General features: G+C 46.3%; 8 protein-coding genes across 9 annotated transcripts in view; 5 read left to right on the forward strand and 3 right to left on the reverse strand.

Annotated features, from left to right (window-relative positions):
• Positions 1 to 1,770: 1,770 nt before the first annotated feature.
• Positions 1,771 to 64,036, forward strand: CAMKK1 (calcium/calmodulin dependent protein kinase kinase 1; the record flags this gene model as incomplete). The annotated part of the gene is made up of 15 exons (XM_082492866.1): positions 1,771 to 2,226; positions 12,811 to 12,858; positions 14,578 to 14,631; positions 22,493 to 22,544; positions 23,118 to 23,251; positions 23,851 to 23,887; positions 26,321 to 26,342; positions 28,329 to 28,417; positions 43,866 to 44,065; positions 44,772 to 44,825; positions 46,248 to 46,321; positions 50,723 to 50,810; positions 53,506 to 53,634; positions 54,702 to 54,805; positions 63,589 to 64,036. 15 exons carry the CDS (start codon positions 1,771 to 1,773, stop codon positions 63,659 to 63,661), a joined length of 1,614 nt encoding a protein of 537 aa, XP_082348992.1. The 3' UTR covers positions 63,662 to 64,036.
• Positions 64,037 to 76,490: 12,454 nt separating this feature from the next.
• Positions 76,491 to 77,123, reverse strand: MIS12 (MIS12 kinetochore complex component; the record flags this gene model as incomplete). Its single annotated transcript, XM_082493123.1, has 1 exon — positions 76,491 to 77,123. One exon carries the CDS (start codon positions 77,121 to 77,123, stop codon positions 76,491 to 76,493), a length of 633 nt encoding a protein of 210 aa, XP_082349249.1.
• A 536-nt stretch (positions 77,124 to 77,659) lies between these two features.
• Positions 77,660 to 83,694, forward strand: DERL2 (derlin 2; the record flags this gene model as incomplete). 2 transcript variants are annotated; one of them, XM_082493233.1, is made up of 7 exons in its annotated part: positions 77,660 to 77,752; positions 78,272 to 78,337; positions 78,616 to 78,689; positions 79,138 to 79,231; positions 79,768 to 79,963; positions 80,538 to 80,628; positions 82,619 to 83,694. In XM_082493233.1, 7 exons carry the CDS (start codon positions 77,660 to 77,662, stop codon positions 82,722 to 82,724), a joined length of 720 nt encoding a protein of 239 aa, XP_082349359.1. In that variant the 3' UTR covers positions 82,725 to 83,694. The 2 variants fall into 2 exon arrangements, with proteins under 2 accessions (XP_082349359.1, XP_082349360.1); XM_082493234.1 differs by lacking the exon at positions 78,272 to 78,337.
• A 1,225-nt stretch (positions 83,695 to 84,919) lies between these two features.
• On the forward strand, positions 84,920 to 96,232 carry DHX33 (DEAH-box helicase 33; the record flags this gene model as incomplete). The annotated part of the gene is given in 13 exon segments (XM_082492907.1): positions 84,920 to 85,046; positions 85,049 to 85,279; positions 87,218 to 87,378; positions 88,174 to 88,401; positions 89,179 to 89,349; positions 90,249 to 90,434; positions 91,167 to 91,278; positions 91,648 to 91,807; positions 92,238 to 92,326; positions 92,905 to 93,032; positions 93,601 to 93,804; positions 94,579 to 94,665; positions 95,435 to 96,232. Coding segments are annotated over 13 exon segments (2,193 nt in total). The 3' UTR covers positions 95,744 to 96,232.
• Positions 96,233 to 98,935: 2,703 nt separating this feature from the next.
• C1QBP (complement C1q binding protein) lies at positions 98,936 to 104,149 on the forward strand. The gene is made up of 6 exons (XM_082492963.1): positions 98,936 to 99,206; positions 99,686 to 99,836; positions 100,274 to 100,361; positions 101,277 to 101,372; positions 102,281 to 102,403; positions 103,718 to 104,149. The coding sequence occupies exons 1-6, from the start codon at positions 98,954 to 98,956 to the stop codon at positions 103,865 to 103,867; spliced, it is 861 nt and encodes a 286-aa protein (XP_082349089.1). The 5' UTR covers positions 98,936 to 98,953; the 3' UTR covers positions 103,868 to 104,149.
• A 629-nt stretch (positions 104,150 to 104,778) lies between these two features.
• RPAIN (RPA interacting protein) lies at positions 104,779 to 107,884 on the reverse strand (the record flags this gene model as incomplete). The annotated part of the gene is made up of 7 exons (XM_082493098.1): positions 104,779 to 104,996; positions 105,563 to 105,697; positions 105,817 to 105,880; positions 106,095 to 106,209; positions 106,752 to 106,815; positions 107,369 to 107,557; positions 107,807 to 107,884. The coding sequence occupies 7 exons, from the start codon at positions 107,882 to 107,884 to the stop codon at positions 104,967 to 104,969; spliced, it is 675 nt and encodes a 224-aa protein (XP_082349224.1). The 3' UTR covers positions 104,779 to 104,966.
• A 149-nt stretch (positions 107,885 to 108,033) lies between these two features.
• NUP88 (nucleoporin 88) lies at positions 108,034 to 118,300 on the forward strand (the record flags this gene model as incomplete). Its single annotated transcript, XM_082493099.1, has 17 exons — positions 108,034 to 108,279; positions 108,578 to 108,747; positions 109,193 to 109,318; positions 109,525 to 109,611; positions 110,241 to 110,417; positions 111,516 to 111,699; positions 112,120 to 112,270; positions 112,963 to 113,061; positions 113,213 to 113,303; positions 114,241 to 114,342; positions 115,085 to 115,243; positions 115,708 to 115,833; positions 116,360 to 116,425; positions 116,670 to 116,750; positions 117,085 to 117,211; positions 117,572 to 117,690; positions 118,078 to 118,300. 17 exons carry the CDS (start codon positions 108,034 to 108,036, stop codon positions 118,139 to 118,141), a joined length of 2,175 nt encoding a protein of 724 aa, XP_082349225.1. The 3' UTR covers positions 118,142 to 118,300.
• Positions 118,301 to 122,083: 3,783 nt separating this feature from the next.
• Positions 122,084 to 140,217, reverse strand: part of RABEP1 (rabaptin, RAB GTPase binding effector protein 1) — a 49,992-nt gene continuing 31,858 nt past the window's right edge. The window contains exons 6-18 of the mRNA XM_082493161.1: positions 138,976 to 139,111; positions 137,985 to 138,163; positions 137,048 to 137,173; positions 133,940 to 134,407; positions 131,661 to 131,765; positions 130,781 to 130,897; positions 129,674 to 129,772; positions 128,031 to 128,171; positions 127,126 to 127,315; positions 126,782 to 126,837; positions 125,780 to 125,878; positions 124,840 to 124,956; positions 122,084 to 122,725 (exon numbers count right to left, since the gene is read on the reverse strand). Coding sequence (XP_082349287.1) covers positions 122,624 to 122,725; positions 124,840 to 124,956; positions 125,780 to 125,878; positions 126,782 to 126,837; positions 127,126 to 127,315; positions 128,031 to 128,171; positions 129,674 to 129,772; positions 130,781 to 130,897; positions 131,661 to 131,765; positions 133,940 to 134,407; positions 137,048 to 137,173; positions 137,985 to 138,163; positions 138,976 to 139,111 — 1,935 coding nt within the window. The 3' untranslated portion in view covers positions 122,084 to 122,623. The remainder of the gene's footprint in view (positions 122,726 to 124,839; positions 124,957 to 125,779; positions 125,879 to 126,781; positions 126,838 to 127,125; positions 127,316 to 128,030; positions 128,172 to 129,673; positions 129,773 to 130,780; positions 130,898 to 131,660; positions 131,766 to 133,939; positions 134,408 to 137,047; positions 137,174 to 137,984; positions 138,164 to 138,975; positions 139,112 to 140,217) is intronic.

The raw sequence follows: 140,217 nt of genomic DNA on the forward strand, positions 1-140,217 counted from the left end.
AAGGGATTTGTGCTTTGGGATTGAAGGGTTTAAATATAGTTTTAATAGAAGCTTTTAAAGCTGATCTCACCATTTCATTACTGTTTTGAGTGAATGACACTTCTGTCAATTTGTTTCAAACAAGCGTGCAGAAAAAGCAGAAGTGGGGAAGATTATACCCGAGTGGAGAAGGAGGGGAGGGAGATGAATAGTGGGCTGTGGGTAGGAAGGTGGTGCATTTGGATGCTTCCTTTCTGCAACAGCAAGTGCCTGGTGTGTGCCCCCCATGATGGGCATATGACCTTGGGTGAAGCCTCTCTTCCAACTTTTTCTCTAGTTTCCTTATTGACACAAAAGATTGTTTGAGCTTGGCTGCTGTGCTTCTGTGGGGGACTTGGGAGGTTGTCTCTCTTTGCAGCAGAGTTCAGCTGTAGTGTGTTTAACTGAGTGTCATTGGGCAGCTTCTAGCCAGGCTTGACCTTTATTTACTCTGTGCTCCTTGAGGAGGGTGCTGTGTATGTTCCCAAGCTGATGCTGGAGGGGGCTCACCCCCACCCTTCATGTAAATTAAATGGAACCAGTGTGAAAACAGGGTGATGAAAGTATCACCTGGCTTGCAGGGATTTTTATGCACTACCTGCTTTGCATGTAGAGAATCAAAGGTTGCAATATTTCAGAGTCAAACCTGCGCTGAAATTCACTGGATGCGGTCCAGGATGCTCTGACTGAAACTAAGTTTTCCCCCACTGTCCCCAGAAACTAGGCAGAGGGAGGAGATGATGCATCCTGCAGCACTGCATCTTCAGAGGTGATTAAGGGATGACAGCCATGTGCTGCAGAGGATCATTTCCTGCTCTGGACTGCACTAGGAAGACTGAAGTATGTTTTAAATTGAGACTGAAATTGACATCCAGGAAACGGCAATTTTATTCAGCAGTTTTAGCTTTGTGATACATTTTTGTGTTCCGTAGGTCTTTTCCAAAGGAAAAGCTGATTCCTGCATGCTGGTAATCATTAAGCGTCGTTGATTTCCAAATTAATCCAGCTTTTCTATGTGGTGGGCAACAAGGTTAATGTGTTTGCACATAGGCTGCACCAGTGGGGGGCCAGGGGCAACCCTGGAAACAGACTTGCTTTTAAATTCTGCCTTTGCTGTTGACTATATTGCAAATAATTGAAAGTGTGGAAGTCACCGGCCATGGCTTGGCTTCCAGGCCATTCTGTGACCCTCTAGGGCCTTACAGGGCAACAGAGAGACTACTGTGGAGCCCTAAACGGCTGTGGATTTGCTGTTATGTGCAGTGGGTTTGGATACATACCAGAAGCTGTTATACCCTGTAAATAAGAAATGAAGAGTTTGAGAGTTTGACCCTTTACCCTCAGCTTGTTAAGCAGCGGTACTCCTCCCTTTATTGTAAGTTCTTGGTTGACTGTCAGTCTAGCTACAGAAGGAGTTCTCTGCTGTGTCACTTGTTGCACATCAGATAAAATCTCATCTTTATCACTTTCATATCTAGCTCAATGCTTGGCTTTGCCTTTCCTTCTGAGTGTTTGCAACTTGTTTACAGCCTGCCAGTGTTTTGCCTTCACTTTCTTTTACCTTGGAAGAAGCCAGAGATGGGTGTCTTGGTTATGTTTGTGTAGAGTGAACATTATTATTCCGTTTACCTCTGTTTGTGTTTCCTTTTAGGTACTTCATGGAGAAATTCCTTCATGCCACATGCTGTCTGTGAGCGCTAGCATTGCAGCTCTCTGCAGTGCCACCTGAAACTATACCAGCTGGACGCAGCAATGGGGGACTCTCCAACAAATGCTATGGATGGAGGTGTAGACATGTGCTGCAAAGACACGCAGACTGATCTGGTAGAGCGGGTAGCAGCCATAGATGTGGCTGTTGGCCCAGACAGAAGTAACCAAAATGGTGACGACAACACTGAAGAAAATGACACAGTCTTTTCTGATAACATAAAAGACATCCAAAGAAATGGAGTCAACAGTGACATGGGAATTAACAAATTTCTACCTTCCCAACAGCCAGAAGATGCTCACTGCAGGCATGTTCCCAAGAGACCTCTCACTAGACCTGTCCTATCAAGTAGGAAATTGTCTCTTCAGGAAAGATCATCAGGAGGTTATTTGACTTCTGGAAACACTCCAGGTTATGGTCCGTATGCCACAGGGCCATCGCCACGGATAATGAGGAGACCGACGATAGAGTCTAATCGGGTCTCCATATCAGATTCTGAGGTAGGCATGTTCTCACCTGTAATTGTGGTGTCGAGGTAAGGTAAGTCTTTCTTAACTGGTAATGGGAGTCTTCAGCCTTTTGGTACAGTAGATCTAAAAGCACTGTTTGTGTGTTTTGGTTTTTTTTTTTTTTCCAAAGGGGGTGGGGGGAAATCTCTGAAACCAGTGATTGTATTAGCTTGAAATGGCTGAACACCTTTGCATCAATCCCCTAGACCTCTGCTGGGTGTAGCCCTGGACCTGACACTGGTTCCTTCAGCCCCTCACCTGCCTTGAATAGTCCTGTTCTGTAGCACACAGAGGCTTGTCAGGTTGTTTAGAGAAAGGGCTGTGACCAAATGGCTTTGCTCTTGTGTCCCCACTGTATGTGCCCTTGAGGAGTTTATCAGTCACAGCAGCTTTGCTGATGGTATTTATGGATTTAAGCTCTGGAGATTATGTATCTGCTATTGTATTTTGTCATTATTGAAGGCATGATTTAATTTTATAAAAAGCTTAAATGCACTGGTGTTTCCCACTCCTGTCAGGATTTTCCTTTGTCTTTAAAGTGTTTGTATGGGTTTGTAACAGCAGTGACTGAGGGCTGTGACCCCCCCTGTCCTTCAGAGGAATGTTAGGGTGGCTGTGGTTCTTGCTCATCCGTCTTGTGGCTGCTCTCTCAGTATCGGATCTGGGCTCAGACCTGTCCAGCATGTGTAACACACTGTTAATGGTCAAGTGTACTGATGGAAGCAGCTGCTGGTTACAATTCCCTGTGTTGTGCTGGGTGGGGAAACCTGTCCCCTTCTGCTGTCCCAGGGAAGGACAAGGAGGAAGGTGTCTGTGACTGCAGCTTTTCTTTCTGATATTTCTTTCCCACTGGAATGAATACTGTGACAGGGAGCGGAGAGATGGGCTGCTTGGACCACACTGCCTGGTGGTGTGCCAAAGACGCTGAGCCTGTAGCAGAGCCCTTAAGGAAGGGGCGTACAGATCAAACTGACTCCAGCAGGGCGCTCTCTGAAAGCCGGGCATGATGGAGGTGCTGTAAATGGGTGTTTCTTGAAGCCAAAGTGTTTTGTAAAGTGCTATTGGCTGAGGTAAGATTTTTAAGTAGGGAGTGGGTTGTCTGTGCTGGAGAGGGAGCATTGTCTCTGTGGGGCTGGCAGCTGGTTTGGGGGGAAAAAACACACCTCAGTTATTTCCCCCAAGGTATGCCTTTTCCTGAGATTTTTATCTGCTATTTGTGGAACAAAACCATGTTTTCCACGTCTTGCCACTTTTCTCTGGACTGAGTTTGTTTCCCAGTCATGTTTGTCTTTGTTTCTGCTCCTAGGGAATGGGGCAGGGGCAGAGGGAGAGAGGGATGGGAGATGTCTGTGGGTGCCACAACTCCACAGTCTCAGAGGTGCCGTAACAGAGAGGAGAGGGCATGCTGGAGAGAGAAGCAGTGGTGGTGTGGACCTGCTGGCCTTACCCTGCAGGGAGGGTTGTATCTCCTGCCTGGGTGCTGTGGAGGTGAGCCCAGGAGAAGCTTCTGGTTCATCCTGTGACCATGAGCCTTGTTCTGGTGAGGTATAGGCCCTTTCCATGGGCATTTTTGATTTTTTTTCCTCTAGGGCTGGCAGTACAGTGATGCTCACCCAGAGAATTCACTTCTGCTGCTGTGCCCTGGCGCTGAAGTGAGACAGAGACAGGAGCTAGGGGCTCAGAACAGCACCCATCCCATTCTTCTCACCCAGTCGATGGGGAGCACATTGCTGAACATGACTCTGCCAGTACCACTGTGCCAACGTGTTGCTCTTGGGCACTGTGGTGTTCCCAGCCACAATGCTTAGATTCCCCCCCATGGTCCTGCCCTGTGTCACAAGGGACCCAAATCACTGGAGTTTAGACTTTTGCCAGTGTTGATCCAAGTCACCTGGAGCTTAACATCTTTGTAGCTTAGTGTTTTCCTCCTGAAAAGTGGGAAGCTCAGAGGATGGGTGCTGTGTACGAGCATATCGGCCATTGTCCTCTGGGAAGTTTTGTAGGTCACATTAGCTGTGAGATGGGTCATAGCATCCTTGGCCAATAGAGGATATCTGCAGAAGGTGCACTGCAGATCTTGCAGCTTCTTTGCTGGCAGCTGTATGCTTTAATAAGAGATGGAGAGGGAGGGGAGCTGGTTCTTGGAAGCGGACGTGACTTGTGTGCCAGCTCTCCCATCCTGCGGTACTTTAACTGTGCCAGTAGTGGGGCTTGTCCGAAATCTGTTTCAAAGTAACTGCAGTGGAGTGTGACTAGCACATTCCCATCTGCAAGCAAATTCAAAATACTCTGTCCTCTTCCACAGCATCTGCATTTTGGGGAGCAATTGCTACTGCCTTGAGATAGGAAATGCGTAGTTTGAAATGCAGATGCAGAGCCCTTCATTTTGGTGCTCCGGCAGCAGTCCATTATGCAGTGCTGCGTTTTTAATGGTCACTCTGATCTAACTGTTTAGAGCCTTGCTCCAGTACAGCCCAGATGCTTAACAAAGCTGTGCTCGTTGGAAAGCATCATTCATATTAATGGGGAATCGCTGCAGTGGTGGGGGGGGAGCCCAGACGAGAGCTCTGTGCTCACCCTCACAGCAGTGTTCTTGGGAACTGTTTCATCTTTCCAGCTTATAGGGACATTATCTCTATCCTGTAAGGACTAGGAAGATGCACAGTTGTTTATAGGATGAAGTTTCAGGCTGACCACTGAATAATAAGAAATGTTAGGTGTGTGACAGCAAGATGAGCATGCAGCTGAACTCCAGCATCCTGCGTATGACCTGCCAGTGACTGCTAAGCGCTTGTTGCAGGGTTGTTGTATTCATGGCTGAGAGACACTGGCAGTCCAAATACGAGCTATACAGCAGGGAACTTGGAAGAGAAATGGTGAGCAGATCTGATGTTGTTCCATGCATTTGCTCAGCATGTTTGCTGTAAGCGAATAGAGCCTTGCATGTGAGCAGGGAAGACTGAGCAGAGCCAGAAGGTATGGGCAGGGCTTCTAAGAGTTATGGGAGACTCCCTGTTGAGGCTTTTGGCCCTATGGGGAATAAAATAACCCTGTGATGAGAAATGCAATCATGGTGTGCTTAGCAGCAGCTGCTGTTGTGTTTTCAATTGATGATTTTAATACACAGACCCACAGTAAGCAGGGAGGCTGGTAGGTCACACTGACATGATCCAGCTCACTGGTCACTGTACTGCCCTGTCTCCCTGCCAATGACTCCGACATGTCTTGTTCTAGGCAAGCTGCACATTTGTACTCGAGCCCATGTCTCTCACCTGCTTTAGGCCCTTTTTGGAGTTGCTCCTTGCATTGAGTGTCCAGCATCATCAGTTGGTGCCTTTTGGGTGGCAGGACATCATTGCTCTGACTTGCAGCCGCTGCCTGAGTGAGTTAGAGTCTGTGCAAACATTAAGATGAAGTTCACAAGCATTTGGGCTTTATCAGTGGCACGTGTGCAGGTGGCTGTCCATCAGGAGCAGAGACAGATGGGACAGCTGCACATCAAAATTTCCTGTGTCTTGCTGATAGTCATCTAGTATTGAATCTGCTTTCCCTCCTCAGTGATAGCAGGAGCAGCAGATCACTGCCTTGCTGTCAGCAGTTCAGTATCCTTGTCTGATTTGGAGAAATAATAGAGAGATGTGCTATATGGGAGACTGGATATGGAGATACAGCAGAGGTGAATTTTCTGTTGTTCTCTGAATTATGGAAGAACCATGTGCTCAGTTAGAGAGATGCTGCTGAGCTTTTTAATGCTGATTTAATACTTGTTCACAGGCTGGGAGGAAAGCTTGTATTCAGGGATCAGAGGGCCAAGAGCTGAAGCTGAGCCTGTGACGCTGTGGGAGGCTTCATGCGGTGCTGCGAGTAGACAGTGAATTGTGCTGCCCCATCCCCAGGTTTCATACCCCAAACTCCTGCCTTCTGAGTAGGGTTTCTTGGGTTTGTTATTTAAGAAAACAATGGTTCCTGGGACAGCAGGGCTGCAGCAGAGCCAGGGCTTGTTGTCTTAGACAGAGGCAGTTCCTGATCAATTGAGCAGGGCCACCAATTAGCTAATTACCCTGAGACAAAGAGTTGGCAGCTGCTGGTGTCTTGCAGCCACTGCTGACAAGTCTGGATCTGCACCATTAACTCTGCAAGAGAAGTAACCCCTTATGCTCTTCTGACATTTACTGTGTACTTAACCTGATCTGTCATACCTCTGCCAAAATGAATCTGTAACTTCCAACATTCCCTGCTTGTTTCTTTCCTTTCTTAGATTACTTGGGGACCAGAAGGTCCTTTCAGTGTTGCTGTCTCCGGTAGGAGTGCCTACTAGGCTGGTGGGATTTCTGCTGCCTTTGCTGCCCATCAGTGTGTTGCTCTAAGAAGGGAATGGCTTTGCCTTTAGCTATGGTGCAGAAGTGATTAAGCTGAAGCTATTAACTGTATATAACTCTACAGAGCTGATGCCAGGACCCAGAGTTTAGGTTGCTGGCCCACATAGCCTCTGTTGATGTGACGTTCCCATCGCCTGCTTGATGCAGACAGCCTGGTGAGAGGAGAGGGTTTTCCACGAGGCTGCTAAAAGCAGCTTCTGCTTTGCTGCATGGATGATGCTCCAGTGCTTGTATGTACGAGGGCAAGGCTCTCTGTGAACATGTTCATATAGACTGGTGGGTGTCTTGTTGCTGTGTTTGACAGAGCTTGTCCCAACCAAAATGGCTGGGCTTGCATCTGTGAAAGGTTAGAGGTCCTGCTTGCTGGAAAGTGGCATTTGAGAATGCAATGCTGTTTTTTGTTCTGCCATCCCAAACCAACCTTTTTAGGTAGACAAGAAAATTCTCACTTGGAGAGTGGCTATCAAAGAAGAATAAAAGATATCTCTTTCTAGGCTTCTTCCCCAGACCTGCCGGCACAGTCTTTTCTCCCTCCAGTCTCTTCTATCTGAATTGTCTTCTCTTTCATGTGTTCCCTTTCTCTCCCCTGCGTCCACCCACCTCTTGGCATCCCAGTAGTCCCTCCACCATCTGGGATCAGTGGGAGGTTGTTCCAGCTCCCCACTGCCTGGGCGGCCCCGCACATTTGTGGTGGTGGGCTGGGGCTGTGTGTGCTTTAGCAGGAGTGGAGAGGATGAGTTGGGCCTGTGTGTTCTCTCTCCTCAGTGCTGCTGCTGGCCTGAGCACGCAGGGAGGAGGATGAGCTGACAGGGAATTTTCCTATGCTTGATGTCCATGGCTTATCCCAGAGGCACGGAAAATAAACCACTCTGACCTTTCTTTCCTTGGCTTTCCACATCTTTATCGTAGACCTCCTGCTTGTTTGGCCAACTGGTTTGAAGCAACTGCTGGCAAGAGCTTTGAGAGGCAGTGCTTTGGTGTTGAGCTGATCCAGGTCTCATCGTCCTCTAGTCTCTTGTAGCTGCCTGGTTTTCTTCATGAGGTTGTGATTTCCTTGCTGTGTGCAAAGGTAAACCCAGGTGGGACCAGGGTGGTGGCAGGGACTGAGCTCCTGAGTGTGGGCTGAGAGATTCCTCTTCCAGCGCCATGAGTCACCCGAACTAATTTCTTGTAACGGTCTTACCATGGTGCTCACACTAGAGCTGTCTTGAAAAGATCAAAGATACGTGGAAAACATTTCTTCAAAGAAGAATCCCCCAAAGGCACTGCTAATTTCTTTTCCTTGGATTAATTAACCTTTATTTAAAAGTTACATTTCCAACTTCTCTAAGGGTAGGGTTGAGAGAAGGAGAAAGCCCAAAGCTGCAGTTGCAGTGCAGCTGGAACAAGGCTGCCTTTGTCCCACCAGTCCCAGCCCCCTCTTATGCTTCTAGCCACTTTCCAAATGATACCCCAGGGACCCGGTGGGTGCCTGGGCTCCTGTATCCAGCTTTGGGATCTCAGGTGGGTGACCCCAGACTGCGGTGCTGAGCCTTGGTGTTGCACTTTCTGCCCAGCCATGACCAGCACTCCTGCCAGCAGTCCATTGTGATGCTGGGCTTCCTGTTTTGGATATTGTTTAAAAATCTGTTTCTTTTTCTTAATTCCATGAGCTCTGGGCTTCCTGTGTGTCCTTCTATGTCCCTGGACAACTTTCTGTTTTGTATTCATTGCTGCCCCTAATACCCATTTTCTGGCTTTTATTCATTTTGTCTGTTTTTAGAACTGCTTTCACTTCCTCTTCCAGCCAGGATGAGTTTAAACCAGCGCTGTCTTCATTACTGGCTTTTAGTTCCCAATTTTCTTTCCCATGCTTCTCTTCTAAAGTGTATCTCTGAATTGCTGAAACTTAGAATTCTTTTCAGGCTAGTGAATTTTGCGTCTTTTGAGGGACAACATTCTTCCAGTATATATGTATGTAGACAGTCTGTTTTCAGAAGCATCTTACTTTAGAAACCAGCTCTGGCTCCTCCTTCCCATCCCGGTGTTCCCCTGGACAGCAAAGGCTCAATTCTCAATTTCTTGAGGTTTCTGTCACACAGTGGTGGCAGCAGTGGATTTATGGAATTGGGCCTGGACTCTGGACTTGACTGTTATTTATGAATTTTGATCGGTTTGTTTTCTGTGGCATTGATTTACCATTCCCCCCATCTTGAGTAATACCTTGGACATGTTAACGTATGGGGCATCTTTTTTTTTTTTTAAGGTGGAACAATTATTGCATGCTTGGATGGACACAGCAGTCTAATTTGCTGACAGCTTTTCATTAAAGGATCTCATTAAGGTTCTTGCTCTGTTCATATTTATCAGCAGTTGCAAATACATTGGCATGATGAAATCAAGAGGATTGTACACTTATCTTTAAGAAACACTTGGCCCAGAGATAGGTGTTCCTCTCCGATAAAGGAATAGTACGATTATCCCACTTCCTGCAGGAGAACCAAATAATAACATAATAACAACCCTGTCCCTGCGCGGCAACACATGGCAGGAGTCACTTGAGCTGTGAATTATGGTCTTTCTGCAAGGAAAAAAAAAAGGTAGAAAGCACCTATAATCTGGTTTGATTTTTGCTGTGTTGAGTTCAAGGGCCTGAAGCACTGCAGAAGCTAAGATGATAGTGCTTCTCGCTGGTAATTACCTGAGCGGAGAGTGATGGAGGTGTGGATCAGGTAGGGATGCAGTGATAGTGAACGTAAACTCTTGGAGGCTGTGCTGGAGCCCTGGCCCTGTCTGAGGCAGCTGAGCCCTGGCATCACCCTTCCTTCAGACCCTCTCTGGGTGTTCCCATCCCAGTATTTATTCATTCCTTTCAAAAAAACAGCCCCAAAGGTGGGTGTCCTGGCATTGCTCATGGGCTCCATTTAGCAGCAGTGAAAGACCAGAGAGATGCTTCAGGTAATCAGTCTGGTGTAGAATAACAGTGATAATTTCTAGCCAGAGGCAAGAGGGATGGTGGGAAAGTGATGGTCAGACTCAAAGGAATTGGTGCTTTGGACACAGGGAGCAGGCGTAGTCCCTCCTTGGTTGCATTTAATATTAGTTTGCAAGGAGAAGCTGCAAACTCTGTGCTTTAGAGATGCCACCTTGTCTTGAAACTTGGATTGAGAGCATCCCTGAGGAGAAGGACGTGGGGGTGTTGGTTGATGAGAAGCTCAACATGAGCCAGCAATGTGCTCTTGCAGCCCAGAAAGCCAACCACATCCTGGGCTGCATCACTCTGAGGGTGGTGAGGCACTGGCCCAGGTTGTCCAGAGAAGCTGTGGCTGCCTCATCCCTGGAGGTGTTCAAGGCCAGGTTGGATGGGGCTTGGAGCAACCTGGGCTGGTGGGAGGTGTCCCTGCCCAGGGCAGGGGGTTTGGAACGAGATGATCTTTAAGGTCCCTAACCAACCTAAACCATTCTATGAAACAAGATTCTGAGTGCAGACCAAAGGGTACATGGCTGCATGTAAAAGGCTGTACTCATGTGAGTGTTCCCTACTTACGGGAGGAGGCCAGTTAATGGGACCTGGTCATTGCAAGCTTGCTGGTGTGAAGAACAGGCAATACTGAGGTGGTTGGGGGCTTTTTCAGAGGGGTGGTCACTTTTCCTGCCTGTCTCAGGCACTCTGAGCGTTTCCCCATCTCTGCAGCACTGCAGTTTTGCTCAGGACAAGGTGAGGGGTGCGAAGCTGAGCACTGGGGAAACCCAGGGCAGGAGACATCAACAGAAAACTGTTCCTGCTTCACTTGTGAAAATCACTGAGATGCAAAGCACAGCCTCGGGCTTGGAAGTGAATCTACTGACACAGGGTTTTCAGAGGAATTTGTTCTCCACATGTCTGTACCCTGAGTTCCTGCGTGCTGCCTGCACCTTTGGGGAGGGGAGTCCTTTCTACAAAACTCAGTGGTACTTGTCTTTCCCAAATATTTCAGTGGTCTTGTGCTTTACACCTTGGCTTTTGCTGGGTCATGATCTTTCCTCTCTTGTTGCTTCTAGTTCTGATGAATTGTTTTTTGCCTTTGGAAAGACCTGTGCTTTGCTAGCAGCAGAGTTAATACACATCTATGGCCCCATTACTCACAGTTGGCTCTTCCTCCCTGTCAGCGTGGTGGAAAAATCTTCCTTCACTAGGAACAAGATCAAGATTTAAATCATTCCTTTTATTCCTGACAAGTCACTGCTTGCAAGCCTTAAAAGTCATCAGTTCCCCGTTCCTTTATTCTCCTTCACTGTGATGATTGCTTGCATTAGGAGTATTTTCTGGTTGGTGATGGGAGGGGAAAAGTCAAAACCTACTGCATCCATGCTCTAATACATCCCAAGAGGCAGAAGAGTTACTTTCATTGGGGATGCTGCATGGGGCCGGGGCTGTAACACCCCCTCTTCTTAAAAGCGGACTGAAGGTGTCTGGCACAGCTTTGCTGTCCTGGTGCTGCTATTTTGAGGCTTATAGGAAGGCTAATCTACCTGTCTGCATACTTTATATCATCTTTGTTCACAAAGAAGTGCCCGGTCCCCGTGCAAAAATCACTTCCAGCCTGCTTTAGTGCTTGGCAATTTCAGGGAGAAATACTGTGTTCAAAAATGCTGTCCGGGGAAGTGTTGTCCTGTCTAAGGCTCAGTCCACACCATGTGCTGTGGTTGGAAACTCCCCTGCCCCCTTCTCTCACCCCACTGAGTCTGGGGCTCTCCCCTCCTCTGCAGTGAAGTGCTCTGTATGAAGTCAGGACCAAGGCACAAGCCTCTGCAGCCCACCCTCCCTGGTGCTGGCACCGCAGAGATTCCTGCAAGAGCACTCTGACTCTTTGCCAGGAGCTTTGCATTGCAGCAAGGTGTGCTCTGTCCTCCTGTGGACCCCACTGTGGTGGCCAAGCTGGGCAGGTCCCTGGGTGCTCCTGGGCAGCCACAGGGAGAGCTTGGTGCAGGCAGTGCGCAGTGCTCACCTTGCGCTTGTGGTCTTGAGCTCCCCAGACTTCTGCGGTGTCTGGGATGTTCTTGTAATTAATGAGGGTGGAAGAGTCAGCTCCAAGTGAAATGCAGCAGGTTTTGCTGCTGCTGTGAAAGAAAGTGTGTTCCATTAGGAAGTATGATACTAAAGGAAATGATGGATGTAGCATCAGATGACTGCATTCCCATCTGTTCTACCTTGGCTTCTGGCAGTTGACGCCTGGGGCCACTGTCACTCCCTGTGTGGCTCCTAGTCTGTCAAGGAGCTCAGCACCCCATCATTACACCCTTGTCACAGCTTGCTGGGGGCCTGCATCCAGCACCCTTCCACCCCTTGGGGTTTCAGTGCTGAATAGCTTGCAAACAGAGACCAGGCCTGCTTAGGGGTGATTTATTTTGTCAAATACTGTATTGGCTGAAGGGAATCCATATTTTGTGTTGCATTGCAAAGGAGCTTGGCTCTGTGTTCTTGAAGAGCAGCCCATGATCCAGGTGACAGCTTCCCTGGGTGCAGCCCCAGCCTGTGTGCATGGCCTCCAGAGGGTCCCTGTCTTTGCCGGGCTCGTGTTGGGAAGGATACGGGCTCGTGTTGGGAAGGATACGGGCTCGTGTTGGGAAGGATACGGGCTCGTGTTGGGAAGGATACGGGCTCGTGTTGGGAAGGATACGGGCTCGTGTTGGGAAGGATACGGGCTCGTGTTGGGAAGGATACGGGCTCGTGTTGGGAAGGATACGGGCTCGTGTTGGGAAGGATACGGGCTCGTGTTGGGAAGGATACGGGCTCGTGTTGGGAAGGATACGGGCTCCTCCCCCAACCCTGGGGCTGGTGTGGGTGCTGGGTGCTGCCAGCCCGTGAGAGCTCTGTTACCTGGGGATGGGTGTTTTTTCTGCTTGGTATTGAGCACAGTCCAACGTAGATAGTTAATGTAAAGGGGCTGGGGGCTGCTGTCAGGCTCACCGGGCTGATCCTAGAGTGATGCTGGGGAATCAGGGTGGAGGGGCCTCTGGCATTACACCAGCATAGCCAGAGTCAGAATTCAGCCCATAACTGCTTTGTCTTGTCTTGGGCTGCCAAAAAAAATGCAGTGCTTATAGTGTAATGTATACTGGTTTAAATAAGATTTAGTCTTTCATTATTCAGCACTCTGCCTCTACTTGATGCTGATTCAAACTCAGTCATTTCCTTCTACCGATGCTCTAATTATGTTCTCCTTTTGATCTGCAGGACTGTGTGCAATTAAACCAGTACAAGCTGCAGAGTGAAATAGGCAAGGTACGTTACTGGAGCTCCTGTTTGTCACAAGCAACCTGTATGCACACACACAAGTACAAGTGGAAAGATCATGCCATCCTGAGGCTCCTTGCAACTTGTGGGGTTTTTTGTTGTGTTCTTTTTGTTACCTTATTAGTTTGAGCAAGTTTTGTTCAAGGTCAAAGTGGAGCTGCTTCCTCTGAAATCTAAATTTATTTTCCTTCCCTCTGAAGGTGGTTAAGCTGGCTCCCTTCCAAGCTGTTTACTTGCCAAATGTAATGCTAAGAGCCTTTGTGTTAATACAGCCCAACAAGGAAAGAAAACAAAACAAAAAAAAGAAATCAGGGCAGGTGTTTGGTCCCCATCAGGACTAGTTTAAGTTTTTATGTCCATGAATGAGATGCTAGTTTAATTCTAGTCCATGTTTAAAAGCTGGAGAATGATTCAGAAGAGATTCCTCCAAAGTTATTTAAAGGTCTAGGCTGGCAAGCAGTTCAGACACCTGCACATTTGGATGTCTGCCACCGTTGCAGATGGGTCTGTGAGTGACAGTGCTGTCTGGAACCTGTACCTGCCTTTGTGGTCAGAACAATGCAGTTGGAGGGGACTGCAACCTGAGCTGCAGAGGCCTTCACCAAAAGTTTCCTCCTCTCCAAAGTGAGAGACCTTGGGCTGTGGGAGGAGGCACCCTTGCTGTCTGCACAGTGGGCTGTGTGTTTGGCTGCTGGCAGTCAGGGTGTAATGCTGGAGAAGCCACTGGTGGTACAGCAGATGTCATCTGAAATTCACACAGCTTCAGATCCACTTACGGCTCTTGTCATTGGCTTAAGTATGGTTTAACGAGAGTGGGAGGCCTTCTCTCTGGTGGATTTGCCCCTGCCTTCTCCTCCCCTGCAGGTTACAGTGAGCAGATAAGCACCCTGAGGTTGGTAGAGGGTCTGCTGGACCTGCTATGCTTCTGGATCAGCCAGATGACTTGTCAGTCTCCTCTGAGGGTGGAACCTTCATTCCAGCTCTTAGTGAAGTCAAGAGAAATGTTTTGAAGGCTGTGGTGTTCATCCCACTCACTTATTCAACAGGCATCTGTCAGGGATGATACCTAGCCATGGTGTCACATGTCACTTGCATAAAGTGTATACTGTTGACACAGAACTGTGGAAAAGTGATTTGGATGGAGTTTGACTTCAGGGTGTCCCTGGAGCTGTGGATACAGCGGTGATGTAGGCCTGCATCTGCCTGGGCAAGAGATGGTTGGAGGGGAAGCAGGCAGCTGGTCTTCACTGAAGTCCATTTGCTGTCGAGATAAAATGGTTTTGTGCTGAAAATAATCTTGCACAGAAGTACAGGAAAGGTGTTTATGTAACATTTCCAAACTTGCACAAAAAAAAAAATCCGCTTGAAAATTATTCTGTTCTCCACCCACATTTGAGTGAAGAGAGACACAGTGGCTTTGGCTCAGGCCAGGAGGTGATGGGCTAACACTCAACTCTTCCAGACATTGTTAATCCTCAAATGCTCAGTGACTCCAACAGAGATGCCAAAATGTACGACCTTGCTGCAGGGTCACATTCCCTGCAGTCTTTGCTCAGGGGTAGGCATGGCCTGAGGCCTTAAAGGTTTGGTGTTGTGGTTTATTTTTTTTTTTTTTTTTCCCCTGTGTTAAGACCATGGTCTACCAGCCTTGAGCAGCAAGGAGATGAGGTGAAGCTGCTGAACTGACTGCAATTTGTTTATTTTTAGGGTTCCTACGGTGTTGTGAAACTGGCCTACAATGAGAATGATGACAAGTATTACGTAAGTGTCCCTTTCCTCTGCTCCTTGCTGCTGCCACTGCTCATTCCTCTTTACCCCCGAGAGCTGGGTCCCCTCTGCCTTGCTGCTTTTAACATATGCATTTCTGAGTCTCGTAACATGCAAGGAATTGAACCTCCCTGTTGGGGATGGAGCCGCTGCTTGTGTGTAGTGCCAAATGGGAGGGAGATCAGGTGAGCCATCGTATATAACAGGCGGGAATCTCGGAGGCAGGCTGCAGAAGTGTATCAGTGATTTGTCATGATGTTTTTCTAGCTATGAAGCAGGTCACCTGAAATTAGCAGCATGTGGGTGGTGGTATTCAGCACCTGCTGTGCCTTGGAAGATCGGCCTGGAATGAGCAGGCATGTTTTGTAAGGAAATGGGGGTGTTGATCAGAAAGATGCTGAACAGTGCGGCCCAGCTGGGCAGTGCCTGGTTCCCCTGCATCTTACCTTCTTGCGGGATGCCTCCCCATACTCCGAATGGGACCTTGCTGTCAGGTCATGGGATGTAGGGTACAGGGCAGAAGGCAAACCTTGGCTTTTAAATCCTTTGCTGAGCTGAAGCCAGAGTTGGAGGGTTTCAATTTCAAAAAGACTGCTTATGCTGAAGGCTCCCTCCCTGTTGCTCCCCTTTGAGGGCAGGTGAATCCAAACCATCCCAGCTGGGATTCCTGCAAAATCTGTCTGCAGGTGTGCTCAAGTCCCTGGGTTTGCCCTGTGGCATGTTTTGTTCATGCTGAGGCCAGGAGCTGGACAGCTGGCAAAAGGAAAACTGCCTTACTCTGTGTGTCTGTGCCTGAAGGCTTGTAGAAACAGCTTTCGGCAGTTTCTGGTGAATCCCAGGGCAGCTATCTGCTGAGCAGAGCTGGGTGGTTGCAGTGCTGTTGAACCCAAACCCCACTGCCCTTGACACAGCCCTGCCAGTCTGGCCCTGGGCTTCAGCTGCTGCTCCGTACTGTGTTTGCTAAGAGGGGTCCTGCTCTCGCTGCTGCGATGGAGTGGCCTCATGGGTGGAAGTGGGCCCATCAGAGCACCTGGGCAGGCTTGTGTGCTGCTCCCTGTCCCACTGCACAGAACTGTTGGTCCTGGTACAAAGGGATATAAGAAGATGCCATGGAGATGTAAGGCGTGCTTATTCCATGCCGCTCACCAGCTAGCTTTTCTTCCCTGACTCTTGGATTTACAAGTGACGTATCAGGTTGGAGAGGTTGGGTGGAATTGTATGCCTATTAGTGTTCACTAGCCCTTCTGTGCTTCCAGCAGGCATGAAATTGCAGGAGAAATGTCTTGAAATGAAGGATGGAAGAGATGAGGCAAAAATCTGGACAAGGTGCCCTGGAGCTGGCCAAGCAAAGGAACCACAATTCTTTCCATCTCTTGTCCTTTCCAAGCTGACTCACTCACCGCACCGGAGCGGTTGCTGTTTCCAATGGCTCCCTTTCCCTGCTGCCCTCCAAGTCCTCCCTCCTGTGCCCTGCAGCAGGATGGGTTTGTTCTGCAGAGCGTGATGGTGCCGGCAGTGGCTTCCCTAATCCATCTGTCCTGACAGCTTAGACAGTGCCAGGACCAGCGGCACTAAGTGGGAACACATCGCATAACACTTATTTCCAGCTGAAAATATTTTTGCTTTGAAAATTGTGCTCTTTCCATTTTGATGCTGCCCTTTTGTTCTGGGAATCCCGATGCTGTGTTGCAGGCTGCCCAGGGTGGGCCGGGTGGTTGTCACAGCTCAGCAGGAGAGAGCTGGGTTTAGGTTAGCATTGCCTGCTGCGTTCTTGTCCGTGGTTTGGATGTAGGTTAACGCTGTGGACGTAGATTTAGCTGGTCAAATCAAAGCCAAAAGTGAAAGCCTGTGTCCAGGTTAGCCTGGTGTGTGTTAGTTAATCCCCACTTAATCTCCATTTCTTTTTCTAATCTAAGCAAACACTTTAAAGCTACTGCAGCCTGAGAATGGCTCCTGTGCCTGGGCACTGTTTGAACCTCACTGCCCGAAGAGGGACAGGGCACGCAGAGCCTATTACCACCAGTATTGCAGGGACACGCTCAGGTTCACCCCAATCCTTCTGTTGCAGTGGTTGAGGCAGGGTCTGAACCAGATCTGAGCTGGGACCCTGGGGCTGTGAAGGTGTTCCTGGGAGTTGTGTGGAGTGCTGCAGCAGGTGGAGAGATGGGACCAGAGCAGGAGCATCGGCAGTGTCTGCCTGTGTTTCACTGCAGTGGATGTTGGCATGTGGGAGAGGAGAGGGCAGATGGCTGCACTGCTGCCAAAAGGCTATGCTGCTAAAGTCTGTTTCATGTGCTTGCTACCCTTTTGGCTGGGACAGTGGGAGCTTCTCCCCCTTTCCCAGCTGCAGTCACATGCAGAGACAGCCTGCCACCCCTAATCCTTCCAGGTGCCCATGCTTGTGTGTTCCAGCTGTGATGGAGAGACCTCTACTTTTCTAAGACATTAAAACAGTCAAGGAGCTGGCAGACTTTAAAGCTTCAGAGAAATAGCACATTGCGTAACTGGCTAATGGTTGCTTAGGTCCCTATGCCTCCTGGTGTGTCTGACCTGTGTGCACTGCCAGCGCTGAGATAACTTCCATGCTGCTCTGCTCATCACTTCCGTCTGAGGCCACGTTGCAGCAATGCACCCCAGCCTGCCAGGGGGGTAGCTAATGCAACTGCGTCTTACCAGCAGTTAGTAGAAGCAATTGCAGTTCTGACAGTTGGGGAGGTCTTTTCTGTGGTCGTGTGTTGTCCGTCTGTCTGTCCGCACCCCCCCCCCCCCCATTTAGCTCTGGAGGGTTGTTTTTGTCTCAGTAGTAAAAAGCAGTAACAGATAATTGGAGGAAATCAGCCCCTGGTTGGCCTTTAGTGAGCAGCCCCTAATAACTGATTTGCATGTGCAGTGTTTTAACATGGTTAAATCTGGGTGTTGCTGCCTACTTTATTTTCTTTAAGCTATTGTACTGCAATAAAAAGGAGCCTTTAAAGAAAGCAGAATTTTTTTTTTGAAGTATAATTCAGAATGACTCCTGATTCTTCCTGAGGCATGGGACCCTGGGCTAACTCTCTTAGTAAAGGCAGAGTTTATAGGTACCAGAAACTGAATCTAGCTCCTGTCAAAGCAAAAAGAAAGACTTCTCTTTTAATGAGTTTTAGATCAGGCCTAGAATTAGAAAAAACTCTGAAGGAAAAAACCTAATCACCATATTTGGGGGAAAAATGGAGATGGTTTGTATTTACTTTGTGGGGTTTTTTACCTTCTATTAGAGATGAGCAAGTGCTTCCAAGAGCTTTATCCTTCATTGCTGTGAACAACCACAGTGCTGTGGAGGGCTGTGAAAATGTGCTGACTTACATCAGTGGATGCATGGAATGTATTTAGACCGAGGAAATTGAACTTTCAGCACCAAGTATGTGACCCAGTGCTGCCTCCAAGGAGGAGACCTGATGGGGATGTGGAGGTGGCTCCGGAGCAGAGGTCCCTGTCCTGTGCTTGGTCCCTGCTGCTGCTGGGGCATGTGAGGCTGTTACAGCAGCATTTGTGGGGCTCTGCCAGGGAACCCTTTACAGCTGGAAAGGTTTCAGTATCTCAATTTGCAGGAGTTGCTTTGACAGTGACTGGGGGGGGGGGGGGGGATAAAAACCAAGCTCTGTGAAAAAGCAGCAAATAAAAAGCAAAGTTAAATGTGTCCAGGCGGAGATCTAGTTTGGAGTCATTGTGCTGATGGAATTTGATTCTGTGATGCCTCAGATCATGTCTCCTTCCTATTTTCAATCTCTAAATCAGCTTGCAAAGAAAAGTGGCGATGGACACTTGTTATGCTACTTCTGGACAAAAGCAATAGCATTGTAGGTTGTCAGTGGGTTTCTCTTTTTGTTTTGTTCGGGTTTTTTTTTCTTTTTTAATCTGGTTTCCTAAGAAACAAGATTTGTGTGATTGTGTTCTCTGCCTCTGTTCGTACCTAACAACCTTTGCATGGAGGGCTGTTTTCTACCAACTGTCAATGATGGGGAGAAATTTCTTCCAAGTTTATGAAAAGAGACGGGTAAACAAAGTGCTGCTGCTGAGGAGAAGGTGGCCAGCAGCAAGCCTTGACCTTTATAGCCCCTGGAGAATCCACTTTGGTTGCCATCCAGGCGGGAAGGGAAGGCATGGCTCCTGTGTTTCTCATCCTCTTGCTGACATAACAGCTACTGAACCACTGCCAGCTGCTCTCTGGTGCAGTGAGGACCGGGGAATGACCTCTGGTTTACTTTAGCACCCTGTGCTGTTCAGCAGCGGGGTTGCAAGGGGCTGGGTCACCCCGGCTAAGAGCAGGAGCCCCCAGGAGATGGCTGGAGGCAGGCGAGTGTAGCTGCTCCAGGAAGGCATCGTTGCTGTGGTGTTAGCGTGGATGGGGCACAGCCTGCCAATGTAATTCTGCTGCTGACGTGACAAATGGTGTCTGGGACAAAATGTGACAAATGCAGGAGTGGGATTTTAGGGGCATGACAGCTAAGCCTGTCTGGTTTAGGATTTCCTTTCAGTGCATAGCTTCCCTCTTAACCACTTGATCTGAGGGATGTCACTGTCAGACAGGACAGGTGAGGAAGGGCTGGAAAAGCTCTCTGGTCTGCTCAGCCCTCCCACAAGGTGCTGTCATGCACTAGCAGAGCATTTGGGTGGTTAGTAGTGACCTTTGAGCAACATCCCCACCCTGGGAGCTGCAGGTAGGGACTGTGCACAGGTCTTCTGCCCTTCCATGGGTTTGGGTCTCTTGCAATGCAAGTCTTTCTCACCAAATAAAATGACATCGTAAGTGCTGTGAGAGCATCACAAAGTGATAAATTCCCTTGGCTTGATCCTTTTTATCACCTTCCCTTCCCTCCCCCAAATAATGGCCACTTTGCTGTTGTCATTACCAGGAATGGGATGTGGGCTGGAGGCCTGGCTGTTGTGAAAGCTGCTGTGTCCCTGGCATCCCTCCTCCCCATAAACCTGGGATCTCCTTTCCCTCGGGTGTCCTCACGAAGCAGCTTCCCTGTGGTTTCCAGCTGCAAGGTTGCTAGGAGGAGAGCAGTAAACTTAGATAATAAATGTACATCAAAGGAAAGCTCACGGTTCCTGCTGCCTCTCAAAGGCAAATGTCATGACCCATGTCGATGTCTGAATAGTCGGAAGGAAGGTGGATGCAAGGGCATGTGCGGAGAAAATCTCTTCCAGGCTCCCTCTTTTCCTGAGGAAGCTGAAGCAATGCTTGCCAGTGCAAAGGGAAAATCCCTTGGCTTGGCTCTGAGCTGGTTCTTTATCAGAAAGGCATTATCTGGGTAATTAGCTCTGCCTGTGAGTACAAATGTCTTTGGCTCTTTCATGCATGTGAGCCTGGGAGGAGAGGTTTGCTGAAGCATCCCTGCATTGCTTCCACTATGCACAGCTACAATTCAGGGAGGAAGCCTTGTCCTGCCAGTTTGAGCTGTAATTAAAGTGAGGCCTCACTGCCATGTGCTCTTGTCTCTGCTCTTGTGATAATTAAGTGGCTCTGGCCTGTTCCATGATGAAGTTTGCTCTTCATCCCCTGTTTGCTTTTGAAAGCACAGTGGGACCGGTTCTCTCTTCTGATCCAGCCCTGCTTGCGTAGTAGCAAGTACTGGTGCTTTGAAGTTGGTATAAGCATGTCCTGATGCTTCTTCCACAGCAGTAGAGGTGGTTTACAGTCAGCTCACCTACGATACAGTAACCCCCACTCATCTCCCCATCACCCTTCATAGCATTCTTCAAGGAGTTTGGGTGACAGCAGTAGTTTTTGTTCCCTGTTTCTGTCCCCGAGAGCAATTATTGTCTTTGCTGTTGCTCCTCTCTACCTTCCTGCTCCCTTCAGCCTCTCCCCAGAGCCTGCCCCAGGAAGGACTAGCCTGATGTGGGCATGGCTGGTGGCAGTTGTTCAGTTCCTCAGGCTGCATTCCCCAAGCATTGATGCAGCTTGGGAGCTTTCAGCAGCAAATTGCATCTTCTGTTTCTTCTTTTATAAAAGCTCCTTGCCAGAAGGCAGGGAGATGGGGAGACTCAAGGTGAGATGGGAGCAAGGGGACCCTTCTCCTCCAAGGCTGGTGATGGTTAAAAGAGAAATAGGTCTAACAATTCCTTTGTGGTTTTGTTTTTTGGTTTTGTGGTTTTTTTTTTTTTTTTTTTTTTTTTTTTCCCCCCCCGTAACTTTCATTATGGAGAGATTTAAGTGGGGAGGGTAGGCTTGCTCCTGGCTGTCCTTGGAGGTGGTTGTGCACATCTTGGATCCTCTTTCAGCAGACCATGAATCATTTGGCTGTCTGTATTGGACACAACACTGTGCTAAGTAAAAGATAAGCACTTCTGAGTATGTCTCTCAACACTGTTGTTTCCAACAGTTGGCTTGGGAGCTGTCAGGCAGGATTGAGAACTACACAGTCTCTCTTCTCAATTACATGGGTGCAAATCCAGAGGATTTCACTGGATCAGTACCAAAAATAACAATCCTTTCAGCGAGCCGTGAACCTGGCTGCAGCGGGAGCGCTGATGGGAGGTGAGGATCCTGGGGTGTGTGGTGGCATTGCTGCCAGGAAAAACAGCTCAGGAAGGAGTTTGCTGAAATGGTTTTGGTGACCTGTTCCTGGTGTACGTGTTAAAAACAGGTATCAAGCAGGCAGCCTGCCTTTGTGGTATTAATGCAAAATTCCTTGGCATTTGACTGTGTCCTGTGGGAGTCCTTGGTTAATTATATTTCACAGGGGTCACTCCAGTGTGAATTACAGATTTGGATGCTTAATTAATAGGAGTAACTACCCATTCTAGGGGAAGGAGTGAGTGACCATCCCAGCTCCTGGGGGCATAGACTGTTTTCCTAAGCAAATTGTACCATGAGCTGGTTTGTCATGAAATATCTGCTGGGCCACTTGGGGCTGTTTGAGTGGCTGTCAAAAAGGTTATTAATGCACAGAGCAGATGGAGGTGCAAAGACTGTTTATTAAATTCAGATTGCCTTTTGCCGCTATGCTAATGCCAATTGGATGGCAGGGAAAATTACCCTGACCCTCTCCCTTGCCTCAGCTGCCTGGGTTCGCAACAGTGCCAGCATACGATTGGGTATGAGAAGGGAGGGAAGCTGTTGGCAAAAGCCCACTTCCCTCCCTGTACCTTCACCATGCTCCTGCACAGATGTGACTTTTTCATTTCTGATGGTGCAGGGATGGATGCCTACGAAGTATCTTGTTCATGGTCTTGGGCATGGTGCTGCATCACACTGCAGGTACTCTTCACTGCTCTGGTAGCATGGAAGAGGTTTATGGGGCAAAAATAGCCTCTGGGCATAGAAAAGGTCTCCTGAGGCAACACAGCTGGTGGAAGGGCTGTGTCCTTGCCTTATTCCAGGTCTGTCATGTAGGTTGCAAGGGTCTTAGCTGTATGACCGTGACACTCCAGCCCTTTTCCTTCCTAGACCTTCTGGTAAAGCAAAACATAAGGTGCAGCAGCCTTGAAGTGTCTCTGGCTTGAGGCATGGCCATGGCATCATCCAAAACAGCAGGTGCATAAAGGTCAGCTAGAGGAACCCACCTCTTCCCTCAAGCTCCTGCCCCAAACGCAGAAATTAAGCTCCTTTTTCTTTGTCCAATTTAAAATAAATCAAAGCCATTTATTTTTTCATGAGAAAAAGATGAATGAAACTAATGGTTAGCAGTGCCTTTAGGAAAGCTTGGGTTCAGTGTGTGTGTTGTGGCCACCACTAATGAGGAGCCTACCTCTCTAGGTTGAGGAACAGACCTGAGCCAGTCCCTGATGCCCAGCGTGCTCCCGGGTCACGGCAATGAGCACTTTCGCTCGTGTTCAGTTTTAACACTGCTTTTTCTTCTTCCTTCAGGCTATGAAAGTCCTCTCCAAAAAGAAGCTCTTGAAGCAGTATGGATTTCCACGTGGGTATCTCACATGGTCTACCTCAGCCAATCAAATCTCTCTGTAGGAATGTTGTCCGCAAGGACTGCGGAACTTGGCCTCATTTGAAAGCTGCCCCAGTAGTTGAGGGCTGGTTAAAATGCAGTGGGTAGTGAATGGGCAGGCACAACCATGGGGAAATTCAATGCACTTGGTAATTAGGTTCCTGGCTTTGATTTTCTGAGTCTCTTTGAAGTGCTAACTCTTCCCTATTCACCATCTAGGAAGCCTAATTAAGTGCTGGAAGTCAGGCAGGGTAGATCCTCCTCCTCCTCCCAGGGGCTGTTCTACCCCTTCAGATGGCACCTGGCTCTAGTGGCAGGGCCATGGGACCTGGTAAACAGACCAGGCTGGGAAGCCAGCAGGGGTTGCTCTGAATGGGGATTGGAAATCTCAATTTCAGATGGAGACTAATGCTTTGGGATGATAACAAGGTGACAAGATCTTCCAGAATAGCTGGAGGTGTTTTGTAGAGGGGCCAGTGGCTTCTCACTCCCATGTGCTGGGTGCTGCTGAAAGATTAGGTTTTTTTCACCGTGTTATCACAATTGCAGGTCGGCCTCCTCCCAGAGGGTCGAAAGCATCCTCTGGAGAGCAGCCAAAACCCATGGCACCGCTGGACAGAGTCTATCAGGAAATAGCCATCTTAAAGAAACTGGACCATGTCAACATCGTTAAGCTGATAGAGGTGAGCTGCTTCTCCACCCTAAGCTATACTGAAACAAGTCTGGTTTGTATTGCAATAAAAGGATCTTTCTTCAACTGCTCGTGCTTCAGCCAAAATTGGTTTAAAATATTTGTTCAGAAATTTAGGCTGGTGATTCCAAGCAAGATTGTGCCAATTATGTGTGACAAACTGACATACTTATCCTGCACTTTGGGCTGGTGCCCAACAGAAGGCAGCTGGCTGTGCTGGTAGAAATAGCAGCAAGCTTTGACCAGTGAAACGTGTGTAGACAAGCCTGGGAAGGTGCACAAGTGCAAAGCTTTGGTGCCATTTTCAATATTGGCTGAGGCCAGATTAGCACAAGCAGCACCTTTATTGGTAGGCTGTTTTTCCAAATACAGGCAGAAGCCCAGACTTTTCTGAAGATGGAAAAATCTGTGTCCTTCAAAGCCCCTCTCTCTGCAGGAATCTCTAAATATTAACCTAAGTTGTTCTCAAAGCTCTGCAGCTCAGTACAGTGCACAGGGAACAGTAAAATGTTATTTGATTAAAAATCTCTCTTTTTCCTGCTGTCTTTCTCTTTTTCCCCTTTCCCCTTACCTCTCCATTATCAATTACAGGTCCTTGATGATCCTGCAGAGGACAACTTGTACATGGGTATGTGAGTCATTATATGCTAACAGAACAGCCTGGGCTTAGACCTAGTGATGCAAGTAAGACATACCAGGGCTCGGGGTCAATATTAGGAGGAAACTCATACCAACTTCAGCAGGCTTATTTTTTCTGAAAAGTTAAACACCTGTAAAGGCTGCTGGGATGGAAGGGCTCCTTGCAGTAGGGTAGGGCAGCCTTGTCTCTTAGTAAAGCTGTGCACATCTCCTTGCCATGGGGACACTAAAAAGATGTGACAGCGGCTCTGCCCTCCCCTGTGTATGTCAGTTCCAGTCCTAGAGCCAGGAGAGAAGGGAAGGGTGCAGGATGGTTTCTCATCTTCCTGGTATGAGGTTGATCTCTCCAGACTCCTCCTGTAGGCTGGGGATAGTGGTAGCAACTCTGGAAAGCAGTCTTGTCTCAGGGTGTCCTCTCTGACCCCTGCAGGCACAGCAACCACCCTGCTGAGCCTCAGGACTTGCTAAGATAGCAGCACTCCTGCCTCTGGCCTCTGACCCCAGACTCTGCCATGGGGTGCTCAGATGGGAGGACATAGCTTGCTCTGTGTTTATGCAGAGGGTGAGGAATTTCCACCCATTTTTGTCTTCCTCTCCCCTAAATCTTGGAAGTGCCAACCACAGCCTAATCCCCATTTGGGCAAAACCTGGAGGCACTGAGGTGCCCTCTGAGATGGGCCAGAGGAGGGGGACATCTGACCCTATTAGATCTCTGCTTCCCTGTAATGTTTCCTGATGAGACAGACTCAAAGGCTGCTTCTCATGAAATAATTATGGGATGCTTTTGAAGCTGCCTGCGAAAGGGGGGTCTGCCTAGCAAATGAAGCTCTTTGCCTTTGAAAGGCTGAAGCCCCAGTGGCACTCTGGCAGCATTGCAGAGTAGCAGCCAAGGCAGATGTGCATGTAGTGGGGAGGGCAGCTGAGGCCACTGGTTAAAAGGCCTGAGCTCCTGGGGATGGAGAGAAGGGGAGAGATGAGCTTTTTTTGTTGAATGAAAATAAATGCATGAGGAAGTCAAGCTGCAGAAAAGGAGGAGAGAAAAAAAAAAAAAACAAACCAAACACCAAAACCAAGCTCTGCCTGTGGAGCAAGATAACAGTCCCACAAATGGCAGCAATAGCAGCAGGAAAAGTGGGAGATCTTAGTCCCACTGCGGGTCCAAGAGCGAGCAGTGGCTGTGCCTGTGTTGTCCATGCCCTATCACCTTTTTGCTCCCCTTTGCTCTGCTGGGGATCCTGTGAGTGTTTCAGGCAGAGTGATGCAGGCAAATCAAGTTCCTGCCTCTGCGGTTCCCTTGGTAGCAAGGGGAAGCTGTGAGTGCTCAGCACTGCTCAGGATTGAGCCTTCTGTAAGTGGGTTTCCTCCCTCCTGCTGCTGACCCAGCCAAGGATAACTGTACCTTTCTCCTTCCTGAAATGCTCCCCATGGCAAAGCAAAACTAGAGAAAGTGGAGTTGGCCCTTTGCTAATTACTGCTGGCATTAAGTACTGCTGTGTGCACGCTCTGCCATGTGCTCATTAGGAAGAAAACAGGGTATGGAGGGTGCTGATAGAAAATGGAGCAATCTGCAATAGCACAAGATGGTTGAATAATTAAATGCTGCCACAAGCTGCAGCTTCTTCAACCTGGAGAGCAAGATGAGCTGATGCAGGCTGGCTTTGTACCTTCAGCTGGTCTAACATAGCAGCTGTAAGCAGGGCTGCCCGGTGCTTTGGGGAGGGTGATCTGCTTGGATTTCTTGGGAAGTGCAAGAAATTCCTTAGTAATTCATGAGGAAAGAGCTCTCCTACTGGACTAAAGGCAGATCTTTGTGTTTGCAGAACAGGTCAAAGGCAGGATCAGAAAAACACATTGCCACTAACTGATGCTGGGGCAAGCACCCATTTAACCTCCTAATCAGACACAAATTCATGTGCTCTACAAACCTCAACTCACACCAACAAATCCTTTCCAATTGCTCCTGCCAGGGAGCATTTACCTCTGACAGCCATGTAGCTGTGCTGCTGATTGACACAGCACAAATAGAGCAACATGTTCTTACAGCATCTCGTTCAGTATCGGCAATTTAGGAGAAATATCACACCAAGCACCCTCCCTGAAGGTACTGAATAAGACGGGGCTCAAATCAGCAAGGGCTGACACCGGGAGCAGCAGCAATGTGGTTGATAAATTATCACCTGCTGTCTCCCTGTGTGGAGCTGGCAGGAGGTGGGGATATTTGTCTTTGCTGAAGAGATGTATATTTTCATTTTGCATCCTCTGGTGTCCTTGTGATGGGTGAGGGAAGAGAAGTGAGTGGAGATAAATTGATTTTGCAGGAGGGAATGGGAGCTATGGGAGTGGATGTGTTTTTGTAGATGCTAAAAATCAAGCCCAGTCCCCTCTTCTGATTCATTCATGGTTTGATTTCCTTTTCTTGCAGTGTTTGACCTCCTGAGGAAAGGGTAAGTAGCCCTTCTGGGATCCCTTGTGTTGAAATTTGTGGTGTTTATCATGAGCTTCCTAGGTGAAATGAAGGTTTGATATGTACAGTGGGTCAAACCGCTATCTGCAGGCAAGCGCAGAGGAGGCAAAATCCAGCTGTAGTTGCCTTTGCACTATTATAGCCTGGAATGATGTGGTGAATAGTAATGGGCTGGGAGGACATGTCCTGGTGTCAGGCTTTGATCTGGAAGACAAATTTGATGCCAATTCCCCATCAGGTGCCTGGAAGAAAAAGTTTTAATAGGAATACTCTGCTGGGGTGACAGCTGCATCGTGGCTTCCTCTGGCATAAGGGGTGTGTGGCTGCATCCATATTTACTTGCCACCCGCTGCCTTATTTTGCCCCTAGCACTAACATATTGCGAGAGGCTGATTTATTGGCACGTTTTTCTGTAGCAGGAGAAGTGGTAAAGTGGTGGGAGTCTCTTCACTGCTTTTTGCTACACCTGTGCTGATTCTGGAGCTCTGCAGAGTCACAGTGAGGTCAGGAGAGCTGTGCCCAGGATGGGGGAGATTCTAAAAGGGCTTATTTTTCTCTCTGACCCCATGAACAAGCCACTTGCAGGCTGCTGGCTCCAGCAGGTTGCTGGTGAGAGGCTCCCCAGTCTCCCTGGTGACCAGGCTGATGACTATCCTGTAGCAGAGGGGGAGGAAAAAAAAGTTCCTGTAATCAGCTGTGGCCAGGGAACGTGGAGCTCTGCTGAGCACAGCCTGTCTGCCTCTAGCAGAAGGCAATTAGACTCCATTAGTGGCTCTGCCAGTCCTGCTGCTCACATTATTTCTCCCTGGTTTCAGCAGCAGAAAAATGTGCAGGAAGAGGGAAGGAAGGCAGTGGCAGAAAAATGCAAATGGGAGATGAAGGTCATCAATCAAATGGCAGCAAGGGAGAAGAGAGAAATGCTGCAAGAAGGATTTGCTGCTGGGGGCTGAGCAGAAGAGCCGCAGAGCCTCGTTTTGGCAACAGGCTATTCTCAGCCAGGGTTTGGCTTGCAAGGGCAGTGTCTCAGGAGCACTCCCTTATATCCAGCTTGAGTCAGTGGGCGTATGTCCAAGTGCAAGGTCAAGCTGTGGAGCACAAGCAGGATTAACCCCCAGTGCAATGAAGTCCTTAGCTCCTGCCATTCATCTGCTGGGGAACAGAAGATGCTGACTAGCTCTTACAGCCTCTTTACCCTCAGCTTTCAGCAGGCACAGGCAAAAGAGGGGCTTTTAGAGGATACTGTGCATCTGTCAGCAGTGGCAGCATACAAAGGAAAGGAGAGGAGAAGCTGACCAGGTAACCTCGGCTGTTTAGGGCTGAATGGCTGAGTTCTGGTGGTGGCTGAACCCTGAACAGCAAAATAGATTTTCAAAGCAGTTTAGCACAATGCACTGGAAATATTCCCACTTAACCTTTGAGCCAGTGGTTCATGTCTAGATTCTGCCTTGGTTTAGACTAGCTGCACACTGATGTTGCTTCAGGACTGAGCCTCAGCAGGCATGACATCCAGTGCTCAGCAATGGGCACTCTGTCCCACTGCTGCCTGGTACACCCTGGTGATGCTGGTGCTCACAGCCATGAGCAGCTGTAGCAAGAAACCAAAGGCCGGATCCAGTTTTGTTCTTTTACTACACTTTTCCCATTAGGACTCTCAGTGAATGAAGTGTTTGCCCTATTTTGTGCAGGCAGCAGCAGTTAATTCCAGTGTTGGTGAGGGCTCTGTGGCTTGTGCTGGCTCAGAGACTGTGCAAAGCCACCTGTCACCGCTAGGTGAGCTCACTAATGTAGGCATCACCACATCCAGAAAGGATGGCAGTGCCTCCATCCTGTGTCACAGCACCTGGAACCTTTTGGGACCCTGGCCCACAATGCTGGGGACATGGTGATGGAGAATGTGAAACTCCTCCAGCAAGGAGTGTTACTGCCATCCTGCAAAGTTCTTAGTTACTCTCCCTCCTCCCAACAGGCCTGTCATGGAGGTACCGAGTGACCAGCCCTTCAGCGAGGAGCAGGCTCGGCTCTACTTCAGAGATATCGTCTTGGGCATCGAGTACTGTGAGTACCACCAGCACTGACAGCAGCTTTATAGAGTGTGTGTGTGTTGGCCTCCTGCTCAGCTGGGGAGAAGCTGGTGGGCTGTGAGTCGAGCAAGTGAAGTCCCCTCTAATGGCATGTAATGGGGTTGGCAGTTGGTGGTGGCCCCCACTCAGCTCAGACTTACCCAGGCAGTATCACAGATGCCAGGAGCAGGAGTTCCTTAGAAAGGACATTAGGAAAATAGTGGTTTTTTTTTTTGTCTTCTGTTTATCTCTTTTTGGAGAGTGTCTTTGAAGTCAGTAGCGGAGCCAGAAAATGGGTGTTTGCAGACTGAGTCAGTTAGCTTCAGCTGGAACAAATTGCTGTCTCCAGCTAAGCAGGGCAAGTGCTGGTCATGGGGAGAGCTGGCAAGTGGCACTGGGAGGGCCCCTGCCCTTGTCGGCTCCCTCTGCAGCACCAGTGTCAGTGACTCCTCGTCACTCAGGGCTGTGGCATGAGAGCCCAGAGCTGCTGTGCCTTCCCAGGGAGGTGGTGGCTCGAGAGTGTTTCCAGGCTCCATCAGGAGACTCCAATGGCACGGTTCCTGTTTGCAGCCTATTTGATTATCATTGCTGTTTTTTAGTAAGTCTGCTCTGTGTGGCTGAGGCCAGATTCTTTGCTGAGCGCCTGCCCTGAAGAGTACAAAGAGGCCACAATAGGTCTGTAAATGACAGCAGGGATTTTTCTGGGCCCATTGTAGCTGACATGTCTCTGCTGGCATGGACCTGGCCAGAGTGGGAGGAGTCCCTGAACTGAGGACACAAGGTAGGGTGGTCTATGCGCTGGCATCTTGTAAGCGTGGGCCTCGCAGAGCAGCCAGGGCTGGCTGGTGTTTCCCCCTGTGGACTCTGAGCAGAGCTGGCATGTCTCTGTAACCTCTCACTCTCCACAGCAGGGGATGTGAGGCTCTTGGGTGGTGCGTTTTGCTCACTGCTAATCAGCAGACCTTGTGCTGCAGGCTTCGTGGCTGGGCTTCTCTTCTGACCTGTGCCTGCAGTGGGAGGATACCTGTAAAATAGCTCGTTGCTTTCTTTTCTGTAAGACAGATCTCTGAAAGTAGCGAGCACAGTAGAGTTGGGCACTTATGAGTGCAGGACACATCCGTACCATGCAGGAGGGTGTGGGTCAGAGGGCCTGGTGCTGTGGTGTGGTGCTGGTAGCTGGCATTACTCCCATGCTGTGTCTAAACGTATTACACTGCATATTCCCACTCTTTATGGGCCTCATACCACCATTGTCACCAAGTCAGAAGGCACAACTCAGATCACCTGTTGCTTACCCACATTAGCCTGAGCCTCTTCTCTCCCTTCTCCAGCAGAAGGTCTCTGCCTTTATTCCCCAGTGCTGCTCCTTGTGCTGGAGCAGTTCATGCACAGGGTGCTACCAGGGACTCGTGTAGCATGGAGGTACCCCTGAGCTGGCTGGTCTGCAGTTACTGCTTGTGCACCAACCGGATGCATTGTCAGACAAACTGCTGGTGAGCTGCATTTCTCTTTGTGTGTGTTTGATTCTGCTGTCCTTCTTGTAGACTGCCTTCCATAAAGTTTAGTGATCTGGTCATAGACGGCTTTCTCTGCGTGTTGATGCAGTAAAGAATCAACCATGGTTGGATGGCTGAATGAGGAGGAAGAGTTGATACAGCTTTTTCAGAGGCAATTCATGCCTCGCAGATCTTCTAGTTTTCCAGAGGAGACAACAAACATGTAGACAAGGTGATCTTGTTACTCCGTTGTGTTTCAATTGCCAAATTAGATCCATTAACAGTAGCTCATAAAGAAGCTTGTAAGTCTCTTTGGTTGGATGGCCTTTTGTGGATTAATAACTAGACAATCAGGAAAGTAGGAATACAACTTTTACAATGGAGAAAAGTCACTAGTGCAGTTAAACAGGAATCCGTAATGTGGCCAGGGTTGTTCAATATATTCGTAAATTACCAGAAAAAGGGTAGAATACAAAAAGAGATTGGTGATGACATCTAATTATTCAAGATAAAAATTCTTAGAACTGACTGCAAAGACTGGCAGGAAGATGCCATGATAGCAAGTGATGGCATGATAAAATGGTAGATAAAAATCCATGTTGCTGACTGCAGGGTAATACATGAGTGGGAGAAACAACACTAAAAATACATACATCGTGACAGGCTCTAAATTAGCTGTTCTCACTCAGACTTTGCTTTGGATAGTTCTCTTGAAAATGCTAGCCCTTTACTTAGTGGCAATCAACAAAGCTAACAAGATTTGGGAAATTACTGAGAATGGAAGAGAAGAAAACAGAAAATGCCATTATACAGTTATTTGTCTGTATCTAAGAACTCTTACAAATCCAAGGAATAGAATATTTTGTACAACTTGGCTCAGCCTGTCTTAGAAACAGCTCTCTAAAACTGAGAAAAGCCTGAGAAGGATGGTCAGGGTGGTCCTGGAACATCTGTGCACAGATAGAACATCTTCTGTGCAGAGATAAGACCAAAGGAGTGATATGATAGAGGCTTATAAAATCCTAAGTGTCAGGTAAGCGGTGAACAGGGAATGAATCGTCTCTGAAAAAGCAAGAACTGAGCGGTAGCAAACAAAATAATTAGGTAGCAAGTTTAAACCAGGAGGAATTACTCTTTCATGTAGCATGTAATTAAACTGATGTTCATAGCTAGAGGAGATAGTAGGTGCCAGAACTAAATGGGCTCAAAGTGATGACACAAGTCTGTAGTAGACAAAAGCATGAAGGACCATGAAATATAAGGATGCAGGGAGAGTTTGCCATTGGGCTGCCTAAAGCAGAGAGTGTGGGTACTGAAGGTGTTACCTCTCTCTGCCTGGTGCTTTTCCCCAAGCTATTGACCCCAGCAGGAGACAGGGTGCTGGCATAGGTGGCCTTTGGTTTGGCTCTTCCATCCAGCAGCTTGTCTACACCATCCTTGAGGTTATTGCTGTGCTGACATGACAGCAGAGGTAACTGCCCTGTGCCAGGTTCCTGGAGGCTGATCTAGGTTAGCTTGGCATCTCTCAGGCATGGCAACTTTTTATAAACCTGGCTTACTTTGGCAGTGCAAACACACAGTTTTGGCGGCAAATCTGAAGGCAGAGCAGCCAGCAGGGAGAGATGAGGATGCTTGAGCAAGCGATCGTCATCCCCAGTCAATGAGCAGTGCAAACTGTGAAAGGTCAGACGTGTGAGACAGAGCCATGTCACCTTCCCTGTTTAGTCCAAGGTGAGACTTTTTCTAACTGTTTCAACCTTAGGCATTAAATACCTGCTTCTTTCACAAACCAGAAAGAGTTTCAAGTGTGCTTGCAAAAAGCCAACGTGTAGCTGTGTCAAACTCAAAAGGAATGTTTTATGCTGCAGTATTGCATTTAGCCATGTCTGCCTTCATTTCGTCAATCTCTGGTGGTCCCTGCGGCCTCAGCAGCTCCTTGGAGCTAAAGCAAACCCCCCACTTCTACAGGGCTTTTGTTGAAGACTCACCTGGTTTCAAACACCTGCAGAGAACAAGTCTCTGAGTGTGATGGACATTGCCAAGGTGGAAGGTGGTTTGCAATGCCCTGGTTCATCTCCATATTGAAATGCAATACCACCTCATTTTGTTTGTCCAAAACCAGTGGGTAGGAATGAAATCAATGTTTGCAAGTCTGATGGTTCAGAAGTTTTCCAGGTACTGCCAAAATCAGTCAGGTCACTCCAGGAAGTCAGTGGAAATGTATATATGTATGTGGAAATGTATATATGAATGGGAAGCACAAGACTTTTTTCAGTAGAGTTTGAAGGGTGATGACTGCAGCTTTTTGTATTCTCATTAGCATTCATATTATAGCAGAACCTATATGCCTCAGCTGGGAGATCCAAGCTCTGCTGTGCTGAATGCTGCTGGTGTAATAGTTACTGCTCGGAGGAAACTTTAAGCTTAGAAGATAATGAAAAAGGAAAAAAAAAAAAAATCAAAGTGTGGGTAGTCCTAGGAAGAGGGAGTGAACCAGGGCAATAAATTATAGGATGCCCAAGCACTCCCAACAACAGGAACAATAGGATGCTTTATTTTGGGCTATTGAGTAACCACTTATTTTATTAGCGAATGAAAGTTAAAAATGGTGTTCTCTCAGAACTGCTGGGCAAATGCATGGCAATTATTATGTAATTACAGAGGAAAAGTGCACCGTTTGTGCACGCTGAAGGAGAAGTGTTGCCAGGCAATCCAGTGATTGCAAGGTAATTTTAATGTAAGCATACATAATTGTTATGTAATTTGGGAGACTCAATAACCATGCAGCTGCTTGAAGCTCGCAGTCATCTCAGCAGCAAATGCATCATTGCTGGTTGGGTTTTATTAAATTAGAAGTTGCAATCTGGATTCCTGTGGGAGCCTACAAGGCATTAATCCAGGCCAGTGTGCTGCCCTCTGAATGGTACGTGGTGAGCAGGAAGGGGATGCAGGAGCCAAGCCGATGGAGGAGACATGGGCTGACCTTTTAAATTACTGGAGGTGGCATGTGGTCCGTGGCTGCTGTGTGTCTGTGGGGACTGGATGCCACTGGCTGTTAATGATGCTTGCCTGGGGTGGAGGCCTCCTGTGAGAGGGCTGGCTCTGGAGAGAAGTGTTTGGTGAGAGGCAGTGGTCAGTGTGATGAGAGCAGAAACTCCCTGCACCAGGTGGAAAGCCTGGCTTGGGCACGGTGGGAGGCAAGGACAGATTCTCTGGAGAGAGCCGAGAGCTTCCCCATCTAGGCAGTGGCACAGTGCTGCCTTGCCTTGTCGACTGCTTTTAGATGGGTCTCTGGGTTTAGTATGTTTATTACTGGGAAGTGTGCTTTGATGCATGCACAGTCCCAGCCTTGTTCATTGAGCAATGAAGGACCAGAGGCAGGTTCAAGGTCTGAGAGCCAGGGAGATCTGCCCATGCTAGAGTATCCCTTCCTCTGGTCCCAGAACTGCTGGGAAAATATTTTAAGCTTAAGTGTGGCAATATTAACAGTTCGCCTGTTCTGTTTTCATATGCCTGTCTTAAACGTGGGCTTAAACCTGAACTTCAGGAGTCATTTAAGCACATGTGAACTTTAATTTCTGTCCTGGTAAAATGGGCCCTATGAAGGAAAGTCCTTTTCCTTCTGCTTGCAAGACTTCCCCAGCACTGACGGCATTGCACATACCCCCTTGTGAACTGGGGAGGCAGGCTGTCGTCTGTGTGTCCTAAGTACCACTGGAGTGGTCATTTCAGAATGTACTTAAGTGCTTTGGATGGAAAAGTTTTTTGCTGGATCATTGGTGTCATTAACTAAGGCATGTGCTTAAGCATCTTTGTGAATTGGGGATGTGTGCAATTACCTCCCTTTCCGCTTCTAACTTCCCTCTAGTCGTGCTTATCTGGGCTTATTTAAGCTTCAGTCTCCGTTCTAGTAAGGCAAACATTGCTTTCACAATGATCCTCAGCAGAAATAGATGTGCTGGATAGCGAATAGTCACCAAAGGAATTAATGGTTGTAGGAGGAGACAATCCTGAAAGCTGGAGGTGAGTACAGTGCTCCCCTGCAGAACCAGGCGGCTGCAGGTCAGCTCAGGGTGTGTCGGAGCTGGGACCCAGCAGCAGCACTGGCCAGGTGGGCATGTGGCCATGCACCCTACAGAATGCCTTCCAGCACCCCGGGATTGGTGGCTCAGGCATTTCCTCGGCCAAAGGTTGTGTTTTTATCTAACAGCCTCTTGTTCCATTCATTTGTCCAGTTCCTCTTTAAACTTGTGTAAATCTTTTTGTCTGCTACCTCCTAGTTACATACTGTGGGGTGCAGTTCCCATTTGGGGTTGCGTCTGATCATGCAGGTTTCAGCTGATGCCAGGAGTGACTTAAGAACAATCGTGCCCTCTCTGTGCCACCCCTGGTTTATAGACCTCAAACACATCTTAATTCGGGGTGGCTTTTCAAGGCTGTGGAGTGTCTGTGCCAAGTGTCCTTCCACTCCTTTCACCATCTGTTAGAAAAAGCAGTCCTGGAGCCCCCCAAGCCTTATTAACTGAGGGCACAACAGTATTTCAGAGTTATCTTCTACAGTAAATGTGGCTGAAAATACTGCAGGAGTTGACTTATTCCTCCATCCCCATCCCCCTCCCCCCCCCCTCAAAGCTTACAGGTTTGCTGGGAAAAGACAGTTATTCTGCTGTCTTATTTCTGATATCCTGGATATGGTGATACCTGAATACAGATTTGACTTGAGGGCAGTAAAATTTCCTTCTGGATTGACTGAATGGTAACTTATATTTGATAACTGCACAGTAAATGGGTTTGCTGAGTGAAGGTGAACTTGGTGTCATGCCAGTTTGCTTTGGCAGACGAACACTGGAAACCAGTACCAGGTGAAGCGTGAGACAGGAGGATTTTCTTCCAGTGTCAGGTTGCTGTCTCCTGGCCAGAAATGTTTTCTTTATTGTGAGCAGATGTTTGATTCAACACAAGAAGTAGATACCTTCAGCTCTTCTCCAGTGGCAGGAGACATACATGGGAGCTGCAGGAGAGCTGGTGAGAGAGAAGCGTACTCCATCAAAAGACATGAGGGATGTGCCATGCAGGTATCCCAGTTTTGTTTTAGAATTGGGACGCAAGTAGATTTGTTTAGTAGGAGCTGAAGTAAGGACTAATAATTAGCAAACAAAAGGTCTGTCTAAGCAGGTAGCCTGGCTGTGACACTAGCCAGGAGCAGACACTTAGCACACAACACGCACACAAGCTTGACCCAGGGGAAAACCCTGCTGACTTGCACAGTCAAGATGAAGCACAGCAGCTGTCCTTTCTGCTGTTTAGCTGCAAGCTCTGTATTTTATCTGGCTCATGAGAAGCTGAAACAATTGCTGTCAGCGTGGCTGAAAGGAAGAAAAAATGTTATTTCCTGCATTCTCTGTAGAAAAGGCACAATTTCCCTACTGCAACTGTGTCTAGGGAAACTAAGGGTGGGAATTCTGGTCCCCTTCTGAGAGGAATGCTTGTCTCGTCTGTATGAGCTATGGGGTTGAAGCTAAAGCTGTTGGGAAGTTACCTTTCCAGGAACAGTTCTCTGCAGGGTGTCTGTATGAGTGCCTGCAATGCTCTGGAGCCTGGTACGCTAAGCCTAGAGTAATAACGAAGTGCCTGATGTGCAGATGAAAACTGGCTTTTCTGAGATAAGACTTAATCTACTTGATCATCGATATGTGAGTATAATTTCCATTATCTTAAAAGGAAATTTAAGCAACAGCTGAGTCAACACAGGCTTGTGTATTCTGAAGAATAGCTACTGCAACATAAGCCCAGATTAGGTGCTCTCAAGCATCAGTGGTGTAGATGGGTTTGATCTGGTTGGCTCTTGGCAAAGGTGAGTTCCTCAGACCTCATATTGACGTGGGCCAGCAGAGTTGGGACACCAGTCTGTGATGGAGCTGCTGCATGCTCTCCTGTGACTCCCAGCTAGATCCATCTATACCTCTGTTCCCAAGTGTGGAATGGAGACCTGCTCCTTCCCTGCTCCTGCCTCTTGCCTGTGCAAGTTCAGAGCTGCTCAAAATGGAGCATGGCAGTGGGGGCTGCAACTACAGCTGCAAGGTGCTGGCTGTTATAAATGACACCACCAGGAGAAGAGGGGCTGGCTTGTGTTTTGTCACTTGCAGAGCTCTAGTTAAATGATAAAAATAATAAATAAAAAACCTTTCATGTAGCTGCAGGTGTTGCTGATACTGATCGATGAGGACTCTGTGTAAGAGTGAGAGTAATTAGCTGTTGGAAAAGATAAGAGATATGCTAGAGCCTCTTAAGGAAGATCAGGCAGGGGTTGGGGGTGGTTCTTGTTGTTCGATGCAGTTATGTGATTGTGCTTGGTGTTCAATGTATCCCAGGGCACAGACTGCACAGTACTTGCTGCACGTACCCTGTTTCCCACTTTCCCACTGGTCCCTTGATCACTGGCATGTGTGTAGCTGTGGCAGGAAGCTCTGCATGTCCTCTGTGACTGGTGATATGGTGTGCTCATGTGGGCTGGAGGACAGGTGTTGGCAAGGCTACGTCTCCATCCTCTTCCTGATTGCTTCCTACCAGCAGTATCCTATACCTTATCCCTTCTGCCAGGAGCATGGTGGGCAGAGGGGTGCTGAAGATGGACCACAAATAGAAGCTGAAGTCTTCCAAAGCACTTGGGCAGTGCTGAGTGTTGGGGTCCCCCTTTGTAAAACCTGGGCTGAAGCAACATATTCAAGTGGCAGAGTTTTGATGGATGCGGCAAGAGAGTGGCAAAGTAGTCACTGGAGCTGGGATCCTCGCCCCAGCTGCTACATGAAACCCCTGCAAAGAGCTGAGCATGGGAGGGGAGGTGCTCCCCTTGCACAATGCCCTTCACCCACATCCTTTGGCTCTTTATCAGTGGAGCATTGCAGACAAGTACAGAGGCTTGCTTCAAAGAGCAGGCTTCTGTTTTAAGCTCTGGTTGGTGGTGCAGTGTTTTCCTTGGGAGGGTGTTAAATCATTTCTTTGCTACAGGGGTGATGTGAGTAATACTAAGCAGACTCTGCAGTAGCACCATATGGATTGCTTTTTCCCATGAATGGGAATGGGATTCTGTTTTTAATCAAGTATAATTCACCATCAGCCTCAGTAAATAGCAGGATGTGTCAGTGCAGTGCAAAGTTTTACATGTATAATTTTTAAATGGGCTTTTAGCAAGTTAATATTAACCTGCTGGTGCTCTAAGGTTTCTGGAAGGGAATGCTGTGAAAGGCACCTTTTTTTAAAAGGACCAAGGAACATTCTTTCTAGCGCTCCTATCTCTGCTCCCTCTTGGTCTTCACTGGGCGTTAATCTAGGCAGACAGTTCCCATGCGTTTGCTTCTGAATGAAAAAGAAAGCCTATTTAGTCTCCGAATAGCCTGCGGTACCTAGAAATGAGGAGCATTTGTGAAACGAGTTGCACATTGTGGAAAAAGCTGGCTTGTCCTACCAAAGGCAGCCAAGAGACTGAACAGAAAGAAATTATGTGCTCAGTGAGGGTTTGCTAATGAGCAGTGACGGAACAGGGAGGCAGAGCGGCAGGAGACCTTCGGAGAGCCCAGGCAGGGCTGTGCTGCACACACAGGCAGGAGCCTGCTGGCCTAGCAGCAGAGATCCTTCCCAAAATCTGCCCCTTTCTCCAGCCCCATCTGCTGTACCACAGCCACTGAGGATTCTCCCCTGCCTGAATGCCGCTTTGCGATACAAGTGCCGCAGGATCTCTAAGCCACAGCATGGTTTACAGCCGTGTTGCTCCAGGACCTCGGCCCTGCCGAGGGGTACAGCTGAGTGGCGCGATACTCTTGGGGCAATGTGTGTGCTAACAGCAGTGATGATACTTAGCGTACTGGCTTTCTGCAAGACTTTCATTTTGTAGTTATTGAAGTCATTTGGCTCTGACTATCGCAAGCTTGGTTCTGCAGGGACGCTGACCCCAGTTCAGAGGTGCATAAGCCTATGCTTTCTTTTAATACCATTCCCACGTCACCTGCTGGCTTTTCGCAGAGATGATGTTCAGCATGTGCCAAAGCAGTGCCCAAAATGGGCATGTTTTGTGACCTGGAAGTACAAGCTAGTTGCCCATTCCCTATGCAGTCAGCACCCAGAGTGTTTGCAGGCTTGAAGGCATCTGGATGGCAGAGTACCACCAGGCAGTTGTGACAGCCTCTTGGCATTTAAAGACACTGTCTTGTTGTCTAGGGCCAAGGATGAGATACCGTGTTAGTGGTGCTGATGAAATTGAGAAGTGGGTACAGGCTGCCTGAAACTGTTGAAAGGATGTGAGTAATCCAGGTGTGCTGCTGGGGAGGCTTTCAGAGAGTCCTTCCTGGGACAAGGTCTGCTGTAAGGACCAGCTGCAAGGTCACAGGTATCTTTTCATGTAGCTGCAGGTGCTTTTTTTTTTTTTTTTTTTTTTTTTTCCTGCCCCTGTTGGGAAGGTGTGAAAGCCAGAGAAGTGGGCAGCCCCCGCATGGCACGCTGCACATCCTCACTGCTCTGAGAAACTCTGGATTACTGTTTTGTACATAAACACAAATTATTGTATCCATGCTGCTAATAGCAACTGAATTAAAATACATTGTAATGAAGAAACAAAACAAAGCCCTGAAAAGCCAAATTTTCAATGAGACCTTTTAATTTGGGTAGTTGTTTCATATGGGCTCAAATTTGAACACCTGAATACGGGTTCATCCCAGCTGCTGTGGGCAGTAGGTGCAGTATACCTGCTAGAGCCTCTGTCTGAAATCGAGGACAGAGGAAGATGGTCCTTTCCCAACTGTTGCTCGCACCCTGAGTGCTCTGAAACCTCCTCTGAGTTATATCTATCCACCACATAGCGTCAATTTTCAGCAGGCTTTTCTTGGGTGTCTGTGCTCCATGCCCAAAGTCAAGAAACAGTCTAGACTTTTAGGCATGATTTCCCTTGTTTCTGAGCACCCTGGGGCTCCAGAGTTTGACTAAGCCCAACTTCAGATGGGCTTGGTCAAGCTTTCTAACACAAGTTGTGATGAAAATGTTGTATGTGGGCCCTCACCTGTCCTGCCTGCTTCATTCATAGAGTGGCTGTGAAGTTTTTAGCAAACACATATTTCTAATGTGCTTTGGGATCTTTGCCTAGATGATGCTTTAGAAATCCATGGGATTGTTACTCAGATGCAAATAGGCTTGAAATACTGTTACCTTTCCACTGAAGTGAAAGATGGGTCTAATAAAACTGAATTTAATGGAGCGCTGCAGAATCAGATTCCTCCTAACAGTTCTGTAATATCTTACATGGTTTCATTTTCATTATGAAGAGGTATTGATCTATTTTTTGAGCCTGGTCTGTCAGCACAGAAAGTGCATAGCATCTCAGAAGTTGTTCCAGAGAGCTGCTGACCTCTGCTGTAAGAGCAAAATCCTTTCCACGTAAAAGCAACTTGTGGGACCATTTTGTCAGTTTGCCAAAGCAGCTTCAGTAAAGTGCTCTGCTTTGGCCAGCTCAGCATCGATTTTAACCTTGGGAGGGAAGCGGACAGGTACATTTGCATGGGAATGACTGTTTTTTGGCTGTTGATGTCCACCTTGTGTGTGGCATACAGGTCATGGGAGGGGAGAACCGATGGGATGATCCTTCCCAAGGCTGTGTTCATCCAGTACTTACATCCCTGTGGCTGGACAGTGTGGATCTCAGGGCAGTCTTGCTGGAGCCGACATCTGCCTGCTTTGTGACTTTTTTTGTAATGTTGGAAGCAAAATAGGCAACGCCTCGTTGTGGCCAGTCTCTTTGAGTAGGACACGGAGTAGCTCAAAGTTCCCTCTGGAAAGCATGGACTCAGCTTAGGGGTTCCCAGTTCCCCATGGTGAGAATTAAGAGAAGGTCACGTGTTCATTTGAAAGAAAATCCCCAAACACTCATGGAGCAAATGTAGATGTGGTGATACAGATATTTAGTTTATGGTCCTTGAATGCGCATTTGGGGTTTTATTTGTGTTGAAAGCGCTTTTCCTTCTCTACTGTGCCTGATGCAGCCCTGCTGCTGTTCCCTAGTGGCTGTGTCACAACGTGTCCTTAGTCCCAAGGATGGGACAAGAGTTTTGTTTCTGGGACCTCTGGTCCTGGCTTCCAGTGACACTGAAGAGCAATCCTAACAAAGTTGCCTTTCCTACCTGCTGCTCTTATGTCTACAGAGGGAAGGAACTTGCTCCCAGATGCTTAGGGCTGGTAAAATTAGAGGCCTAATTTGTGATTGTGTTTGACTGTGGCTATCACCTGCTCCCCTTGGGTGACTCCATGGGTTGTGTGGCTGTCCCTTCAGTACAGTCATTAGCAGTCTGGAGGGTATCATTAGTGGTAGGCTTTTATTTCTGAGACACTTAGCTCTCCCTCTGGAGTTCTGCAGGGATAACACCACCTTTTCCTCTGTGTGTTGTGCTGGAAATGCAGATCATGCTGGTTTAACAAGTACCTTCCCTGCAAGACAGCTCTGTCCCTGGGCTCGTTTCACAGTGTGTGTCACTGCAGGTACGTCCTGCTGCTCAGCCAGTCAGCCTTTGGCCAGCCCTGCTGAATTAACTTTCTTGCTGTTCTCCCCGCAATGCGTTACCTGCAAGAGATCTGGACTTGCAACAGAAGTTAGTGGGTTTGAAAGTTTTTCTGCACTTAGTGGTGTTGATGTCCTGCAGATGAGCAGTCCTGCTTACTTTCTACAGCTCTCAAACAAGCCAATATTTTTCCTATTGCTTACAAGTGGACTTGAGAATGATTTTGGGGGAAATCTTTTACTCTTTCTGCAGCTCTGTATTGTGCTGAACTGTACCAGTGGCAAGGCACAGCACAGGAGAGGATAAGACCATGCATTTTGAAGGCTGAAGCCCATTTTGGATAGCTGTGCAGGAGAGGACACCCACAGCAGCTGGCAGACAGGGACTTTAAGAGTTGTATTTCTTTGGAGCAGAAAAGCAATTTCAGATTGCCTTCATCAGGTTAACAGCTCCATACCAAATCATTTCTTGGCAGATGTGAGCTCCTGCTCTTACAATTTTTATAGCTGTGGTGGAGCCTCGTTCATTTACACCAACTGGGACTTGGTGCACAATTCTTGTCTTCCATCCTTCTCCCTTCATGGCTACTGCCTCTGCACAAGGCAGCTGGGTAGGGGAGAGGATTTGCAGATAGCATAAGTCTTTTGAGCCAACTGGCACAAGACTTTTGTTACATTCACCCAAACAGCATGGCAAAGCAGCACAGTGTATGGGTTGAACACTACTCTCGGCATCGCCACTCCTGATCTGGCCAGCCACTTCCCCTCTGTGCCCATCTCCTTCCTATCCCAGTTTGTTATTATTTAAATCGGGGGCCAGGTTTGCAGAAGCGCCTGGCTGACACTGCATTGCAAAGCCCTGGGATGTGTCAGGCTCACTTCTGAAAGCTCAGCCTGTGCTTCTTTGCCCCACAGGCACTTGTGCTAATTTTCTCCTGCGAGCAGTCGAGGTCAGAGACTGTCACTGTCCCATACGCTCATGTCAAGCATGTGGATGTTCTGGTCTGGAAGGCCCAAATGTTTGTTGGCCCAAGTGTTTGGCTTAAATTTTTGCAGAGGATGTGTTTTCTTATTTTGTTGTTCAACATTCATATTTTTCCTGTGTCTAACAGTCAGCAGTGCCCAGACCTGCTGGGTACCAGGCTGAGATGGGCACTGAACAAACACAGAGCATCTGGCAAATGGCCCGTGTTTTTCCTATACTTCTATTAGATTGCGCAAAGGCAGGGAATGTGTTTTACAAGACTAATAGTTATTTGATACGCGAATTGGTTTGTGGCTTTGTCTGGTGGGTTTTTTTTTTCCTTCCCTGTATGGAAGAAATGATAAAAAGAGTAGAGTACCTGCTTGCCTAGTGTAACTCACTCAATTTTCACAGACTTAGCTCCAGAGATGTACTTGTATGGCCCACGTATATTGGTGGCCTGTATTTTTTTTTTTTTTTTTGAGGCATTGGGAATTTTAGCCCTGTGGTATCAGACATGATACCAGCCACCTGCCTGAAAGGAAGCTCATCTCCTGAGGGGAAACTTCACTCCCTGCCTTGCTTTTTTTTTGCTCTCCCTATATTACCATAATGAAATGTCAGCTTGCCACCAGCTTTGCTGTGGAGCAGATGTCTTCGCGTAATTACTGTTGTTGCAGGGTTTTCAGTGTTTATCCTGACTGTCTAGCTGGGCTGTTACAGCATTAACTGGCTCACATCACAGCGTGGCCATGCAGTTGCTGCATATCTGGAAGAGGATGTAAGCGCCAGTGTTCCCCGGTGAGTTTGTGTCTGCTGGGTCTCCGGATCAGTTCTTCAATGCGCCAAGGACAGCATCCCCCAGCAGTGCTTTAAACTAAGGAGAGGTCCTTGCAGAAAACGTGTCTGCAAGTGTGGCTTCTTCTCGGACACAGCCTGCTGGAAAGCTGGCTTGAAAAGAGCAGAAGTGTTACATGGAGTTTGTTCTTTCTTGGTCCTAAAACACAAGCTGGGATGCTCCATAGGGCAGGCTGCTCTTGTGGCAATGTGTTGACCAGGTTTGTACAGCAGGAAAGGGTTAGACCAGTGTTCTCCCCCACCCAAATGCATATTTCATAAGTGATATGAATAGTGCTCATGGGGAGGTATAAAAACAAATGTGCTCTGTTTGCAAGAAGGAAATGTGAAAATGGTGGTTGGGGCCAGGGGAGGAGGGAGGCTGTGAGGGGTCCTGTTCCCCTGGGAAGGGCACTAAAGACTTAAAGGACTTCCTCTCCTGTTCAGTAAATTCCTCGTGGGTTTTCTACAGTTCTGCTTTTGGGGTCATTTAGTGTTCTGAAAGTTGGGGTGGTTTTGATTTTTAAATTTGTTCTCCAACTTCTCAGAAGTGGGCCACTTTCCTACAGCTCCCTGCTGCTGCTTCACTCAGCGGTGCAGAAAGGGCTTTCTTGCAGCTGCAATATTGTTTCCCAGATAGCTTGTAACAAGAAGGACTTTTTTGTCATTGTTTTCAGTGCATCTCGGCCTCCAAGCTCTTTGCAAGTGTTTCTTTCATTTTGGACATAAAAGCAATTCAGCTGGTGGCCATGGTTGGCCTCGTGGAGCTCGGGCAGAGCTGGAGTCTTCGGAGCCTCGCAGAGCGAAGGGCCTTGTGTAGTAGCAGCCTTCTCTCTGAAGGGCTGCATGGCGGAGGTTTGGCCACGGCTCTGGGTGCAAGAGTGGTTGGAGTGGCTGGCAGCTTTGTGTGGTGGTGTGGATTTGGAGTGATACAAAACAAGTTGAGGTTGTTTCTCTATTTGTTGGCTTCATTGTGAAACATGGCTAAAGAGAGCACCTTTTTGGGGGTGCTGGCACCAACCAGCTGTTGATTGCTCCATGGTCAGAGGCATCTTCAGAGCTGGTTTCTGAGCTGTTGGCTGGCCTTGGCACTCGGCTGCTAGCTGCCTAAATATCTCCTCCGGGCCTGTTTCATTCTGCCTTTGGTTCTGCCCCCTTTGATTAGCTTTATGGCACTACAGTTTCAAAATAAATGAATTAAAAGCTAATTTCTTTATTTGGATCCCATAAACTTTTAATACAGCAAGTGGCCCCATCCATCAACTGGTCCGATGAGGCCAAACAAATCTGAAGGATCTGAGCGATTTCCTTCTCTAGCAGCTCTGCTCGGCCCCACTGGTTGAGCTGTTTCTGGGTTCATGTCCGTTCTTTGCATAATTACTGGTGATGGAAGTATGAGTGTTGTATTCTGGTGTACATCCCAGTGAGGCACCAAAAAGGAATGGCTACAGGAAATGCCATTTCTACTACATTATATTGCATATCCAGCAGCAGCTTTGAGTGGGGTGCCTGAGGTTGTGCCTTTATTTTCATCTTCCTGGAAAGGTTTCCCCTGGACGTGTTGGCTGCTGTGGCAGATCATGCTCCTGTTTTTGTTTGGTTTTTTTAGTGCACTACCAGAAGATCATTCACCGGGACATCAAGCCTTCCAACTTGCTCTTAGGAGATGATGGACATGTCAAAATCGCTGATTTTGGAGTCAGCAATCAATTTGAAGGGAACGATGCCCAGCTATCCAGCACGGCAGGGACACCAGCGTTCATGGCACCGGAGGCCATTTCAGACACTGGCAAAAGTTTCAGTGGAAAGGTAGGTTTTTGCTCAGAGTCTTCTGGGACCTCCAAGTGTGGCGGCACAAAGGGCAGCACCACACTTGCATTCTTTAAGTGTTGCCCACCCAGGAATTGTGGTGGAGATTGGCGTGGTTAAGTAAAACCAAAGCTCTGATTCTGTGTTCAGTCCAGTACAAACTCAGATTGGTCGTTCTCTGGAGTGGGCAGACTTTGCTGTGGATCCCTGCCCAGACAGGAGCCATGTTAGAGCCCTTTTCCTGCCCAAAGGGAAAGGAGGAAACTCTTGATTCCCTTCCAAAATAATCAAGAGGCACTGGGAGCTGCTGGGCACCAAGGTCATATCTTGATCCTCTGAAAGTGAGGGGCACTGCTGAGTGCTGTAATGCAGACATGGGGATAGAGTCTAATGGGGGTTTTGTGCCTGGGAGAAGACTTGTGAGGTTCAGCCTTGAGTGATGTAATCTCCTGTAAAGAAGGGACTGCTTGCCGGTCACCGCGCTCCACAACAAGGACAAAGGAGGCAAGGTCTGGCCCAGCACAGTCCTCATTCCCCAGGCAAGCTACAGATGCATTTAGGAGCCCAACTGCAGAGAGACTCTGCACAGTAAAATACAAAATGTTAAATGCATACAAATAATGTTCTGTGAATTAGTGGGAAAATCCAGCTCATTCAGATCATCTGTGTTGCATCTCATTTACTGCCTGCACATGCTTTCTTTCAGGCACTTGATGTATGGGCCATGGGAATTACGCTGTACTGCTTTGTTTACGGGAAGGTAAGCTGCCTTTCAGATGCTGGAGCCCTGCATGGGAGCGTCTGCCTGCCTAGCTTTTGACTCATTCCTTTCCAAATAAAGGCAAATATTAGGAACAAAGACCTACCTTCTGCAAGCTCCCATTTTCCCCAATCAACCTGTGGGTGAGAAGGGGCTGACATTGTGATCTGTAGAAAGGATGGGGTTTAGAGTTGGCCTCTGTACTCAGAGCAGGTGTTTGTGCTACAAACCCAGAGCAGCATCAGTAGCACCAACAATGGTTTGTCGGGGACTTGTCCATATTGCCTGTATTTAGTAACAAGTCAGATAGAACATGGAGAGGGGCATAAGTTTGATCCCAAGTCACTGCAGCACTTTAGCAAACCAGATTACAGAAAGCTCTTGTCTGCCAGAGCTGAGCTGGGCCAGATGGAGACTGCTTTGGCAGAGCCAGCTCTTCAGAGCTGCCTTCTGCAAATTCCATGTCCTGTCATGGCTTTTCTTCTCTCCTGTGGCTCACCCATGCTCTCCCAGGGTGAGCAGTACAGCAGATACATGTGGTCTGTGTATGCAGTATGTTACCCTGAACCTCCTGTCCAAGCACAGACCAGTGCAGACCCCACCCCACAAGCATAAGGCATCCAACTCAGGGGTGAGAAGTGGCTGGGGGAAATAGCAGAGGCAGAGCCATCTTCGTTTCTGGCATGATACTCCTGACTTAAGTCAGGATGGAAAAATATTCTCTGACCCATGTCTATAATGATGTCCTATTTGGGCCAAATCCTCAGCTGAAAGGGTATAACCTTGGTTTTATATTCTGGTGTAACCTCATGGTAATATTACTTCTCTCTGTGGCAAGCGCTGGAGGAAAGAAGGAGGAAATATAAAACCAAGCCCAAGGACATGTTTGGCTGTTCCATGTGTTCCTGTACAGTAAATATTGTGCATTTTATACCTATTTGATATTTTAATCTGGCCCAACAGGCTGGGACAGGGCCCACCAGCAGCCTACAGCCCACTAAAACAAGTGTAGCTGCTCCTTCAGTTCTGACGCAGATGTTGATAGGGCCTGTGAATATGTTGCTCCTGCATCCTCCTCGGTATTCACCACAGCTCAGTTAACTGCCTCTCAGTCCTGCCTGCCCTGCCACGTAGGAAGAGCCAGAATCTAGATCTAAATGAATCCAGTGTAAAAAGTCGTGCTGAAGAGAAATATGCTTTGAATCCATATATCTGAATTTACAATAGAAAAACGGGTATTTCAATAGTAATACCTAGCTCCAAATGGTGGTTGTCACACAGAGACCTCAAAGCAGTGATACAAGCCAGCCAGTACCAGGATCTCCATTTTTCAGAGAGAGTAAACTTCTGTTATGTGAATGACAAATGCCTAAGCGGTGCCAAGATCTCCGACAACTGGAAAATCTTTTGTTTGTTTTACAGTGCCCTTTTATAGATGAATATATTCTGGGTCTTCATAACAGGATCAAGAACAAGCCTGTAGAGTTCCCAGAAGAGTAAGTAAACTTTACTCAACTACTGTAAAATAAAGTTCAGTTTTCAGCATTACTCGCTGTGCAGCATAAATGCTGGTAGGTCACCACAGAGGGACAGACAAGGGCAGGTGAGGCCCTTCACATGGGATTTGTACAGATGTTGTCTAAGCATTACAGCTGCTTCTGCTGCTCCTGTGTCCATGTTGTGCAAACAGGGGCTAAAGGAAATGGCTCCTGAAATCTTTGAAAGTGGAGGGGTTTCAGTATGGGTCTAGGGAGTTCTGCCCCAGCTCTTGACCCTGGAGATGCTGGAAGTGTGGTTTGCTTGGGGTTTTGTTTCTCCCATGTGGTAGCCACTGGAATGACTCAATGTATTAGTTTTCAAAAACAGTGTGGTTTATAGACCTTGGTCTCAGTCTAAGAACACATGCTGCTTCCATGGATTTACCTTGGAGCTGGAGGAAGTGTCTGATGGAAGGAGGCTTATCCTGAGATGCACAACCATGGCTTGGTGTGTCCCCACTCCACTGCCTCCTCCAATGCACTCCAGGAAAATATGGGTTTGTTTTGTGTGCTGGCAGAATGGGGCTACTTATGAAAAAAACAGAAATTAATTTCCCTGTTTGATATTGAGAGGCTGCCCCCTACCTCGCTTTGGTCAGTGAAGGAAACCCCTGTTGGCCACAGCCAGAGCTGTGTGGTGGAGACTACTGGGCTGTGTTAGGTGGGATGGCCGGTTGCACAGTCACAGTGCGTCCTCTAACCCGCACCAGTGCACTCGGCGGTGTGGGGGGACAAGCCAAGGCCACTCTCATGCCACTTGGGCAGTGGGAAGCTCAGCGTTGAGGCGCTGAGTGATGAGTGTTTATGGTCTTGTCAGATGAGGCTGGCAGGAGATGATTACACTCGATACGTGCTCAGTCTCTGCCACTGTGCCTTTCCCTTCATGTACTGGCCACTCCTCAGCACTTATCTTCAGGCCTCTGGTGACTTTATGTTGGTGATTAATTTGTTTCTCATTGCTATCAGATGAAGTAGCCAAAGTTGGACTCTTTATTTTCCTTCCAAAATCAGCACAGTAGTCAGGCAAAGAATTTTTAACCTTCCTGATCCAATTGCTCCTCCTAATAAAAACATAGAGATAAAATGACTTGATTTAAAACATGCATGAAGAAATTAACTCTAATGAAAGGCACATCTAGTATTAGAGAGGAAGGGAGGGATGTTGTCAGGTAGTCCGTGATACATGCACATATCCACCATTTATTACATGAATTTTTTGTGAGATGCACACTGAATTTTTAGACACCTACAGCCAAGGGCTGGGCCTCTGCTTTGGCAGTCCTAGGCTTCCTTCTGAGTCTGCTGAAAGCAGTGGGTGCTCAGGCTGTCCGATTTTAGGCATTTGCTTTAGATGGGATGACTCATGCTCTGGGCTCCATGGGCTGTATTAATTACCTCTCCATTGACTATGAAGCACAGCCACTGCAGATAGTTCAGATGGAGCCATCTCTGCTCAGGCTGGTGGAGCCCACACTGAGGACTGCGTGGAGCACACCTCCCAAGGATCTGTGGCCACAAGGTCGGGTCGCTTGTTAGATGGCAAACGCAGGCCCCCGTCATGGGCATGGAGCAATTTTGGCAAGCCAGCCCTGTGGCGTTGGTGAGGTTTTACAGCTAACCAGGCTTCAGGCATCAAGAGCAGGAAGGCTGCTCATGCCACATTGCCGTGTTCCCACTAGTGGTTCTGCAGTTGGGGCAGGACTCTTTGTCTTGACATCACTGCAGAAAAAGAAGTTGTTTGTTTCCCTGGCAGTCTTCTCTGTGCTTGCTTGCGTCCTGGCAAAATGCCCGTCCTCTCTCAGCCATCAGATATTTGGGTTAGCAGTCAGTTTACAAGTGACTGTTCCCATCTGTCTCTGCAGTAAGTTATTAACATTTAATGGGCTAACTGGGTTGTGCTAAGAACCTTTTCTTCATTCAGACACTTCCTTCAGTGATAATTGGGATGCATGATTTATTTGGATTTCTCAGTGACCTGCTCTCCCAGTCTAAAAAAAGCTGCACCCCTCGTTAGGTTATTGGAGGAGCAGAGAGTTACTGGGTGTTGATGGCTGTCTAAGCTACATCCATTTGTTAAAGGCAGTTACAGAGAGGCAAATAAAGCTGGAATTCACTGGACTGGATCCACCCTGACCTCCCACAGAATTAGCACCTCGCTACAGTTAGGAATATTTTGGTTTCAATTTATTTCACCATGGCTACAAAAGACACATTCCTCTTTGCAGACAATCCATGGAAACTCATTGCCTGTTTCCTGACAACCTTTAGGACAGAGATGGAGCTGACTGTGTTGGCGTCATTGTCCCTTCCCTTCCCTTAGAGACGCTGGGATAAATATTTATCGCTCTGGAGTTCTTACTCATGTCAATGAGTCCTTGGCTTGACGCAAGGTAAATGCGGTTAGCTCACTCCCTGATGATCCTGGCATGACTATAAAGTAACCTGGAGAAGTTTCTGTCCAAACATGTATTAAAAGAGACAGAAGCTCTGTGTAGTCCCTCCTGGCAAAGAGCTGAAGTCCAGGACAATGTTCTCTGACCTGCGGGCACCCTGTAAAAGGATCTATGGTGCTGGCAGCCCTCCCAAATGGGTGCTGAGCTCTGTGATACCTGGCCTTTTCCTGAGAGCTGTTACAGGACTCTGACTGTGAGAAATTCCAGATAGCGCAGGCTTTTCAGATGAAAAATGCCATTGGGTACAACATGCACCATGGCAGAGCAGAGAGAAGGAAAAATGGAGAGAGTGATATGGTCTGTTACCTGGCAATAACCCGCCTGAAATTTTGTGATCCTGTTTACAGGGTTTTTCCTTATGATGTTAATCCTACGTTGTGTAGAAAACAATCTGGTGTGCAGAAGTTTTAGGTGATTATATGTTCTATTTCTTCTATTTTAAATAAAGCTGTTGCAGTTTGGCACAGATCTGATATCAAGTATTTTAAAAACATCATCTCACCTGCATCTCAGTGTGTTCCTCCTGTAGGAGTCTGTTTATTCTGACCTGCTAAATGCACTGTCACTCCCCATAGCTGTTCCTCTGTGCCTGGAGCCCATTTCCAGAGCAGCACAGTTCTTCACATACCTACCTAAATCATCACATGCAGTGCAGCCTAGGAAACGGGAAGTCTCTGAAGACTCATCCTGCCATTCCCCTTGTCTGGGCTGTATTGCCTGTGTACTGCAGGCCCTTGACGCAACTCTGAAAGTGTTCAGACTTTAAACCAAACCCACTTTCTGCCCCTTCCCACTGAGCGAGCAGTGTTTCCTTGTGGTTGTTTAAGATCACGTAACCAAAGTCCCTGTAAAGTATTCATAAATTATTAAACAGCAGCTCTGTTTTCATCTGACTAATATCCCTTACTGTGATGTGGTCTTCAATTAGGTTTATGATGGTTTATTCCCCCCTCTGCTTGCGAGGGGTGCAGAGGAGGTGAGCACAGCACCTGGTCCTCATCAGTGTTTTCAATCTGAAGTCCAACCCTGCTGGAGAGTTACATTTTATGCTGCCAGATCCCATCTCCATGCAGAAATGCAGCTCCTCAAAAGTCATTTGTGATACCAACTTTCAACTGCCTAATATGATTCTGTCATACACTGGCATTTTATTTCAGTAGCACTTTGATCATGCAGATCATGTGTGTTTTAAAGACATTGCCTGCATCATTAGCAACAGAATTCATTGAAGCCTTTGGACTGTAGGGACAGACTGCAGGACCAAGGGCTCTGTGTGAATAGGGTGGCTTCTGGGTTGAGGCAGATGCATTTCTCTTTTAGTCGTATCTGTTCATTCCTTCCTTTTGTTACCCCAGGGCTGAGCTGTACAGGTAGGAAATACCAAGTTACCAAACTGGCTGCCATCAGTCTTCATGGAAGCAATTTAATTAACACAATCTGTAAGCTTAGCTGGAACTCTAATGTCAAATGGGGATGTTTCTTCCAGCGTGTGGTTGCTTGTGATGCAGGTTCTGCATATCAAGTTGTGCCCTTCTTGTATCACAGAGCCCAGCTCCAGTTCTGCCCTCAATAACATGTTGTCCCAAAATCTTTTCTCTGTAACCCTCCTGTAATGTGTTGTCTTCAAAAATGTCCGAAGACCCATTTGCCTGATCCCTTGTGCTGCCTTTTGAGTGTGTGTAGCTGTGTTAGTTGGCAGAACAGGATAACCAAACCCCATAGCAGTGACCGTGTTGCCTGAGAAGGAGCCAATCCAACTAGACCTTCCTTTCACAAGCTGGGTTTGCAGAGAAATACCTTCTCAGCCGACCAGATTCTCTACAGAGTAACCTCAGTAAGGTCTATGCATGCCTTGAGCACTTACAATTCCCCTGTTAACTGTATACTTGCTATTTTCTTTACTCAGGGCACAGATAAGTGAAGAGCTCAAGGAACTGATCCTACGCATGCTCGATAAAAATCCAGAAACAAGGATAACAGTCCCTGAAATTAAGGTAAATTGGACATTGATGTTATACTTTTTTTTTGTCTCAGATGATTTTGTTGTTCCTTTGGTACTTTCTAATGAGGCGGAGCTGTTCCCGGTGTTTGTTTTGGGACCTTTCTCTGGCATACCGCCGTGGAAAGGGAGAGTGTTCATTTTGCAGCATGTAACAGCTCTGTCACTGCTGTTTGCTTGGGGAATATTGACAAAAGCTTTCTTGTTTACTTATTTAAATTAAAATTACTCAAAAGCTGACTGATCCTCGGCAAATCCCCAGGAGAATCAACACTGTCCTGGTGACTGCTAGCTGTAGAGCCTGTGCTGTCACTGTGTTACAGGGGCTGGAAGCATGTTCTTTGTCTGGTGCCTGTGTGGTCAACGGCCCCAAGGCAGCACATTCGTTTCTATCAGCTTTTCTTGGGGGATGCTTATTAATACAGGGAACAACTAGGACTGGTAGAGCACAGTGCTTCAAAGGGTTTGGCTTCATTCTGGTTTTGCATGGGCTTTCTGTCCTCCTGTCACCCCTCACTGAGACCTCAGACCTGCTGGAGGCTCTTAAGTTTTCCACAGAGATCCATCAGCATCCTCTGTGGGGCATACAACTCTTCTCCAGTTTGTCTCAGGCCAACACCAGCACATTTGCTGCCAAAGCTGGCAGTAGGAAGGTTGAACTTTGAGAAGAAATGTGTTGCCACTTCCCTCCATGCCCAGGAGGCCACAGCCAGTGATGGTGGGAAGCGCTCTGAGCTGTGTTAAGTGATATCACTTGGCAGCTCTTGCAGGTACTTCGTGTGGAAATCTGAGCCCTGTAAGAACCCTGGGGAGAAGAGCAAAGCAGGGTGCTGGTTCTAATCCCTGGCCCTGCACTGAAAATGCTTGGTGTGCTTGAGGACTTGCATTTGAAACTGAAAAAACACGTGTGTCTTGAGCCAGGCTGGGCTCTGGGCTCAGCCCAGGGCCTTGAGTACTGCTTTTCTCACGTTCTCAACCAGGGAAACCATCCTATGAGAAGCAATAGAAAACGGGAGCTTTCTTCTGTTGTTCCCCCAAGTAAGATGATGGCCAAGCAGCTTCTTGGGAGAGGTGGCTGTGAGTTACTGCCACCATCACTGAAGGCCCTGGCCAGAGGAATCCAACCCAGAGAGTACAGGAGAGCCTGATATGTGGAGCTGATGCAATCCAGACAAGGAGATGGCATGCTCCCTCCATATTTGTATTCACAGACTAATCCCATGGAGCTTCTTTGCTCTGAAGATAGTATACAGCTGGCTGCATGGCATCAGAGCTCTAGCCTTGGCTTCTTGCATAGTCAGATATTTCTAGGCTGTTCCAGGCCACTGCCACCTCCTGGATTCCTTCCCTTTTTGTTTTCCCCTGTTTCATGATTCCTTTCTCTTCCTCTTTCACTTTCCTTACTTGTAAGATGAAATACTGACATGGCTGCAAATGATCTTCTGCTGGTGAGCATTAGCTCCATGCTGCTTCTTGTATGTGAATTTATAGTTGATAAATCTTCTTGTATTTATAGTTGATAAATCTTTGATGTCATCATTGAAGATAAGCATGGCAAAAGCTGGAAAGAGGCAGTAAAATTGTATAAGGGAGCTAGGCTGGGCAAATATCTTAACTGCTCTGACCAGCTGGGTTTGGAATTGTTGTTCACCATCAAAATAAATCAAGCAAATCGTTCTGTATGAGGAACATTGGACATATGTCTAGGTAGTCCTCTCTGTAGCGGAAACATTTGCAAGCTCCAGGTAGACTGTAGAGTTTGGTGCACTGCTTTCACTTAAGGCTGGACATGGTGATGTGCCTTTGAAAAGAGTTGTTATAAGCACAAGTAATGTTCTTTGGAAAATGCAACTTAAGTGCTGTAAAGCAGCTCATCGCTAAGCCCTTGGAGAATGCTCTAGATGCCTGCATCCAGCTCATTGGAATGGCAGTAGGCAGTAAGCATCCATCCCAATTAAACTCCTTGTCCTGGAGGGTGAGGCAGGCCTTTCTAGCACCAATACTGGAGGATGCTCTCTCTCACAGGCAGAACACCCAGCTTTGGATGTGGGTAGCAGAGACCCTTGCCCTGTCCTGCTGTCAGCTCTCTTCCACAGCAGCAGGGCAGCAACAGAGAGGTATGGTGGAAAACCACCTTCTTGCTCCTTTGTGTGGATGTGTAGAGGTTTCTGTGGTGTGCAGGTTGCCAGGTGTGTTATTTCACTATTTATGTAGGCAGAAAGCCATTCAAGTAGCATGAGGCTGCAATATTCAGATCCAAGTATTAAGCATCTAAGCCCTTGTTTGTGCAGATGCATAAATGATCTTGATTCTCCCAGGCAGAGAGCACGTGTAGCCCTAGATTGCAATGTGAGTATTGGAGGAAAAAGATGAAAAGGCTCTGGATAACTTAGATTTTCGAAGTGTTTCAAACTTGATTCAGAGGGTGCTGGGTTCCTCTAAGATGCTGGTTGGTGGGAGTTGGTGTGACAGCACTGGGTATTGGGGGATACCATCTGGCCAGGCACCAGATTGCAGCAATTTCCAAGGGAGCTGGTTGAGATGCATTGCTGGAAGTGGAAAATGGAGCAGTACCAACAGCTTACCCTCGTAATCAATCCTGTGCCCCCATTTCTCTCTCATTGTTGATATCATAGTGCTCTGCTGTAGAAGGGAGAACTACAGCTGTCTCTGTGTTCCTCCCAACACAGGTGCATCCATGGCTAACAAAGGGTGGTGAGGAGCCCCTGCCACTGGAGGAAGAGCATTGTACTGTGGTGGAGGTGACAGAGGAGGAGGTGAAGAACTCTGTGAAGACAATCCCAAGTTTGCCAGCTGTGGTATGTATAAACCACAACTGCATCCTCTGCATGGGTCAAGAGCATGGTACTTTGCTGAAGCTTTCAACTGGTGAAGGAGGCTTGGAGAAGGGTACATGTATGCTCCTGGCATGAGAAACTTGACCTTTCAACTCAGTGTGAACTCTCTGTGCCTCTGAGTACTGCGGCAGCCTGACTCTGCAGGGCCTGACCGTGTGAGCAGCCCTGTTTATATCTGTCTGGCTGCTCTTATGAGAGCTGTAGAGTCACACCCTCAAAGTATCTGGCATCGGGCATCCCAGAACACCAGAAGCATCCCAAGTGTGGTTTGTTTCATTAATCTAGGGCTTGCAAGATGCCTCATTTGGATCCTCAGAATGAAGGCTCCAAACCTGGAGGTGACCTCGCCAGAGAAGCAGGGAGAGGACAGCTGCCAGTGGAGTATATAGCTGGCACTTGCCTGCCAACCTTGGGGGACCACAAGTGTGTGTTCAGAGCTCTCTCGGCAGTCTGTGTGCAGCCTGTGTGGAGGTCTGATCTAGCCAATTACTATGATGCAGGTGCCTTTAGGGGTTCCTCATACTGGGGAGAGGGGTGCTGAGTACAACGAGGACCCATTTTCAAAGTTCTTGTGGTATGATGTTAATACAGACCCTTGCCTCAACAGCCAGCTGTGGGAGTGAAAACTATCCTTTCCCCTTGACAGCAGGATCTGTGCCTTTGCACCCGCAGGAGCTGTCAGCACCCTCTGCGCAGTGTCTGCCTGGGAGGACAGCCCAGGAGAGCTCTGGTGCCTCTTTCTTACTGCCTTGGACCACCATGAGTGGTAGGCAGTGGTCAGCAGCATCTGCTTCGCCTCTGGCTAGCAGTGGTGTGTGTCCAGGGGTCTGAGCTCACTGCCTGAGGGAGTGGCATTGTCACTGCCTGGAAGTGAGATAACTGTTCTGTGGGTTCCTTTGGTTTGTGCTCTAGCTGTAATGCTGTTAAACGTCTGTTGAATTAATAAAGAAGCTGTTGTTAGAATCCTTTGAACTAGCTTCAAGGAGTCACTCCTGCTGTTCTCACTGGTCCGTTTTTCTTCCTCAAAGATTCTAGTGAAGGCCATGCTAAGAAAACGCTCCTTTGGAAATCCGTTCGAAGCTCAGACGAGGCGGGAGGAGAGGTCCATGTCTGCTCCAGGGAACTTACTGATGTACGTATATACAGCCTTGCCTGGCACGTGCAGAGTAGAGGTATGTGGGGAGGATGAAGGAAGCGGTTTGTGAATCTTTTCTGTAGCCTTTAAAGACAAAACTCCCCTCCAAATCAAACGCTGAAGATAAAATCTGCCTCAAGTCCTCTAGGATTAAAATACAATGCATTAAAGCGGCCTAAAAACTCTTTTTATAGATGCAGTTCTCTCTCTAAGATGGGTTTGGCCTAAACGTATGTAAGGTGCTAAACGTGGGTCTGGTTTTTAACCTGCTAGTTTATAATATACTGTGATCGAAGATCCATTAGAGGTTGGTGAACTAAACTAAGTTAAATTAGAATCTAGCCTAGATACATATTGGAGGGTTTCATTCTTCTTTCTTTTTTATGGACAACAGAAAAGATACCAGATGAACAGTTTGCATGTTTTATAAAGTCAAAATCGGATGATGTGGTTTGTCTTTGGTCTGGGGCCCAAATCTGGGCAGAGACACCATGGAGACACATGGGCAGACAGTGGAGAACACTTTGACATTGCTTTTCTTTGGAGAAAACAAAGTATTTTTTCACACTGCCAGTTGTGAAATAGTGGAGCGCGTTGCAACAGGATATTTTGGAGGCTGGATATAAATGGCTATATTGGGATTAAAAAGGGAATAGACAAACTAATGACTACTAGATTCATCAACAGTTTTTAAACACAATAGTCTGGATGTACAGGGGTTGGGTGAGGATTCCTCTGTCCTGTACTTGGTTCTTACTCTTTCTCCCTCGTTTTTGTTACTGATCCGTTTCAGAGCCAGGATTCTGGACCATCAGTCCAGTTGATAACAGCTGGACAACTAGCCTGACCTGGGACAATTATTTTCATGTTCTTACCCCACAGAATCTGTATGACTGTGGTTCACAACAAAGCTGTGCTGTCCCAAAATGTCCTTTTCCACCCATAATCCCAGTACCATGCCTAGCAGGCTCCCATGAGGCTGTGCTAAGAGTCTCCCTGCAGCTTTGACAATGCATATAGAGGAGTCTGTCTCTCTCTCATGAGTGTGTGGGGATTTCAGGGCTCAGCTCAATTAAGGATGATGATGCTTTAGGGCCCAACTGTATCAGACACTTCAGTAAAAACTTTGCCTTTGAGACCAAGACCAGTTAATATTAGACAGCAGTTTAACAGTTAAACAGCCCATAGGCTGAGCATTGCTTTTGGGACATATCTGAAGAGCATGGCAGTCACGGCTCCTTTGCCAGCTTAGCACAAGGGATTTGTCCTCATTTGTTTCCCTTGGCTCACTGCCTTCCAAATCAGTTATTGCTAATTTGACACATGTCCACACCCATATCTTCACTATCATTCCTGGCCATGGCATTGCGTTGCTCTGAGATGGGAGAACTTTTGCTGAATTTGAAGAAAAATATTTTGTATGCTTCCCCCTGTCCAGGACAGCTAATTCGGTGCAAGGCAGGACTTCTTTTCAAGCTCTGCCTGAATTGATGTTTCAAGGTGGTCTGCTGTTCTAGTACCTTGAGCCTGTTTACAAGAGGGACCTGTTCTCTTCCACCTTCATTTGAGATGCTTGAAAGCCTATGCCACTAACCAACCCGTGGGAAAACTTCTTGACCCTGATGCTGTGGCTGGTTCCTGCCTGGAGCTGGGTGCTTTATTGTCTGTTCAGAATAAGTCGAGTTCATTTGATCTGATGTAGCTGTGAAGTTTCTGATTAGCCACATCATCGACGTCTAATCCCTTTTTAAATCTTTTTAGGCCTTCAAGATGAGCTGTAAGACTTCACTTTTACTTGCCTCCTTTCTAAAGTTGCTAGTCAAATTCTTTTCAGCTTATACAAAACCAGCATCTTTCCCTGTCTCTACTCATTTCAGTCCTATGTTTGCATTCAAGTTCCTTGTACAGGACTAAGGTTTCTGAAAACCATGTACAACTTCCACTGTTGTGCTGCTGTGTCCAGTGCCCTTGGTTTACAAAAACATATCAGGTCCAGGATGGCTGTGCTGGGCTGACCTCTGCCCAGCAGTGTAAGCACTTAAAAATGTCCAAAAAGAATGTGAATGGTCTTTGAATGCGCCAGTTCTCCACTGCATTAACCCCTGCACTTAATTTCTCAGTCTTTTGCCATCAGTGCCAATTTTTGGCAGTAACAATTGACTTTATCCTAAATTAATTCATGCACAACTGGAGCTTTGAGAACCCATCTCAAAACACTTCTGTTTAAAAGAAAGACATTTGTTAGGTCTCTTCAGCGATAGTGTCATATATTAAACACTGCAGCAAGGATGTTTGGGGTTTTTTTAAGGAATGTGGATTATTATTTCAGACTTTGAAAAATGCTATACTAGTTGAATCTAATAAAAATTGCTTTAAATTTAAATAGACTTGTTGAATCTAATGCATTGATTTTAAGTGAACAGAGTCTAAATGGGAATGTTCATTGTTCAGTGAGTTATCTCTTGATTACAGTGTTATTTCCACAGGGGCAAACAGAGCTAGACACTAAGCCCATCCAGTTCTTAATTCATAGTGGGTTGTTCTGCAGTAAAACCACTCTTAATACACATTTAAAATATAACATCAGTGCAAATATTATGAATAGCGCTGTTAGTTAAAATAAATTTTAAGTGGGTCTGGATGACTATAAATTTCTAAGACCTAGCAGGAACAGATAATATTGTTGTAGCATAAAGGCTCTGCAGAATTCCTGCATGTCAGGCATCGTTTCCACCCCTGTAGCTGGACAGGGCACCCCAGAAGTAGGACTTGCCAGAAGGGCAGCACCCACAGCTATTGCTGCTTTCTGGCCACACTGCTGTGTGGTCTCCTACAGGGAGACAAGAGAAAAATGAGCCACTTGCCAAGTTCCCAAGCTCTCCACCATGCAGCTTCTCCTCCCCAGTGGTAGTGTCTTCAGAGAGAGGTAATATTGCTCTTGTAATATTGCATCTCCTTCCAGTTACAGGTAGAAAATAACTTCTTGTGTTTCTATATAAGAAAAAAAAAAGGCAATTAGAAAACTCCAGTTTCACATTCAATTTATTTAATTAGGCTGCATGTGAAATTGCCAGAGCTCCACTCACTGCTGCTTCAAGCATCTTACATCTGTGCCCATAGAAGTCCTCTGACAGCTAAGTCTGCTTTCTGGAATTTGATCTGTCCTTTAAGAAAATAGGAAGAGAAAGGAGCCGGTTTAACAGCTCACTCTTTGGGATTTGGAGAGGGGGAAAGTGTAAAATGCAGTTGACTCTTTTTTTTTTTTTTTTTTTTTTTTTTTTTTTGTGGTGGTTGTGTTTTTTTAATTTCTCCCTGCATTACCTGTACAGAGTGTGCTGGGCTCTGTTCTTGGAAATGCTTTGTGCAGCAGTCTTTGTGATAGCAGGAGGCCTTTCATGTTTGCAACAGCTTTTGTCCCTTTGGAGGACACCATTAAGACACCAGTGATTTGAAATAGTTCTTAAATTAGTACTGGGAGGGGAGAGGGCTCTTTTAGCACTCCTTAGACCTGCAAGAAGAAAATCCTCTCCTGGGTGTTATTTATTGCTTTGTTTAGTAGAGTTGAAAAGTTAAAAAGGCAGCTGTTAAAATGGCAGGCACAGTCACCAGACAGAAGGGAACTAAAATGAAGATGCCCCCAATTAGCAATTCTTGTTTTGTACTGGCTGCCTCTCCCACAGGAGCACCTCTGCACACCTAGAAGCCGTGTGAGTGCTGCTGGCTGTGACTTTACCCTGTGAGCTGTGCAGTGGCCAAGGGCTGGGTGTCCAGGCGGCACTGGATCCTGCCTTTCATGGAGGATCTCCCAGAGGATGAAGGGATTCACTGAGCCGTGCAGATCCTGCAGACCATGGCCAGGTTCAAGCCTGTAATTAACAGTGGCTGCAGAAGCAACTGCTCATTTCTAATTTTTCCAGTCGCAGAGTATTTTTTTTAAACCTAGCTGTTTAGCATTTGCAGCTAAGTTCTGGGTTTCTGTTAGCAGTGTTTTCTACATTTATTCTGCCTGTTCCAGATTTCTCCTAATTGAGTCAGCACTGGCTTCACCACATTTTATTACTCTCATTTATTGCAACTACTACCTATCAAATTAATTGCTGTGTTTTGACAGACCCAATTTACTTTCCCATTATGGCTGCTATTACTATTGATGAAATGTAGTTGTCAGCTCCTGTACAGGGGATCAGTCTGTATGTAGAAAGCCTACCCTGCTTCCAGCCTTCCCAAAAAGAGAGCAAAAGAGCTGCCACTGCCCTTAGGGCCATACTGTCCATGTAGGCTATACATGAGGAAGCTAGCAGGGAGAGGGAGGCAAGAAAGTGGCTGCCCCAGGTCTCCAGGCAGAAATAGCTTCTCCCATCATCAGAGAGGTACCTGCCTCTGGGGGCTTTGTGCTGAGAAAGTCCCAGGGCTTGGTACCATTGGGCTGCCCAAAAATAGGCTGCAGAGATCCCCATAGGGCAGCTGGATTTACAGCATCATCTTTGACAAGGGCTGCAGGTTGGGTTTAAATTTGCCAGATGTTTCCACTAAAGATGCTCCCTTGGTCTTTGCTAGTGCTTGGTGTCTGTCTCTCCAGTCCTGGGAAGATTTCAGATAAGTATCATGTAGATGCTGTCAGAACAGAGTCAAACCTGACCAAAAGGCATATCAATTTTCACTGCAAAGAGAACTGTGTCTTGTGGGAAGAGCCATAACCCACGGTGCTGGCAGGTATCCTCGCAGTCCGCCCAAGGACCGAGGCACTGATGGTGGCACAGGATTTTCCTGTGGCAGAGACCCACCCTCAGCCAGACCCTCCAGCGAGTGGTCCCGTGCTCGTGTGGCTCTGCCTGTGCTGAGCGCAGCTGCTGAATGCCACATGGCACATGGTGGTGATGCCATGACCGTGATAGGACGCACAATGCCCAGGGGTGCCAAATTACATGTCCAGTTGTGCTTTCCTGGGCCATCAGCAGCGTGCTGGAAGCCATCTGGATCTTTCAGCAGTGGGTAGGGGCTGGAGTGGGTTCCTACCAGTGCTACCAGTACCCGTCCTCATCTGTCCTTTGAGCTGCAAGTAAATGTGACTGCTGTTCCATCCTCATTTCACTCTGCTTGCTAGGCTTGTTAGGTACGGAAATACAAGCTCCTTTGCCTGCTGCAATCATCTTCATAATCACTTTCTTCCTTTGTCTCATTGTTTTGCTCTCAGGGACAGACTCCTCTTAAACACATCTGTATATTTGCATCCGTCTTTAAGGTAATTCAGTGTTTGTGTTTCCCCTGGGTGCTGTAGAAACGTGTGTCCTCTCCTCAGCCTGTGTGATTTGTGTGGTAGCGAGAGCATTTGGCTCCATCCCTCCTTCCTGTAGGACCAATTTTATTGCAGTAATTCTGTGTGTGTCACACTAACGTTTATGTATACTTTTATCATTACTATTATTATTTGTGGTTCTTTGGTGTTTCAGCCTTCTTTGGGGAGGGAGGGGTGAAAAAAGTCAGTTGGGTTTTAGCAGGAACTGTTCCTCAGCCCCATGTTTGTGGAGGAAGAACCATAGAATTTGGGAAAGGCTGAGGCTGAACTTTGTAATTGGGGCTCAAGTTTAATATTTAGTGGTTATACAAAAGAAATAAGAGCCAGAGCCATCTCTGCTCTGGATGCTTCACTGCTCCCCTACGCTTCTGCCTCTGATGCCGTGCTGGGAGGGCTCTGGGCTGACCAAAGTTGTCTGCTCCATGAGACTGACCACCCCACCTCAGACGGGACTTCATAAAAACAGTCATTTGTCTTACCAGTTGCATAGACCCTTCTAGGAAAGGGTCCAATTAATTCTGTTAAATAACAAACTAACATTCAATGCAAACCATGACAAACTGCTTACAAACATATCAGTATGGAGTCCCAGGATCTAGTTTTTAGGCAGGACACAGCCTCCACCCAGGCCTGGGGTGATCTGGTCTGGGGAAATAATCCCAGACCACTTCCAGGGGCTGTGAAATAACCACACACCTCTGAATACCTTTGGGAACAGCTCCACCGCTCTGGAGACTCTGGCTGGCCTGGTTTACTACTCAGAGATGAACAGATGAGCCGAGTCAGGGTGCCGCCTGCCCCCAGTGAGGAAGGACTTGCAAAGATTCTCCAAAAATAGTTGGGAGGAGGCAGGCAGAGGAGGATGGGGACTGACGTGGTGCTGTCGGTGACAGTTGGTGCCGCTGCCTGCTGCTACATTTTTCATAGAGAACTTCTTCATGAGGAATGGTCCTTTTTCTTTTGAGTTGTATTTCAGGAGTGACTGTGCAGCCCTGCCACGGTTGCTTTGCCCCCCAAAGTTTGCCTGTGTCCTCAGCAGAGAGGAAGGGGGACATCACCAGCCTAGACGAGGGCAGATTATTGGTATTAAATGAGGAGTCAGTGGAGGAATTAAGCACCTACCAGAAGTGTGTGTATATGCTGTGATTTCAGGTCTTTGTAGGTTGTCCCACTCCATCCCTCTCCTGTGCTGCCTGTGTTTCGGAGGGAAGTGCTGTGAGCTCGTTTCTTGCTGGGCACTAAATGGTGTAAACACCCAATGGCTGTGATCTTCCTGCAGCCACTTGTGCTTATCAGCGGCGTGGTCTCTTAGATAATCATACAGGTCAGGCTTCGCTCACCTGGGGTTTAAAAAAAATGTCGCAGAAACACAGTCTTATTCCTGAAAAAGAGTTATTTAATGGAGATTCACGTTCAGCCTCAGGCCTCACAGCATGAGCCCCGGCTGCCGTGCAGCCTACAGAGCACTTATGCCTTGATCTCAGCTGCTGTACATGCAACCCGAGTTTAGCCGATATTCACCACAGTGCATGGCTGGCAGGTCAACCCATTTTGTGTTGCACCCTTCCTGTGCTGGCGCAAGGTGTTTGGAGAGGCAGAGGCTGCTTGGCGAGCATTGAACGCACCCCAGGCACAGAGCAAGCTTGGCAGGACACGCCAGGCAGCTGTGGGCAGGGAGCTGTGCTGCGCCGGAGGAAGGAGCATCGGCTCCTGTGTGGGGTGATAAATCATTTAAAGAGGGTGATGACAGGCACCAAAGATGGGACTGTTCCTCAACCTCTGCCCCCCCCAGGGAAATAGTCTATGCTCCGAGTTCAAGGTCAGGTTTATCGTGGGGCTTTGAAGAAACCAGAAATGATCAAAATCGTGTTCCCTTCTCCCTCTGCTCCAGCAAAGATTGGCACAGCCCCATGTGTACTTTCAGTGTCATTCCCAGCCAGACAATAACCCCGGAGCCCCAAACCCACACTTCCTGACCGCTGCTCCAGGCAGAGCTGCGCTGACTCTCCACTGCCAAGTTGGCTTGTCCACGCAGACTGAGTCTCCTGCAGCTGGGCTGGCGTGAGCAAGGCCAGACACCCTGGAGGACACAGATGCTTGGGAGTAGCATCACCTCCTTTACACTGTGGATATCTTCACATCTTCATGATGGAGAAACAGGCGTTTGAGGTACAAGTCATCTGCCTGCCATAGGTCTCTGCTGTGGGGTGATGTGGATGACACCTGGAGGTGTCACGTTTTCTCCAGTTTAGAGCAGTGACGGCTTTCTCTGGCTGGATCTTAGTCACGGGTCATCATGCGGATGGCTGGGCTGGGTGGAGGTGTTCCTCCTCAAGGGTGCTCCAGGGTGCCAGAGCTGGCTTTACCTCGGCAGAGCCAGTGGCAGAGGCCCACTGACTCTGCTGGAGTGAATTTGGCTGGCAGCAGGGCTTGGGCTGCTCACGGGCTCGTGCAGAAGAGACAGCAGCCACTGTGTGCTGTGGCTGTAGCGTCCCAGGGAAGTGGTGGCAGTGTGTACCTCACTGCATGGCATCCAGCAGTGCAACTGGGCCTGTGGTTGGTGCGGCTGCCACTGTGGCTGAGGCTTTGCCGGGCTGGCTGACTGAACTTAGAGCCTGTAAAAGCCCCCCAGCCTGAGCCAGCAAAATGCTCCATCAGCCTAAAAGCCTCCGCTCGTGCTTCAGAGCAATGCCCTAAGCAGCTCTGAGCCTGCCTCCACGCTGGCAGAGCTAAGGTGTCCCATCCCACCACAGCAAAGGTCAAGCCTTCTACATAGGAAGACAGTGAAAATTAAGAGCGAAGTAACAAGCTTGAAGCTCTCATGGTGTATGTACAATGCAAGTTACCTTGGCTGTGTTTTAGGGACTGCTGCTGTCATGTGCTGAGCAATTTTGGGGACCAAACTCACAGAAACTGAAATCAAACAGCTGCTGCATAGGGAAGCGTTCAGTTTTTATTGCCTTTTACAGCAGAGCTTTGGAGAAGCAGTTAGAGTATCAAGCCATGACTCTGATTTGAAAACAAAACAAAACAAACAAACAAAACAAAACAAAAAACAACCCCACCAGACTAAAGAAAAGCAAACCAGAACTCCCCAAATATAAACTAGATAATTTGGGAACATTGCTATTGCTGATGGTCTACAAGATTTTCTCCAAGAACCATATACCTCCTTGTGATGCTGCAGGCAGGAGAAGCCACTTCCCTTAGGGAAGTGCAAAGCTCGTCCTTGGAGTGCGGAGACCAAGCAAGTGCATAGGCACAAGTTGCATAGCACTGCAGCGCATCGAGCTGGGATACTGCTGAGCTGTTTATGGGGTACCAGCACAACAGGCTGGTTCTTTGCTATTCCCCCTTAGTGTGGAAGTTGTTGACCTGGGTTGCCTGTTGGGGAAAAAAAAAAAAAAATAAAAAAACAAACCCTACTTTATTTCTTGCATTGCTATGTGCCTATAATCTCTTTATTTCCTTGCCATTTGTGTAGAAAACAAGGAAGCAGAGAAGGAGGCAGGGATCCGGAGCTGCCCGATGTGTGTGAAGATGAAGCTACATCCTGAAGCTGCCTGGCTGTCACAGGCTGGTCCCTCACGTGCTGCTGCTGTTGTACCCATTGTGGTGTTGTCTAGCGCACATCTGCTCTCATCGCCGAGTCCAGGGCCTGCAAAGGAGAGAGAAAAAAAAAAAAAAAGGAAACAAAAAACAACAAACACAAAAGCCCCAAAACAGACCAACCCAGAAGATAGCAAAGGAGGAAGAGAGCAGCAATAAGGAGAAGAGTGAGTCCTCTGGCAGAGGGCTGGCTCAGCCTCGTGGGCAGCTGCATTCCTCGTGCGAGGTTTCCGTGCGCTCCTCCGTGTGTGCCTTGCTCTCCACTTGTGCTTCACGTGTGGGCTTTGTCGTTGGGTGTCTTGGCCGATGAATGTGGTTTTATTTGTAACGCAGCAAACCAAATGTTGTCTCACGGGTCATTTGCCCCAGAGACTTTTTTTCCTTGCTTTTTTTTGCATTCTCTATTTGAAGCATTGGGGGGGAAAGGGGGGAAGTGACATCGGAGCCAGGTCTTATGTCAGAGGCCAACTGTTTTATTTAATGCATGGGTAAAGCACTTCTGGATACCAGAACACAGCCTGCTCCTGTTGGAGTTGGCAGCAAAATTTCTATGGATATCAGTTAAATGAGGATGGGATCTTCCTTTTGGAGTGAGCGCTGTCACTCTCTATGCCTTTCTTTCTTTTTCCCTTCTTTTCTTATCCTTCAGTTTTGCACAGCATAAATCCTGCCAGCATCAATGGCTTTAGTCAGGGCAGTGTTGTAAAATAGAAGAACTACATGATATCCTCTGTAATGTGCAATGAGCCTTTGAACGTCGTAGGGATACGCTGTTACACGGCAAGGCTTAGCGCACCAAGGGCACCCGCTAACCAAGTGTGCTCTTCCCAAAGAGCGCTCTTCCCTGTCCTGTGCGCACACACTTTGTTCTCAAAGGTGAAAAGAAGGGGCAGCTTTTGGATTTATTTTCTTTAAGGATAATTTCCTTTCCCTCACTCATTTCTTAGCTCCTTTAAAATTATGTACCTGATGCTTTTAAACTTTAATTTCCTGATAAACGACCCAAACTGGGAGAGCTCCTCAGGATGGAAGATGTTGGTGGAGCGTTTCTAAACTAAGAAAAGCTACAGAACACAGATGAGGGAAAAACTTGATCTTTTGAGTTTAAGGCTTTAATTTTTAATTTTATTTTAAGACTGTAATTTTTGTGCACGTGCTGATGCTGCTATTTTATCCGTAGATTGCTTCTAAACTTGGGGTTAGAAGCTTAATCTCTAAAATTTGACAACAGGTGAGAGATTGCACTTAAAAGGGCGAATGCAGCTCTTTCCATAGCTGTTGACTATACGGACTGTGTGTTTAATCAGGAATTTCACTCTTGTGCTCAGAGAGTAAAAACCAGTGACATTAATCCATCAGAATACATGTCAATATTTTCCCCTTAGCTTTATAGGGTCTGAACTTGCCCCTGGGAAGCCAATGAGATTGGATTCTTATTTTATAGTACTTAAATAAAGGACACGATTAAATTTGGTTCCTACATAGTCACCTTACTGTCTTTTTTTTAGGTTAATCCTGAGGGCTTGGGACTTTGTCCCCTAATTTTTTGTGTACGAGGATTGTTGGTAGTGACTGGTATACTGGTGTTCCCATTCTGTTTATTGCAGTCTAGTGTGGTGGTTCCAAATGGTTTCCTAACTGGGCTTTGTTGCCGGTGCCTTCTGCTCCCTGTTCCCAGCCTGCCGCTTCCCCTCGCTGGTCATCAGCCACCTCAGTGGGATGCTCAGAAGCAGTCGCCAGCTTGGGCTCTGCCCCGCATCTCACCTGTAGATATTGGCAAACTGGGAAATAGTGTCGCAGCTAATGTATTTTATTAAGGTGACCTTTAATTTTTTTAAGTGGGCAAAGGGATTATACCCTGTAAAGGTTACTGCTCTGGGCCTGTGCTCTGCACCGCTTGCATGCAGATGGTAAATGCTGCCTACGTTTGTGCATCTGCCTGCACCGACTGTGCGCTCGGCATCCTCCGAGGGCCTGTGGTTCTGCTTCAGCCACCCACCACGATACATCCCATGGGTTGGTGTGCTGGAGCGTGTGCTTGGACCCTGCTGCCTTGTGGTGAAGACTTAAGCAGCCGGTGAAAGGGAGTGAAAATGGAGATGGGGACTTGGCAAGGCTGAGAAGCACAGTGGAGGCTCCACAGATGCAGGAGGAGGGACTGGCCAGGAGGAACTGCTCCCTGCGGAGGGGATGGTCTCTGGATGCAAACAGGACAAGGCGCTGGGGTGCCACTGTGTCCTGCTGCACAGCAGGGGCTGAGCTGAGCAACCCCGGGGAAATGGTAGGAGTAAACTGTCTGTCCTCCAGTTTGCAGAAAGATGGGCTCTCTCCAACTGACGTCCCTGGGGCTGGCCGTGGTGGAGCTCTGCTGCGGCAGGGCCGGGCTGCCGGCAGCGGAGGGAATGGCTGCGATGCCAGGTGAGCTCCTGGTCTGCACAGAGGGATGATCTCGGGACAAGGACGCATCTTGGGAAGCTGTCTTACCCCTGGGGAAAAAGGGACCAGTAATCTTTACCCCATGGCTCTTCTGAGGTCTAAGCAATACTTGGGTGGTGCTCAGAGAGCTCTAAGACTGCGAACATGAGGTTATTTGTTGAATTTTTAATATATGGTAAGAATAATTTGAGGATGGAGAGACACTTTGTTAACCCAGCCAGTTGTTGGGGTTATTCTAGTAATGCCCAAGGCAGGGCAGCTAGCAGGGCAAGGCTGCAGGAAAGCTGTGCTCAGCCTCAATTAATGCAACCAAACAAATGATCATTTACATATCAGCTCTATGTCATGTTTCTTTGAAGTGATGCTCCAGCTACTATTAGTTTTGGAGGGGAATAGGGGAAATGGGGGTGTTTTTATAATTATCCCAAAATCTACTTTGAAAATATTGCTCTTTCTGCTGAAAGAAATCCCTCTGGAGTTGTTTCCACAGGTCCAGTGAGCAACCAGCGTTGTACAGCTGAGCTCTTGTCATACCATGTTTCTCCAGCAAACCTGCCGGCCTTGTGGGTCTTTCCTTTATACCTCCAGAGACCACGTGTATCGTGTCAGATCCCAGCCTGAAAACATATATTAAATGAAATTAAAAAGGTGCACTAGCAGCAAGAGAAACACTCAGATTTATTCAAAGGCTTGGTAGGACTCCTGCAAAAATATGCTCTGCTGCTCACTTAGCTGAAATGAAATCCTTCCTTGTTTGTGTGTGTGTGTTAGGGCAGCTCGGAGCGATGCTGTTTCTGCTCTGAAGAAAGGGAGAGACTAAAGAGGTAGTATTCATTTGAAAATAAACATCTTTGGCAAGCCAGCCCCTTTATCCCTTCAAGAAAGTCTTTCTCTTTAGCTGGATGGCTGAATACTTGTCTCGCTTCTCTCTGTGAATGAGGGGATGGGGTTTGGTGTGGCAGAGCCCCTCCGAGCAGCGAGAAGAGCTGGCGTAGGCCCGCTGTGATGCTTTTGTATATGCTCTCTCTTTTTCCCCTCCAAATCCTCACTTGCCTATGCTATTTCTGGAGCACCGGCATCCTGTGAAAAGAGATACCGGGATGCTCTGAGCTGCGTTAGCTGGGCTCCGCGTCCCAGGAGGGCTCCGCTTTCCCCACCGCACGATGTCACCGTCGGCTTTGGTTGGTTTTTCCAGCTTGGGAGAGGGCCCGGACTGAGAAACCTTGAAGGAAATTTCTCTTTTGGGGAAATTGCACATCTCTCTGATCTCCAGGACGTAGATTTCTCTGTCTTGTTCAGTTAATACCTCGAGGCCTTCTGAGTGGGAGGTAGTGCTAAGCACAAATCCTGGTTTAGTCTCTCTGACTGGCACAAAGGAATACTGCAGTGAATGTCTCTAACCCTTTGGGCAGGAATGTGTCGCTATGGATGTCACATTTGCAAATAAATGAGGTTTTGGGCTCTTTAGTGACATATTGCAGCGGTGCGAATGGATGCATGGAGAACCACTCCTGGCATTCATGAAGCTGCCTCCCTCGGCCGTGCCTGTGCAGGGGCTCTGCTTTGGGTGGTGGGTCCTAGTGAGGTATCAGTGAGAAGTCGCAGCGTGGGCAGCCGTGGTGTGCCCAACGCCAGGAGCCCGCGCTCGCAAGAGAAGCTCGATCACCTGCAGCAGTAAGTGCGACTGGGTTGTGATTATTCTTTTATTTTTTTCAGTGCCTTGAGACACAAGCAGCAAGCTGCACAGCAAAGGACTGGGCTTTCTGAAAGTTCTCGTGCCACAAATGTCTTTGTCGTGTTTTCTGTATCATCATTTTGAGGGTGGATAAGTCAAGTCTGTCCTGTGCTGGTGGTGATGGCATCGGTTACGTGTCGTCTTGGCCCCAGATAGGACACGAACATCTCCTGTTCGGATGGTGCTTTGCTTTTTGCATCTTGCAGGCTGGAGACATCTTTGCGTTTTTGAGCTGTAAGTGCCCCTGGAGATCCGTTCCGAGGCAGCGGTGCGGTTGGGTTGCGGGTTTGCAGGTGCCAGGGGCTGCGGTTTGCCTCGGGCACCAGCACGGGCTGCTGCCCTTCCCCGCTGCGGAGAGGCGGTGGGGCTGGAGGTGGAAAATGGGGCAGCTTTAGGTGGCATTTCCTTGCATATCCCCTACGATACCTCATGGGGGGACACCTGATAAGTACAGGGGGCTCTACTGAGCCCAGCAAGCCGCCATGCCCTGTTCAGCATCTGTCCCCCCCGGCAGGTCCTCATCTCTCCTGCTGTGTGCCAGAATTGGGCCCCCACAGCAAGCGGAGTTGGGCAAAACCCACTGAGGCTGAACACACCCCCAGCTCCTCGCAGCGTGGCGTTGCTAACCCGAGCTGTGGTGTTTGAGGGTCCTATTCCTGGGGAATAAACCGGGGAATGGGGGGGGGGGAGGTGTCAGCCGGCAGTTGGGCAGCATCAGGCTTGGCCGTGGGGAACCTGATTTTGTGTATGGCCACATCCGAAGGGAGCCCGGCCAGGGGGGTGGTGTAGCTGTTCCTCACAAAACAAATTGCAGCTCAGTGAAATGACTCCCAGGATGGGGTTTAATTCTTTATTTGTTGCCAGACTTGCAGGGGGCAGCTGCTGGGAGGAATTTTATGTTCCTTCAGCACAGCTCCATATCCTGAAGCTGTCAGCAGCACTGCGCCAGGGGCTGTAGGAGGTTTTTTCCTCCATTTCTGTGTCTGGGGGAGCTTGTTTGCTCCCTCCAGCTTGGTGCTGTCCCTCTCGCATCTTGCCCAAGAAAACAGAGACCTTTATCCCACCAGCCACAGGCACCAGCTCATCCCCCCAGCTGCGGCAAGCAACGTCTCATAGCTGATGCTTTGGGCTTTCTTACACCGAACGGCACCATCGGATGTGTGAGGAGCTGTTGCATGATTGCAAGTTATCCTTTGATGGTGCAGCTAATGGGAGAGGTTCGGAGCAAGCGCAGTAAGGATTGTTGGCTCCGGGCAGCCTGGCTCTGCGAGTTAAAAGGCTCATTTATGGTCTTGGACACCTTCATCAGTGATTTCCAGGTGTAGAGCCCGTATCTTCCGAGTTCTGCTAGCCGCTCGGTGGTGGCGTTCTGCTATAATAAAAGATGGTCCTTCTTCGGGGTGGGCAGTCTCGCCTTTGTGTCGGATGGCGATGGCAGGACCGGCAGGCTCCTTTCTGCCCGGAGGTGATGGGGAACTCGGTAAATGTAAAAACATTTCCAGAGGAAGGACTGTGCTGCAGTGCTGGGGATCCTGCTGCGAGCACGAGCGCGTCGTGTCCAGCAGGAATACTGCAGACTGGAAAGCAGACAGTGAGGGTTTTGTGTATCTGTAACTTCGTTTGGGTACCCAACTTCTTCACTTTACCAGAGCACGTGTACAGTGGTGTTTGCTGAGCAAAGCGGTGAAAAAAGGGATTTATTTTCTGGCCCAGAGCCTCCTGCAAAAGACCGTGCTCTGATCAGGTCCCTCCCAACCTGAATTAACCTAGGTTATCCCGTCACGCTGAATGCAGCCCCCCGTGGGACCAGGGAAGGAAAGGAGCTCCAGAGCCCGTCACTGCCCCTTCCCTTCCCTGGAGGAGAGCCGTGTCTGCTCAGAGTCACTGCTCGCGGACACCCGGGCCCTCAGTCAGTAACCACGAGCCATCAGTCAAAACGTTCCAAAAAAAAAAAAAAAAAAGTGTAAATTCAAGAAAAAATAAATTGCAACTTTTGAGGATATAATTTGAATCCTCTGTGCCGTAATTTTGCTGCTGTTTCTGATTTATAGGCCTGTTCTGTTATTATTTAAGTCTCTTGTTATACTTGATGTTAAATATATGTATTCTGCTATAATTCAAGCATGATGTATATGCACTCAGTACTGTAATGGCACATGGCCGTTACACTGTAAATATGTACCATGAATAGAGATGCTATTTTTTGCATGCTTTTGTACTCTAGAACTGAAGAGAAAAATGACAATAAAGTCCACAGAAATGACACTTTGTGGAAGTGCAGTTCCCGGTGTGACGCGTGCTGCTGGCTCTCGCCTGCTCTCTGCTGTTCCAGCCCTCTCTCCGCTTCCAGCTGCGGCAAAGAAGGGCCTTTACAGGGCTTCCACCGCTCCTCTCATCCCTCTCCTTTCCCCATTGGGCTTTTCCCCGGACGAAGAGGGACCCATCGTGCTTTGGTATCACATTGCCAGCTGTTACAGCATCTGGCTGTAATGCGACCTGTGACATTGTCTTGCCTTAATTGCATTTGCTTCCAAAGAAATGTGCAGTTTTCTTTGAGAAAGAGGGGCTGGAGCTAATTCTGCGGGGTTGTGGAAACCACAGCAAAACCCGGGCTCTCCTGGTGCCACTGGGCAGGACTGGCCGCCTGATCCCGCGGTGCTCCCAGGACCTTCCTCTGAGTGAGGCACTCGGAGGCACTGCTCTCTTCTTATTCTTGCAACACCAAAAAAAAAAAAAAAATTATAATAAAAAAAATGAAGGTGATATCTCATCTGTCATTAATACTCTGCCCAAACAGACGCGTGATGCGCCAAATGACTGTTAATGCTGAACACACCCGTTAATTCAGGGGTACATAAGTTGCTCGCACCCCCTGAGTCCGAATGCAAAAGGAGATGAGGTACAAAGTAGGTGCAGTGAATGGGCTCTGGGGTCCCGTCCCTTCACTAAGGTGCCCCGGGCTTTATTTGTCCTCCTGACACCTTTGCAGCCTCTTCCTTTTCTTTCTTTTTTTTTTTTTTTTTATGGCTTCACCGTCAGGGGACAAAAATGGGGACACCAAAACCTTTCCAGCCGGGGACGGTCTCCCACATGGGTTCAGGTCCTCTGCTGTGCCCGGACAGCAGAAGGAAATGGGAAAAGAAGAAAACTTGGATGAATCATATCCTGAAGCGTGTTTTTCCAGCGGAGGTGGGCTGTTGGCTGTTGTGTTGTTGGGAGAAGATGCGCTGAGGGGTGAAGGCTCAGTTTTGCCGGATGACCCACGTCGTTTGTAGGTGGGCTTTGCTGTTGTATCTGCTGCGGCGAAGTCTCCAAGTGTGGGTGTAGCTTAGGAAATCCCTGACCTCCCTTTCCTCCCTCCCTGAAGAAAGCAGGAGCTCCCTTTGTGCCCTCAGCCAGTTGCTGTCTGCTGGGAAACTCATCCCGGCACAGAAGCGTCCCTGTCTGAGCCCATCCTCGATGGCTGTGCCTCGTTACCCTCTGCCAGCAGTGCTCCACATGAGGATGTTACAGCTTCATTTTCCCGTTCTGCTCCCAGCAGCAGACTGCGCGCCGAGATGATGACGGGTGTTCCCCAGCAAACCACGCTAAGGCGAAAACCTGCTGTTTATTTTGCAAACACTGAGCAAAAAGCACTTTGTGGCCCCCTTACTTGTAAGGAGGGGTATAGTGATTACCCTCTTCCAGGTGCAGCCCCGTTTAAAACAGAGAGGGGTTTTGCTTGAGTTTTAGAAGTCATGCAGTTTTATTTCTCGCCGGGGGATGTTTATCCCTAACAAGCCCGCTCTTTGCATTTTTGGTTAAGGGAATGACCCTCTCCGGGGTGGTGATGAGGGTGGACGGCTGCAGAAATGCCCAGGGCTTGCCAGCTGCAAGGGGCAGGGGCTGACTCGGCACAGGAAAGGAGGGGACGAGCTCCATCACCAGCTCCTGCGGGCTCAAGGCAGCCGCTGAAGATCGCATTAAACTTTTTTTCATCTTTTATTTTTCCCCCCAGTTGGGTTTCCTAGCTTGTTTCTGGCGCACCGACACCACATTAGTGACCGAAGAACCAAACCCCCCTCCGGGGCCAGGTGGTTCGGTGCTGCAGCGATCCCCACCGGCTGAGCCTTCGCGGGTGCGGAGGGTACCGCGTCGCTTTGTGCTGTGGGAGAAGCAATTTGTGCGATGAGCTCAGAAAAACATGCCCAGATGTGCCCCAGCGCCATAGCAACGGGGCTGAACCCGCTGCAACCAGCGCCACGAAAGGAAGGAAAACCGCTCCGTAAGAGGGAGCAGCGATGTGCCAACGGCGACATCGAGGACTCGTTAATGCACAAACACTTCTGCTGGATTAATGCTATCACTCACTCCCGCGCTGGGTGGATTACGACCCCAGTGTTTTGTCAGGGAGTAAATAAAATATTGGAGTGGCATAATTGCTTGTTCCCTGGGAATGCGGTGTCCTGGTCCCACCTCGGTGGGTCACCTTGCTGCTGCCACCACCGCCAGCCAGTCCCAGGACGTGGTCGGTGACGTGTCCCAGGCCAGTAAATGCCTGCAGGGTTGATGGTCGTTTCAGGATCTCACTGGGGACTCGATTTGGGTTTCGATCCAGCCGGGTAAATGGCTTGGAAGGCACTCCCCCTCATTTTCTCGTAAATGGGCTGTGTTTCAAAATGGATTTCTTGAGCAGTAAATTGTAATTTAGTGCTTATTATAATATTCATTAAGAGCTGACTTCTGCTGTAGCGCTACACCAAATACTAATTATTAGAAATTAAGGTGACAGGAGGGAATAATATTCTGAACTGTGTAAGTAGGAGTAATAACAGCCCGGGAGAGGCAAAGCGGCGGGAGGATTTCCTGTCTGCAGGGAAACGAGAGGTGACAGCATCCCCAGAAGCGGCCGTGCGGGCGGCAGGGCTGCCCGGGCAGAGGGTAGGTGGTGAGGCGCCGGGCTGGGGAGCCCCCGGGGGAAAGGGGACAGAAATAATCAGAGCGGCTGGGGGGGTGTGCGAAGAGCAAGGGGACGGGGCGCAGGCGTGGGAGCATCGATCGGGTCCAAAGCGTCTGGTTTTGGGGCATCGCCACCTGGCAGGTACGGGGAAATGAGCTCCAAAGGGGCAGTCTCGTCTCAATGTTATTTCTGTAGTTCATTTGCTTAGTTTATTACTATTTTTTTTCCTCTTCAGGCTGGGATTAACTTTCCTACGATGATTTCCAACAGAAGATGGGAAGACGTTTCTGCTGGGGCTGACGTTAGATGCCGGAGGGTGTCCTTACGAGCTGCAGGTTTGGGTGCTGGTGAGCAGTTGCTGCCCGGACTGTGGGCACGGTCCGGCTACAAATGGGTGGGGGCTTTAGAGCAAAAGCCTGAGTCCTTAGTTACAGCCAAGGGGAAGCCAAACCATCCTCTGGATCACATTTGGTCGTTCCAAGTTTGGCCCCGGGAGCCACGACTGCCACTTAAAACTAACGGCATCGCTGGCGGGATGGATGCCGGGGAGGACAAACGGTCGGGGAAGCAGCCAAAGCCGGGCCGGACTGTGCGAGGAACGCGGTTTTTCCTTCCCCAGCGAAGGGGGAGTGCTCAGACCTCACATGACACAGCCCCAACTGGGAGTAATTTCATCCTTTATGGTTATCCACGCTGCTCCGCACCAAGCTGTGCTGCTGCCTCCGAGGCTTCCCTCCAGCAAAGGCTGTTTAATCCCTCTCCCTTTCCTATGGCTTAATCAGGGAGCAAAAAGTAATCTTACATGTGAAAGTGACCCCTTTGTTGCAAAACATTTCAAGGATTTTTTCTTTTCTTCTCCTTGAGTAGGAAAAAGCTGTTTGCCGCGTTCTTTTTTAAAGCGATTGCCAGGGAGCTCCGGCAAACGCGGCCAGGAGCTGCCAGCATCAAGCCCTGACCGAGTTTCTTCGCTTGAGTAAATCAATGTTTTGCCACTGATGTGATCTGAATGCCCTTTTTCTGCGCCCCATTTATTTTAATGCGGGGGCTGGGGGGCGGCGGGGGGCAGCGCCAGGGCAGCTCTCCGTCAGTCCCACCGAGGCGCTCGGTGCTTTCACCCCCGTCCCATTTTACGGTGTGTGATGTGCAAACCCGTCAGGGGAGAGCGGCCGCGCACACACCGCCCGGGACAACTGGCATCACCCGTGGGGCCTCGCAGCGCCCATCCGCCTCCCCCCTTCCCTGCCCCTCGGGCTCTGGGTTTTTTGGCAGCGGATGTTTCTCAGGGCTGTTTCGGGAAGGGGGATGCTCTTGCTTAGTCTGAGCCAGCCAAAATCCCTGCGAAAGAATATTTTTTGGCATAACGAGGGGTTTTTCTCATCATTATAATGGGATGCTGTCACATGAGCATCTCCTCCCTGCCCTGCTGCTCCCTTCAGCCCTGCTGCGGGACAGGGACGGGGACAACGGCCCCCAGCCACCATGGGATTGCCGGCGAGGGAGGGAGCTCACCCGCCGCCAGCTTGAGGTGAAGCAATTAAAGCGTGTGGCTGCCACCAGCGTTTCCTGCCTGTAATTAAAGCTTTTAATGAGGAGGCATATGGTAACCCCCCCCCCCCCCCCTCCCCCAGCCCAAGGCTGGCGTTTTTCCAGGCAGGGGGTTTATTAACGGCTGCTAATTACACTGTCATTCAGCATATCCATCGAGGAGAGCTGCGTCGCCTGGCCCGGAGTCCTCAAATTGGCTGTGAATGCTGAAAAAAAAAAAAAAAATAAAAAATAAAAATCTCTTAATGTTTATTTATCTTTTTTCCCCCTTGAGTTGGGAACAAACCCCCACTTTGGGGACACCACCACCCCTGGGGATGTGGTGCCATCTCCTTCCCCCCCTGTACCTGACCCCCTCCTCCACGCGTGGGGGCTGCAAATCCAGTGGATCGTCCTCCGAGTGCTTTTTAGTCCCTGGAGTGAGTTTTGCTGAAAACCCTGGTAGCCCCAGCGAGGCTGGATGTATTTCCCCAGCCCGACAGCTCCTCCGGCTGCTGGGATGGTCCTCACCCTGACGAGCCTTGGGGCTCCCACGTGTCTCCGCACCGGGACTGTGTGTTATCCCAGTAAGAAAACTGGTGGCTTTGCTCCCCTTTGACCTCAGCTCTGCTGCTGGGGTGTTTATTGGACAAAACGTATGGCATCAGCCCCCGCCAGGGACGGGAGCGGGACAAGGATGGACAGAGAGGCCGCCGAGGATGGGGTCGGGGTACGCCGAGCTGCTCACTGGCACCCGGACCCCGAGGGGCCGCACAGACACGTGAGCACGATTTGGGGTTGGGAATGCGCCTGCGGCACCGTTGGAACCAGCAGCAGGTGAAGTTAAAGAACACTAGATAGCTTTTAAGTCACTAAGTTGTTTTCTAAGCACACAAGTTAATTTTTACCCGATTCCCCATTGCCAAGGCAACGTATGGTTAAAGATGCTGCTCTCACTGAGCTGATTCTGTATGAAGCCTTCAGAAGTCATGGAAGAAAGAATTGCAAAGTGTATTTTCTGCTTTTAATACATTTTTATTATTATTATTATTATTGCAGTAACTTCTAAATTATTCACAAGTTTAATGTCTTTCAAACATCTATGCTGGTAAAGTAGAAATTAGTATTGATATTTCAGGGTGTGTCTGCACAGGAGATGCAAAACCTGCTGAGGCCAACAGAAAAATGCACACAGACTGTAATATACTGTGAATGCAGTACAGATAGAATAAGCTTAATTAAGTGATTTCAAAGAACTCAAGCACACCAGTCAGTCTTCTCAACATTTTTACGGGAAAACCTGATTAAACATGAATAAAGTGAACTTTGCTATTTAGTAGAAAAAGGACACTGGACAACAAAAATAAAAACAAACAAATAAAATATATACGTATATATAAAGCAACATGAGCTGAAGTAGGACAAAGTGATCGAGTTGCTCATTTCCTCCAGTGGCTTCTGGATCTTCTGTCTATGGAGCAGCATTCTGTCCTGGCCTAAAGGAAACACAAGCTGCCTCTTTGCAAACATCTGCAGAGAGGTAAGTAACCCTGAAACTTCAGAAATTGGGTTGAAATTCAGCATTGCTGCACACAGATCTATTTCTCATCAGAACCTTGACAACAGCATCACTGTCTATGGAATTCCTGGTGTCGGCTTTTAAATCCCAGTGAAGGGCACCTCAGCCAGACACTGCCAGTGCAAATCTGCTCCTTTGGGAAACAAGTACGAAGTCCCCACGTCCTCACTGACAAAAATATTGACTCTGAACTAGTATCAGTCTGGAAACTGATTTTTTTTTTAAATAACCAAAATAAACAAATGCTATGCCACATTCAAAGTCAATGTTTGTTAGGCCAGGAAGGTACGTTCACATCCAATCCAAAATTTATTCCCAATCACAACTTTCAGAGTTACATTTCAGAGAAAAACAAGGCTGTTTCGTCTCCATACTTCCCTAAGGAGCTGCTAAATAGATGCAAACTGACACAGTCCAACAGCTTTTAGTCGAGATCCTGGCAGAACTGGAGGAGTAAGGGATTTGGGGAGGTGTTTCTGGAAAGATAAGCCCCCGTCATTTCAAGCAAGCTGTCTAAATGATTTTTGTTGCCTTTCCATTACATTACATTTTGTTACATTTCCATTACAACAACTGATCGTGCTTTTTTATTTTTTTGCTTTTCTCTTCAACATCTTTCAGCACATCTTGCAGTTTCTTAGAGTTTTGCGTCAGGAACGCAAAGCTTTCTTTGAAGTTGCTGGTCCCATGCTCCCTACAAATATTGTCAAGCCCATCAAACCATTGCAAAATCTTCTCAAGCTCAGCCCGAACAGCCTTCTGTTCCTCCAGTTCTGCTTGCAGCGCCTGCCCAGCGGATGCCTCAGCCCTGTACTGCTGCTGCAGCTGACGGATCTCATCCTGAAGCTCCTGGAACTGCTCTTTGGTGTAGGGGTACTGCTCATGGACCTTGTCCTCGGGAAGGACCACGTTCTTAGGGATGTTTAACACCAGCTGCAGAAGCACTTCTTCCATCTTACTGAAGAGTTTATCGAAGTGCTCCTTCATGAAGAGAAGAAATTTCTCCGTGCTTTTCCGGATTTGGAAGGGGCTGATCTTACAGCCGGGAAACCCGTCCAGCTTCTTCAGGATTACGCTCTCGACCACCAGCATCACTTCGAAGAGATAGTCCTGGAAGGCGATGTAGACGCGCAGCATGCACGTCTGGGGGGTGAAGCCAAAGAACTGCGCTTCGTAGGCCATGGGATTGACCGACATGGTGGCGGACGAGAGCCGGTAAGGGCAGGAGAGAGAACCGCAGGCCCCGGGGCGACGGGCCTCGCTGCAGGCGGGAAGGCCGAGCCCGGAGCTGAGGGGAAGCCGGCTCCCACAGGAGGCCCAGCGCAGCCGCGGCCTCCCGCGCCGTTACCCGAGGCAGCAGGGCCGCTCCTCCCGCGCCAGTGCCGCAGACCCAGACCGAGGCCGGTGACGGTGCCGAGGAGTCGCCGCCGCTCGCCCTCCGGCCGCTCCGCTGCCTCCACCGCTTCCCGCCTCGTTCGAACACCCTCAGGAGGGCAGCCCCGCCGGCAGCCAATCAACGGCCGCGAGGATAAACGCGCTACCCAATCATCAAGCGCTCCAGCTCTCGGGGGGCGGGGAAAGGGACAGGAGCAGGCGGCCGCGCTCGCTGCTCGGCCAATGAGAGCGCAGCACCGGCGCCCATTGGCTCCGCCGGGGATTGGCGGCGGAGGGGCGGTGCGCGCAGGCGCAGACGCGTGGCGGAACCGGAAGCGGCGCGGGGGGGGCCCGCTAAGATGGCGTACCAGACCTTCCGGCAGGAGTACCTGCAGGTGCCGCCTGTGACACGGGCTTACACCACGGCCTGCGTCCTCACCACCGCCGCCGTGGTGAGTGGGGCCACCTCGGCCCTGTGGCCGCGCTCCCGCCGGCCCCACTGAAGGCCTGGCCCGTTGGCGGTGGGGCTGGCTATGTGGGGCCCCCGGTGGCCGCCCACCGCCTGACAGAGCTGAGGGAGGGTGCCCGGGAGAGGGGGACGGGGGTCGTTGGAGCTGTGCGGGCGGGCTGGGGAGAGGAGGGCGCTTGGGAGCTGCGGAAGGGGTTACCTGGGACGCCCCGCTGGCCCCAGGGCCGGGTCTCTTCACCTCGGGGCCTTCGGAGCAGAAGGGATCCCCGGAAAGCAGCGTTTCCAGGGCCCCCGTTGCTGTGAGACCGGGAAAGAAGCAAAGCACAAATAAATAATAACGGGGAGGGCTGAAGAGGTTATCGAGGCTGGTGTTTGCTAGAAAGCTCGATGTGCTGTCTGAGAGCTCGTTTGGCCCTTTTAGGGACAGAGACAAGGGGTTACTTGGGTGCGTGTAGCTTTCTCTTGCTGTATTGATTCCATCAAATGTTCTCTTCTTTTTCAGCAATTAGAACTAATCACACCCTTTCAACTGTATTTCAACCCTGAATTAATATTTAAACACTTTCAAGTAAGTGTTTTCTAAAGTGTGGGAGATTTTTAAGTAAACTGTTGACTTTAGAAGTGCTTGTCTTCTCAAAATTGGGTGTTACAAATGACTATGACTTCAAATTGGAATTATATCTTAAGAAAAATAATGAAGCTAGAGTACAGATCAGTATACTTTAGCTTAGGTCTTGGATTCATTGACTGTAAAGGATGTTTCAGTTACCTTGTTGCTTGCTTTTCTATTTAGACAATAAAAATAAGCTCTCCTGTTTAAAATCCTTGTATTTGTCTTATTTCCAGGTATGGAGGTTAATCACAAACTACTTATTCTTTGGACCAGTTGGCTTTAATTTTTTATTTAACATGATCTTTTTGTATCCTTCTTCAAGTTTGTTTTCTTTCCTTGGAAAGCAGAGCTCCAGAGTAGAGGAATGTTGCTATACATGCATATAGGCAAAAGTTCAGTTTTGCTCCACCATGAAGTTTCTGGGAGTTTAGCGATGCCGGCTTCACTGATGTCATGAACGGACATCAACAGGATCTGCTTCATAAGTTGTCAAGAATTTTTCCATTTATTTTTGTGGTGTTAAGACTTTGTTGTACAAGCCTGATCCATCAGGTTGCTTCTGACATACAGGAGAAAATTCCAAATAACTTTTTTCTCCTGGTCTGCCCTCTCTGCTAGGGCATCCAGAAAGAGCCAATTGGTGAAGTAAATTGATGCAAAACTTACATCTCAGCTCATGTATAATTGAATCGTTTTCCACTTGGATCTCTCTTTAAACTTATTTGCAATCAAATTTTCCTGACCTGCAACTTCAGATATCGTTACTGCCGAATGCTTGAAGAAGGCTCTTTTCGAGGTCGGACGGCAGATTTTGTATTTATGTTCCTTTTTGGAGGACTTTTAATGACTGTATCCTTCTATTTTATTCCAGACTGCTTTAGTAAAGCTAAAGATAAGTGAATGAGAACTGCAGCCATGATGATATTTTTATCTTAATTCTTAGATGATAATATATTTTGTTTGTAGTACAAGAGGTAACAGTATTTGTTAAAGTAGTTTTGAATGCTTTGTGACAGTTGCTGTCAAATACTATACTGATCTTTCAGGCTTTTTACTGCTTGACAGGATTATGGAAATGAGATTATCAGATAAGAGGGGACTGCTCAGGTGTGTCATCGTGCTCAGGTTGTCTAAGAGAAATGCTGGTGCTTCAGTGATTTCATGCTAAATTATATTTTAAAGAGATTATTCATGCTGCAGGTACCCAGAATCCTGCTATAGGTGTTGAATTTGATTGACTGTAGTTTGATTCACTTGAACCTGGGAAAGTACAGTTAACAGTTATATGGAAAACATAGGATTATAGGTTAAGCTGTGAAATTCTTCTCATGCTTGACCTCGCAACAATTACTTCGTGAACTGTTTTCTTTAACTACCCATCGCAGGTTTTTGGCCTGTTTGTGAACTTGGTTTTCTTGGGTCAGGCATTCACAATAATGCTTGTGTATGTATGGAGCCGCAGGAATCCCTATGTCCGTATGAACTTTTTTGGTCTTCTTATCTTTCAAGCCCCGTTTCTACCCTGGGTATTGATGGGCTTTTCGCTACTTTTGGGGAACTCCATCATTGTGGATCTGCTGGGTAAGGAATTGCAAGAATCACAAGGTTTTGTTCCTGCTAGTGTTTTACATGAAACAAAAAAATGTGGAAAAAAGAAAGGGCTAAAAGCCTCTTATTTATTATTAGTTAGTCTGGTATAATTAATGGTGCTATATTTATACCAGGCTTTGCTTGCTTTCTAAGCACTTTAGTGTATTTTGTGTTGTAACAAGGATGGAAAGATGATGCTTTGGCTTTTTATTGCTTGGAATCAGCCCAGGTACATAATCTGATCATGGGTGTCAGACTATTGAAGTAAAATAGCTTATATTATTATTTTTACCAATGCTAATAAAGCCATAACATCAGTACGTTCAAGAATGACAAGCGGCTTTCCTCGTATTAATGTCTTGTGGTGTAAGTTAGGCTTTTCATCTAATGTCAAGCTGCTTCATTGTTTTTTTTATTTCTGTATTTCTTATAGTATTTTCTGTGAAAGAAACAATGTGTGGTTTTATGTTTGTTTTTTATTTTTCCCCTGAAAACTAGTGATACATTTGAAAGCTGTAAAGGAGAAGTATTGAAAATCACCATTTGACTTTTCTTTGTATACTAGGCATTGCTGTTGGGCATATATATTTTTTCTTAGAGGATGTCTTTCCCAATCAGCCCGGTGGTAGACGGCTTCTGAGAACACCATCTGTCCTGTAAGTATTGGTGTCTGATTTGGAACGGATGTAGAAAAAGTGCTTGCATAGAAAACTGTAATTCAGTCACATCAATTTATGGTAAATTAGACAGTTTGAGATAGAATTGTGGTGTGTCTGTACTTTCTCTTTTAATTAACTTATATGCGGCGAACAAGGGAGGGGGGTCTTAAAGATGTGTAAGGGGGAACTAACTCATTGCAGAGAAGGGCTAAAGGCATCTTGTAACCCTTGATTTCTTCGGTAACACTTGTTAGTCTTTGCTGAGTTTTGCCTGTTGGTGGCACCAAAGCTGCATGTCTCTTATTGAGGTGTGAGGAATGAGCCCTGCTGTGTGTGAACAGAGTGACCGAGGTATTAAATATATCTAATATTTTTTTCATCTGTAAATAATTCTCTATTTCACAACTTTGGGAAAAGAATTCAGTGCTTGTACTACTGAATGGTGCTATTCCTACTCGGTTCCCTCTTGTGTGGAGGGCTGTAATCTGTAGTGCTGCACAGCAGCCTGGCTGAGAGCAGCTCTCCTAAACGATGGGGCAGTTGAGACATTGCAAGTTGAGCTCTGTGAGACTCTTACAGTTGTCTAGAGCTGAACTGAATTATCGTTTGTTTGTTTGAACTGGACTCCAGAAGCCTGGTTAATTAAAATGTCGTATTCAGACCCATGCTTAGTTTAACTGATGGGTCATTCCTGTTTGGTCAGACAAGTGAACTTACAGCGATGGTTTATTTTTGTTCAGTATAGGCTTTGTCTTCAGCAAGTAATTGTACCAGGTGATGGTTGCAGGAATGGCTGTCCCAGAGCAGCTGTGCTGGGCACTTTTGTAGGCCTGTACTGATCTAACTTGGCCTTAAGAGCTGAAGGCCATTTCTGGTGAGGGTTGCCTTCACATAAATGCACCTCTAGACAAATCAAGCGTCCAATTACACACGTGCACGTATGTTTGAGATTTCCCATTTTCATAGAGGGTATGTGCACCCAGCTGTGTGCAGGAGGAATCCGGAGGCTGTGGGAGCAGTGTGTGCTGTCTCAGTAATTCTCTTCCTCTGTGGAAGAAGTGTCAGCCTGTCTTCAGGCTGCCATTTAAATCCTTCTATATGTCTGGGTACAAAAGGCTGCTTATGATTCTTGTCTGGGTCTAGAATTTTTCCCAGATGCTTTAATTTTCTTTGATGTATTAGCTGTAATCCTGTAATACCCCTGGTATTTTCTTTTTTCCTGTTCTGAAAACTTCTCTGAAAGTCAGGCCTGTCACTCTGAGTGAAGAGAAATAATCCCTTTAACTATTCTAAGAACTGTCTTGTTAAACACACTTTACTTTTAAGACATTTTGGATATAATGATTGCTTGTGTGCAGCCTGTGATTTTTTTTTTGTTTGTTTGTTTGTTTATGTCAAAGAATCTACTACACTTTTGTTTCTGGATAAACAAATCTATGGAGAGGGAACATCTAAAACTGGTTTTGGGAGTGCCAAAATAACCTTCTAGATTAAGCATGATTTTTGTAATAAATAGGAAACCCAAGCCTCTAGCATCCCAAATGCAGACTCTTCTGTGGATTTCAAGTCTGCCTGTCAGTGCCTGCATCCTGCCTGTGAAATTGAGATAATGCTGCCTGTATTTGACACTTACTTTGTCCCCTCCTCAAGATGTGAAGAGCTCTTCAATATCCCATTCCTGTTTTGCTCTCTTATCCTGTCCTGGGAGAACATGCTAGCTGTATGAAATTCTGCCTTACACTGGAGGTGGAATTTTAACTTTCAACTGAATCTTGTCAGTCTCGGTTGATTTAGGCACGTAATTCTAGACCTTCTTCCAGATGGTTCCTAATTGGAGAGCACGTGTGACTTGGGTGTAAATCACCAATGCTTTGGCAGGCTGTTTCTGAGGGAGAATGCTGTACATGTGCAGAATTTGAGCAGTCTTGGTCTTATTGTGAAACATGTATTCTGAAGGAAAAAAACCAACCAAATTTCTGTTTTCCAGGAAAGCAATATTTGATACACCAGAAGATGATCCTAATTACAATCCCTTGCCAGAAGAACGACCAGGAGGATTTGCATGGGGAGAAGGTCAGCGCCTTGGAGGCTAATAAGTGTCTGTGCCAAAACCCAGTGACAAATGGGAAAGACTGACCTGAATAAAGTTCCGTACTGGGGACTCTCTCATTCCCCATCACAGAAAAGACACTTTTTGACGGCTCTATGGTTTTGAATACAAGCACTTTATGAAATGGCAGTCTAATCCAAGACACTTCCAGCCTACCAGTGTCTTTCCCAGTCAGGGAATTTATTGTGCTGGTAATGAAAATACTAATCCAGTGGAGCCAAAAAACTGAAACTGGAAACGATTTCCTGTCAACTTCAGTTAACAAGACCATGAGTACTTGTTTAAAGTGATTTCTAAAGCATTTTTTCAAGTTATTTGATACAGGAAACTTTACAGGGGACAAAACCAACTTTTGGGGGTTTAACTCATTTTTTTATTCTTGGATAAAACAGCTACAAGATGGCTGAAAGCGTAAGTCCCTATTTCGATGGCACAGGTTTTTTTTAATCTGAGATGCTATCGTCTCCAGCCTTGTTTGAATTGTAAGAAATACAACGTGCGGCATAATGCAGGCTTTTCGTTTTGCCAGTTGGGTTTCTGGGATGTGCCTCTGTGTGAATGTACTTGCAGGCTGAGGCTGCATTTTGATGGCTTTTCCCCCAAAGAGTCTGTGTTCAGATGACCAGGTTTGAGTCTTGCCGTTTTGTTTAAATAGGTAGTTCTACAAAATCCACACACGTACGCATACTTCTAACAGTTAATAAATGACTTGCAGCATTAGGGAAGAAAACTTGTCTGGAGTCGGAACTGCTCAAATATCTCAGATGATGAGTTGAATAAAATGTCTTGTGGATCCTTTTTTGTTAATCTTTTATATAGTCCTACAGTCTTGAGGCAGCTGGTGAAAAGCCAGAGGCTGGAAAAAGCAAGTCCCTGAAGAGATGGCATTAATGCAAGCTTTTCCCACAAGCGTGTCTCAGAACTGCTGGGAAACAGGATTGTCTGCTCAAGATGTTAAATTTGTGGTCTGTGTGACGTTTGTTGTGGGATGACATTTGTTGTTAGTGACACCAAGTAGGGTTTAGCTTTAAGTTCTGTTGATTAGAGATACCTATATGAGGAGGCACAAAAGGAATTCAGAGCACAGTTCAGGTCATGGCATTCAGTCACTCCTAAGATGTTATGGACTGTACTGAGTAGCCCTTTATTGATTATATCATGACGGATAAAACCGGATATTGTTGAAACTGCATCTCTCTCCCAAATTTGGGAGGATAGGCTCACTCTTGACACATGATCATCTTGTTTAGTCTCAGATTTTGCTGATCTTAAGAACCGGCTACCATTTTTTCACTTGTTTGTAGTCCAGGGATCTTACAGGGAAATGCTTTGTCCACAAGCAGCTTATTAGATTCTGATAAATGAAATTGATGAGTCCATTTATATATGCATTTTATCTCTAGGTTATAAAGACTTAAGGGAGATACATCATCCCTGCCCCCCCAAACAGACTTTAAATCTTACTCTCTAGGAGTACTAAAATTGTTCTGGACAGTGTTGCTTCAGGGTAGCTTTTGAGACAGGAATTAGATCAAGACCATTTTTTAGTTCCGTGATTGGGAGTCTCTTAGCAGTTTGCTGGTGGGGCGCTGGGGAGCGGGGATGAAGCTGGAAGACGGGCACTGTGGCTGGGGTCAAACCTTCTGTAAATCCAGGGCCCCACTGTGGGGTTGGTGAGGTGATGTCCCCTTCCTGAGGGTGACCTCCTCATCAGACTCATGTAAGGCGTCTCATCCATCCTTGCTCTTCCAAAGCTGCTTTCCTCACACGCCTCCTTCCACTCCAGTGGAGCATGGAAGACTGTTCTCTGTAAAGAGTAGTGCTGTAGTATTCCTATCTGGGAAGAACCTGGAAGTGTTGCTTACCTGTACCCCAGGACAAAAGTGACCTGTCAGACTACCACCCACCTTGGCCTTTAACTGCCCTTGGACCCATTCTGGGGCAGCCTGTCCCACACAGAGTGTGTTTAAATACCAGAGGCCTCTTTGGAGAGTGCATCATCAGCCATGTGTGATGTCAGGGCTTGTTTGTGCTGACAAATCATGGATTGGGATGTAAACCTGCCTCTCTAGGGTGTTACCTGCCAGTCGACTCTCGCCCGTCTGGGCTGAAGTTCAGCTCCTGGGGGTGTCCCTGTTGGGGGGGTTTGTCGCTGAGGCCCCACGACGCTCACTGCAAATGGCGCCTGCAAAGCCGCCGAACTACATCTCCCATCATCCCCCGCTCCGATGGGGGAGAATCACGTGCGCGGCACGGCGGCGTGATGACGCCACGGCGGGGCGGCAGCCGTTTCCCGGGCGACACGCTGCCTGAGGCGCGGCGGCAGCGGCGGCGGGGCGATGCCGCAGGGCGACGGGGCGCCCCCGGCCAAGCGGCTGAAGGCCGCGCTCCCCGCCCGCCCCGCCATGCTGCCTGCCTCCCCCGCCCCGCGCCGCCACCCGCCGCCCGCCGACTCCCAGCGCCGCGGCCTACCCATCTTCCAGGTGCGGGGGCCGCTGCTGAGCCAGCTCCGCGGCCTGGACAGCGCCGTCCTCATCGGTGAGTGCGGGAGCGGCGGCGGCGGCCCCGGCGGGGGATTCCTCAGCGCCACAGCCCCGCCGGCCGCCGCCGGGGCCTGGGTGAGCGGGGCTCCCCTCAGCGCGGCCTCAGGCCTCTCGGCGGGTGGCACCGGCGCCGCCCGGGGAGCATTGCTGCCGCTGCAGCGGGGCTCGGCGGCGGCGAGTGGCCTTCGGCGTCCCGAGAAGGGCAGCGGGTGTCCCCGGCGCGAGGTTTGGGCAGGTCCAGCCGGGCGTCGGGGAATGCGCAGCCTGCGAGATGTGGCAGAGAAATGGTTTGAGCAAAAATCTGAAACGGGGTAAATCAATCATGTTTTTGTTCTTGAGGGTCTGTTGTTTAAGGCAGCTGGTGAGTTAATTATTATGGAGAAGGCAAAAATATTTCACCCGCCTTTCTGTTTCACCATCCACGTGGAGTTCTGTCAACTTAAAGCCAAGTCGCAAAACCCGCTCTTCAGAAGAACGAGTCCTTTCAGATACATTTTCAGGAGCATTCACTAATTTTGTTATGCTTTCTTTGAGTCCAAGCTAATAAGCTTTTTGTCTGACTTTCGGGAGCTGAAGACACAGCTGGAAGTCTAAAGACTCAGCATTTCTTAAAACTAAGTGAAAAATGCTTTGTATTTCATTCCTATAAATGAACTCTTAAAAAAAATAGTAATGGTAACTGATAGATGTGACTGCATTTATCTCCTTTCTTCTGTATAATCTTGAGATTGTCAGTGTTACTTGCTAAATATACACTGTAATATGCCAGCAGCTGTGGAGTGGGCTAAAAAGCTCACTCATGCTATTTCCAGTCTGCAGCTGAAGCGCTTACGATTTGACTTTCTGATTCTTCTCTGCTTGGTGGTTGTCCTTCTGAATTTCTCACGCTGCTTCTTCTCTTGTCAGTTCTCCCCTCACTGCCCCAGCGTGCGCTGTACCATTGCTGTCTTGCAAGGATTGAGAGTACAGGGCTCTGATTTCCAGAGCCTCACACTCTTTCATGTAGAGCAATCCTTGTAACATGCTACTAGGAAGCTGTAAGGGATCTTACAGCTTACTCAAATCTGTGTGACAGTGATGTTAAAAACATTCTCTGCTCTTCCCTGCACGTTGCACTTCAAGACAGTTTCACTTGCAGTGCCTCAAAGCACTGATTTGTGCCATGTTACACTGTGCCTAGTAAGTTATGCCTTTTGTTGCCCATGCTGCGGTAAGTACATCTGCCTATATGCTTTTGCTCATTGCGGTCTTTGGTAGAGGCCATCTGTGTAGACCACAAAGAGTTTGTGTTGGAAATACACATGGGCACAAACGGAGTAGTGGTTGTTGTGTTGTGTGCTAGTGCTGTATGGATGGAGAAGACTTTCACTTGAGCCTGAAGGGGCCATCTCTGATTTCAGGAAGGCACAAAGGAAGACTTGCTGGCTTGTTGGTGCCTGCCCTTAGTGCTCATACAAAAGAGTCTCAAACTGTAACTTGTTACTTGCTGTTTGTGACAAAAGCTTTGCTTTAATTTGCTTACAGCTTTACTTTGAAACTTCCTAGTGTGTAGTGTAAATATTTGCATAAAACCAAATCAGTGTCTGTTCCTTGCTCTGTATGATTGTCTTCTTATGTTGGCTGTGTTACACAACAGACACTTCCTATCCAGACAGACTGGAATATGTTTCTAAACCAGAGTGTGGTTGGAGAGAACCCAGGTGAAAGGAGTTTTGTTGAGGAGTGGTCTAGCGACTAGAGCAAGGCATTGGGTTCTGTCCCTGGCCTGCTGCTACTTTATGGTGTGACTTTGGGCAAGTTGTCCAACCTCTTCCTGTCTTCAGGATCCTCATACTGAAATATGATTAAAAGTTAACATTAAAAAAATGAGTTGGGACCCTTCATTAGAAGATGCTATAAAGGGGAAAATCTCTATTCTTTTGATGTTCTTTAGGAGAAACGGGCTCAGGGAAGACCACTCAGATCCCTCAGTACCTCTACGAAGCAGGAATTGGCCGCCAAGGCATCATTGCTGTGACGCAGCCTCGCAGAGTAGCAGCTATATCCTTAGCTACCAGAGTCTCAGATGAGAAGAAGACAGAGCTGGGGAAACTGGTAGGTTGCTTTACAAAGTCTTTAGAGAGTTGGTTTGGTACTGCAGTGCTGGTGGGACTGTATCGATCGGGGCTTAATGGGTAAGATAAGCAGCCATGGGAATAATAGATAGACTTTATTTAATAATATGCCTGAATGAAAAAAAATGGCTTTTTACTTTCTTCTGCGGCTTGGGGGTGAGGAAGGCATGTTTGACTCTGTCTCTGTGCTATTTTACTTCTTGATTATTGTGTTCCTCCATTCGAAAAAATACTGGTTAATGAATAAAACAAAAAATATTGCATGCTCTTCCATTGCTTCGTGTATCAAAAGGCACTGTCAAGGAGAGCAGAGCACTGAATCTGTGCAGATCTATGAATCTGTGGGAGAAAAGTGGAAGAGAAAGACTTTCCCTACTTAAGGTCTTTGAAGAGCATGGAGTGGTTTCTAGCAGGGGAGGAAGGAAAGGAAACCTGGAGCATTTGGCAGCGTTGGGGTTGGAACTAGATGATCTCTAAGGTCCCTTCCAACCTAAACCATTCTACGATTCTATGATTTGAGATGAACTTCTAGTTGGGAAAAAAGCCAATTGGGATACAATGTTGAGAGCATCCTTTGGGTGGATTATTAGATTTGCAAGACAAACTTGCTCACGTCTGCAAATACACTGTTATGCTTTCCAGTCTCCTTGGAGTCCTGATTGGCTCTGTCTGATGCATTGGCCAGAGGGCTTTGTAGTTCTTCTTTGTGGTATGATGGCCACGAGAAATGCAAGTAACTTTGTGCTTGTACTTTCTATAATGATCGCTTCCATAGGTTGGCTATACTGTACGCTTCGATGATCTTACATCTGATGAAACTAGAATCAAGTTTTTAACAGATGGAATGCTGCTTCGCGAAGCTATTGGGGACCCTATGTTGCGGAAGTACAGTGTTGTCATCCTGGATGAAGCCCACGAGAGGACAATTCATACTGATGTACTCTTTGGAGTGGTCAAAGCTGCACAAAAGAAACGAAAGGAATTGGGCAAACTGCCACTAAAAGTATGCGCATCTAGGATGGTAGCGAGGGGCAGGGATGGGGCTTGAACCTTGAGCGCTATGAGTATCTCCGCGCGTTTTCCAAAGTGTTTGAAATTTCAGCCTTGACTGTTTTCCTGTTCCTAAAAAGCCCCTTTAAATCTGAATAGAACTTAAAATGTGTGGGCCTGTTAGGACACATCTGAACAAGGTTTCTGGTTACATCCATATTGCCTTTTTTCATGAGAGCCCCTTGAGTATGAGCTATAGACTAGACACATTGTTTGGGGAGATTTTGATACTGTTGCTGAGAGCACCCTGGATACAGGAGCTCTCTGTCTGATATGACAGCCGTATGACATGCTCACGCTGGGGAAGGAGGTTGCCCATGTGTGTCATGTGCATGAGAATTTATGTGAGTACGTGATGAAGTGTGTGAGAGCATGTTGGGTTTGATGGGGAGGGCATGTAGGGGACTGGTAGGTCCTAGCACTGTGTCGTTCAACAGACCTTTGTGCAACCTAGCTTTGTGGGTACTCAGGTCTGTTTATTAAATGTCAGAAGAGAATTTTAACACATCTTCTCTCATGTTATTATACCAACACATTATGCTTGTGTGTTACCAAAGCTGATGGCTTTAACAAGGAGAGATCACTCTTTTCTGTCCCAAACTCTGTGCGCTTTTTGCTGTTCCCAGCATATATCTCAGTCTCAGGAAGCTGGCTTTTGCCTAGTCCTGACTGGTAAGCGTCCTGCTGGGTCTAAACTGCAGCGCTAACTCATCTTATGCTCACATTGAAGGTGGTTGTCATGTCAGCTACGATGGATGTTGACCAGTTCTCCCAGTACTTCAATGGAGCTCCTGTTCTCTATTTAGAAGGCCGGCAACATCCCATTCAGATCTTTTACACCAAACAGCCTCAGAGTGATTACCTCCAAGCAGCACTGGTGTCAGTCTTCCAAATACACCAGGTATGGCGGTCTCCTCAGGTTTCCTCTTTCCCAGGGCTGTGAATTGTTAGCTGGGGGGACTCACAGAAGTGAGCTTGATGCTGCCAAATCGGAGCTGTCCCTGAGGTGCTCTGGGATGGCTGGGGAGCATGCTGGGTTAGTGAGTTGGATTGGCTCAAGTGAGGGCTTGACAAATGCCCGCGTTATTGCAAAAGTGGGAAGAAAGATTGGAAGTGGTCAGCTGTAAAGAGCCTTGGCTTGTAGGGGAAATCCAGGTGTAAGATGACAGTGATGTGGAGATTATTCTAATTTACTGTGAAAGTGTAACCACAGAGCAGGTAGAGGTCTATTAAAATAGCAGCTTATAGACATTTTGTGACTAAACGTTTGAATGTGAAACTGCCAGACAGTTAAGCTAAATCATTTAATAAAACTTTATTACCTACGTATAATGCTTTGAAAATGCTGCAGTTAATAGCATTGTGGGATTTGTACATCAAGACTGAAGTTGAAAGGAGGCTGCTAAGCAGAGCTCTCTGATGTCAATTCATACCTAATACCTAAATGTTCTTCTCACCTGTGTTTGCTGGCTCATACCTGGGTGCTTGCTGGCTCTCTCGCATGTCCTGGACAGTTATTTAATGAAATATACATGTGACTTTAAATGGTTCCTCCATCCTGTTAAGACTCAATCCTGCAAAATGTGTTTTACTCTTCACCTTTGGTGAATCAGTTGGGAACTTCAGGCTGCTGCATACCTTGCACCACATGTGTGCCTTTTCTTTCTTCCTTACCTTGCTGTCTTGCTGTCAGGAGAACATGTCATTACAGTCTCAGTACTCCCTCCCTATCCGAACTCACTCATCATTCGGAACACACATCTGAATTAACTTCTCAGTTGCTTTTTCCTCTGGCTCCAGGAAGCACCCTCTTCTCAGGACATCCTGGTGTTTCTGACCGGTCAGGAAGAAATTGAAGCAATGACCAAAACTTGTCGAGACATTGCCAAGCATCTCCCTGATGGCTGCCCACAGATGATGGTGATGCCTCTTTATGCTTCTCTGCCCTACTCTCAACAACTCCGCGTCTTTCAGGCTGCCCCCAAGGTGAGGCAATATGATGGGTAAACAAGATGAGTTTGTCTGTTTGCTTGCATGAGTGTTTGGAAGAAACATGGAATTTAAGGGGTTAAAGTGGCCTGTACTCATAGTAAGTAATAGTCTCCACTGTCTATAGACTTTGGGCTGAATGGTTCCAGGGTGATATAAGACGATGCAAATAGGATGGTATTAACAGGTACATACCATAAGTCATCTGGGATTATAAAAAAGGAAGGATTAGGTGGACTGAAAAGGGCAGAGGAATTGAAATTTGCCCAATTCATAGGAATTTTAAGTCCATATCACAAGAAAAGCTACAGCAGTTAATGGGCCAGCTAAATACTAAGAGAGCTGAAAGCCTGGGCATATTTGGCAGGGCCATAAGGAAAGGAAATTGTGCTGCCTCAGGCCTTTTTGTACCTGTTCAGCAGATAAATAAGAATTCAGATCTTGTCCTTGTGCCAGAAATGAAACCAAAATGGTTTAAAGACATATTGATAACAGCTGTCCTGGGTGGTGTATTTTGTCGCAAGAAGCATAAGCAGATGTTTTAGAAACTGATTAGGAACTAGAGGTTATCTTAACTTATGAGAGCTGGCATAGCAAGCATAGTATGTGGTCATAGCATGCTGCAGTGATATGTAGGCTTGGCCCATGCTGGCCAAAAGTAGTAGTGTTTCTTCATTGCATCTAATCTAAAATGGCTTTTGACTAACTTTAGTTTCCTCTTCCTTCCAGGGCTGTCGCAAAGTAATCCTCTCCACCAACATTGCAGAAACTTCCATCACCATTGCGGGAATAAAATACGTTGTGGACACAGGCATGGTCAAAGCAAAGAAGTACAGCCCTGGTGAGGAATTCTAAGGAATGATGCAGAGATTGTTTTCAGTTTTGTAGAATTTATTCGAGGCAATGAACCCCACTGAGAGCTGATTTAAAACACCCTCTGTGCTGTCTAAATTAATGTCCTAGATTTTAGGTGTGGGGGTTTTTTTTTGAGTACCAGCATTGTGGGGGTAAAAATCTGTCAAATTAATCTTCTCTTCATGGACACAGCACATGATAATTACCTTGCTTGAGGGTGCTAAACCAAGTGAAGTCTGACCTGTATTTGGATGGCAGACCCTGGGATTTTTTTGTTGTTAATCTTACAAAGTTACATTTTTCAAAGCTGCGTGTTACGCAAACGTTGACTGAAGTGATGCTTTTCCATACATAGAAATTGGTCTGGAAGTGTTGGCAGTCCAGCGGGTGTCGAAGGCCCAGGCTTGGCAACGAACAGGGAGAGCAGGGCGAGAGGACAGTGGGATTTGTTACCGGCTCTACACAGAGGACGAGTTTGAGAAGTTTGACAAAATGACAATACCCGAGATACAGAGGTGAGAAAAGAACCCTGATACCATCATGCTTCTTGCCACATCTCTTTTATGTGCTGTTACAGGCGGAGCGGTGTAAAGAACTGAACAGCAAAACTGGATCTAGGGTCTGACCAGTTGACTTTTAAGAAAAGTGAACTCTGGAGACTAAACAGAAAAACTAGGAAGCATTTGCTCAGGGTGGACATTTGGGCTCTAAGTCTCTAAACACACATGGGCAATAGTTCTCTTGACTTTCCTCTGGATCTTGGAGTCGCCTCCTACCCTTTGTGGGTTTAGGCAGTAAGGCTTCACCAGCCAGCATTGGACTAGTCTCTGCTGAGTTGCAGCACAGATATGAGGACTCCATCTCAGCTTACAGGAAAATAAAAGAAAAGAAAAAAAGAAGAAAAAAAAAAGAAAACAATCTCAGTTGTTTTTTCTGCCTATGCAGGTGTAACCTGGCCAGTGTGATGCTTCAGCTCCTGGCCCTGAGAGTTCCCAACGTGCTCACCTTTGACTTCATGTCCAAACCATCTCCTGGTAAGCAGTTACAAAGGCAGCCCTGGGAAAAAAAGGACCAATGAGTCACTGAAGAATTGCTTAAAAATAATGTCTTCAGGCTAGCCAGGGAAGATGGAGTGTGGGAGGTCAGGGCTGCGAAAGAGAAGCTGTCTCTGCTGCAGCTTCTGCTGGTGGTCCAGAAATCTCAGATTTATTTACTGCTCATCGCTTTTCCTCAGCCTCATCAGAGCAGCCATGGTTAGGGCAGAGACCTGGGGAGTCCAGCTTCCAAACGGAGCAGGGAGCAGTCTTGAGTCATAAAGAACATGAAGGTGGGCCTTAACTGCCAAGGAAAGACATAGAGAATCTCATGTGGCTTCTGCTGAAAGCTAGAGATGGCAGCTTTAGTTTCGCCTCTGGTTTTGCTACTTAAATCGGAAAAGGTGATTTTTCTACTGGATAGAGGGGTATAAACCACAGTTTGGGGCACTGATTAAACAGAAAGTACTTGTCCCTCTGGCCAGGGAAAGGAGGTCGTGATGGTACCAGCTGATCGTTCACATCCCTGCCAGTGTCACCCAGGAGGCCTCACAATTTGAACCTTCTTGTTTTGACAGATGCTATTCAAGCAGCGATCGAGCAGCTGGAGCTGCTGGGAGCTGTGGAACGAAAGGAAGATCAGCTTGTCCTAACCCCCCTGGGAAGGAAAATGGCAGCCTTTCCACTGGAACCAAAGTTCTCTAAAGTAAAAACTACAGAAAAATTAGCTAATTTTTATCTCGTGCTCTTCCCAGTACCGTTGGCATTTCTCTTTCAAACTCCTTAAACAAGGTCTGCAATTTGAGGAGACTGCAGCTGTACTAGTATATTTGCAATACGTTAATGAAGCACAGCTTTATTTCCAGCAACTATGCTGGTTTGCTTAGCACTTGTTTAATTCACGGGGTTTTTTTAAAAGATAATTTATTTCCTCTAGCACCCCTGAAGCTGAAACAAGGCTAATTCCCTTGCGATTTCTGAGATTGCTGGTAGCACTGTTTAGCAGTTTCATGAAGTGTCTGATGCTGTAGTTGATGTTAGTCGCCGTGTTTGTACTGTATATGAAGTGGCCAGTCTCAGGAAAGAGCATGACGGTGGCTGTCAAAGGTGCTTGGTAGGCCCATAAGATGATTTACAGTCTCTAGGCCCAAATGTTTATGAAATTATCCTAAACAATGCTTGGTAAAGTTTCTGGGCTGATGGTGAGCAGAAAAGTCTGCTCATCTGAAGTGGATTTGGTCAACTAAAAATCAGTTTTGTTCTGTGATTTGCAGACCATCCTCCTGTCCCCCAAGTTCCACTGTACAGAAGAGATCCTGACCATCGTGTCGCTGTTATCAGTGGACAGTGTCCTCTATAATCCCCCCGCCCGGCGGGATGAAGTGCAGTCCGTCAGGAAGAAATTTATCTCCAGTGAAGGGGATCATCTTACCCTGCTCAATGTGTACAGAGCCTTCAGAAATGTCAGTGGCAACAAGGTAGGATGCTCTGAGGATGCCAGTGCTCTCTGGGCTTGTGGTGGAGAGGAGCTTTTTTGGAATACAGCAGAGTGACATCTGCATCCTTTGCGGTTGATGCAATATGCATCCTTCCAAAGGAATGAGAAGAGAGGGCTTACTCATCCTTTACAATTTGGTAATTGGAGAAAGCTGTTCAAGTGCTGAAGGATCCCCCAGAAAGCTGTAGCAAAACTGGTTATCAAAAGCTTCATGAGGCCAGTTCTGTAATCAGAGCCAGGTCTCTTCCTTTCCTGGTTCCAGCTGGAAACAGGAGGGAGTGGGAGGGTGTTGAGACTTGCTGATAAATACCCTAGACGTGCTGTTTGGCAGGATTCATTGCAAAAACACTGAGCATATTTACAAGCAGATTTTGATTTATCCTACCCTATAAACTCCTCAATTTGATTTGTAGATGTGGAGTCTCGTGTACCCCATTCCTCGCAGCATCTGTCATTCTTGCGTCATTTGTTTTCACCACCTGTGGGATAGCAAGTGCTGTTTTGCAGCACTCGGTGACCTTGCAGGGCAATTCTGAGTAGGAAGAGAACAACATGCCGTTTCCTGGCACTGTGGGAGGGAATGTAGACAGAGGGGAGTAATCGGGTAGAAGTATGACAAGGAAATGGGTTAGCACCTTTTCTCTGAGAAAGATTGTGTGTTTGGAGGATTCTGCTTTTCATGGTATCCAAAGACTGTTGTGCTGCTTGGGTGGAGAAATGCCTTCTTCTAACTCCTGATGTCTCTCTGCTGCAGGAATGGTGCAAAGAGAACTTTGTCAATGGCAGGAACATGATGCTTGTGTCAGATGTCAGAGCTCAGCTCAGGGACATTTGTGTAAAGGTAATTGGTTGCCATACTGTATGCCATACTGCTTCACCTGTTTGTATTTTTCTGTTCATCCCCAAACTGATTTTGCTGTGCACCAAGTCCCAGGAGTGAGAAAATGTGGTTTTGTTTTCAGTCTCCTGTGAATAGTCAGGTAAAATTCCCAACTCTGCAGCTGCATCCCCAAATCTCAGGGCTGCAGGGCTCAGCGGGACAAGGAGAGGTGAGGGGAGAAGGGAGCTCTGGGAAGGCTTCTCGGGTAGAGGAAAGTTTTTCCTAAGGGATTTCGCTGCTCTAGTGTAAATGTGACTGTGCTATGTGTGCCACTGAGTGATGTCAGCCTCAGCAGCCCATGCTGGCTGGCTTCTTCATGGAGTCAGGCATTCAATTTCACAGCAGCTTGCACACCAGCGCTGTTCCTACCAGTCACAGAGCATAAGGCACAGCGTGGGAGCTGCTGCTGAATTCCTTGCAGTCTGTAAGTGACACAGGAGCCACCGTTCGGCAACTCTGTCCCGCTGCGAATGCTAGGTAGCCTAAAACTCACTCCCAGAAGGAGAGTCTCGATCCATTTTGCAGCTCATCTTTGGTTTGCTATTAGTCTGGATTAGCCTAACATCTACCTGAGCTGAATTCCTAGTTGTCCTTTTATATTTCCCACACTAGCAGGATTTCTGACACAAGATCACCTGATCTTGGAAGTCCCCTAAAATGGGGCTGTGTTTCCCCACAAGGGTGCGCGTACACGCTTGCGCTTACTCTTGTGTCTCTTGCTGCTGAACAGCTATCGATGCCAATCGAGTCCTCCCGCTCAGACACTGGAAACATCCGTCGCTGCCTGGCTCACAGCCTCTTCATGAACGCCGCCGAGCTGCAGCCGGATGGCACCTACAGCACTGTGGACACTCACCAGTTGGTGGCCATCCACCCCTCCTCCGTGCTCTTCCACTGCAAGCCAGCCTGTGTGGTTTACAATGGGCTGCTTCACACCAACAAGTGCTACATGCGGGACCTGTGCGTGGTGGATGCGGACTGGCTCTATGATGCAGCACCTGACTATTTCCGCAGGAAGCTCCGAACAGCCAAGAACTGAACTGTGGGTCTGGGAGTGACAGGTCCAGGGTTTTTAGGCTCACCCTAAAAGACTGGGGTTTTTTTGTTTTGTAATGAATGTATGGGAGCAGTAGAGCTATGCCTTGCAAATCAGGTAAAAACCTTAGAGAAAAATGGCTTCTCCATGAGAGCCAGACCTCACAAGTCTCCGTGTCTTAGAACCATCATCCCGTTTTTAACGGTTAATCTGTAAAAGGGGAACATAGCATGTACCCTGTGCGCGTGTGTATGTGTGTGTGATAATTCTGTACTAGGGGGGAAAAGGAGGCTGGTATCGGATTCCAGTTTTTAACTCTTACAGAAGTTTAACAGGCTTGTATATGAGGAAATGAAATCCTAAGAGCTTTTTTGAGCAAATTTGGTATTTTTGATGATTGTGCTTGTATCCTTAGTAGGTTTTATTGAGGAAAAAAGGAGAAAAAAGTTTAAAATGTCCACATACAGGTGAAAAAATGTCTTTTTTTACTATTTCTAGAAGGGAGGTGCTACTGTCTTTTACCTCATCAAACATCTTTCTGCCTCCATGTCATCTTCACTGTCTTATTTGTGACCACACGTAGGCCAGTAATGGTAATGTCTGCTTAGACAAGATCTTCACTGCTTGGGTCTGAGCCTCAGGGCTGCCAGTGGTTTCTTGGAGAGGTTGTCCAGCTGCCTGCATGTTTGGCATCATCTTTGGTCACCCTTTTGCTGTTAGAGCGTGTTGCTCCTCAGCAAATACTTCTGACTTTTCTGACTCTTGTCTGTGCACTTCTAGCTTTGGAGCTGCAACACCATCCACAATGGCTCATCACGCCAACTTGAGGAAGGCTTAGCAAAATGAGAATGAAGATGTGGTTTAGAGATTGGACTTCCTTTAAAGGTCCTTGATTCATCAAATGTTTGCATCTTCTGCTCTGACTCCAGTGCTTCCTCTCCCTTCTGCCTCCCCCAACCCTGTCCCAGTTATACTTTGGTTTTCCATTAGAAGTTTGGAGCTTGACATTGTCAAGAACTACAGATCTACCATTAGTATCTATTATTTGTTTTCGTCTTCAGTATTTCCTTGGCATCTACCTATCTCTTTTTTTTTCCTGTTGGAGAAAGTGGCAATACCAAACTTAATCATCTTTATAAATACTGGAATTAAGAAACTAGTGCCACTCCAAAGGGAAAACTTGCTCTTTAATGAAAGGAAAGTGGATTTATTCCATTATCACTGTGTGTTAGCAGGGGGAAAAAAATGTGAGTTGTTTTTATATGATATCCTAAGTACTCCTAAAATAACCTCTCTGGGAGAGGTAGCTTCCAGTTTCAACAGAGTCTGTTGACATAATGTAATAACTTACACGTATTTTGGGGTGAGTTGGACTGAAGCAGGTTAGGTGTCTGAAAGGGCGGAGGAGGAAGCTGTTCTGCACGTGACCTGTCCTTGCGTAACATAGCGGGGTTCGTTTACGTGGGCTGTGAAGGGAGTGTGGTGTTTAGTCTTTGTATCCTTCAAATAGCAACTTAAAAAAAGAAAAAGCTCATGGCGTATTGACAGGGCTGCTCAGGGATGCAGTCGTATTGGCTATTGGCAAGCTCTTATTTGCTCCGTTTGCTCGGGGAAAGCTGCTGGCTTTGCTTGTCATCAGTGCGCACAAGCTGCATTTGCCATGTCATAATTTGTCCTTTCTGGTTATACGCATCATGGTTCCACAACACACTGTCATATGCCTTTTCTTTGGGCTCCAGTATTGGCTTGCCTTGGTTTTCTCTTTGGAAACTGTGGCAAATACGTCTTTTGTTCTTTTTTCATATTTTTAAGTGGAGTGTCACTTGTGCTGATCTGCAAATTGCTGTCTCCCAAAGAGCGTAAGTAGGCACACAGCGTACCTGGAAGGGTCTCGTCTCTCAGCCAGTTTCTAGGAAGGCCAATTCTGAATGTCTGCAGGGGTGTGGTGGGAACGGACACACATCCCTTTGCTGTGCCTCTTTGCAATATTGTTCTTTGGTGGTTTGAAAAAATGAAGGAGAAAAAAAAAAAACAAACCAAAAAAGGTGAATGGGGCACAGGCAAAACTTGCCACTTTTGTATGTATGACCAGCTGCAGTTTTGGACTGGTATTTCAGGAATATGCAGCTATTTCAACTGTTCTCACTCGCACAAATTGCAGGGAATTATCAAAGCACTGTATATATTTCTTGGTTTTATAGATGCTGCATCTGTAGGGGAAAATGGAGTATAAGCACATTTTGTTTGGGCAGTCAAATTTAACAGTCTGTTTAAAGGAGGGGATGGGTGTTTATTTAGAACTAATTTGTATATTTTTCGCAAAATAAAGAAGCGATGGCAAAAATCCAAGTCCGGTGCGTTGCTTTGTGAGACGCGAAAGCTGTGTGGACGGAGGAGACCGTCATAGGATGTTCGGGTATGAGTCCCAGCGTTTTCAGTTCTTGCGGCAGCGTCTTCGTTTTAAGCTGTCTGGGCTGTCCGTGTGCCGGTGTTAAAGATGAGATGTCGAGGTGGGGCGGTGGGTCTGTGCCTGGTGTGCAGAACACACCCCGTCAGTGCTCCAACGCCGGGGTGGAGCTGGGAGTGAAAATCACAGACCTTCGACGCGAGGGGGGCGGTAGCGCTGCCGTGGGGGGATGTCATTCTGCTGCTATGGCCTCGTGAGCAGCAATGGGCCTTTTGTGCTTCTGCTCAATAGAGAGCAATAGTGCCAGCTTTTAGACAAAGAGAACGCTTTCTGCTAGGAAACAGTTTGCCTTGGTCGATCTTCCCTCTAAAATATTTATTGCTAAGGGAGTTAAAAAAAAAAAAAAATATCACTTTTTGTTTTTCTGAGTCATCAGCCGATGTCTTGCCCGGCAGCCGGCCGTCCCAACTGCGACCGGGGCGACGCAGCAGCGAAGCTTTCGCCCTGCGCCCTGCTGTTCCTTGGTGCAGCTGAGGGAAGCACCAGCATTTCCTCCACACCCCTAAAGCTTCCTCTGCGCCTTCACCGGTGCGGGAAGGGCGCCCAGTAGCAGTGCTCTGCTTTTTAATTTTAAGTTAAAACAAGAGTGAGCGACCCCGGGTCTCCTTTCTGCCGGGGCCGGGACTCGAACCCGTCTCCCTCCTCTCCCCGCCGCGGGGGCCGCCGGGACCGGAAGCGGGGCGGGCGCTTCCGGGGCAGGCGGTGTCCTCTGCCCGCCCCGCCCCGCCGCCCTCTCCCGCTGCACCATGCTGCTCGCCCGGGCCCTGCGCGGCGCCGCTGCCGCCGCCCTGCGCCCGCCGCCCCGCCGCCTCCTCTTCTCCTCCTCCTCCTCCTTCTCCTCTCCCCGCGCCCTTCTGCCGCCGCCCGCCGCCGCCGCGCCGTCCTTTGCGCGCTCGCTCTGGCAGCTGGGGGGCGGCGGGGGGCGGACGGCGCTGCTCCGCCCGCGGCGGGGCTCGGCCGGCGGCGTCTCCTGCGGCTGCGGCGGCCTCCACACCGAGGGTGAGCGCGGGCCGGGGAGGGCCCTGCGGTGAGGGGAGCGCGGAGCTCGGGGCGGGTTGTGAGGGGACCCCCGGGGGGCGTTGTGAGGGGACGGAGCGCTCCCGCCCTTGGGGCACGTGCCTTTCCCCTCCACCCCCCCGGGCAGCACGTGGCGGCGGGGGAGGGGCTCGTCCTGCCCCCGGGCCTTTCCTTAATCCCCCCCTTCCTTAAAGCCCTCTCTTTCCTTAACCGTCCCCCTCCTTTCCTTAACCCCCCTTTCCTTTACCCTTAACCCCTCCATCCTTTCCTTCTTTCCTTAAGCCCCTCGTCCTTTCCCTACCCCCCCTTTCCTTAACTTTCCCCCATCTTTTCCTTAACCTCCCCTCTTTCGTCAACCCCCTCCATCCTTTCCTAAACCCCCCCTTCATTCTTTAACCCCCTCTCCTTTCCATAACTCCTCCCCCATCCTTTAACACCCCCACCCCCTCCTTTCCCGCCAGGCGACAAGGCTTTTGCGCAGTTCCTGACGGATGAGATCAAAGAGGAGAAGAAGATCCAGAAACACAAATCCTTGCCCAAGGTGTCGGGGGGGTGGGAGCTGGAGGTCCACGGCACGGAGGCCAAGCTGGTGCGGAAGATCGCTGGGGAGAAGTAAGTGTGGCCTTCAGAAGGATTCACCCGGGCGAGCCCGAGGGGCTGCAATAATCACCCCATTTCTCCTTGTGCTCGCGTTATTTTTATTGCTCTCTGTCCCATCTATGCAAACTGCACCCCGCAGAGCCTCTTCATTTTACCACCTTGACCCCAAGACCCTTATTTTTTTTTTCTACACAAGTTTGCTCCTATATTGTGCGTTGCGAAGTTTCACGCATTTAAAATAACAGTTTATAGTCTTAACAAAACTTGAAAGACGCTCTTTTGTTAGAGCAGTTGGAGGAAGCCAGCTGCACTCGGGCGTGGGTTTTAAACTGCAACACGTGTCTTGTTCAATACCAGTAATACTGTCCCCACAACAAAAGCTTCAAATAGAAGAAATTTTGCTGGGTATTTGAGTGCATTCAAAGTAACAGCTTCCGTTTCTTTTGAAGGATAACGGTCACGTTCAACATCAATAACAGCATTCCACCCTCAGCTGATGAAGAAACACAAGATGATCAGAAATCTGATGAGCAGGAGGTAACTTAGTCTTGATGTGCACTTCAGTGATGGGTACACAGAGGGAAGTTAGACCCTTGGCCTTCAGCGTTAAGGGCTTTTTTACTCTCTCGCTTGATATTTGGACGCATTAAGTCACCGAATGCAGATTTTTCTGGGTTGGCTGTGACTTTCCTCTCTACAGCAGAAAGGCAGAGCTGGGTGAGAGGGCTCAATGAGGAGAAATGAGAGGAACTTGGGTATCTCTTTTGCCTGTGCAGCCTCCTGCAATAAATACTGCCTTTTGTACTTGGCTGGTGTAACTTGCGGTGCTGGGAGGCAGCGTCAGTGAAACGCAGAGCTATTCCACTTGTGTGGTTTTGTTGGTGAGAAGCATCTCGCTCCTGTTTAATAAGACGGAATACCTGTACAAACTATAAATGAGCAATATAATTTGAGGCAGATGGCTTCATCTGCAGTGACACTGATTTCAAACAAATCAGGAATGCAGCTGCTCTGTGTGTAGCAGTTAAATTGCGCTTTCTGAAGGGTGGTATTTATTCCAGTGCGTTGCACTCAGCTGGGTGGGATGATACTGGGGACACTTACACATTGCTTCCCCTCCCGGGCGTGCCTGTATCCGCTGAGGAGGTGCGGTGCACTTGATCTGCACACCTGTGTGTGTGTCTGGCAGTCACTCTGCCGTGACGGAGGGCAGGCACGACTGGCTCCTGTGCTCAGAACAATCTGAGTCTGTTGCCAGTTCCTGTCACTTTGGAGGGACCCAGGGTCCAGGTGAGCCACAGGCTCTCTGCGCTATCAGGGGATGGTGGATGCTCCCAGAAAGAGGGTGACAGGGAACGACGTGCGCTGGCTGGGCTGTGTTGCTGGGCTGTACTGTCATCACTCTGGCTCCTGTTCAGACTCCAATGCTGATGCAACTCTTCTCTTATTTAGCCTGATCTTACATCAACTCCAAACTTCGTTGTGGAAGTAATAAAAGATGACACAAAACAGACCCTTGTTCTCGACTGCCATTATCCCGAAGACGAGGTGAGTATCAAACTGGTCGTGTGTCAGCCGTAGCCGGCTCTGGGCTGTGACTCAGCATGTGTTTCCTGCTTGAGTGTAGTGTAGTTGTGCCGCTGTGGAATCTAACTGCTTTTTACAGTCTCTTGCTTTTTGGAATTGGCGGAAAACCCTGTCTGCTCTTATCTCTCTTTTTTTTAAACACAAAGAAAAAGGCTTGGTGTTTGCAAGAATGCACTTTGGGGAGGAGATGTTCCATTGCATTCCTCACATCCTGACCTGGTGTTTCTGGTCGGCTGCTTATTGCCCAGTTCATTGAATTACGTTAGAGGAGGGAGGCATGGCTTAACTTGAACAGCGTGGCAACTTAAGAGGGCTAAACAAGAATGGGCAAAACGAAATAGATTTAATACAGTGTGTCAGTAACTTGCAAATCTCACTGTAGTGAGGTGTCACAAAGAGAAGTAGGGCTTAACGAAAAAAGGGGTGGGGGGGACACGACATAGAATTGAGAGCTTTGGCTCAGACTGATCTTTGTGGTTTATTTTGTAAACCTTAACAGATCGTTTATGCAGCCAGTCCTGGCTGACAAAGGTTAGACAGACGTGTGAAGATTTAGAACCACGCTGAAGAGGTTTTTACATCTTTGTAAAAATCAGGCTGCTGACTGATGTCAGGTCGCTGCTGGTAGTTTGACCTCTTTGGGGATCTCCTGCAGTCTCATGCGTGGCTGTGCTTGTCTTCACAGGCACACATTGAGAGGGAAGAGGCACAGCGCAGGCACGCGTTAAAAGGGGAGAGGCACAGCTTTTGCACCGGTCTTGGGGGTTTGCCTGCAGTGTAATAGTCCTAACTTCAGGATGAGATGGCTGAAGGCACCCAGTAGTTAGAGCTAACATGTGTCTCGCATCTCATCTCATCTCCTTTTCCAGGTTGGACATGAGGGAGAGGAAGAAAGTGATATTTTTACAATTCGGGAGGTCAGTTTTCAGCCCACTGGAGAATCAGATTGGAAGGACACCAACTACACCCTCAATACGGATTCCCTTGACTGGGTAAGTGCTGCTAACACGGCCATAGGCTGCAGAGGGCACTTGGCGTACCTCGCTTGGCTCCCCATTTGCTCTGGAGTTATGAGTGAGTCCTGTCCCGGCGCCTGAGGCGGGGGATTCCCCTGCTCTGCCCCATGAGAAAGCAGTTCTGCTGCCAATGGAGGGTTATTGTGTGGTCCCAGCCGTTGTGCAGTGCTGGTGGCATTACTGGCAGTTAGAGACCAATACGCTGAAACTTGTTCTGTTCCAGGTTTTGTAAGCTGGTGATTTCCTAGCAGCTATATGGCATTTTAGAGATGCTTTGATGCTTGTTTAGATATCTTTCAATCTGTGTACGCATCTGTGTTTTCTGGGGTTTCCAGGTATGTTTTATTGAGGTGACACTAAAAAATCTTAAAAGCAGCCCATGCCCGAGAACCTGGCAACTGCTTATAAGTTCTCAATGCCAGGCTTTCAAAAGCTTAAATCTTAGTTGGAGGCTGTGTATCATATGATTAAAACTTTATTCCTAGAGCGTATCTATCTCTCTTTGGGAAGCATTTGTGTTAGAATGGGTTAGTATGCTCTAAAACATCCCACACTGCTTTTTTTTTTCCCCCTCTCTGAATTGAGACAGAAAATTAATTAAAAAATGTGTAGGATTTGTGATCTATTCAGATCATGAAAGTCCAAAATTAATCATTTGCTTAGTAATATTGGTCTGTGAAAGAAACCCCAAAACCAAGTAAGAAACACACAACAGGTATTAGCATCACCGCAGTAAGCAGTAATAATGAATCTGCTCTCCTGAGGAGTGAGGGGGGGAACCCACAAGCAGTAACGTATGCTGGTGTTGTAACAGTTACGTAGGATTAAAGAGAAGAAAAAAAAAAAAGGAGTTAATGATTGTAAAAGATACAGTCTCTCAAACAAATATTTGCATCAGACACCACCCTTTCCAGACACTGTTAAAGCAATTCACCCCCAAGGCCATAGTGCTACAGGGGGGACGGGCAGAGCTCAGTAGATGTAATCTTTGTCAGACTTTACCTGCTGACTCTTGCCGTCAGCTGATCATTTCCAGAGCACAGCTCATTTGTAATGTTGGGTTTGGGTTTATATGACAACGTTTGGATGAGCTGTTTCAGGTCCCCCTCCCTCCAAGTGTTACGCCCAAGGCCAGGTCTGCTGAGAAGGGGATGGGGAGCTGCCTGGTCTCCTGCAGGAGGTGGTCTCATCTTTCTGGGAGAAAGAAATGCCAACCACCATGGCACATCTTAAAAGCAGCCCATACCCAGCTGTGCTTTGCTAAGGAAGTTTCCTCTTCATTGCTTTCAGGCTCTGTATGATCACTTAATGGATTTCCTGGCTGATAGAGGAGTGGACAACACATTTGCTGATGAGTTAATAGAGCTCAGCACTGCACTGGAGCACCAGGAGTACATTAAATTCCTTGAAGACCTTAAAAGCTTTGTCAAATGTCAGTAGGTTACACTAGGAAACTTATCTTCAAGTGTGGGTATTCCACAGCACTGCTCCAGGCAGCAATACCCAAATATATCTTCACAACAGATGCAGAGTAAGTAACTTGGAATTTGGAAATGAGCATCATGAGAGATTGAGGATTCTTGCTTGTATTTGGGAATTTGTATTTATGTTGCAATCCAGATCAAGGTCTCTAACATTACGGCCTGGAATTGCCTCACCCTATTTGGTGGTTTTTGTACAATTACGAATGAATGTGAAGAATAAAATTTGTTCAACATATCACTGAAAACTGGTGGTTTCTCTTCTTCCTGCTGTACCATTGCTGACCAGAGAGCTACCACAAAACTGATGCTGGTGTTTCCCTCTGCTGGTGCTAATACAGCTGCCTGCGGAGCTGCTGCTGCAGCAGCAGTGTGTGCTGGCCTGGAGTTTTCTCCAGGGAGAGCTATTCCAGCACCTCCAGCCACACAGTGTGCCTCTGTCAGAGGTGCGTCTGTAGGAGGGAGTTCGCTGGCCAGGCAGCACTAATTACAAATGGGAATCTCATTCCAGAAGTCTTGGCTGTCTGTATGTATGTTAGGGAGTAGAATTCAGGGTCTTAAACATTGTGTTTGAGGAGCTGTTTTAAAGAGGGATGTGCTGCCGCAAGCTGTTTTGTTAGTATTAATGTAGCTCTCAGAAAAATACCGCAGGGAAGCTGGGGCAGTTCAGTGCCAGTGGAATGACTGAAGGGCTGTGGCTCCTGATGTCCAAGGAACTGCTGCAGAGCAGCAGCTGCGGTCTTGTGCTCAAACCTGTGTCTCCAGTTGTTGCCTGAAGGTCATAGTAAGCTTGAACAGAAACCAGAGCTGAAGTCTAGTGTGCGCTGCGAGATCACCAATGCATTGTTAAAGATAACACAAAGGCTGGAATAAACTTAAGTATATTTATTTCAAAACATATACTGTGCCATTAAAAGTGCAGGTCAAGGCAGTACTACTGCCTCTTCAAGTATCTTTTTGACACAGCAGTTACAAATATATACATAAAAATACTAGCAGCTCTGGGTGGATTTTCAGTCTTGAAGTCCTTCCAGTAAAAAGGCAGCAGCCGAATCCACTTACAGCAAAATTGTCCAGGAATCACAGACCTTTACAAAAGGTAAGTAAGTCAAACAGAGAAGCTATAGCAATGTATAAGATGAATTATTAATGTTCAAAACTATTTAAAATGCTGTGCTCCTGACCCTGTCCTCACTGGGCCGGTACACACAGTGATCTTAGGTAAGCAGCAAAGCTAAAAACTTGCCAGCTGTAGCTCGAGTCAAAGGGATGGTATGTGTTTTCTAAGAGGTATGGGTGAGCTTTTTGAGGAGGCTTAAACTGAAGTAGTTTTTAAAACTTCTCTTCGTGAACCACTTACCCAACAGATACAAAACACACAAAACTTGCAAGTTGTTGGCTAAGGCATGAGAAAGGTAAGGCACTAAGTTTGACAGGTCCTTGAGAGATCCCCTAACCCAGCAGTTAAGGTGTGTAATTTGGCTCTTCCTTTTACAGTTACTGGTGGTCAAAAATAAAACCATTTCCAAGGGAGTTTGTGGAAAAACAGCAACACAAACCCCAGGGGGATCAATGGACTTGTGGTTTCTGCCCATGTAATCGAGCAGTGGATCCAAGCAGACATCCTTTCTAGGAACCTGACATTTAGACTCACCGGGCAGCTCATGAGAAGACTGGTTTCCTCCTCCATTCCGCTGGTAACTGTGAACTCAGGGTTGTGAAAGCACCTGTGACTGTGCTCTGTTACAGTGTTTTCTAGAAGTGACCGAAGCTTCCCTTCTGTCATACCCTGAGAAAAATCAGGTTAAAAGAAATCTTACACCAAAGTTGCTGTCTGAGGCTCAAAAATGCCTCTTTGCATCAGCTATAAGATGTCACATTTAACATGCTCCTCCCAGTGCAGCTCACCTGCGTGCTGATGTATAATCCACACTGGCAAAGAACCAAGTGATTCCTCACAGTCAGGTTATTCCTAGAAAGAGCATACAACGAGCATCATCACCACAACCAGAACAAAGGTAGATTTTAGCAAAAAGAAACCCTGTTAGATTTAAGAAATCGTTGGTCAGGTTTTTTTATTTTGTTGAAATTAACAGCAGCCTCTGCCCACTACTTTAGCCTGTTTCTAAGCCCAAACTGCTGTAGGGGAGTACAGAACCTCATTCCAATGCCATGGGCTTTCTTACTTTCTACACACTGGGCAGATGACCTTGTCGCTGGCATCCAAGCCATCAAGCATCGCGTTGAGACAGTCTTCATCAAACTGTAGACTTCGCTCATACTCTTCTATAACGGACTGTTCTGCAATAACACAGCAAAATACCCTCAGGCATCTGTTAGGCACTGAAGACAAAGCAGCACACGAGAAGCTGCTGGGCGCACGGAGGCTGGGGCAGCCACTAGTTTCTGACCTTTTGTTTCTTTGAATCAGATTTCTGTACTTGAGGAAATCATTCTTGTTAATCCAGTTTTTCCTATGGCTCAATCTTTAGCTAGTCTCAAGTGGGTGCCTTTCCATTTTCCAGCCAACAATTTAGAAGCTTTATGAATTGATTTACACAGGTTTCTACAGCTCTCAAACACCTCAGTGCTGTTTCTCTGGTCTCCTCTCTCATTAGCTTGTCACAGACCTTAAAATACTGCTTAAACTCTTGAAACTGTCAAGAAGGGTCTCAATAGAGACCCTAGGTCTCATTAGAGAGGCTACAGAGATTTCTAAGGAAGCTCTTATATATCACGTGGCTTAGAAGAACCAAGGAGTGCAGCCTCAGCGAGTTTGGATTACTAGAAATTCAGGACTATTATAAATCAAATAAGAGTGAGAAAACACGTAGAGAAATTACCTTGCAAGATCAATTCCTGTTGGATCTCTTCCAGTACTGCTAGCTCATCGGGGTCCTCTAGCATCTGAAACGTGCATCAGTCAGTGATTCTCCCATTCTGGCTACTTTCTCACTTAACTTCCAGCACCTGACTGAGCTGCCACTGCAACGTAAATTCATTCTGCTTATTCTTCTGTCTGGTAAATCTCTGTATTTGCAAAACCGTGCACTGTGTAAAGCAATCTATAATGTAATCACCTATGCAAAGCCAGCCACAATGGATCAGAACACAGCCTGCCCAAAAACTTGCTTTTTAAAACACTTAGTTTTATTCCCGTTCTCAGGAGCGGTCCGTGACACACCAGCTCTGAAAACCACAGATGAGGAACCCACCCTGTGCCATGATTCACACGCAGTTTGTGAAGGAAATAAGGAAGTTCCCCACTGGCGGGCCCAAAGGCAAGCACTTCCACAGCACCGCACCCCGTGCTATTGCAGAAGCAGCGGACACAGTGGGCGCTACCAGCTCCAGCTAGCTGAGGCTACAGCTGCAGAGCACCGTGTTCGATACACCTGCATCAGACACACAGCGTGTCGATGCTGGAGACCACCGCACCCGCCCCAGAGCGCGTACTGACCTGGGGCAGCCCCTCCTCGCCCCCGCGGGCCCGCGGGCTCTCCTGCGCGGCCTGCAGCCCCTGCCACTCCAGCTCCATCACCTCCTGCACCAGCAGCGCGCCCGCGGCCGGGCCGCACTCCCTCTCCCCGGCCTGGCGGTACCGGTCCAGCAGCTTCGCCCGGCTGCTCCTCAGCCTCTCCATGCAGCGCTGCGGGGGGAGCGGACCGCGCGGGGCCCGTTAGTGCCGCGCTGGGGTGGGAGACCGGGCCCGAGGGCCGCTCGCACCCCGCAGGGGTTTCACGGGAGCGGGGAGGCAGCTCCTACCGCGGGCAGGCCTCGACCAGCCCGCCACGGCGGCGCCGGGCCCGCACACAGCGGGACTGGGAAGGGGCCAGGCCCAGGGTGGGGGGAACGGGATGGGGCCGAAGGAGCGGGCAGAGTCCCCGGCGCCACTCACCCGGCGGTAGGTCTCCTTCCATGGCGGCGCGGCCAGGCCCTTGTACCGAGCTCGGTGCCGCAGCACCGGCGCCTCCATCACCCGCCTCGGGCCGCGGGGCACGCCGGGAAATGTAGTCCCGGCGCGGAAGGGTGGGGGGGTGTGGCGCGCGGCTCTGCTGATTGGCGGCGCGGAGGATGAGGCCAGCGTCGCGCGGCGGTTGTGTGGAGGCGGCGCCGGTGGAGGTGATGGCGGCCGAGTGGGGCCCGGCGGAGCTGTGGCGTGCGGCCCTTCCGCAGCACGCGGTGCTGAGCCGCCTCCGCGAGCGCGCCGCCGTCCCCCCTTCCCCCGCCGGGCGGCCACCCCTCATCCGCAACCTCCTCTTCGGCCTCGACGGCGATCTCTTCCTCTGGGACGGCGAGCGCAGCGCCCTCCACACCATCGGCCTCCGCCGCCTCGGCGGGCCCGACCCCGCCGGGCTCAGCCGCTACCAGGTAGGGGCCCGGCGGGCGGTTGTGAGGGGATGAGGGGACCGCTGGGGGGGGACCGTGACGGGAGCGCGGCTGAGGAGGGGGCGCTGTCTGAAGGCCCCGGGCCCGGTGGTCACCCTCCGGCCCGCTCTGGGTCCGCCTTTCCTCAGCGAACCCCCCGCTTTGTGTTCGGCCGTGGCCGCAGGCGAGTTTTTGCCTCATTCTGCGCCGTTGTATAAGTCACTGCCCGAAGCAAAGGCGCGCTGTGCTTCCGTGAGTGCTTTTGATAGCTTGTGCTTAACTGTGGTATTTGTGTTTCCAGACCCTTATCTGCATAAACCCGCCCCTGTTTGAGGTTTATCAGACGCTGTTAAGCCCCACGCAGCATCATGTGGCGCTCATCGGTACGAAGGGGCTTATGGTGCTGGAGCTGCCTAAACGCTGGGGGAAGAACTCAGAGTTTGAAGGTGGGAAATCCACGGTGAACTGTAGGTGGGTGAGACCTCAGGCGGTTAACGACATCCCTGTCCTGCCGTCGTTCCTCCACAGCATCTTCTTCTCTCTTGGGCCCTCACAGATACGGAAGACATTGGTTGTATCAGGATTGTAGGGACGTTATTTTGGCTCAGGGACTTGCTGATTGTCAAGTGACTTAAATAAATGACCTTTTAAACTTCTTGCAATTGTTGAGGAGCAAGGTGCTCCTCTGTAGTATTTTCTAGCCTTCCTGGGGGCTTTTAGCTGTGGTAGCTAAAAGCACGCGTCCAGATGGAAACAACAGAGGGCTTCAGGTTAAAGCTGTTCTTCCTACTTTAAGAATGCTGATGGCCTTGAAACCTTCTAATGGGGTTTCTGGCTCCTCTTGCTCCTTTTCCCCTTTAGAAGTAACTTGTTCTGTGTTTCTTGTAATAGTGTGTAATTCTGCTCTGTATTTCAGCACCATTCCTATTGCGGAAAGGTTCTTCACAAGTTCAACGTCTCTGACTTTAAAGCACGCTGCCTGGTATCCCTGTGAGACATTAGAGCCCCATATTGTGCTCTTGACTTCCGATAACACTATAAGGTACAACCTGTTTGTAGTTGATTATCTTAAGGTTTTTTTTTATTTTGTCATAGCCAGTCTGATTTTTTGCTAGATATTTGTGTCCTGCCGTTCTTACCAGGATTACTGATAAAAAAATAGGATGGGAGAAATTTTAGAATGATACCAGCAGGGTCGTGTTCAACACTGCCGGCTGAATGAACACTGCTGCTGTTTCTTTCCTCTAGGTTTTACAGCCTGAAGGTACCTCAGACACCCATCAAAGTGATTGCTCTTTCAGACACTGAGGAGGAGACTCTTACAATCAAAAAAGGGTTTGTGTGGCTTCTTGTATATTGAAATGCTCGTGACAGAATAAGCTCTGTATTCTCAGCCATGTTTTTAATGAATGAGGGATAAATCTACCTGAAAATCTGAATTGATTTTTTCCATGGACTTCAGTGCTAGCACTTCTTCCTAGCACAGTAACTGCACTTTTTTTTTCTTGGTTTTCTCATCCTCATAAAAGAAAGTGGTAACAAATGGTACAGTCAAATGTTTGTCAGAGTAGTCATTTGAAAAACACACATTGTCTTTAAGATTGGGTTAAGAAGGGCTTTAGTGAGGAATGCAGAAAATAGATGATCTTCTTATTTTCTGCTTGGTTGGAAAGGAGAAACTTGAGGGTCTTTTCTAGTCAAGTCACAGACTGATGCACTACACAGGAAATACCAGTACGCCCTCCTCTTTTATCCTGTGAAACTGGGTTGGCTGGTGGGTGTATTGCAGAAATGAGGTACCATAGGAAGGATGTTACTTGCATGCTTTTGCTGCTGAAAATAGCCTATGTCAAAGACGGACAGTGTTTAGCAGTAATTTGTCAGCACGTACCAACAGTCCTTGTTAAACATGTGTGTTCTCATTGTCACTGCTGACTTCAGGCTTTGTTCTGTCTTGTCCCCAGGAGGGCCTATACAGCATCGCTGGGAGAGACTGCGGTGGCGTTTGACTTCGGACCGCTGGTGCCAGTCCCAAAGAACATTCTTGGGCAGCGAGGGAGTGAAGAAGTGTTGGCCTATCCACTTTACATTTTGTATGAAAATGGAGAGACATTCCTCACATATATCAGCCTCCTACAGAGGTAGGGTGGCATTCATCCTTAGGTTTCACGGGGACCTTGTATGTTTGTACAATGTTAGGGTTGGAGAGCCATCTCCCAGTTTGGCTGGGACTCTGTAATGGAGGCTGGGCTGAGTTTTATTGTATTGCAGCCTGGTTTATCTTTTTTTTTGGTGTCAGTGCTAATAGACTGAAATCCAAGAATAGTGTGCCATCCTTTTTCATCCAGATGTTGCAGGGTGCTGTTTCCACTGCTGAGAACTCACTGTCCATTGTTTACAATCAGAAATTTGAAATGAAGACACTGGACTGTTAAAAGATCAGTGGGTGTCAGGTATATTTTGGGTCCTTCTGTTCATAGTGCAGAGATTCTGAGTTTTGGATGAGGCTGAAAGAGCCGGTGGCATCTTAGGAAAAAAAATAAGGTGATAGAGGGTTTGCAGGCACGTTCCATAATGAAAAGTCAAGAATATGTGTCAAGAATATAAACATGATACAAGAAAAAAATACTTCATAAAACTGACAATATAGATAGTTGAAAATTTACAAGTTAGATCTAGTGTAACTGAATATGAAAACACATGGTATTTAGGTTAGAAACAGCACTGTGTGCGCCTGCATGAGAAATGATGCAGCACTGAGCAGATCCTGTCTGTAGTCAATGAAATGGGCTTAGTCCTTCAAAAGTTCTACCTAGCAAAGTGCCATGCCACAAAATGCTACTTGTAAAGTGCTTTATAAGCAAGAAAACAATTAAGTGATAATTATCTTGAGCTTTCTGTGAGTACTTTGTGTTCTTGTATGAAAATGTTCCCTCTTGAATTTTTTGCAATCTAGCTTGCTTTCAAAGCATAAAACGTTATTACTGAGCTCCAGTTTCTTCTCTGAGATCTGCACCAAGTAGGTGTAGTTCAGACTCTTATTCCACACAAGTCTGGGTTGCTGCTATCTAACGGAAATTAGACAGCGCTCCAAACCGTTGGGTTTGGGGTTTTTTTTGTTTGTGTGTTTTTTTTAAATCATCCTTATTTTGAAGTTATTGTGCTGCAAACTCCCACAGGCAATCATGGGCAACTCTCCTTACACACCTTGTGTTGTGCACACATCTGCTTTATTCTAGCACTGGAAATCTTGGCAAGCTGCTTGGCCCTCTGCCCATGCACCCCGCTGCAGAAGATAACTATGGCTACGATGCCTGTGCTGTCCTATGCCTGCCTTGTGTCCCAAACATCCTGGTGATTGCCACCGAGTCGGGGATGCTTTATCACTGCGTGGTGCTGGATGGAGAAGAGGATGATGAGCAGGTACCTTGTCTTGTTTTTTTTTTTTTTTCCTATACGCATTTTTGTTTCTTTAGTCAAAGTTCTTGCCTGCAAGATGGCAAAGTGCCTGGAAGTGAATGCCAAGTGCCAAAGCTGCATTATTTTATAATGAGGTAATGAGTCTTCCTCCTATTCCAGCCAGTCCCCGTGATTCTCTAGTGATCTTACTGTGTATCCTGCTGGTAGATCAGTTTTTAATCAAAATTACTACGAACTATTTGCAAGAGTCTCTTCTTAGAAGAAACACTGTTTCTGAGATTTTTCAATAAAAAAATAAAGGGACTTGAACTACTTTCCCTAATAATTAATACTCTTGCCTGTATTATATAACTCCTTAATGCTGTTTAAGTTGGCATTTCTATTTACATGTTGTCTCACAGAAGAATTCAATACTCTTTATAGTCAGAAAAGTCATGGGACCCAAGAGCTGATCTCATTCCTTCCCTGTACGTGTTTGAATGTGTTGAGCTGGAACTTGCACTGAAACTGGCATCAGGAGATGAAGAAGAGCCTTTGGAGTCTGATTTCTCTTGCCCAATCAAACTGCATCGAGGTAGGGCTGTTGTTCAGGTCGTTGGCATTTACTTGCTTTATTTCATGAATTTAGGATCAAGCTACTTACAAGTTATCATTGGTGTCCAACAAACAATGGCATTAGATTTGCCTGATGTCTTCGGTAAAGCGGTGGGAAGAGCAAGCTTGGAAGGTGCTTCATGTTCGCTCAAGGGCAGGTTACATATGGTCACATAATACTAAATCTTTTCAGCTGTGGATTATAAAGTGAAGTTATTGCATCTATGTGTATGTACGTGAGTGCAGTGGGGATGGTGATCCCGAAGGAAGACTTGGTATCTGCTGATTAGACTATGGGATGTAATTGTGGGGCAGGAGGTTGGGTAGGACAAAGTGTTTGGGTCTTTCTGAACAAGCAGCTTGTCAGAATGCTGGTCTGCTGGCTTCAACTGATCGTCCCTACAAAATCTAGTGGATTGGTACAGATGTGGCATGAGAGGAATCGTTCAAAACAATTCATCAGGTATTTCAAGTGTAATTTAATTTTATGCAGAACTCTAATAATGCGGCCAATGCATCTAACTCATTTTTTCGATACAGAGGAGTTAGTACTTGCAACAAGATGTTAATGCTGACTGGACAGTAAGTCGATACACATGTTCAACAGTGCAGGTTTGATGGATGACTTTTTCCTCAGTTCAGTGTCTTCTGTATTTGCTGTTTCAATTTCAGATCCAAAATGTCCCTCTCGATACCACTGCACACACGAAGCTGGTGTCCATAGCGTGGGGTTGACGTGGATCAATAAACTGCACAAATTCCTTGGTTCAGGTGAGTGGCGAGACTCTATTGCAGGTAGAGGGAAGAGATCGCGATCCAAACACTTACATTTTCCTAGTAACAAGTTGGTGGATGTGGGTAATACTGAGAATCCCTTACGCTGCAAAGTGGATCTGATGCATTCTGACAAATCTCATTGTAGATGAAGAAGACAAAGACAGTTTACAAGAGTTGGGAGCAGAACAGAAGTGCTTTGTTGAACATATTCTCTGTACAAAACCATTGCCATGCAGGTAAAAACCAAACCCTTTCTGTTGCTTCCAAATCAGTGAGTTGCTATAGAAAATACTTATGGTTTGCTCTCTTTTACTGCATTCTTGGCATCAAAAAAAATAATGAAGTCAGCTGAACCGAATTCAAGTTACACAAATAAGCAATTTGTGCATCAGGATTCTTAATGCACAGTTAGGGAAGTAAGCTAAATTCCTGTCTGAAAATGATCTGTCAAACCAGCAGAAATTTTCACTTCCATTTACCTGACCCAGGACAGCTGTGAGGCTTTATTTGGTGAAGAGTCTTGAATGCTGCTCTGTTCCTTTTGTCCACTTGTTAATGATGAAACAAGGCCTCAAAAGAACATCTGATTTTTTGGGGGCTCCTGAGTCAGGCTTAAGAGGCATCATTTTCGGAGCTAAGTAATATTTATCCGTCTGCTTTATTTTCTCACTTTTACAAGGCCTAATAATTTCTATAGGATGCTATGTATTAAATGTAATGAAAATACAAAAAAACACCTGTTTATTAATAGGTGTTAGTCATCTAAGCTAGCACAGATGGCGAGTCTGCAATGGCCTTCGTAGTTACCTGGGGAGAGAGCATTTGGAGCAAAAACGTGGTATGCAGAGCACCTGTGTCCTCTGTCTGTGCTTTCTGCTAGCAGGGGGTAACGTGTCCCGGGTCACAGCAGGTTTTTGCTTCTGTTTCACAGTGTAGTTGTACAAGTGCTCCCTCTCCCCAATGAGTTTGTTGTGATATATCCGACTGGCAGTCAGATTGTGGGGTACGAGAATAATTATTTTGCAGGGCTCATTCGGGGGAGCGGTTCTTAGCATTGTGAAACACATCTGGCTTAGGCCAATTGCCTCTTTTCCAAAAGAGTGACCTTGCAAAACAACTTCAGGAATAAAGAACTTTTTTGACCAGGTCATTCTTGTGTTTTCTTCCCTTCAGGCAACCTGCTCCAATTAGAGGATTTTGGATCGTTTCTGACATCCTGGGGCCCACAATGATCTGCATCACAAACACCTATGAGTGTATTACGAGGCCTCTCTTGTACGTTACTCTTAATTGGTTTGAAATCCAGGACTCTTGCACAAAAAGGATCTCAGGATATAATTTTTTTATTATTATTCTTTTCAGCCTTTCACCCCAGACTTCTGCATCTCTTATAACACACAATGAAGTTGCCTGCTGAATGCTCCTTGGCTGAGCACTTAAGCATTATTATAGTAGTAATTAAATATTGGTAAGGTGATTGTAGGGGATATAATTAATCTGTATCACTTTTAATGAGTATTAGGACAAGAGTTTGTATCAGAAGGGTCTAGACTGTATTGCTGGGGTGTTTTTTTTCCTTCATTTTTACAATGAGGGAATCTGCAAATCAGAAATCTATTTACAGACAGTAGAATAGGGATTCTTAATGTGTACCAACGTTACGTTTGCATGAAAGGGAAAAAGCTAATATGGGGTCTTAAATTGCTTTAGGCTGCTTTGAAAAGCAGGCCATTCTGCCATTGGAGTGCTTGCTTGCCTTGTTACGGAACCACCTTTTTCCTTAAGTAAAAGGATATTTATGTTTTGTGCTAGTTTCAGCTGCAGCCAAACAGAAAGATGTGAGGCTGTCAGCTCCGCCAGCCTTGTCTAGAGCTGGATTTACCACATAATTGACCATTTCTGACTTACTGCTATAATACATTCATTCCACCCTCTGTTTTAACTACCTTTTAAAGTCTGATGTAGTTTCAATTTTTCTGGTTTAAACTGTGTTCTCCAATTTGATGTTCTTTGATAGAAGTACAGTCCATCCTGCATCCCCTCCCCTGCTGTGTACCAGAGAAGACAAAGATATTGCTGTCTCCCCCCTCCGTATCCTGGCTGAGTCACAGCACTCATTTGAGAAGCACATCCAAAGCATCCTGCAGCGCAGTTCTACCAATCCCTTGTTTCTGAAGTAAGTAAATATGTTTTCCTAGGGAACCTGAACAGGGAAGACACTCAGGAATACTGAGTGTGTTCATCAGCTCCTGATTGAACAGTGCATTAGCTTGGACATAGCAGTAATGGCGCACAGCTCCTGCAGCCCTCTTGCGCCTCTCTTTCCATACAGGGATGGCATCACATCAAGTAATGATGCACGTTGGGAGGGGCATCATCATGCTCCAGTCCCTGCTCAAAGCAGGGCTGACCTCAGCTAATTGGGTTGCTCAGCACTCCTCCCATTGGGTTTTGAGTATCTCAAGATATCCTGGGATTTCCACATATAAGAAAAATTATTTATAGCAAGGTGGTTTAAGTATAGTCCCTCACTTTCACAACTGAGCCCCCCGAGCCCTTGCCGTAAATACCGTGAGCTTTTTAGCCTTTCAAGGGAACACGTTAGAGTAGGATTGCAAAAACCTGTCTCATGTTCTTAAGGTCTGCTGATAAAGATGCTGCTCCTCCCCCTGAGGAATGCCTTCAGCTTCTTAGCAGAGCCACACAAGTGTTCAGGGAGGAATACATATTGAAACAAGATCTGGCAAAAGAGGAAATCCAGCAAAGGTAAGAAGAAAAACCCTCATAAATAACTACTGTATAATGTCTCTGTGAAACAATGATGTCACTAAGTACCAAGCGCTAAACCTCCTCTGCTGGACTAACCCTCGTAAATGAGTAAAATGTGTTCTGTGACTCCTCCTTAATGTGAGGCTAATGGAACACCAGAGGTGGAAATGGAGGGACCAGGGAAGGCAGAGGTGAGTGTAATACTTGATCTCTCTAGTGGCTCATAGGGGAAAGGCAAGGCAAAAAAGTAAACACATGCATAAAATACTTCTGCTGTTGTCAGTCTGGCGGCAGGAAATCCTTTGACCTCAGCAATAAACCTCACAAAGCTACTCAAAGGAAAATTGCATTAAATAACTCTTTGCTGCTTTGAATTATAGTTGTTTGTTCTCACCACTGCCTGTTTTCCAGTGTCTTTAGTTCTTTGTGCTCCCAGAAGCATTAATCACTTCTGTCATATTTTCCTGATCCAACTGGATTGCTGTTGCGGGTGGTTTGATTTTATGTATGTATTTATTTTAAGAGTGAAGCTGCTGTGGGGACAGAAAAAGAAACAACTAGAAGATCTTAATTACTGTCGAGAGGAAAGGTGAGTATAATCTGTCTGCTTTTATCAAGTCAAACATCAGGAATGACGCAGCTTTGTGCAAAAAGTACTTGATGCAGGGTCCTGTGTGAAACAAGCGAGAAGTGAATGCGTTTCTAGCTATAATTAAGCATGTAGGTTCACCCTCTGCTCCAGCTTGCTTTTCCAGGCTCCTTGGCCTGTTTCCCCCTGCAGACCACCTTGCATGTAAATCTAAAGTAAATAAACATTTCTCACTTGCATAAAGGAAAAGTTTGCGGGAGATGGCTGAGCGCTTGGCTGACAAGTATGAGGAAGCCAAAGAGAAGCAAGAAGATATTATGAACAGGTGAGTGCAAACTACACTGTTCCATCACAGACTACTTGTTGTTGTACAGCAGTTTGCAAGTGTGGTAGAAGAGATGGGCAGGCGCTGCCACTCCCGTTTGTTAGAAGACTGGGCTTCTGAAATTCCCTTCGCTGGAGCTCAGTGTTGATTTTGAGTACTATTCCAGGTCCAGGCTGAGTCAGGTTGCTGTTTAGAAATGCCACGTGAGACTGGGAAAAGTCTTGAGCCACTGAGGTTTAGGAAGAGTGACAGAAGTGCAAGACTCTTGGTTTCTTAGCATGACTGCTCTAATAGGTAAGTTAATTCAGCAACATTTCTTTCTTTGTACATGAAGGATGAAGAAAGTACTTCGGAGTTTCCACTCTCAGCTTCCTGTTCTATCAGACAGTGAAAAAGATATGAAGAAAGAACTGCAGACGATACATGACCAGCTGCAGCACCTGAGCAATGCTATCAGACAGGTGAGATCATGAATTATCTGGCTGGTAGGTTATTGACAACATCTCACCCACACCTAATGACAGTGCCGATAGAATACAGTCCTTCCAACATATTAAATAATTTCTGATCCTTGTTAGTAATACAGACATAACCTCTGCAACCCAGTATAAACCTTAAGTCTACACGCCCTCCTCAGCTGTAGCACTAACCTTCTGTCTCCTTGTGGGAAGAAAAGTGCAAAAGCAAGCAGGTTTTAACCCAAAAGGAATCGGAATTTATTGCAGTGTGACACATCAGTTTGTAACTGTAACAACCTTTCACTTTGGCAGGCAGTAAGTACCAGTGCTGACTGCACTCTTCTTTTTGTACATGACTTGTAGGTTAAAATGAAAAAGGAATACCAGCAGAAAAAGATGGAAAAGGGGACCAGCCCCCGCAAACCCAGCATCACCCTCAGTGCCTACCAGAGCAAGTGCATCCAAACCGTCCTGAAAGAGGAGTAAGTTAAAGCTTGGATCCTCCTGTAGAATTCAAGCCCGGGCACTTACATAAGCAATGTTATTCAAGTTTCATGGGTGTCATTTAACCTCTGTGCTGCGTGCGGGGCTGACTGATGCACCAGCTGGAGCTTGTCGAGATGGCCTGAAGCAGTGTGCCAGCTTGGGAGAGCAGCACTGGACATCTCATGCTACTGTTAAACTAAGTGTGCTTTAAGTCTGCTTTTTCCCCCGCAAGGATTTTTTGTCAGTCTGTATCCAGCCTATAATTAATGATTTGCAACAGTGCTCCCAGTCTCTGCTTCTACCATATGAAGTATTTTCCTTCCTGATTAGTTTTGAACAAAAATGACTTGCAGCCTTCTGACTTGAATTTATTTTTCTTGAAGGGGAGAACACATAAGGGAAATGGTAAAACAGATCAATGACATCAGAAGCCATGTGAACTTCTAACACACGTCCACGACGAGGAACCTACACCGAAAGGCTGGATGAGCTTTAATTTTCCCTGGTATTTTCCCTTGTATATTTAACATTTGTATGTTGAACAATATGCCTTTTACTTATTATTTTGTAAAGATGGACTGTGAAATAAAATACTTTTGATAAGACTCCTTACATGCTGTGGGTATTTTTGCTTTCCTGCCAGGATGGAGACTGTAGAGCAGGTATTTTAAACTTTTAAGTATGTTATGGTGTAATACTTACAGCTACCTCAGTAGGGTGGGATTTGCTACTTCCTTCAGAAAGCTGCCTGGGGTTACTTGGGGAGCCTTCTCCTACCCTTGGTCCATGGCACGGTTACTGCAGGGGAGGGCCTGCAGCGGAAGGCAGAGTAGACAAGACCAGAGAAGCGCACACACTTCAGCAGCTTTTTTTTTTTTTAATTTGGAACACTTTCTTCATAAAGGACACACCTTCAATACAGTTAACAAATGGTTACACTTGACTCCTGTAGACAGCAGAATTCTACACCCACAATTGCACAGGACACCAATGGCTTGGTTCACTGGAATGCAGTATTAACTTCCAAACACTCAGTTTGCCTTTATCAAAAGATGGCTCTGGAGCCCGCCTTGACATTAAAAGGCCAATTATGTATCTGCTGTAGACAAACTTCAGTGGACAATAAATAATTGTTGTCCCCTCCCCCCACCCCTTAGAAAAGGTGCCACGGTCAAGCTCAGTTTTGAAAAGTAGTACTGCACTGCTACAAAAGTGGCCCAGTAAGAGGTGCCAAAGTAAAGCTGGAAGGAAAGGAGGGCTGTTAGTACCTGTTAGGTAACAAGGTTACCAGGCATGCTGCAAGAACACTTTTTTTTTTGTACAGATTAAGACTATACAAGTATAGGAATGCATACAAAACTTGATCTCGTCCCTTTTACAGTCCTACGTGAACAGAATCCAGTTTTCTAATCCCCTCACCCTGCATAGCGTGGCTGACCTGTCAGGTTAGAAGTAGTGCCCGTTAAGAATCTCTCGCTAAGCCAGGAGAATCTACCACCCTACTCAAATCAAGCTTCAGAACACCAAGAACTGGAGGGAAGAGCAGTCTTTTTATGAGTGATGATACCACCATAATCTATCCTGTGTCTCCACTAAGAGCTTTTACTACACTTAACTGACAGGCTTTTAAATTTGCTCTGCAAATTTGGCGCACACACTTTTTAAATTTTTTTAAAAGGCCTCTAAGTTTCTGAAGTTCAGCAGAAGCTTGAGGTACTGCTTCTGAAGCTGTGCTTCCCTTCCCCAGGCGGGACAGCCCCTCTGGGTTAGCAGGACAGCTGTTTGTAGTGAGAACATCTCCCACTGCTTCTGTGAAAAGTCGGGTTTCTAATTTAAAACTAAGAGATTTGCACTGGTTGGTGAAAAGGTCATGCACATTTCAACTCTATAATGGTCACAGCTAGTACTTAAACAGGAGTAAAGGTGTTCGGAGGCATGATGGAATAAGGTGGTAAAAAGGAAACCAACCATACAGCAATTGTCCACCCTTCCTCTCCAAACCAAAAGGAAGTTCCTTCACCGACTCCTGCGGTGCCTGGTTTAAAAGCAAGGAGACCGGTCTTCAGCACCAGCCCTTGCAGCCAAGTTCTCATCTCAGCCCCCTCCGTGCCCTGCTGCATAAGTCTCCAGCCACCTCTAACTAGATCAACATGTCATCGCCATCCACCAAGAAAATACACAAGCATGCATACGAACACACACACGCACATGCAAAACTCCATTTGGCAACTCTTGTATTTGTTACTGTGCCCGTGGAAGGTCACAGGCTGAGCGCCCACTCACCTGTACTCCCCTATGGGCTGCGGAAAGACACCCTGCAGCCACCTGCAACCTGACAACACCACACCGGGAGAAAGCCATGTCAACAATTTGTAAGAAATACACTAAGGGAAAAAGCCACACCAACCCTGCGCTACTTGAAACAATCTAAAATGGGCAGCTACGGCTGCGGCTGTTCAGAGCAGACAGGCAGGCGGGGCTGCCGAGAACAGGCACTGCCACATGGACCAGAAAGGGATGCTGAAAGGCCACCAGCAGCCACTCGCCTTGCTCTCCTGCACGAGGAGGACAGTCCAGAAACTCAACCAAAAATTCTTTTTTTTGCATTAGTCTTCAGGTGCATTTCCTCAAGTGTTCAGCTTGCTAAAGAGATGTACAGGACTTGTAGTTTTGCCACACAACAACAGGCTTCCTTAAACACTGCTGCACAGGTTAAGTATCAGTAACCAGTTAAGAGTTAGGTTTTGGGAAGGAAGGGAACATTGGAAAAAGCTTTTCATTCTGCAGCTCCTAATAAAGGCCTTTTTTTTTTTTTTTCATCCAAAGTTTATTCAACAGAGCAGGGCCCTAACCATTGGAAAACTGAATGCAAACCATCTAGTATTGGATTTACGCATCAGGAGGCAGCTGCTGTCACCTCACAGTTCAGCAAATAGTGAGAAAGGTTAAAAACCCCAAAATCTGGTAATAGCCAATTCATAAAGAACCTAAGTCACATTTCAATTTCACTTTTAAGTGAAATTAAGTGTCATCTTAAAAAGATGACAACTCTGCCATCTATCAGTCTAGTTACTACTAAGATAGGAGAAATGGCTTTTGGGTGTCAGGATTATGGAAGGAGTCAATTGCTAGGGTGACTAAAATGCTTTAATTCTTGCAATGAGTGACAAGGAATTGAGCTTGTATGCTTCTTTTTGGCTGTTTAAGGCATTCCTCTTCAAAACCACCGGTTCTAACTTTATGTTAGTAGCAGGATACACACCTCTAAAAAAAAGGATTTAAGCACTTCAAATATAGTCATGTGCATTACAGTTTGGAGCATTTTCTGCCACTTCTGGTTTTCTTGATCACCTTCAGATCTATGGCTAAGTATACAAATTAAAACCAGTATGGAATGGAGGACAGTCTAAGTTATAAATTTTGGACAGTAATGATCTGCTCCTTCAGCCTCCTTTCTTCTAATTGAGTTGTAAGTAGAGGCCAGTTCAAGAACTCAACATGCACCACCAGTATTATCAACACCTGCAACCTTACGTGAAACCACTGCTATGCAACTGTGTGCATGAAACTAACAAAAGGAGAAAAAGGAGGAGGAATGGTCATGTTACTGCCATACAGTTATAGAACAAGAAACCCAAACCTAGCACCTGATTGATCACAAGAATTTCTTGCCTCTGCTGTGATGTTACATAGCATAATTTAAATGTATGGTCATAGAAATATGTATAGGTAGGAATCAACTCTGAGCAATACCATGATACCATACTTTACAGTAAGAGATGCACTGTACCTTTCAAACTTAAACCAGTGGAATAATGCAGCTCCAGCGCGTTTGTGCTCTGTGATTGAGAGTGCAATCACTGTTTTACATACTATTATGCTGACCCAGAAGAGGTGGGTCAAGCCGACTGCTTCATTCAGCACCTTACCTTGACACTCTCCAGTGAGAGTGAGCAACTTTACGCCTGGTGTCATCCACCGGAGCAAAGCAGACCTGCACAAACCCCATGCCAATGCTCAGACAATGCATAGGATTTATACCAGCTTCCATTTTTTTTTTCCAAGACAGAGAAGGGATTACAGGTTCTGCTGAGCTTTAGAGATGAGACAGAACCAGTTGTAGTTCCATATTCTAAATTTCATTTGTGGAAAGAAATTACAAAACAGTGCATTTCTTGTGCTTTTCTTTAAGTATCAGAATTCAACGGAAAAAATTCAAGGAGCTAAATTCTCAGTACATTTTTCATTTTCTTGGATTAGCATTTATCTGTTCAGGAGACACACAGCTCACTCATGTCCACCACATTTCAGCAGCATTCAGATTCTTCAACACAAAGTCAATGGTAAAAAAAAAAATACTGAGTTATGAAATAAGATCAATATCCAGTGTCCTGCTAATAAAGTCATATTTTAATATAAAATATTCATACAGCATACTCTACACCTCATTCTCTCTGCTAGCTGAATACTGTTACTGACTATTCAAACAGAAAAACTTCAACCACTTTGCTCTTCAATGTTTTGGAGGGACAATATGGTTTCCAGCAGCTACTTTGATCACAGTAGTGGGGGGGAAAGGAAAGAGGGAAAGACAGGGGGTAAATGTTCCAAAACTCTATATTAGGTTATGAAGTCGGCTGAAAGAGGGGAAGTTTTTCAGAATGTAAGGACTGATCCCACTCAGTGGAACACGAAACACCGCACTCATTAGTGTTTCCATTAGAAAGTTCTCCTTCCTACACTGCAAGTCACCCTTGTGCTCTCTTCCTGCCCAGTACGAAACCTTTTTCCCCCTCTAGAAACAAAACTTAGTCATTGCTCCCCTCTGTTGTCTTCTTCTCTTTCGGTTAGAGTTAAATAATAATTAATGTTGCTATAAAGATGAGTTAAAAACCCCAAATGCAGCCTTGGAGCCCTCTCATCAGGGTGTCATGTTTCAGGAAGCTGATTAATGTCCGTCAGTTTTGTGTCATTCAGGATTGCACGGATTCTCTCCAGGGAATCTGCCTGCCGGATCCGCTCCAGCTGCACCTACAGAAAACCAACAGACGCATTTGAGCTAGTAAAACGTGCTGATGCAAGACCATAGACCCATCACCAGAACTGAGCCAACAGGCCATGTTAGCATGGACTAGACATCACATTATCATTGGCTGAAAAATACAAGGCGTGAAGGAGCACGAGCTGAATTTAGAACCAAGAATGGGGGGAAGGAAGACATAAGGAAGTTCTGGTTTTACAATAAAAAGCTACTTTCTGCAGGGCTCAAGTCAGCCTTCATCATCATCACTATATGTTTTGCCTCATAACCTGTCACTGATACCTCCAGGCAAACTGGAAGAGATGTGCAGAGCAATGTAAACTTTCACAGAAAGAACATAAAGGAAGTACAGACCTGCCTAAACTAAGTCTTCAAGCCTCTCAAGATCAAAGCTAAAATGCTCTTGGAGGAAACATCCCATTTCCAATCTCACTCCTGTTACATGCTCTTCTTTAGCTATTTCTTATATGCTGAAAAAGTACCCAGCAGAACTGTGTTCAAACTTTCACGTTCAAACTTTCATATTCTTTGTATTAGGATTTGGGCTTTCAGTTGTAAATTCCCAACTAGTGGTTAATTGATTTTTAGCCCTTCCTCTCTGTTGCTGATACCTAATTTGGCCAGTGGACACCTCACACAACTGATAATTGCCCAGAGACTCCATTGACAAGGTCAGGGAAGGAAATAACCCTGTCTGACTATCAAGACACAAAAATCCTCATTCAATGGTAATCTCTTGTGTTATGCAGCAGATCTTGTGCTATGCACAGTGAAGATGACACAGACCACTGTTTAAACTGAAAGCACTAACTGCTGAGAAACCAATGTCTAAGAACTGCTCAGGGGTAGAAAGACAACACAAAATACAGAGCTACAACACTGTTACTGAGCTCAGGACTGAAGGCTACCTGTAAGTTTTGGAAGAGTGTGCCACACACCAAGTGGTGATATGTTTTTGCTGCAAGAACTGCATAAACTAATGCACACGGTACTTTTTTATTTTTAAAAAAAAAAAAAAGGGGGGGAAAAAGAGAGGATGATGACAAGCAAGAAGTAACTTCACTAGCCAAGACAATTCAATAGTCTCCTTTGTCCTACCTACTCCTTCAGAAACAGCCAGAACAAAAGAGGACAGTTGCCTGTTATTTACTAGACAGAGTTTAGCAGGACGGACAATCTCCTATGTTACTGTTATAGTTTTCCAAATAAACCTGAACACTTGACTCAAAAAATTTGTATTTTTAGTTCTGCTGAATTTCACCGAGCAGACTGGCCAAGAACTCAAAGGAGACAGTGCTGAAACTCAGTACCACCTTCGCGAGCAAGATTTCTAGTAAGCTGGAATGTGAGCAGGGGTGCAAATTCTAAACCCACAGACACTGAAGGTGAGACCTGATCCCCTGAGGAGACAGCTGGTCACCCTGCAAACACAAAACTGCAGGTCCCTTTGCGCTCTCTACAATTAACAGAAAGAGATCAGCCTGACAAACTGGAATTAGATTCAGTGAACACCCCAGTCAAAACCCCTTCCTTCAGCCGTCTCTTGGTATCCCATCGCCAACCACAGGTTCCACTTTTTGGAGGAAATACAAGGACAGCAACAGTAACAACAGGAAGGATAAGACTTTTAGGTAGTATAAACAGAAAGCAGCAAATATAACATGATATGAATATATGAAATGGTTCTTTGAACAGTACAAGTTCCTTACTTTGTCCTCAAATGTTTGCACCCTAATGATTTGCTATGAAAACTAACATACTAGAAAAACATCAGGAGATGGACAATGAAATGCTAGTGTCTAAAGATGCCATCATTTATGACTCTCTACAGAGAGAGTAGTATTATTGTATATTAGTGCAACAGTTGTGTACCTTTGCTGCTGACAATTGGTTGGAATCAAGTAATCAGAATAAAATCCCCAATAGGCTTTAATACTAATATTACAGTAGGAATACCCGATCAGTTTATTATACTAGTAACTTTTAAAATAGTTTATAAATACCAACATAAGAAAATTTACAACTGCTACTTCTTACTTTACACAGCTCTGGAGAAGTGAAGTAACAAAAGTAGCACCTTAGAAATTGATTGCACTTTCCTTACCTGAAGCGTCTGAGAAAGCTTTACAAAATCTCTCTGTACTTGCTCACTGACATCTAATTCAGTCTGCAACCGCTGAGCTTTATTCTTCTCTTCAAATACCAGCTGTTCAAGGTTTGCCTGAAGAGAAAGAGATTCTTTATGCTATGCTTAAACTGAATAAAAAAGGAGAAGCTTGTATAAACTGATTAAAGCACCATACTAGAGCAAAGCAGCATGGTTATTCTCAGAGTCCTGGCAAGAAATTAAACCAATGACTCTTTCTACATCTCATTTTTCCTAATTGCAAAATCGGGGGCTAATACCAACCAGACAGATATCCTCATTAGTATCCTCATTAGATTGGTTAAAGCATGAACCCCCCCCCCCCCCATGTCTTTTAACAACACTACGTCCAAGGGTCTCAAAATAAAAAAGCAGGTTTCTGAGTTTTAATGGAACACGAGCATAGATGAAGGGCAGTAATCTGCTGGTGAAAATATAACTATCTTGCTGTCCTGAGTTTTAGTCAAAAACGTCTTTGGGGAAGGGGGGGAGTGGGGGGGTGGAAGAGAAATCAGATCACAATTAATTCATCTGACTGCCAAAGTAGGGCTCCTTCCTACAGCAACAACAAAATGACACTTATTCAACAATATCAAAGCACTTAAAACAAGGTTTGGTTAGTCAGGAATCTTTCTATATGCAGAAATGTTACTGAAGCCTAATTTTGGAAGACAACCCAAGAGAGATACCCAAGTCAGCAGCAATTCAAATCCACTGCTTTACAAATCTAAGTGCAGAGTGATTGGGATGAGGATTTAAAACGCATCCAATGGACACTATTTCACTGCTAGAATCTTATCAGTGCGCAAAAGCTTCCCTTTTTCATTCTCATCTTCTGCCCACAGTTTGATCATCACATAAGATGCATATATACTTCATACCCAGACACCATAACTACCTTTGCTGCTGTCTCCTTCTTCAACTGTTCTTCTAGAGTGTTTTTTGTTTCCTGCAGACTCTCCAGCTGCTGCAGGTTTTCCTGCGAAGAACTTTCCAACTATATTATAATAATAAAAAAAAGTATTAACTAAAATTCCTAACATTTCAATTTCTCACAGTCCCTTCGTACAGGAAGTGTAGCCTAAGTATCTTTCCCAGGACTCAAAAATACACCTAAATAATCTCTCCTAGGGACATAGAAAACTTCTAAATAACATCTCTTTTTCTCTATTTCTTTTTGGAGCTGGAGAGAAATGGCCAAACCTGACATTTAGGTTATTATTAGGTAGCCTAATATTAGTTAGGAATTAGTTAGAATTTAGGTTACAGATTAATAAACAGACAAAACACCTTTTAAGGAACAGAACTATGAACGTGTCCCAGTCCTACGCTGGCACCAATACAGCTATTCTGTCCTTCAAAGATCCAGGCACAACCTTATGTGTTCCCTTTGAAATGGTCACAGAAGCTACACAGATGCAGCTACAAGACAGGTGCATCTACATTCTTGGTTGGTCCCAAGAGTTGCGACAGAGTGTCCAGTACAGTGTCAGTGCCTTCACTAAGAAAATTTGTGCAAATGCATAGCCTGGTGTTCCTTCTTACACAAATGAGCGGTTATCTATGCAAACAAGCCAGACGTCCAGCATCCCACAAGCGTGTTGAGATGAAGGAACAACAATAACCTTACGCATTTCAGAACTCTCTCCTTAGTTCGGCTCTCTTTCCCTCCCTATACCGGGCATACTAATCATCATACAAAATGTACCTGAAGAGTTACTGACACCTGAAAGGCAGATGGGAAAAGAAGTTCATCTTCTCTGATATGAAGAGGTTGATGTCAAAGACAGCAACACAATGTCACTGACAGAACTAGCAGGAAAAAAACAAAACTATTCTCTTTGTTTAAAAAAAAACCCAACAACTGAAACAAAAATCCCATAGCGAAAGGGCTCCTCACCTGTTCCTTTTCCACCTTTATTCTTTCCAGTTCAGCTTTTAAACTGGAAATGGAAGCTGAAAAACAAGATTATTAAAGCTTAAATGCAAGAAGAACACAGGAAAACGGACATACCCCATTTACTTCTGTTAATATTTAAAGGAGAATTAAGCACGTGCTACATCAAAGGTACCTCAAAGGTAAACGAGTAATTGTACTTTTGTTTTCAGCTGCACAGCTTTGGTGTATCTGCTATCAAAAATGGACAGTATTTAAAGTTCAGATAATCTACTTATCATAAAATCAAGTCTTCACTTATCTAATTTCTAATATTCCTGTTTTGAGACTGTTTTACCCCTGCTCACCTATTTCCTCTTTACAGTTCTCTATTTCCAGCTGTAGAGTTTCTTCTATATTTTCTTTCAAATATTGTTCTGCTTGAATCTGTTCTTTTAAGAATAAAATCTCCGCCTTAAGTTTCTCCTCAAGGTGATCTGCTGCTGTCCGCACACTAATTATGTCTTCACGATATTTTAAAATCAGCTCACGGAGCTCCTGAATCAATGATTAGCAAAGATATGTATCATGATCTTCAGATACGCACAGCACCATATTTATCAGCATACAAGCCAGAGACAGAATTACGCTACCCCGAGGTTTGTCCCACCATACCAGATCTTGCATCCAGCAAGGTATTAGAACAACATCACGAACGGTTTGCTTGGCCATAGTAAATGAAGAGCATTTAAGAGTTCATGTCTCTACAGGCTTATGACCCTCTCCCCCTGCCCTTCACCCCACACAATCTTTTAAGCTTGATGTGCTTGAGCGTAAGGGAGCGGCCATGAAGAGGGTGACAAGGCTTATCACTATTCAAGGCTCAGGATTATTACTGGTCTTAACGCCTGCACAGAAATTAAAGTGACTGACTAAGCTTAATTTATTGAATCAATACCTACATTGGAGCCAAGGTGATTGAACACTTGTGTGCCCAGTTGCAAAATACAGCTTAAACTAGCTGAACTGGGATAAACCCACACTCTACTGACAACAGAGCAGTTTTCAGGCCACAGTTAACTCGTTTTATTACTACCTATCCATACCCTGAAGCATGGATCAGACTGCTGATTTTGTACATCACAGACTTAAAGGGTTAAAATACAGATTATTGTGCATTGTGCTATTTGAGTCAGCTTTTTGATGAAGAAGATTCTTCCAGTAAGATCTAGTCACATGCGTTATTTGTGTTAATGATTTAAAAATGTTTTACCTCTGCTGCTTCTGGTAGAATGAAATCTTCGGCTTGCTGTAAAGACATGTGCAAGCTATGTTTTCCTTGAAGACTTTCATTATCTTTTTGCAGTCTCACCAACTCTTCTGAAACCTGCTCCCTTGACTGTGTCAGGACAGCCTCCAATGTAAAGAAAAGCATAAATTCTCACTCAGGGTCACGCTCAGATCTTTTCACGCCCCGTTAACTACTGTTGCTTTCAAAGCTCTGGTGAACTGATATTCTTTGTAAAGAAGAGAAACAAACTGTTTGTGTGGATCAACACGAACAGTTCTCTCTTGCGTGGCCTATGCGCCAGAAATAAAGGCGAGAGCAATCTTAACTGTACAGGCAGGTGGGAGGAAGCACGTGATAAATACAGCATAGTTAAGTCTCCCAGTTTTCTTCTGTATTTACCCATTAGCTAGCTGTGCTCATGGGGGGGGGGGGGGGGGGGGGGCACGGGTGGAAATCACATGTGGTTTCAGGAACTGGCAGTAGTGTTTACTAAAATCGCCTAACAACTCAGCTGTAACATCAGGTTATTCAAAAACCTTAAACATTCATCCCGAAACTTTGAGTGGTAGGCATCTGCCTCCCACTGTCTTTTGAGGAAAACATCAAAACAGCTGAACCCTTGTGAAGAAAAAGGATTAAGAAAACACAGTTTTGCTTGCATTGCAAAAGAAAAAAAAAAAATCCAGCGAATTTGTGCGAGTGGAATGATTGCTTCTGTATAGAGAAACAGGGACTTGAACTCTGCCAGAGACTGCCCTTCGTATTGTAGGCGGACAGCAGGAAAAGCATATTCAGATCGATACATTTTCTGAATCTTTCACATCTGCATTACGTCTGCTCTCCTGAAGAACATCAAACTGAATATTTCTGCAAGCAACGTCCAGATGTCCTACAGACAATCCCAGACCCTAGAAATGCAATACTGGGATTCAAGAGAATGAGTGCTCTTAGTCCCTGCAACGCTGTGCAAGGGAGGAAAAAAAGAAGAAACTTGATTCCAATACAGAAGGGAATGAATTGCTCTAAGGAAGTTAGACTTTGTTCTGCCCTAGAAAATGAGGTTCTATTCCTGTTCTCTGGCTTAATTCCTGAAAGATGCTCAAAATAGTTTCTTTAAAAAAGAAAACAACAAAAAAAAAAGTGAGTTCCCACACGTATCTCTTCCTGGGTTTTAAGGCTGATATTTTAAGTCTGACCTGTAAAAACACTGAGCATTCATTTCTAAAACTCAAGAAAATACTCACTAGTGATGGTATTTGTGATGAATACTAAAAAATTGTCTCGAGAAAAATCTATTCTGTCTTTAGATCTGAGATGAAATAAGATACTAAATGGGCACGGAACGTACATAATGAATAAGAGGGGGAAAAAAAATTGACTAGTACTCTCCATATTAATCAATATGCATAAACACAGAAAGTCTGACAGACTCACGCTACAAACCATTACAGGTCCAGCACTCGCTATCAGAGCTCGTTTGGTCAGTACCTTTACATGTTAAGATGCACAGCTCTCTAGCCAAGCTTGGCTGGGCAGCAAGACAAAGCCTTTGGCACACACATTGAGCTCCAAAGGTTAGACAAACAGTTGCTGTTCAAGTGATCTCTGGGCTTAAGCTGTCTTACCATTTGCTCCTGGACACTTCTTTTTGCTTGCGAAAAGGCCTGCTGCAGTTCACTGAGGAAATTCTCCGACTTTTGACATTTAGCCATAAGCAAAGAGATCTTAAAAAAAGAAAAAAACCCCAAAGACATAAAGCATGAAACAGATTTTGAAGAAGAAATAACCACCGAAGATCTCTTGCCTGTTATTATTACTAACATAACTCAGTAAAGCAGTAATGCAGCTCAAGTCAGCAAGAAGAGATGCTGTGCTTCTATGCCAATAATATACTTATATTCTATTTACCAAACTCTAAACAACAAATTAACACTTAATTCTAATCAAACTTGAATGTAAGCCAGTTCAGAGACACTGAAAGGAATCTGCAGAGCTACTACCTAAGTTTTCAGCATTTTCTTTAAGGTAATTTTTTTGTACCTTTATCTGAAAGCACAGATCTTCAAAATACTTACAATTAAGCTATTCTACAACACCACATGCTTAGCAGTTAGATTAAGCATTGCTTAATTAAAAGCACTCTGGTACAGCCAAAAGAACGAACATATAAACACATTCCTGTCATCTAAGACAGACTGTCTAATGACTACTGTTTCCTTAGTAAGAGAGAAATACCGGGTGGGATGGGATGGAATAGAGAAAGTCTTCTAGGTCAAGTTTGTTTTTTTTTTTTTTTTTTTTTTTTAAAGCTATGACTACCACACATCCTATTCAGCTCTGTTGTTTCAGGAGAGTTACGTACACATCTCAGACTGAAAAAGTCTTTTCAGCAGGCTATTGTTTTAAAGAAGTCTCACTTCAAAACTCAAACACTATCAAATTCCAGTTATCACCCTGTAACAGATTTTAAGATTAGAGACGAAACTTTAGGGCCAAAATTTGATAACATAGTCTTAACACATCAGACTTATCTAGAAACTGTGGCACTCAGGTGCAGCATAACTAACCCTAGAAATTTTCATTTTTGTTGCAGCTACAGCAGGTAGTCCATCCATATCTATCAGAAGACAAGAGTTCTTACTACGTACTTCCAAATAACATCTGATAACATGATGATTCTGTGATTCTGTGATCTCATGATTCCTACCATCTGGATTACAAAATGCTTGTACCTGATTAGAGGAGTCCTCAGCACTTTGTTTCATGTAATCTTCCAATTCCTGTTTATCTTTCATTGTCTTTTCCAGCTGGTCATTAGCCTGCCTCAGCATCACCTGCAGCTTTTTCACCTGTGTTGTTACAACAAAACAATACAATTATCCATTCTTTTGAGGAGTCTTTACTTCCTGAACACAAATATAACCCACCCCATTGCACCCCAAACCACGAAACAAATCCCTCAAAACCCTATGCAACCCAGAAGTTCCTTTGCTGTTCTTCTGAAACACTCTGCATCACAGATAATACGTATAAGGAAACATGGGACACCAAACTGCACTGGACCACCACCACACTATGACTTCAATCACTTATTTCAAAGCAGAACGTGACTCATGCCTTCTGCACCCATCCGAAAACCGTTATTCAGTATATGGCAGGAAACAAACATCCTCCAATACTTTACAGTCATTTTATGCTGCTAGGAGGAGGTCCTCTAATTTTCCCTTTGCTGTTACCAATTCTTGCAGTATCAAAGATAATAGAATTCAATGCATGAAAAGCATTTTAGAATATAAATTATGAAAGATACTGACTTCAGCATGAGCACAACACTTTTTATAGAACAGTGTATAAGACTGCATGGTTTTATAGCACCAGATAAAGGGGTTCTCCAAGGTGAATCCATAAGAAATAGGTACATGTGGTACTCATGACCACGTAACAGTAACAAATCAGGTTATGTCAATAAAATGTCAGAAGTTATCCAGATTTTAAGTATGCTGACATTGTTCAATTAAAACCAACGAATAAAACAGCAGATGGTTCACTGTTTCAACCTTAGTAGTATGAACAACTGCAGAAGTCTTGCTAAAGCTTGAAGAGAAATCCCACCTGGTCTCTTGTCTCAGCCTCCTGAATCTGGATACCTTGCAACTGCTTCTCATAATTCGAGCACATATCACAGCGTCTTCCCAGCTTGTTCCCTGCATTCTGCACCTGGAGAACACAGAGTTATCACCTGCCATAAAGGCCATAAAATTCTTCAAGGAATGCAGGAGTGCTACACACTCTCAGGTGTGTTGTGTGATCACACAGTATTACAGATAGAAGACAGTAGCAGAATCATGTAATGGCAAGATTAAGTTGCTGTAAAAGTAAAGGATAATGTACATGAACTGCAGAATATCAGCTTTTCCTGGCACGAGTCCTACTATTAGCACAAAACCAATAAGCCATGACATGCAAGAGTTCATCAAGTCATTCAGTGTGTCCATTTGAAATATATCACTTAATTACCTGTATAGAAACAGCCATCTCAGAGAAAAACTTTCAATAGATCATAGCATTTTTTTATGCAATTATTTTGTATTGCAAATCAAATTATAGACACAATACTATGGTGTTGGGGGGGTGGGTGTTGGTGTGTTTTGGGGTTTTGTTTGTTTTTGTTAATCAACATAAGCCAATTAAAAAGCAAGTCCATTCATCACGTCAGGACTTCCTTAAATCTTTTTTCTCCTGTAACTGAGCTTTGAATATTTTTCAATGGCACATACTAACTTTGTTCTACAACAGCTACCAAGCTTTATTTACTTTTTAATACCCTCGTCCAGTATTGTTCAAAATCAGAGACTGAATAATCAGCTAAAAGAAGTACTGGGAAAGAACAAAGCAGAAGATAGACAGATTTAAAAAAAAAAAAAAAGAAGAAAAAAACCCAAAGAAACCAGGTGTGGGGGGAAAGCGTTGAGATATGCAGCAGGGAAACAAAGAGTAAACCAGCTGCCATTTTGAAATTGTGATGGTTTTGGCGGAGGTGACAAATGGAAATGTTATCAAAGTTACCAGTCAGGTTTGAACTGAAAATTTGTATTCACTGCTCCATGTCCCACCCACACAGAGTGGCATTCACATACCCCGCCTTTACTCCTGCCTCCAGAAACACGTGGGAAGCAGTGCAGTTCTTTTCTGAATTCTAAGAAAGGGTTGGAGTAAAATGTCATCCAAATGTCAACAGAGCAAGGAAATACTCAAGAGTAGAGGATTTAACTCAGCTCTGAGATCACGACACGGTAATTTCTCCAGATATTACAAATTAGTAGCAACATGAAAAATAGCAACTTCACAATAGGCTTGGAGAGATCTCCTAATTAATGATTTGCAGATAAATTGCATTCCAACAAGTTCAGGAAAGAAAGTATCACTAGCTCATTTCATCTGTCCTTTGCCTGGCCTCTCCTCTTTCATTTCATTCTTACATTCCTTTTTTTTTTTCACCCCCATCTTGTCTTCCTTTTCACCCATTATGGATTGTTATCCTCCCACCTTTCTTCCCCTTAAAGTGTTGCTCCTTGGCCTCTTTTCTTCTGAAAGAGTAACCACAGGAGCCCCACAATACTCCTCTTTTCAGCAATAAACCAAATGCAAGCTTTGAACTGGCATCATATAAAGCTGCTGAAAGACTGACAGGCAGAACACCCAGAAGCAACAATTTCCTTGGTCACCCATACTGAAACTGGCAAGTGTTAAGTCTAATCTGCTGCTTGTCGCTCTCAGAAATTGGTTTCTGATGATGCAAGTCCCCAACAATTTTCTGAAGCTTCCTTTGTGGTAGCTTTGTATGTTATGCATATCTTGGCTGCTCATTTCTAAATTGCACTCCATGCACAATCCTCAGTAAAACTCCTTGGCATACAAAACAGCACTGTTAGCTCTGCTCCTAATCTTTGCACTTTCCTAGTCATCCCCAGTTGCACTATAACGTCCTTTCCTGAGCTTCCCATTTTCTCCTTTTCTTTGAGTTCTCCCATCTTTTTTCACCCCCTCACATATTTACAAGATCAACAGCTACCTCTGCCAGACGCTCCCTTAAAAGCAAAAATATCCCGTATTTAGTAAAGCTGACTCTCCCACAAACAGCCAGCCAATACAGTTTACATTAGATGTGCTTTACCTACAGAAGTATTCCAAGAGAGAAAAGTGAATAGCTGCAGATGATGCTACCTATTTCCTTCTGCATCTCACTCCGTGTAAAGCAAATTAGGAAGGGCTTTCACCTAACGAAGGGCTTTCACCTAACGAAGGGCTTTCACCTAGCAGGCAGCCCACAATGTGGTGCCAGCCTGTCACGCAGGCAGCGGTCACAGCAGACACATGCAGTGGGTACTCACCTCCTTCTGCAGTAGGTTCCACTCCGTCTCGCTAACCAAGCGGTAACCACTAGGAGACACATAAGCACTTTCTACCCCTTGTGTAACACTGGAAAGAAGCGAAGCAGTCTCTTCTTGCTCTGGTGTCATTGCTTTGATCGCTTTTTCCTGATCTTTGGTTAACATGAACCCACTAGGCATTTGCAGAGACCCAAGGGAAGCTGTATCAAAGTTCTCAGACACTGAATCTGCTCCAACAAGTGGTCCAAAATCTGACTCATCCAGGTTCCCAGCAGATTTTGCTTTGTTGTTGTACCCTAAAGCTTTGGACTGCAAAGATCCAGACGTTCCCAGACTGTCTGTTGACTGTGCTCTCCGTAGTCCATCTTTAAACATATCGTTATCCGATTTATTGAAAGATTCACCAGAAGAAAGAAGCAAGTCTGCATCCAACGAATGGACTGAGCCATGGGTGCTATTTACATGCACCTGGAATTGAAAAACAAGGAAGAAAAAATTATATACTCCATTCTATAAGCACAGTACAAAAGGAATGCTGGACACTAATTATCAAATATGGTAAAGGCAAGTTTAAATTGGCTTTAGCAAGAACATCTGATCACTAAGCTTAAGATGGCAGAGAAAAGGATAGAGAACTGAAATGTAGCAGCTAGAATTAAAAAACAAAACAAACAAACAAGCAAAAAGGGAGCCTTCTGTTAACAGAGCGCTTTTGTAAGAATCTGTCTTCCTGCCAGACAAGCAAGACCACAGTCACCTTACACCTTCCAATATTTGAAATAAGGTGCTTCTTCCATTAGAGACAGAGTTGCAATATCGTTTCTAGAACTATAATCTACACACCAGAAAGTGAATACTCCACTTCCACAAGTAAATTCAGAAGTCTTTCATAAAACAAAAAACTTTATATTAACATAGAAATAAATGGAGAATAATATACTTGAAATCTAACTCTATACTGAGAAGTGAATATTCTTCTTGTTTCTTTCTTCTGCTTTGAGTGTCTGACAAAATGTTGTAAGAGAAACAAATATTTTCTTTAAAATATTATTTGTACATAAAGTAAAATGAAACGGGAAAAGGCTGGGCTTAAACAGAAAGATATCCCAGGGAATGCCAATACCGAAAGCCACACTAACTGTCCTGTGACGTATATAAGGCACATTAAGTCTCTTGATCTATTTTTATTTATTTGTAGCACTGAAAAGAGAGCAGTAATGCTTTATTTAAAAAGCATATGACTGCTTTGAAAATACCTTCCAATATATTACGCACTTCTGCTTTGCCATTAGACATGTAAGGAAAGTATCATTGAAAATAAGCCTCTGGAGAAAAATAATCATTTCTGAAATAGGTCTAGCAGAGACTAGCAGGCAGCTGGTACTTCCATATAGGTGTTTATAACTTATAACAATATATTACGTATTACTAATTTTATGACTGTTGTAAATGCCTTGTTTTAAGCATTTTTAGGCATATTTATTTTAATATGTACATATATGAGTTTAAGTTCATAACAAAAAGTCAAGAGAATACGGCCTTACATAAAACTGCATCTTCAGACAACAATTGTTTGGTGATACAGCTAATAAATAATTTGTTTGTATTGCAAACTGCTCAACAGAAAAGAGCTCAGAAATCAAATTATGACAAGGTATGAGACGTGACTGATAATATGATACATTACCACTTCTAAAACACATTCTGTAGAGCTTAAAAAGGTCATAAAAAGCAACAAAAAACAAATCTATAAGCAAAACCAAAACCACTCTGGAAGCTATACCCTTAGTGAAAATGTAAAATTTTCCATTATGTATTATTCCTAGAATTAAATAAATGTTGTGACTAAGGGACTAAAGAGTATCCCGGGAACTGAGATTAAAGAAAATATCAAAGACAAAAAACTTTTGTACAGCATAAATAGGTCTCATTTGCATACAAGTGTTAATATACAACACCGTACTTGAAATACATCCAGTTCTACCCTTTATCCTACAGTAAGGATAACACTTTTTCTAAGCTACATTTAGATGTTACGATTCTGAACATCTTTCTGCATTCTGAAGTGTTACCCATCATTGATAAGAATAAAGGGCAGACTCTAGAAGTATATAATTTTTTTCCCCTCAAAAAGGATAAAACAGGCAAAATATAGGTTGGCGCTACAAATTCCCAAGTCTCTTGAAGCTTACATAGCACAAAACTTGGTCTGTTTTTATTAATTTGTCCCTGTTTTGACTTACAAAACCCAAATGGAACCTGTCAGATGATCAGATAAACAAGCAAAATGCAGCAGGAAAGGATAAGTAATTCCCCATTTTGACATTGTTTCCAAGTTCCAATCTGTGTGCTCATTAGACTCGCTTCTTTACAAGTGAAAAGCGTAGGCAAATTTCAAATACAATTTCAGTTTGTCTCAGTGTATGACTATCTACAACACCCAAAGAGCTTGCTAACTAATGACATCCAGCAACATCATTTTTTCTGGCAGTTACCATGAGTCTACTAATATAGCTCAAGCAGCTTCCGCAGAAACTTGGTGCTGAGCCCCAGCTACTGACTTGGCTAACTTATTTTTGGTTGCTGATGTGGCCAAAAACCTCTACTTGCACAGTTGGATGTCACTTAATACACAGAGACGCACACACCACACCATTTTGCACATGCTAAGCAACTGGCTAACTTCACAATTACTGATCTCAGACTTGTCGAACCAGTGTAAGTTTAGTACAGAATTCAACAAGTCCATTAGCAAAGTAGCTACAACACACTTGCTGAATGTTCAGATATAACTGGTCTAATTCTCAGCACTTAGGTGTGTTAGAATGTGGTTATAGATCCCAGGAGTATTTAGCAGCAGTTAACATCCAGAATGCAAAAGGTAAATTACAGTTTTTAACAGCACCTCTCAGAGGATTATGAAGTATTGTCTTCCAATCTTTATTAGAATTTATATATTCGAGTGCAACTCCACAGATTTTTCATTGCTTAGTAAGAATTATAAGCTACAGACAATAAAAGGCACTAAGTTTGCATTTGTATTTATAATCAACACCCTGAGGAATGCATGAGTGCTCAAAGTTGCTTTGAGCTATCCAATTGTTTTACCTCTTCATTAGAGAGCTGGGTAAGGGTTTCCTCATGGGCTAGAGAACACGAAGCTTTCGTTTCATCATCTGAATCTTTTTGCTTCTGCTCCTTTCTCTTGCTAAGCCTTTGCTGATCATCTTCTTCCTAGAAATCAGCGCAGAGAACGCATATAAGCAGGATTCAATTTTGCTATAGTGGTCATGACATTAGCTTTCATGATAAACAAAGAATGCACTGGAAAAGATTACTTTGCTTAAATACCCAGTATTTATCACGTAGGGATTCTTCTGGTTAAAAATCACCGGCTATTGTATAGAACCCGACAGCGTACTTGCATCACTAATGGCCCCATTAACAGCCATTATACAAGCAGGAACATTAAAATAAAAACGTGAAAATAAGAAGTGCCTTGATCACTCTAAACAATGGAATCTAATTTATGGGAAAAGAATCAAAAGAAAGACATCATAGAACACCAAGTCATAAAGTATGTACACAATCACTCGTATAAGCAAATTTAAAGTGAAACATTTATGCCTGAGCTAGGTACTGCATTGGAAAAACTTAGGAAGAAGTGAAACATGCTATCCTAACATCCTTAACCCAGATGTTTTGCATCATAGATGACTGTTTCTTCCTCCAAGATTACCTTCCGGATATTATTACCTCTTCACTTAACAATATTGGCAACATTACTTTTAACGTTATTATATACATTAATATTAAAATATTCACACAAACGGGGAGTTTGTTATAAATGTTGGCTGTCATTCAAACGAAGAATTTCTATTAAAACTGTCAGCTATCATTTTTTGAAATACTAACATTTAAATAACTTGTCTCCAACATGTGATTTCCATACCTGTTATACCACATTAAATTTACAGTATTTAAAAAAAAATAAAAAAATTAAAAAAAAAAAAAGAGAGAGAGAAAGAGGAAAGCAGAAAATAACCTGATCCTTTTTTTTCAGTTCTTCAACTTGTCGGAGCTGCTCAGAGGTCAGAACAATTTCCATACGTTGCATGTCCCTCATCAGCAGACGCTGAGACTCCAAGAACTGGTCATTGGCTTTTTGCCATGTGTGTTTCAACTGGTTGTGCTGTTGTCGCTCTTGCTCTAAGAGATGGCAGACTATTCGAAAATAGAAAAAGAAATTCTGAACCAGAATTTCTTTAACTTCTTTTCCAAACAGAAGCATTTTCATGAATAAAAGTAATTACTATTCTAATCAAGAACAGTCAGGCTTTGTTCAACAATTATTTAGGATGAAATAAGACATTTTCTAAATTCCCACACTTGGCTTGTGATTAGGGATGTATTACTGACAGTTTAAGATTTCCCAATTAGAAGACTAACACCTTAACTTCATTCATGAATTCTAATAGTTTTTTTTTTGTTTGTTTTGTTTTTTTTTTTTGTTTTTTTTTTTTTTATTACTGGTTTCAAGAGACTCTTCTACCTCCCTGTTTATTTCAACAGAAGGTTCCATTTTTCATTCCCCAAAAGTGATTTTGTGCTGTACTGGCACACTTGTACATTTACACATCCATTCTACTACCAGGCGTTCAAAATTGACATACCTCAGGGAGACATATCAATACATTACAAAAATAATGCTCATAATTTTACACAAATAAAAGACACCAGTAAAATCACTTTAATGAGAAGGAAGCTTGCAATACTATAAGAACTTATCACAATTTCAGTAACATCCATCGAGTGAATGAATGGCTCTGTTCTTTTTCTCCGTCATAAAAGAACTCCACATTCGACTCCTCTGTAAGCATTTCATGGGCTTTCACATTTAAAAGTACTGCCCCCCCCCCCCCCCCCCAATTTCTTTAAATCCGATTCAAATAAGAAATCAGAAAAGGAGTAACAACTGTGTTGGTTCTTGCATCCTTGGTGTAAGAGAGTCAATAGGATTATTATTAGATAGGTACCTTCATGCAGTTCTTTCCGCAACTTCTCTGCATCTTCTTGCAGGACTGATTTTTGTGTGTTGAGAACAGCCACGTACATCTCTAGGTCTGTCCTACATGACTTCTCAGCTTCCAAATAATGGTTCAGTTCTTTAACCTGAATATAAAGAGGGAAATCCATTGTCTCAGAGAGGGACACTCATTTCCTCTTTCTTAGAAGTTATTGTGTCCCCCGTTTGGGTAACACACAGGTGCTGAAGACAAATTTATTTCTAGAAAACACAAATACTCAAATACAAGTGTGCAAGTAGTATTTGTATTTATTTCTGAATAAATCACTCACTAAAATTCTGCTAAGTCAAACATACCAATATATTTATAGAGTTCTCACACTTTGATCACAACAGCAGTACCACTGAGCACAGAGATGGTAAAGGGGCTAAGAGCAGCAAACAATGAAGCAATCCTTTAATTAGCATTGACAAGCCAACAACTAAGTTCTGTATTTGGATTTGGGTTTCCTACTCCAAAGAGGATGAGGAGACTGTTCAAAATAGAGTCATAATAGTAGTCAGAAAACATGACGATGGTCATGCCCACTTCCCTGGGCAGCCTGTTCAATTGTTTGATAACCCTTTCAGTAATTTTTCCTAATATCCAATCTAAACCTCCCCTGATGCAACTTGAGGATGTTTCTTCTTGTCCTATCACTTGTTCCTTGGGAGAAGAGAGCAGCACCCATCTTGCTACCCCCTCCTTTCAGGGAGCTGTAGAGAGCGATAAGGTCTCCCCTCAGCCTCCTTTTCTCCAGGCAGAACACCCCCAGTTCCCTCAGCCACTCCTTGTAAGACTTGTGCTCCAGACCCCTCACCAGCTCCACTGCCCTTCTCTGGACACGCTCCAACACCTCAATGTCCTTCTTATAGTGAGAGGCCCAAAACTAAACACAGCACTCAAGGTGGGGCCTCACCAGTGCCAAGTACAGAGCTAACCACTTCCCTAGTCCTGCTCACCACACTATTCCTGATACAGGCAAGGATGCTGTTGGCCTTCTTGGCCACCTGGGCACACTGCTGGCTCATATTCAGGCGGCTGTCCACCAACACCCCCAGGTCCTTCTCTGCTGGGCAGCTTTCCAGTCACTCCTCCCCAAGCCTGTAGGTTGGTGTGACCCAAGTGCAGGACCCGGCACTTGGACGTGTTGAACCTCACGCCATTGGCCTCGGCCCATCGATCCAGCCTGTCCATATCCCTCTGCAGAGC

Source organism: Vanellus vanellus (assembly GCF_965231255.1).
Source record: "Vanellus vanellus genome assembly, chromosome: 19".
NCBI lineage: Eukaryota > Metazoa > Chordata > Aves > Charadriiformes > Charadriidae > Vanellus > Vanellus vanellus.

Coding starts and splice junctions, on each gene's coding strand:
- C1QBP (XM_082492963.1), top strand. CDS start 98,954: ATGCTGCTCGCCCGGGCCCTGCGCGGCGCCGCTGCCGCCGCCCTGCGC. Junction 99,207..99,685: donor CGGCGGCCTCCACACCGAGG/GTGAGCGCGGGC, acceptor CTTTCCCGCCAG/GCGACAAGGCTTTTGCGCAG. Junction 100,362..101,276: donor AGAAATCTGATGAGCAGGAG/GTAACTTAGTCT, acceptor TCTCTTATTTAG/CCTGATCTTACATCAACTCC.